We start from the raw sequence: 144,179 nt of genomic DNA on the forward strand, positions 1-144,179 counted from the left end.
CTCAGTCATTTTGGTGCTCTTATTTGAGTCTGAGAGACAGACCCCACAGTACTTGGCTATGTACCATCACTTGCCTTCCAGTAGTATCTTTCCCAGAAATTAAATGTGAGAACCCTGGATCTTCAGTAAATGCATCATTGCCAAAACGGAAGGAGAGTTCAGTCTGTTTCAAAGAGGTTTCTCTCACTATGGAGTAAGAAAAAGGAGCTTTCTGAATAGCTCCTACTACTCCAATACCAGATTCACCTCTTCATGGGGTAAGGAGGCTAGAGAGTTTGGGGTGGCAGCCTACCAGCTGCTGCCTCCATCTGCCTGCCACAGAACCAAGCCTACCAGGCAGGGTACCAGGATCCAGAGCAGGTCAAATGCTGGGCACCCCTTAAATACCACACTGCCAGCAAAAGTTTGGTAGAAAGAGAGCAGCTGCTACCAATTACATGTAGGTAGGACAGATGTGATGTCATGATGACTAATAACCTTAGGCTGTGGTTCCCTGGCCATTGAATCAGGCTTTGGTACTGGATAAAAGTCACTACCACCATATACAAAGTCATAAAACAGTACAAAGACATTCTATCCGTTCAAATGTGTATTGTTTTGTGTTTGAGGTTTTTTTAATGTAGGGGAGTAAGTATATTTTATGCCACATCAGTCTCTCTCCTTCTACATCTCGCTTGCTACTAACATGAATCAGAGCACTGGCTTTTAATACTATACTTGAGCTTGGCTTTTGACAGAAATCCATGTTTACAGCTGATTTGTACTAGAGATGATATAATAATACACACATCCAGTAGCAGCAAACATGAGATCATGGGCTAAATTCCATCTATGCTGGTGGTCTGCAGGAACACGTTACTCCAACATCCAAGACATCCATATATCCAAAAATAACCAGTGCAAAAGATTTCCTAAAGGTGATCACAGTGCTAGTAAAGAGGTGAAAAGGACAGGCAGTGGCTGCTGATTGGCACAGCCTGGGACACAGATGTATTTTCAGCTGAAATCTTGATGACGGATTGATTACATGTAGGCCTCTCGTTGATTTTACAATCTCTTTACAAGGTGAACATAACCTTAGATATCTGCCTTAAAAGAATTTCCCAAACATGTGCAGCATTCATTTTTCCCCCGTAAAGGAATCAACCCATTTCAAAATCCTCACAGCCCAACACACATCTGGTGTTGTAGCTTAATGACTTCTAGAAAATTAAGCTAGTTTGCACATAAAAAAACCTTGCTTCTTCCCGCTCTCCCTCTGCTCCCCCAAAACTTCTAATTTGATTGCTCAACAAGAGAATCAGCATTAATGCAATATGTACTGGAGGTATTCAACTTTGTGAGTTCTCAATAAGAAGCCTGGTTTGCTAGAGACATTGATTGCTTGGCAGTGCCGATGACAGAGGAGCATTCTGGTCTCCTGGCCATCTTCAGCTGGAAGACCACTTTTATTGCTTCAGGTCAGAACAGAATAGCTATGTTTTGCCAGACATAGGGGTACCAGGACTTCTTTCACATAGACTTTAAGTAGGCAGTGGTGGGGACATGACACATCTAAGTGTTCAGCCACAATCCAGCCCTGCTCAGGGGCAACAACCTCAGCAATAATCTCCAAGTTTAATAACCATGCCAGCTGGGACAGGCTACTTTGTCCTGCAGTAGACCTCCTTCCCAGTATTATTGCTCTCCCTATTGATCCAGACAGGCTCAGGGTACAGAGGGGCAAAGTTCTCACTGAAACTCTGTGATGACTTTTTTGTTTTTCATTTTTGTCACTTTTTTCTACCCATGCTATATATGGGAAAATATGCATACAGAAAAACACTTACATTTGCAATAAAAACATTCTTCCAGTGACAGAAGACAGTACTCTTTACTTTCCTGCTGGTGCTTTCAGTCATTCCCTTTAGGTTACAATCTTCTGCACTTCTTTTAAAAGAAGAAACCTGCACAAAACAGAGCCTCCACAGTTTCACAAAGAGCAAGCAAAATTTTCTGCTCTTTATGGATTTGAAAAATGGCTTCATTGATTGAAGATCTATGCCACTGTTGGTCAAGATTCACTTGTCCTTTTGTAGTTTTTCTCTTAAGTGGCATAAAATTTCTGAATGAATGAGAATTTTCATTGGATTATCAATTCTACCAGTGTTGGCCTGAAGGTAGATTCATAGTTTTGTCCCCAGGGTAAAATATGGCTCTGGCTGCCTTCATCTTCTGAACTGTTCAGCTTTATTTAGAGTGTTACATTCTTTCTGATCATTTTCCAGAATACCTGAGGTTTTATTAGAAACACTAAATGTGTAGGAAGTGTGAGGATATTCCAGTTAAGAAGTTTGATGGTTTATTACTTGTATCTTAGCCAAGATGCTTCCACTGACTTCTGTTTCATGTGTAGTTTTCTGTTACATGTGAGCTATTCAGTATTACAAACAGTAGAAAAGCTTGTGGTTATTATACAACAGGTCTTGCTTGAATTTAAGGTTTCAAAATCAGCTTCAACAGCTGGAGTAATTATTGACCCAAAGTTGTCAGTCTGCCAAGAAGAACCGATTTAAGAGAACAGATACTTTTCACAGAAATAAAAAAACTTTGCCTTTTATGGATTGCCAGCTGAGTCCTTTGAGATGATTAATAATTGGCTTGTTCTCTTGAACATTTTGACATATTTGTAATACCACATTTTTGGCAAATAGTTTTTTCTCCATTTCCCATGGAGACTGAGATAAAGACTGAGAGAAAAAGCATAGGGAAAAGTTAGTACATTAGGAAAACTAATTATGTTATCTGGTTTGGTTTTTTTTTCATTTCAGTTCAGAAAAAAAGAAAAAAAAAAAGTAAAGATCTGCCACTCCATGACATTCCTGACAGGCCCATAAAGTGTGAGATATCATAAACAAATATTAAAACAATAAGGAGATGTGAAGTTTGTCAGACAAAGGCTTTTGCTGCTAACAGTAGTATTGGGTTGTATATATTCCTCTATGATCTGCTATGTACCACTGTTAGAGAAGAACAAAGGATAAATTAATCCCAGAAACAGAAGTAGTGAATTTTACTGGAAAAATCTCTGAGGCAAAGAAGAACTTCACAGGATTGTTAACCAGAACTACTGATAACACAGCCTGGGAAAACCCAGAACCTTGTAAGATACGCTGCAATCTAGGCAAAAAATACTGGGCAGGAGCAGACTGTTTTTCCTGTGAACATGTCCTTTAGCAAATCCCTGTATTGTGCACCCCTCAGTGTCCTTCAGTGAAAAGGATCTCAAATTCCAGCATTTAATGGCCTGGTATTCCTTTTCCTGTTGTATACAAAGGATGCTTATCCATTGGTTTGACCATCTATTTGCAGGAGCACAGGCAGGACTTGTTCTATTTACTCTGGAATAATTTAAAGGTGTTGCTCATGTTGTTTACCCAGATTTTACCAAGATAGAGTGCATTTTTACATCTCAGGTAATGTGCATTGTTACATCTCAGGTAATGTGAATCCATTAGCGAGTAGTGAAGAGTATTGATTCTTGACTTTCAGTTTAGCTACATCTCTTATGTCCACTTTCACCTGGTCTGCCTTGAAATGCCAACTGATCCCTGCTGCTTTATTACACTCCTAAGCACTTTTCTGTCCCTCATGTAAGAAAAAATGTACTGTTCCCCAGGCAGGGATACTTTAATGGGATGGAGAGGTCCAGAGCATGAAGTCAACAGAAACAGTTGCCTGTAGTGGGCATTTTAGCATACTTCATGCTCTTTAAAGGTAAGTCTGATGCTGACTGGAGTTTGCCTTATGCGACTAGAGTATCTAAAAGATCTGGGACTGGCTTGACCCTGAATATTAGAAACTGGCTCTCCAACAATCATCTTACCACTATAGGTGCTTGAAATGGTGGGTAACAATGAGTGTATGTGTGTGTATATAATAGGAACAGAGAACATACTTAACAAACACTGAGGTTCTTTGGTTGTACTAGTTGATGCTGAGAAAGTTTTTAAGATCCTTGAGTGAAAGATGCTGAATAATTAAAAAGCATGATTACATGAGATGAAGAAATGCTGTGAGTATTATAAAAGCAAAATACATTATTTTGCTTGCTACTCTTCAGGGACAAAATATAATGCAGAATACAAGCAATGTCTCGATCCTGACCTAGGACTTGACTGCACTCTCCCTGCACTGGGTAGAAGATGCATTTTCTTGTGACTACTGTTGACTAATGACTAGACCAATCATTTTCTATGGGAAAAAATCTTCCAGGATCTCAGTGTGGGATTCAATAATGCCTTAGGATGCTCTGGCATTTGATCATATCAAAAAGGTTCATTGGCAAAGTTCCTGACAGTGAATATGAGTATCTTCATGCATAATGAACACAATTTGGGCTCATTTTCAGAGCCAGGTGTGTAATATTCTTCATTAGTGTTATACTGGAGCATTTGCACTCTGAGGTGTGCTAGTGCAGAAGGTTGCTTTAGTTATTCAAGAGCTCAATATTCACCATTCATCATCTGTAATTATCCAGATTTTTGTTACCATTGCAGCCAAGTGCAATATACAACCAAGCATTTCTGCGTATACCTACTTAGGAAAAAAAAGTTCATAAAATAGATTCAGTAATAACAACAACATCGTGTTTAAATTATAGTGACAAGAATTACTTTGTGACACTTTAGAAACCTATAACCCACCAGGAGCTTAAAGGTCTATTATGGTTAATGAGGCTGGTAGATGTGGTACTATTACAGGAACAAATGAACAGATACATGAATCACAAGAACAGATTGCAGTCTTAATAATTTTTTTAATCTAAACTGAACCAGTACTCCTGTATAGAACATCTATCTGAATGAAACTTAAAGTGCTGGCTTAGGTGTTAAATTATAGGACAATAGCTGGACACCTACCAAGTATTAAAGGGCAATTAACAGACGAAATCCTCCTCAAGGGTTGTTCCAATATGCCTTGAAAAATTCTTGGTAAAAGTATTGATAATAATAGCTTCTGGCTCCATTTTTACAAGTGAAATTATAAAAAAAGGATTAAAATTCATTCCTTCTACCCCTTGTTGTTCACTTGTTGGAAACAATGCTATGTGACTGAAACTCTCTTCTCCACAGTATTTTGAGACTAAAAAATCCCGTGTGCAGTTTAGCATTTCAAATGAAATGTTGTTGCACTCAGCATACCCCCCAAAAAAATCCTCCCATCTTGCCTTACTCAAGTAGGCTTCGTCCTATCAAATGAGGGACACACGGTCCTTCTACTGTCAAAGGCCAGTGTCACCCTCCTTACAGACACTTACCCCACCTTGTGAGTGGTGCTATACAGGAGGGTCCAACCCCTGCTGCTTAGGGTGCTGCAGCAGCACAATAAGAGAGAGCTGAATGTGTGGGTTGGTGTGGCTGCTCGTGCCACATGGCCATACATAGTTGGGACAGAGACAGTGAGGTGTCTTCTGAAAGCCAGCACAAGAACTCTTGAATTTTCTTGGATGGCATCTTTTTCTTTTTTATATAAAGCTGAAGAAATATTAAAACTTTTTATCAGTGTAATCCGTCTCCTTCAGTGCAGAGCTGAGTACAGCCACAGAAATGTATCAAGAATGCACACAATTTAGTATATTGTTACTTTAATTAGTGCTGTTCATATTGATAAGAAGATTGGACCATAACTATTACCCTGCTTGTCCAAGACTGTTAATGGATATTAATTACATCTGGTCATCTTGAACTGTGGTCTTTCTGTAGGACTGTAAAGAAACAACCAAATCTTTCTCTTGCATTTTCCCATATGTCTATTGAATAATTTCAGGGGTTTATGCAATATATTGTCTTGAAATGGGAGTTCTTGCACCACAAGGAAGTTGAAAGTAAGATCCTGACCTTACACTTTGTTCAGTCAAGGAGCTAAAAGAGCAGATGACATGTATTCAATTATATTTAAGAAGTTATATGTAGTTCTCCTGTCTGTGATTAAAAACAATATTGTAGAAGTATAGACAATGCAAAGAAGGGCAAGAAAATGACACTATGGAAGGATTATAGGCTAACACATGAGAGAGGGAGTGATCGAGGAAACTAAATTAATTCTTTCTACAGAAAGAAGGACTCGGGGGAATATGAACATAGTCTATAAATATTTCCAAGGAGATAATACAAATGAAAGAAGGGGATTATTAAAGTTATCACACGATGGCTGCAAAAGAAGCAATGTCCTAAATGTAAGACAGGAAAAGTCTATAACAGCAAAGATAATAAATAATTAGGAATAGGCAATCTTTACGTGTTTAAAAACCTTCCTGGGTGATATTTTCTTTTCATAGGGTATCGCAAAACTAGCTTAAGCATGTCAATCCCCATCTACCTCCTCCTGTCAGTTTAAATGTTATTCCACCAAGAGGATCTTGATTTAAAAAAAAAAAAAAAAAATCTCTTTCTAGCTACAGAGTAGCCTGTGGTTCCTGCAGAGACTAGAAGAGCGATGACCTGAACGAGGCTGACACAGGTGCCTTGTAGTTAAAGATGTCTAAATACTTGTACGAGCAATGTTCTCCTGGCCCTCCAGACCCCAGCTGAGGGAGCACCTTCAGCATGTGGCGGCTTTTCCAGGAAGGAGTCAATTCAGCTCAAAGCTTGGCACCAAGCCACCAGAGTTCCTGTAAATGTGTGTCCCCCATCCGCATCGGTGCTCTCCAAAGCTTCAGCTGCTCGCAAGACTTTGGCCACCTCCTCATTTCCAGTTATTTTAGCAATACCTCCCTCCCCTGCTCCCCCATTCCTGCCTCAATCAGCTGAAATATCTGCAAATTGTCTTACAAATGAGAAGACAGATATTCCCTTATGGCTTCTTTTAAAACATTGTATTTATTTCCCTTTCCTCCTAAAAATTAGGTCTCTTCTTGTAACCTTTCTTTTAAATGTGTTTCAAGGGAGCCAGTGCTCCCTTTGTATTTAGCCTCCTAAATTCATTTGTGACTTTCCCCCCAGACTGACCAGCAAAACTGACTACAAGCAATCAGAATTGGTGTCATGACATTCTGATTTTACAGCAGTACTTTTGCTGCCATTAATTGAGCCAGACGGGGCAGATCTAATCCCTTCTTGAAGTCTCTGAAAAAACTCCCACTGACTTCAGTGGGAGTTGCAGCCAATGAGTGGCCTTGACAGCGAATCCAAGGGCATCTATCCACAGTCTTAGCTGAATCAAAATCTCATTTCATAAAAAGGAAAAAAAAAACCTGATTTGGGTACTTTGAGGACCAGAGTGTGTGTTTGCAGTACAAATATGCTAAAAATTTAAATACCTCGTGAGTAAACAAGTTTACTGTAGCATGAAGGGGGATCTTCCTATTAAATTGCTGATTTTAAACATAATCTAGAATCTTTAACTCTTGGAGAAAGCTGCATTGATGCTTTGTGTCCAGTACGAAAGATCTGTTTCAAGAACTACCAGCCTTCAATATTTCTGTATTTCTATCATTTTTTAATAGCATAAACAAAGAAGTTCTCACTTCCTATGTGTCACTAACACCGGTTGGTATAAGCAATAAAATAGAATTAGAACGATCTTCATTTTTCTGTTCTGCTAAAGGCTTTCTATCTCTTAGTGATGTTACACCTCAAGACTACAAAGAACTTGCCACTTCTCTGAGATGTCTTGTGTTTCAGCACTTGTGTTTTCAGTCCCTCATCAACCAGCCTGAAAATGACAAACCATTTCACTTAAGTTGTGCCTTTTATTTTCTACAGGCTTGTTTGGTTTTAGACAGTGGTTTTTGCAACTTATTTTGGTCTCCAGTGCTGCCCTCATGTAAGGATATCTGAAGAAGCCAGGAAGGGCTCAGGCAGCACAATGAAAGCAGCACAGTGCCCCACACATGCTGCTTACAGGCTTGGCCCTCCTCAGGCTGAAAAAGAAAAAGGTGCAGATCACCCCTGAGGTGGAGAGAGCTCTCCCAGGAAATGGTCCTGCCAAAAGCTCGTGTTCCTGCAAACTTCATCTCTATAAGTATCAGGGAGATGGTCTAAGGACCCCACAGCCTTGGACTTCAGGCACATCAGTGCCACCTTATCTCACTTTGGACACCCAGGCCTTGGTTGTTGGTCTGAGCGCAAAGCTTCAGGATGCTTATGTTCCCCTGGTGCTCAGTGATGCTTAAATACTGAGAGTCCATTTTTGGAAATTACATTAAGCCTCACCCTTACATACTTCAAAAACTTCAGTCTATGAATGCAAGGCTTTTATTTCAAGCCCAAAAGGAAAAGAATATATGGAGACTTTAAATGCTGTCTTACAGTGTAAAGATATTTCCATAGTATCAAGAGAAAGCAGCACTCTGTGTGCTTATGCTTTGAGCACACTGCATGCATCGCATAATGTATGTTTTAATTGTTAATTGTTATCATTCTTTGAAATATTTTTTGCTTAAGACAACCACATAATTGCAGGAATCTGGGAACTGAAGAAAAAAACCTGTCTGGTGGTGCAGTATTTCCAGTAGTAACTTGGTGTCAGTCAAATTATCCAATGCTACTTTTACTACCAGTGTCTTTATAATCACTTCTGAGTGCTAGACCATCTACAGTGTCCCCCTTCAGGGACTTAAACTTTTTCTTCATAATAACGGAAATAAATAGAACAGAGAGCAAAGATGAAACTGTTTAATAGGAATGAGTGTGAACTTGAACTCCTGTTTTTTCATACTCTGGTCCCTAGATTTTTGTTGCTTTGTTTCTGTTGAATGTTTCTAGTATGCTGTTGGGAATGAGAGTGCTTACAGATTTTATTTCTTTTATATAAAGCTTTTAAAAGAGTATCCTACATCCTTATCATATATGCAATAATAATAATGCCTTGACTAGTTATTGTGCTGAGGGAGGAAAAGCTGACAAAGGCAGATGTTAGAAAATAGCTGTGTAATTTAAAGACATGTTTAAAAAGTGTCTCCTGGTCCCCAAGTTACTGTCTTTCCTTTTTGTCTTTTCACCTGCATAAATGAGTCGATGTTAACTCCTTAGGAAGCATAGAAATAGCAAGTATCAATAGTAACACTGATTTATTTGATTACTAATGTATTAAATATATTATTAAATAATAATATCTTGTCCTGATGTAATGCTTCTAATCCAGAAGGATACTAGAGTATTTTTCTGACTTGATATGTAAGAAAGATATGTTGGTGGAGTGTGACACAAAGAGGTGATCAGCAGTGGCTTGAAATGGTTGTAATACAAACGTGCACCATTTCCTTCCATTGTCATTTCACTACAACTGTTAGAAAAAGACTATTTCAGGAACATTTCGGATAATTTTAAGTAATTATATGAGAATTTTTCTAACCCATTGAGTAAAGCCAGATGTTTCAGTAATTTTGGCTCAAACAGCCACAGGGCTCGGCATGTGTCACAACATCCTTTCTCAAGTCCCTTTTTTAACTGTACCAGTGTCATGACATTACATTTGTTGTTTCTGCCCATTCCAGAGTTCAGAAGAAAGTGCTAGGAAGTTGCAATTCTCTCCTTTCAGAAAGGATAAAAATGCTGCTTTCTGGCCTACCAAGGCAGCAAGACAATGGGCTTCAAAGTCATGTCATTTTTATGGTTAGGAAACCCATCGCTGGCCCTGGGCTCCGTCCGGATGGCTTGGGTAATTGTTCCCCTCTGAGGGAAGAGGAAAGACATATTTTCCATCAGAAAGACTTTAAAAGAGATGTTGGGTCCTTGAAGATGCTCAGGGGGCTGGAATAGTTCATTCACTAGCATACTAATGTATTCTAGAAAGACAGAACTAACTAAATGGAGAGGTTACTTCATCCAGAAATCATCTGTGAGGTATGTGTCATAACTGTTTTACAGTGCACAGGCATATGATGCCCAGCAACTTAGGGCAAGAAGTGAAAGGATCCTACATCCAGCTGAAAGAAGAAAGGCAATTTAACATTTTTGACGAAGAGATGTGTTTAATCAGCAGCTGTGCTACACTGGCACACATCTTTCCTTGCTTGTACTGAGGATATAGTTATGTGGAAAGTAATTTGTCCTTTGTTGAACACATGGGGTTAGGAGCCCCAACACGTGATGAAGGATGTGATGACTAAAGTGACCATTAATCCTGTGGTTTGATAGCTTCCCGTGTTCAGAAAGGAAGTTCAGTACCTTCAGCAGTACACCAGACCCCAATCACTACGCTGCCCTGACATGGTGATTCTTGAATTAATTTCTTGCTGTAATGGCACGTGTAGCCGCATCAAATCCACAGTGGCTGCAGTTTTGGTAGTTAATGTCAAAGTACAGTTCTGCAGTAAGAATACATTTTCACAAAGAATACATTTTCACAGGGTGGATGTAGCCACAGCCTCTGAAGACTAGACTTAAAACTCACCAGTTTCATTTATCATAGATTAGTCACAGATTACCAGCACAACACAGGTAGCAGCAGTCTCTACTCCACTTACTTATCCAGCTGAATCCTGCTTAAAATCAGTATTATGTAGCAGCTTTAATACGCCCTGAACACAAATGGGCTGCAAAATTATTTGCTAGTACTGCTTTCTGTGTGGCAGTACTGCCCATTAAGTGCAGTGTTGTGAAAATTTGCATTTGTTTCATTGATAACAATGTGCTTTTTAGACAGTAAATTTCTGCAGTAGTTAATTACTACCCCTCTGAGGTGGTTAATAAAGGTAATCAGACAGTCTTTTCCAGGGTGGTACCGACCCAGGAATGCAATAGCTGCTCAGAACCTGACTGCCTGCTGTGTACTGCTGCTTAATTAAGTATTCCTCAAGTGTTTAGTATTTAACAGCTTGTGATATTTAAATTCTATCTGACCCATCTTCTAATGCTCATCACTCATTAAAAGAAAAAACAAAAAAACCAAAACCGTATATGCAGCTCCTTAAGAAGACCGTGCTAGGCAGAGAATAACACTCAGCCTTGATCCAAACAGGAGTATCGCAGGTTGGGATTTTCCAAGTGGGACACTTTGAAAGAGCCATGGAGAAAAAAAATGTCTGACAGCAAAATTCTAGGGGCATAAATAGCATACTGTGAGTTAATGAAGGAAAGTACCTTTTCAAAGTCCAATACAAAGGTCTGTAAAGCTAGTAAAACCCTGTACGTGTAATGATCAGTATGTGAAGCCTGTTTCATAGGCATGTTTATGCATAGTTTCCTATTGAAGGCTCCCAGTTGTGGCATTCTGTAGCTGTAAGCCATATTTATGTGCAGTTCTGCTAATCCCTGGTCCCAGGGCTGCCTGAAGTCTGTAGAAACACTTTGTCTCTGTAGACAAGTCCTTGTAAATCTCTCCTTGTTGAAGGATTTAGTTCACTGATTGTCAGCCATGAGATACTTCATAAAACAGTTCACAGAAGAATATAGTCTTCTTCTTCTGCCTTTTACTGGCTAGGTTGTTACACTAGATAACCTTTTAATGACCGTATTCCACTTTAACTTGACTCCAGAGATAGAGAATAAATAAATAAATAAATAAATGCTCCTTCCTTAATTTTATGCATTTTTCACATGGTGTCTGCTGCAGCAAATTACTCAAGATTGATTGGGGCTGGTTTGGTTGGTTTGTTTTTTAATTCTGAAATACTCTCTTCTGTGATAGAAACCAACATATAACTCCCAGAGGGAGGTGGTTGAGGTTAGAAATTGTCAGGCTCATAGCTCCAGTACCCAGCAATTTCTGGTTTCTCAAAACACCTTCACTCCTGAATCTGACAGGTCCATTTCAGAGAAAGCAATGTATGCCAGGAAAATTAAATTCCTGGTGCTGAGGTGGTAATTGAGCAGTTTCTTTAGCAGAAATTAGAGGTGGTCATTGCTAAAAAAAGAGCCCGGAAGCAGTGAAGATTGGGTGATAATGTGTGAGAAGGGCATTCAGCACTGCTACCCTGACCCAAAGTCTGTAACGGAGCTCAGCAAGGTCCAGACTTTCCCTGGTGTTTCTGTGCATCAGACCATGCTTGCACAGTCTGAAGCAACATCACACATTTAAGTATCACTCTTGATCTTGCCAAATAACTAGAAACCTGAACTGCAGTTCTGGACTTTGTTACTTAGGCCCATCTCCAGTAGAACTGCAAGACAAGACCCATTAATGGGAGTGTCTACCTAATGATTTAAAACTGACGATTATGATGGATATGGAGGCAGCATGTACCACGATTAACATTGTCTATTCACTTGGCTTAGGTGATCAGATCAACTGGATGGTGATCACGCCCCTGAAGAAGTGAATGATTAATATGGTCTAATGTGGATTAATTTATGTGTAAATCACTTGGTAATACTGTGGCTTCTGCTTGAAAATCTGTCTACATTCAGGAAAGAAAGCACTTTTTTGTGACTACAGGAAGCTTTATGTTATAAGACTGTCTCACGTCTGTTTTAAAAGCCTATCACAGAAGTCCAGAGGTTCACTTTCCCTAATTCATGAGAGCAGTGATTCTCACACAGTGTCTAATCTGAAGCCCTCATCTGGCCCTCCTGCTTGATGCATGTTTTCCTGTGAAGATAAGAACTGACAATTAATCAGCAATACATATTCTTTTATGACCTGTTGAGACTAAGTTGTTGTTTCGGGACACGCTGATGATTTTTAGCACATACTTCACACCATGCACGTCAGGCATCAAGGTAATGTGGTAGCTTTTGGTTCTCAGACTGTTTAACCTAAGTTTTATGAGAAATCTTTTAAGATAAATCTTTTTACTGCTTCCACTAATTGCTAGAGGTAGTTCTTCTGCATGTGAAAATAAATTTTTTATTCAACATATCAGACATTTTAGGTGTAAATACTGGACTAATACTTGTGATTATAATATTAGTGGTATTTTTGCTTTAAAAATCTTGTAAAATTTGTTTATTAGATGATCCTGGATAGCTGATGAAAGGATCCTCAATTCTGTTGAAATGAATATGACCTAAGTGGAATTTATTATTCACAGGAATATTGTATTCTTTTTTTTTCTTTCTACTATTCACCAACTTCTAGCTCTTAAGGGAAGTAAGACCTTTGCTTCTTGCACTGCTTCTGAGAGTGAATTAGTGACAGTATTAACTATGCCTTGCAACAATAGCCTATTTTCAAATCTAATTATTAAGTTTATAGGAAGATATCAGGGTTTTTTTCCAGTTCATTTTTAGTGCCGTACAAAGATTTTTCAGATTGTTATAAATTGAAATAACTTGGCTGAGTCCAGTGTGCTTTTAATGTCACAATTCCACTTTGCCAGAATGTGTTATTGATAGTGAATCATGTGAAGATATTATTTAAAGCATCACGCTGAAATACTTCCTTAAAAATTATTAGTTTGAGTATTTATTTGAGATCACTGGACAAAATCACTACTCAAGAATCTCATTTGCTCCCTAAACAAATCTCCAGTGGCTATCAGGATCACTATGTAGATATTTTCTGGCACAATTAAAACAAAGAGGTCACGGGATACAGTGGTCCACATTCAAAGCCCTGTCGGTCATCAGTGCTTGCCTTCTGCTAATCCCTACTAACTGCTGAACACTGAAACCTTTGTTTAAAGAATACTGATCTTCCAGTACTTATACAGTCACTACAGAGCACAGCCACTAACCTAAAACTTACCTTGAGGTTTAGGAAGGATATAGAACCTTTCACAGCCCTAGTAGACACATTTTTACCTGCCCTAACCTCAGGCACCTGACAAAGGACCTTAGATTGGGAGCATAAAGCCTTAATCACAGAATCACAGAATGGTGGGGGTTGGAAGGGACCTCTGGAGATCATCTCATCCAACCACGCTGCTTCAGCAGGGACACCCAGAGCAGGGGGCACAGGAACGCGTCCAGGTGGGTTTTGAATGTCTCCAGGGAAGGAGACTCCACAGCCTCCCTGGGCAGCCTGTGCCACTGCTATGGCACCCTCACAGGAAAGAAGTTTTTTCTCATATTGAGGTGGAGCTTCCTGTGTTCCAACTTATGCCCATTGCCCCTTCTCCTGCCACTGGGCACTATTGAAAAGAGCCTAGTCCCATTGTCCTGACACCCACCCTTTAGATATTTGTAGATATTGATGAAATTCCCCCTCAGTCTTTTCTTCTCCAGGCTAAACAAACCCAAGTCTCTCAGCCTTTCCTCATAAGGCAGATGCTCCAGCCCCCTATTCATCTTGGTAGCTCTCTGCTGGACTTGCTCAAGCAGTTCCGCATCCTTCTTAAACTGGGGGGCCCAAAACTGGACACAGTACTCCAGATATGGTCTCACTAGGGCAGAGTAGAGGGGGAGGATAACCTCTCCCAACCTGCTGGCCACACTCCTTTTAATGCACCCCAGGATACCATTGGCTGTCTTGGTCACAAGGGCACGTTGCTGGCTCATGGTCAGCTTGTTGTCCAGCAGCACTCCCAGGTCCTTCTCAACAGAGCCGCTTTCCAGTAGTTCAGCCCCCAACCTGTACTGGTGCATGGGGTTGCTCCTCCCCAGGTGCAGGACCTTAAGCTTCCTTTTAGTCTACAAAAATAAATAGTGCATCTCCAGTGGTGACAGATGGACAGAATTTCCCTTTTTCTTTGATTGTACAAGATACCTATAACAGCTATATCCCTAACTCAAGGCACAGAAGTTGTTTAAGTAAGTGAGGTGTGAGGAATCCCAGCTGTTGTCCTTGTATCTTTCCTCAACATGATGAAAAAGGATGAACTACTTTTAAGCAGACTACTGGAGAGAACAGATTACATTCCTGAGTGTGCTGAAGACTCCCCTGTGCCCAGGGGAGTGTCCCCCCATAGCAAAATGCATGACTGGAGGACAGTTTCCCACTCACATCAATATATCCACAGTGCTGCTGGCGCTCCTCTGACTGCAGGGTAGTGATGATCATTGTAGTCAGAGTTCAAATCAGCTTTTCTTTCCATTGGGTGGTGAGTTGCCATGAGAACAATGTGATTAGAGCTGGGGCTTGGCAATTGTTTTGGGATGCAGCTTCTGGGGAAAGAGGGTAAAATACAGGCTCTAATGCTGTCTGCTCTTTCCAGCACTTACTGCTGCTCTGTGCTCTTACATCAGCACTTACTGCTCTATCGACCTGGGACCGAAGGTTTCAGCATCTCCCAGTGCTTTCTTATATCTCCGTCTCTGCTTTTCTTATCAAAAAATGTCTGAGGTAGTTTACTGACAAGCAAAAATCACGTGTTCATTGCAGGTGTTAACTTCAGCTAAATGCCAATTTATACCAGTCTTAAGTAATGAGGAAACATTACCTGTGCCAAGAACACAGGTATCTCGAATCTGATTAGATGCATAAGTGTCTCTGTGGATTAATTACCAGAATTTCTTGTGCTGGATTTGGCAGAGAGACACTCTCTGACTAGAATAACAAAAAAAAAAACACCAACCCAAAAACAAACCACACAGACAAAAAAAAACAAAACCCAAAAACTTTCTTGCTATTAGTTTAACATCTCTGTAGCAATGTATTTCTTTCCTTCCCCCATCTCCATTTCTAAATTCTTTCAGCCTTACAGTGTCACTCCTTCAATGTTAAAAATGACTGGTCCTTCTGGCCAAGCTAGGTCTTAAAATTTAGAGAGGAAAAGAAGTCATACTCCCATATTTTTTGCTTCATTTTGCCTACCTGCAAATTATTTCCTTCTACCTTAGGAACTGTGTAACTAAATCTCAGGATGCAGCAAAGAAGACAGTTATCTGTAGTGCTCCCCTGCAAGGGCTGCAAAATTGGAGGACCTGGTCTGTTTCTTTAGCTTGTCTTGGAAAGCCAAACCTCTGGTGCTTCTCCTGAGGTGTGGGGAGCTGGGCAGGGCTGACAGTGTTGCCCATGCCAGAAGCTGCTCTTGCTGCCTCAAAGCCTGCGCCAAGGCTGGCTCCAGCAATCGCTGAGGAAAGGGTTCCCCAGGCTTTCCACAGGGCTCTCCATCCACAGCTCTTATCCATTCCTGGCTTCTCTGTCTCAGGGCAACAGAAATTAGTTGTGTTTACATCTGTAAGCCTGAAGTGCTCTCTGACTAGACTTACTGCATGATGGAAATCTGCTTACCTAAAAAGTCTGCAGGATCCATTTTATGGGCCCATCTCTATGCAAACTTCTGCCTGTCCTGGTAAAACATCGATACACACACAAACTAAACAAATGTTGCATAAAGTTCCTCTATGTGGTGTTGACATATATGAAATAAGTTGCTATCCAGCCTTATTTTTCCCTATAAGCCATTCATTTCCAAGTTTAGGACTTTGAAATACAGCTTTTGAATAGCTCTACTGCAGAGCAGTTAGTACTGGACTTCTCTGTCATTTAATTTAATGCTCCCAGGTCCTTCCCATTTCTCCACGTTCACCTCTCACGCACACTGAGTGCCTATCTCTCTCTCGCTTTGGTCTTACAGCTTTTGAAATACACACCATTAAATGGATACTGTCATGGGATTTACTCCTTGCAGTTTGTCCCTGAGGATTGTAGAAATGAAATTTTCAGTTTTATAGCAACTAGAGTTTGGTGGGTCTTCTGTGTATCCTATGCACCCCCTTATTTTTCAGGAGGAAAGAGGCATGTAAAGGCTCCATATAATTTTTTCCTTTTTGGATTATTAGAAGTCCACAGAAAAGCTAAGCCACTCTAAACTTCAAAGGGCCTTACAACAATGAAAAAGACACAGCACATGAATAATACAGGCTACATGGAGCAGAAATAAGGACCAGCAACACTGCTCTAAACTATCTGCTAACAGCAGTGTAATAAAATGAGGCAGAAGCTAAAATACCTCTGGTTTGCGTCTGATTAAACTGGCTTATGGAAAGAGATACAAAATATAATGAAGTCGTAACTTTGTAATACACTATGACAAAAAGGAACTATGCCTCTTGCAAGAAGGCTAAATGATGTGCATTTCTAAAGTAGAAAGGCATTTCTGGAGGACTTTGTTTTTCAGTACTGAACATACCTATGCAGAAGTGCAGGGCACTGTCCCAGTAAAAAGCCTTTGAAAGGTCTAAAAAACCATGTAAATATAGATGCATGCAAAGTCACTAGATCAACATTTCCTGTTATCAGACGCAAGGCTGGACAAGTTACCTTAGTTTTTAGGGAACACATGCCTGACAGTTCTTAATGCAGTTCTCATTTTCAGGCTGTTACCCTCAGTGGCATAAATATTGAAATGTTATTACCATCAAAATAATGTATATTTGTTGTTAAAAAAGAAAATCTACTCTTATAAGGCATCACAAAAGGCAGAGTATCTTTCAAAAATGCTTGGTTTTAGTGGTAGATGGGTTTGCTATGTATATAAAGGCATACTTTATATGCATATACCCAAGCATATGTTTTATGAAACAGTGTAGTAGCTTCAATGCAAATTTGTCTTTGGTTTTTTTCTTTCTCACCGGCTAAAGTACAGAGTTCAGCATATGCTGAAAGTCAAGGTTAATAATGTTTGTTTATTTACAACTCGGTGCTTTCTGATGCTTTTTTATCTTTGACCCCAGGCCTTGTAAATTTGTAGGGCACCGGTTCACCCCTTTGATACGTGTCTTCATCTCCCGCAGCATCAATGAGAAGCTGGCTGTGCAGGCAGGTGAGACAATAGGCTCTCTATTTTGGCAAATGCCTCTCTTGCTCTCCCAGGGAAGACTGCAATATATTCTGAGCTCTGTGGATGTCACAAGCTAAGCAACTCTGACAAATAAAACATAACAAGTCTGATGTGAATTTTATGAAGCCACCGGTAACATTCATCTTTCAGCTTTGTGGAAACATAGAGAAATATAGAATAGCTCCCATCTGTCTGCTGAGAAATAATTAATAAGCTTGAAAGAGATAAGAAGAGGAGGACAGGCTAGACTAAAGCTTTCTCTTTAAGGTCCTCTGTGCCTGAGTGTCAATGTGAAAGTGGGAAATACTTTGTAAGACAAAATATTCCTGCTTGTAGGCAGCAAATTCGACCTCTAAGAGCTTATAGAGCAGCTCAGCTCCAAAAAACAGATAAAAGTGAACTTTGCCATGAGAAAGATCAAGCTCAACAAACTAACTGCTGTTATCTACAGAACAAATACACTGAAAAGGCATTATACCTCTCTTCCCCAAAATTGCTCCAACTATCAACTACTGTGCTGTGCACTTGAGAAGACCATACAGCAAACCTGCACCTTACAGAGCTCATTACCCAGGTAGTCACAGCACATATGGTGAGAAAGATCCTGCCTCTGTTTCCAGCTTCCAGGACTTTGGCCTGGTGGCAGCTCCCTGCCTTCTGCCACAAAATTTGTTTTGGCTATCTGGACATATTAATTCAATGTGATGGCACAGAAAAGACCTAATTTTGATTCAGTGTCGCTGCTTCAAATCAGACATAAGATCTTTGTAAGTGATGTTACCTCCAGGCCAGGCATTCAACTGCCTCTTTCACCTGTGTGAAACACATGTGCCTGGCCCAGACTCCGGGTGCAGCTGGGGTAAAGGGGGCACCTCTGAGCCCCCTCACTTTCAGGGCAGAGCTGAGCCCAGGAAACACCTCTAACCACAGGGCTGTTGTCAAGTTTGCTTTTCTCATCTCTTTTCCTGCCTCCTATTCCCCTCTCCTCACCCCCTTGAAAAATACAAAAAGAAAATATTTGTAGGAAGAAAAGAAAAAAAAAGTTTCTGACTTTGGAATGCTTGAAAACTGTCTTCCTATTCAGATCTACTATTAAAAATAAATAAATAAATAAACTCCACCATTAGCTAGTAAGTCTGCTGCAGGAGCTGTTTGATAAACATGTGGTTTGTGCGGTATGACAAATCTCCCAGGAACTGATGTTTCTCTTCTAAGCACTGTATAAAAAGTTGCTTTAGCTCCTTAATAATGTCTCTAGATTTAACCTCTCCTTTGCAACAGACAAAATTAAACAGAGTAAATCTGCCTTGGGATATGAGCCTATTATTAATACAGATCTTCTAACTGTATGTTAAATTACTATTGTGTTCCTCGACACATTCAGTTCCATTTGCATTATGGAAAGCTAATGCATTAACTTGGCAATAAAAATGCATGGCCTTCTGAAATGAATGTGTTGGAGGAATGAATTCTGCTGGTTCTATGCACAGTCTCAAAGCATTGCTCACATGCCCTTGTTTTTTGCAAGGGTGAGTAATATAAGTAGTCCCATGTTCAGTAGCTCATTTTGCAAGACTCACAAAGAGTAATAAACCCATGGTGAATTTATCATTTTACAGACACCTTCCTATGCAGAAATCCATTGTCTAGGGCACTGGGGGTGGGGAAAGTGTATGGATTTCTTCCTCTTAAGGTGGCATACAGGGTTCTGTCTGTTAAAATACCTTCACTGTTTTGCTATAAAAATTGCAGGTCTCAGAAACCTCTTTAAATATGACTGACTGTGCTTTACAAGCTCTGCTTTCAGTCTTCAGAAAGGTTTAAGATATTTCAGTAGCTCTGTTCCAAGCTGTGATTATCCAGGAAGCTAGGAACAAGACACATTTACTGTCTAATGTTCACTGCATCTCATCTTTTCAGATTCACTACTTCACTGCCTGTTGAGTTCTTATGTTTCAACATGTGCCCTTGAGAGCCTTTGAATGAATTGAAAGCATTAACACAGCAGGACATACTGATGTGCAGCTACTGAAAGGGTATTAATGGCCTTGTACGTACATCTCCATACAAAGTTCTAGCTTACCTAAACAACTCGCTTGACTCTCCATATGTCAGGGTAAATGGATACTGAATAAAAGACCAAGCATCTGATATCTCTCTGAGCTGTAATGCCCAAACTGGTTTTAAAGGCTATGAAGCCTGGCTGTGTGAAAATCACACAAAAAATCTAGACTGGTTTTGCTGCAGCCGCCTTATCATAAAGGAATGGCTCAGGGCAAGCTACACCACAGGATTTCCCCTTTCACATGCATTTGCTTCAAGAGATACACCTCTACCTGCAGCTCTGCAAAAGTGCAACTTCAGTGTTTATGTCAGTGTTGCCTAAGTCACCAAGCCATAACTTCTGGGGTTTTTGCTGTGGCAGATATGGGAAAAAGTGGTGTTATATCTCTCATAATATTTCTAACTGTATCTGCATCAGTAGGTTTGTACTGCCTCTGTTGTGAAACTCCCCAGTCAGGCACTCCCCAGAGAGGCACAAGAGCTCACATATATGAGCTCCATGAATACCAGCAATAGTGTCTTTGCAGCAACACTGTGCTTCCAGAGAGATATGACATATTTCATTAGTTTGTTCAAGGGTTGCCTTTTATTTTGATTGCTTATTTGGGCTTTGCCCTGCCAATTCATAATTAGCAACTACCTTCCCTTTGTTTTCCTGATGTTGTTTACCCAGGAGGTGTCTTTAATCTCTTACCATAGTTATATATTTCACTTGCTTTTCCTAAGAAGCCCTGTCAAATTAAGCTGTATTAGCAAAGAGATTAAAAAATACACCTATAACTACAAATTATTCTCGTCTCCTCAACTCTATAGAAGGGGCTTTTTTTTCTTTCCTATCTGTTAAAGAATATTTTGCTTCCTAGATTTTATCGATGCTTCCAGTCACAGCCATGAACTGTTGATGGCAAGCATTAGGCCCAGGTATACATCTTCTCTCAGCTTCTTTGCTCATAATATGCAAGCCATTCCTCAGCACATTTAAGGATTGCAGACTATTGTATAAGGAGGGAAACCAAATTGCACCATAGCAGCCAGAAACTGTATGTCTAGCTTCTATAGCTCAATTTGGACTATCCAGCTTCATCTCTCAAACTGCCATTTTAGGCAAAGGCAAGCTACATAGAAAGCCAGCAGGATTTCATGTTGGCGTGACTCCTAGCTTTGGATGCCTCATCACCTGGAGGCAAACATAGAAGTATGCCCAATGCTTTGTCTTCCCAGGTCATTAATCACTGTCACAACCAACTACCCATTTTGGGGGATCATTCCTAAACCTCCCCTCAGATCATCCACAAACCAGACCTAGCTACCACCTTAGGATTTTTCCTCAACCTAAACAGAGACTACGTTATCTGAAGCATGGCCTGTTTTTATTAAGTGTATACATTCAGGCAGTAACTGCACTGGGTAATACGAGGGGTACTCATCTCTGAAGGCAAGTCTTTAACAGTAGGTTAGAAAGCATGAAACCTACCGGCTCTCTGAACAGGTCTAACAGATCTAATGATTTTCCATCCCAAATGTCCATATTTTTTATCCTTCCTTCCTTCCTTCCTTCCTTCCTTCCTTCCTTCCTTCCTTCCTTCCTTCCTTCCTTCCTTCCTTCCTTCCTTCCTTCCTTCCTTCCTTCCTTCCTTCCTTTCCTTCCTTCCTTCCCTCCTTCCCTTCCCTTCCCTTCCCTTCCCTTCCCTTCCCTTCCCTTCCCTTCCCTTCCCTTCCCTTCCCTTCCCTTCCCTTCCCTTCCCTTCCCTTCCCTTCCCTTCCCTTCCCTTCCCCTCCCTTCCCTTCCCTTTCCTTCCCTTCCTTTCCTTTCCTTTCCTTTCCTTTCCTTTCCTTTCCTTTCCTTTCCTTTCCTTTCCTTTCCTTTCCTTTCCTTTCCTTTCCTTTCCTTTCCTTTCCTTTCCTTTCCTTTCCTTTCCTTTCCTTTCCTTTCCTTTCCTTTCCTTCCCTTCCCTTCCCTTCCCTTCCCTTCCCTTCCCTTCCCTTCCCTTCCCTTCCCTTCCCTTCCCTTCCCTTCCCTTCCCTTCCCTTCCCTTCCCTTCCCTTCCCTTCCCTTCCCTTCCCTTCCCTTCCCTTCCCTTCCCTTCCCTTCCCTTTCCATTCCTTTCTGTTCCTTGCCTGCCTGCCTGCCTGCCGGCCTGCATTCATGCCTTCCCTCCTTCATGCCTTCCTTCCTTCATGCCTTCCCGCCTGCCTAAATGCCTTCCTTCCCAAATGCCTTCACTACAGCTACACTTTCTTTAAATATTGGTATTAAATATAGAATAAGAAATAAGCTGTTCTCCCTATCAGAAAGAGAACAGCCATCTTCACAGAAGTAGGTCGTGGCTTCCCTTACAAAATGGGTCGTCTTTGTTATTTAGCAATGTTTTCGCACATTTGGCTATACCTCGGCACACATCACAATATAAAGATGTGTCAGCACAAAGGCTGCCATCCTCCTCAGCCAGTTTCATTCTTGCAGAGCCAGATCACAGAGGAACAGGCAGAGGGATTTCACTGACCATCTGCCTTTTGGCTGCCATGCAGCTTCCAAGGCAACACAGTGGTTACCCTCTTCAGCCCACTTGACAACCCTTTTGGTGAAGAAATTTTTCCTAATATCCAATCTAAACCTTGCCTGGTGCAGCATGAGGCTGTTTCTTCTCGTCCTGTCATTTGTTACTTGGGAGAAAGGACTGATCCCCACCTCTCTACAGACTCCATTTATGTAGCTGTAGAGAGCAATAAGGTCTCCCCTCAGCCTCCTTTCCTCCAGCTAAACAACCCCAGCTCCCTCAGCTGCTCCTCATAGATTTTGTTCTCATATGGAGTCTGGGAGCTTAGCATTTCAGAGAAGTCTGTGGAAATGGTAAATCAGTCCCAGTCATGTAAGTGGCTGCATAAGAATAGGAAAGACTATCCAGCACTTATTTTATACACTTATTTTGCACGATCCAATGGCATTGGCTGGACAGTGAGGTGGGCAGAGGCACAAAATATAATACATCAGCTGAAAACTGGATAACAAAATCACGAAACACCTCATGTTTGTTTTGTGTGTTCTTTGTGTTTCCACACTAACCCTACCCATCAGTGCCATTTCCCGGCGACACTTTTCACTACAGCCCTCCATCTGCTCTACCCACCCACCAACTCTGTCAGTCTTTGCACTCACCTGCCCTTACACCATTGTGACTTTCATTGGACTACACTAAATTTAACTATTTCCCCATAAGGATTAGGACTGAATTTCAGTCATTCCAATTATCTGCTTTGTGCCCATAACTGCAGTTACCAAAACCCCTGTTTTCTTTTGTGTCCTTCTTTTGATGTTAGAGCTGCATCTGAGATAATGACTGAAAAAATAGCTGGCAGATACTCTTTTCTCCCCTCCTCTCCTCTCCCCTTCTCCTCTTCTCTCCATATATTCCACAAAGTACAGTGACAAATCTGGATTACACAGAGTACCTTTCTAAGCACCTCTATCTTTGCTAGAAGTCTGCTACATTTGCTGAATAGTTTGAAAAATGAACCATCTCTGATTAGTAAAATCCCATAGTACATATTTCATTCAACTGTGATTAATGCATAAGACCCTATGTTTTCTAAAAGGAAGGTTTTGGGCTTGACTGATGTGTTTGGCTGTGAATGCAGCCCATGCAGTATACTCCAACTTCACACTTTTGAAATAAGCTTTACTCTAAGTAAGCTGTGGGTGACACATGGGCTCTTCAACTTAGGCCTCCCATCACTGCCTCCAAAAAAAGTGTGTCTAATAAACAGCATTACATATGACTTATTACAGGCTAGCCACCCACAGAGAGGGGCATAACCACACACACTTATCTAGTGGGTTTTGTACACAGTCCCTGGCTTCCTTATAGATAGGTAGAGCGCAATGTAGAGGGTTGTGAGGAGAGACTCACTCATGATTTTCAGTAATTACTTTTGGATGTTCAAGGAAATAGTAATATGATACCATTATAACTTACAGCTGGCCTTAGCTGCAGACAAATTGCAAAGAATGAGAGAGAAATTTCTGATCTAACCAGTAGCTTTGTGAGAACATAATTTTAGTGGTTTCCATTTCTGTTCGTGATTTACACAGCAGCCTGTTCTATCAGCTAAGCCATCACACAGGAGACACAAAATGGAAAATTCTAAGGTCCTGATGATGATTATTTAGCCAGAAGTTTTTCAGTAATTGTGGTACACTGTGTAAAATCACACCATTCAAGAGCCATGACACAGGCAGTTCCTTTGCACCCTGTTCCTTTGTACAGTGAAAGAACACTATACTATAAAGTATTACAAAATACATAAGAAACCAGCTGTCCTGACACCTAGTTGACCCAAACTCTGTGTCTTTAGTCATGACTGCCTGATTTCTTTTTGAGCCAGAAAGATTTTACAGTGGTTTCTGTAACATTCTCTACAATTAGGGAGGGAGGGGAGAGAAATATAACAGTTGTGTAATACAATGTTGGACTCTGAAATTTGTTTGTGTACCAACAATCATAGAGTTTCTGCATGTTTTGACCACTTGTTGAAAATAGAAGACCTTCCATAGTTGATTTTTGCAGTCCTTAAAGAGAGGCAGATTTTTAGCTAGTTGCAGATCTGGCTTCACTTCAAAAACAGGAAAGACTCCTGTGGCAAGAAAGGGTGGTGAATTGACATGTTTCACCACCCACTTGTGCATGATAACCACAGAAATACTCTTCCTAGGGGATCTTCTGAGATTAAGATTTCTCCCTAGTGTCTCTGACTTTCTTTCTGCAAGTTGGAGATTACAGGGAAGATCACCCCTCTTCTTAAACCCCTTATGCCTCACCCATATGGAAAATCATTCCCTCTATTATCTCCTCTGTCTTTTGGAAACATGACTCCCAGCATTGCCTCTGGTTTGATCCAGTCTTTTCTTTAGAGAGAAGGAAGATGATGAAAGAAGGAGCAGGGACTTTTCACATACAGCCCAGTTATTTATGGTAAGCCCTATCCAAAATGGGGTATCTGTCGTCACCTTTTGCCATGTCAGCAGAACCACTGACAGACAGTCTAAGAGAGGGAGAGAAAAAGCAAGGGTGATAAAACCAGGAAATGTCATTTATAAAATTTCCTTTTTAAGTGTATGCTGCTTTATAGGATATTTCAATCTTTTCAAAATCAATCCGAGAACTATTCAAATTAATGAAGGAATATGGCTCGATTTCTGCCTATAAGATAAATGACATGAAAGAAAAGTTATGAAGCTAAGTGGAAGGAATACAGACAGTATTGGTGCTCTGGATATATTTGAACAGAAACAAAAGGGACTGAGGTATATAGTTATCTCTCAAAGATTGATTTTAAGGTAGTTGAAGGAATTAATGAAGTAATAAAATATTTACCTGAAGCAGTTTTCCTTTTTCTTAGCAGACAAAATAGAGTTAATTGAAATATAAGTTCATGAAATAAAGTTTCGTCCAGTATTTTTCACTATAATTCCTCAAGACAGAAAGAACTGGGGGATAACTACATCTCAAAGTTCAAATGAGCCAGGAATTGTGGAATAAATACTATGCAGGCCTAGTGTGCGACGACGCTATTGTGGATGCTGATTCAATTTATAATGGACATAGTTAAACGTAATGAGATCAAAAGTTTACACATCAGAAAATTAACAGTATTAATAAAGTTATACCGTTTATTGGTCAATTAAATTAGGAAAAAATCACAGCACATTTACTAAGTAGAAGATAAAAGAAACTAGCACTTTTGCTTATTGTTAACCTCACCTCTATGAATGACATCTAATTTCACAGAATGTGTAAGAAGGAAATGGATACCAAAAACATGTAACTATACAACTAAACCCTGAGGCTGCTCCAAAACTGAGGCTGAATATAAGGCCTTTGGGTATTGTCAGCCGCTAGAAGAACTGAAAGCCATGTGAATAAAATAGGATGGGGTCCCTTCAGCAAACGCTGCCTGAGTGGGCTCAGGAGAGTTTGCCCTCCTCAAGAGGGCCAAGTGGTTCCAGCACAGTGGTTTGGAGCAAGCCACTGGAAGTATTATGCTGAGTAGCCATTTCTTCTTTTGAGTTGTTCCCCCCATTCAAGTCTCCTCCTTTCTTCTCCTTCCACCTGCCTACAGCCTAATGTTAAGTTTACAGTGCTCTTCACGAGAGCCTTGTCCCCGCTGCACTATAACCACTGCTTCTTGGGACAGAAGCACTGCCACTTTAGAGCAGTTTCCAAGCAGCTGTGATTTACAGATGCACAGCTTACCACTTCACTTACCATTGCCACGGCCACATGTGCAGCAGCCTGCCTGGCCAGGCATGCACAGCTGCAGCCACGCTGCCGGGAGAGCCCAGGCACAGGGAAGCAACAAGTCCCGATCCAGAGCGTGCCCTCTGGCTGCACTCGCAAGCAGGCTCTCCAGCCAGGCAGCGCATCTCATTTTGGGAGAGTTCACAAGGCAAACCTCAAGAAAAATCACAGCGAGTGTATTAATGCAGCATAATTAAAAGTGACAGCATTCAGTGTGCCAAATTCGTTGACAAAATGGAAGGAAGAAGAGAATATCAATAGACATACAATTAATAGATATTTTATGGTTTTTCATCCATTAAATATATATGGCTTAATTCGGTTTATATATTTTTGCCCAGTGGGAGTCAGGAGTAGATTCTTTGAACAGTCTTCTATATCCTAAATATAAACAATAATAACTGAAAAGAGTTTAAAGCCAGTTTAAGAGTTATTCTAAGGAGAAGGATGCAAACAGAAATAAGGAGGTAAGCAGGCTCTAGTTAAAGTTAAAAAGTAGGGGTTTTTTTTTATGTTTTTCTTTTGAGAACTATCAGGCAGCATGGGTATCATGAGGTTACTGTGGGGAAAAGAAATGAACCAAGAAATCTCTCCGGATTACTGGAAGCAAACAATGCTTAGCACTATTGTCAGTACATTTTCTCCCTCATGGCTTGGACGCTTGAAAATTATGAGTAGATACAATTGACACAGCCAGAGTACATGACAAAAGGTGGGAGAGAAAGCATTGTTAAGCCAATTAATAAATTTTATAACAGTGAGGCAAAAGATAGCCTTCAGAGTGTATTTAAGAGTAAGATGACCTGTCTTTTTCTCTAATATGCACACAAACTTTTGAGATACATTAGCTCTTTTGAGATACATTAGCTTAGTGACAGCTGTTGGTGCAGGATACATGGAATTCTTTAACTCGTGTGGGGAGAAAAAAATCCATAAATTGCTTTCACTGAAGGAACTTCCCTGAATCATGGGCCCAGTAATGGCCTGATTATAAACTTCAGACCCACTGTTTGTCATTAGCCCAGGTGACTTTTGTTCCTGTTCATCCACATGCAAGCCAGGTTAGTAGGTACTGTTTTTCCTTACCAATGTCACCTAAGTCCCTGAAGCAAAGACAGAGAAGAAGATGTGGCTTTTTTTACATGTGTTTTTCTCATTTCGCACCATTTTTCAGCCATGCCTACACATGGAAAAAAAGCTTTTTACTATGTGGTTTCAAAACTAAATGCACGCTACAGGCATGAAAGGACAAAAAAAGGAACTAGAATGTCTTCCTTCTTTTACTATATTAACCAAGAAACTATTTAGGGAAATTATGAATAAGCTAGTTAGAATGCAGAACACCCATATTTTTAGTGACTGAGAAATAAATAATCACAGTTAATGGTATCCAAGGTATGTTCTCCTAAAAAGATAAGGTGTCTGATCTATGATACACTTCTACTCCATATATAACACCTATTCTTCTACTAGTGATATGGAAAAATAGTTGCTGTTGTCAGCAGTTTTATTTATTGTCAGTTAAAATCAGGAATTAAAGTAGGAAAAATTTTCTTTCCTTAGTGTTTTTTAAACTATGCATACAAAAGTTTAAAACTGTCTTTTCCTGAAACATGGATAATCACTGTATTAGTGATTAGTAAGCTTTAATATTCAAGTTAACAGTGTCATAATATTATCACAGCATGGCGATAATCTTTTACATAAGGGGTTTCTGACAACATTATCACAGAATCACAGAATGGTAGGGGTTGGAAGGGACCTCTGGAGATCATCTCATCCAACCACGCTGCTTCAGCAGGGACACCCAGAGCAGGGGGCACAGGAACGCGTCCAGGTGGGTTTTGAATGTCTCCAGGGAAGGAGACTCCACAGCCTCCCTGGGCAGCCTGTGCCACTGCTATGGCACCCTCACAGGAAAGAAGTTTTTTCTCATATTGAGGTGGAGCTTCCTGTGTTCCAACTTATGCCCATTGCCCCTTCTCCTGCCACTGGGCACTATTGAAAAGAGCCTAGTCCCATTGTCCTGACACCCACCCTTTAGATATTTGTAGATATTGATGAAATTCCCCCTCAGTCTTTTCTTCTCCAGGCTAAACAAACCCAAGTCTCTCAGCCTTTCCTCATAAGGCAGATGCTCCAGCCCCCTATTCATCTTGGTAGCTCTCTGCTGGACTTGCTCAAGCAGTTCCGCATCCTTCTTAAACTGGGGGGCCCAAAACTGGACACAGTACTCCAGATATGGTCTCACTAGGGCAGAGTAGAGGGGGAGGATAACCTCTCCCAACCTGCTGGCCACACTCCTTTTAATGCACCCCAGGATACCATTGGCTGTCTTGGTCACAAGGGCACGTTGCTGGATCGTGGTCAGCTTGTTGTCCAGCAGCAATCCCAGGTCCTTCTCAACAGAGCCGCTTTCCAGTAGTTCAGCCCCCAACCTGTACTGATGCATGGGGTTGCTCCTCCCCAGGTGCAGGACCTTGTACTTGCTCTTGTTGAATTTCATCAGGTTCCCCCCAGCCCAGCTCTCCAGCCTGTCCAGGTCTCGCTGGATGGCAGCACAGCCTTCTGGCATATCAGCCACTCCTCCCAGCTTGGTATCATCCGCAAACTTGCTGAGGTTACACTCTGACCCTTCAGGCAGGACATTGATGAACATGTTGAACGGGACTGGACCCAGCACAGACCGCTGGGGAACAGCACTAGTGACAGGCCTCCATCCAGACTCTGCCCCATTGATCATGACCCTCTGAGCTCTGTTGTTGAGCCAGTTATCAATCCACCTCTCTGTCCACTCATCCAACCCACACTTCCTTAGCTTGTCTGTGAGGATGCTATGGGAGACAGTGTCAAATGCCTTACTGAAGTAAAGATAGACAATATCCACTGCTCTCCCTCCATCGACCCAGCCAGTCATGCCATCACAGAAGGCTGGTCAAGCATGATCTTCCCTTGGTGAATCCATGTTGACTACTTCTGAAAACCTTCTTTTCCTCTACATGCCTGGAGGTGACCTCCAGGGTGAAATGCACCATCACCTTTTCAGGGATGGAGGTGAGGCTGCCTGGCCTATAGTTCCCCAGGTCCTCCTTCTTGCCCTTTTTGAAGATTGGAGTGACATTTGCTTTCCTCCAGTCCTTGGGCACCTCTCCTGTCCTCCATGACCTTTCAGAGATGATGGAGAGTGGCTCAGGAAGAACATGCACCAGCTCCCTCAGCACTCGCGGGTGCATCCCATGGGGCCCATGAATTTGCGAGGATCCAGTTGATCTCTGACACAATCCTTCTCAACTGATGGTAAGTCTTCCTTTGTCCTGATTTGTCCTCTCTTCTCTGGGGGCTGAGATACCTGATGGCCAGCCTTAGCAGTAAAGACCGATGCAAAGAAGGCATTCAGTAACTCTGCCTTCTCTGCATCCTGCATTACCAGGGCCCCTTCCTTGTTCAGATGTGGGACCACTGTATTCCCAGTCTTCCTTTTACTGCTGATGTAAAGAAGCCCTTCTTGTTATCTTTGACATGTCTTGACCGATTTAATTCCAAGTGGGCCTTGGCCTTCCTTGTCGCATCTCTGCATACCCTGACAATGTTCCTATATTCCTCCCAAGTGGCCAGTCCCTTTTTCCACATACTGTGAACCTCCCTCGTCCATTTGAGTTTCTCTAGAAGCTCTTTGCTCATCCATGCGGGTCCCCTGGCTCCTCTGCCTGACTTCTTCCTCCTGGGGATGCACTGATCTTGAGCTCAGAGGAAGTGGTCCTTGAATATTGTCCAGCTTTCTTCGCCCCCCTGCCTTCGAGAGCCCTAGCACATGGGATTCCTCCTAGCAGGTCTTTGAAGAGGCCAAAGTTGGCCCTCTTGAAGTCCAAGGTTGTAACCCAACTCATAGCCCTGCTTCTACCTCGCAGTATCCTAAACTCAACAATCCCATGGTCACTGCAGACAAGGCTACCTCCAACTCTCACATCCTCAACCAGCCCTTCCTTGTTTGTCAGGATAAGGTTGAGCAGCACATCTCGCCTCGCTGGCTTCTCCACCCCTTGCATCAAAAAGTTATCCTCGATTCTCTGCAGGAACCTTCTGACTCACCATGTTGCTTTTCCAGCAGTTTCCAGTGGTTGAAGTCCCCCATGAGGACCAGGACCTGCGATTGCCAGGCTGCTTCCAGCTGTCTGTAGAAGGCTTCAACAACTTCCTCTTCTTGATCAGGTGGCCTGTAGCAAACACCCACAACAGCGTCACCCATATTTGTCTGTCCCTTAATTTTTCCCCACAAGCTCTCAACCTGTTCTCCTTCCACTCCAAGGCAGAGCTCGATGCATTCCAGTTGCTCCCTCACATAAAGAGCCACTCCCCCAGCTCACCTTGCTGGCCTGTCTTTCCTGAAAAGCCTGTAGCCATCCATGACCACATTCCAGTCACCCGAGCTCTCCCACCATGTCTCTGTGACTGCAATGAGATCATGGCCCTGCGACCACACATAGACCTCTAGTTCCTCCTGTTTATTCCCCATGCTGCGTGCATTGGTGTACAGGCATTTCAGAAAGGTGCTTGAGCACGCAGGTTTCCCCGGAGGGTGTACGAGGACCCACTACAGCCATGCAAATCCTTGAGGTGGTTGGTCTCCTGGTTGCCATCACATGAGGCCTCCACAGCACCTTTATCACTGCTCAGGTTGTCCTGTCTTATTCCCCCGTATTGTGTGATGGCGTTAGCACTGCCAGTTTGTCCCCCTCCCCCAAGTTCCACAGTTTAAAGCCCTCCTCACCAAGTTTGCCAGCCTGCTGCCGAAGATTCCCTTGCCCCTTCCCAACAGGTAGAGTCCATCCCTCCCTAGCAGCCTATGGTTGTTGAAGAACGTTCTGCTGTCATAAAAGCCAAAGCCCTCACGTCAACACTGGCCACGTAGCCAGGCTGGTGTCAACATTATCTGCAAAGAGAGACTGTATCTGAATGGGTAAGTACAAGATCTCACTCTAAATAGCAACTGTGGAAAAAAAACTATAATCAAAGACAGAATACCATGGGAAGAAATCTTGTTTTCTAATGGACATCCTCTGGTTACAGTTTTATGATCTCTGCTCTAAATTCCAAATGGGGAAAAGTCAGTCAAACAAGATTACGTTATATTTGTCCTTGCCCCTAAAGTTAGGGTATGCTTTCAGCATGTTTTATTTATTTTAGATTAATATGAACTACAAAAACTTTCAGAACAAGGTATTGTGCATTTCAATGTTGCAGGCAGCATCTGTTCTGTCTCACAGAATGGCAGCTACCTCTGCAGACTGCCAAGTCCCATAAATTTAATGGTGCAGTCTACAGAAAACAGGATCCTAATGGTTATATATCTATAGACAGAGATTCATGGTGCTAGAAAGGCCCATTCAGTCATCTAGTTGGACTTTCTCTACATTAAGGGGCTCTTAAATTTCACACTGTAGCCCACAATGCAGGAGTAAATACATAGCTGGTCATCTTTATCACCTAGGACAATTTGTAATAAGCTTCAGAAACCATATCGGCAGAGGCCACAGGGTACGCAGGGAGGGACTGCCACAGCTTCTAGGACAGAAGAAGGGCATCAACCAGAATGATGCTTCTCTTTAAACCTGTTTCTTCAAGATCACTTTCTTTCATGTCTCTGCTGCTTTCACATAAAAATCTGGGTGTCGTGGGCCTGCAACCATGAAATGTTATTGAAACACAGACTAGCTGCTTCTGCAGCCTAACAAGCTGTGGCACTTCAGGCCAGAAGTATTGAGGGGAAAACAGAGTCAGGCACTATAGGGAGACAGTAAGATGGCAGGTCTGCATTTCTGGTGGTGGGTTTTTTTTTGAGATTCTGGTGGCCTTCATTAAGCCTAAGCTTACTGGTGTCTGTAAAGGCTGAAATTAGTGTGTTCCAAACATAGTAAACAGTAAGGTGAGTAGTGTCAACACAGAAGACTTCAGGGAAAACGCCTGATGAAGGTCAAGAGCTTTACAGTGTAAATTCTGGTATTATCACAGAAAATATGCCAGGTTTAGAATGTAACCAAGAAACCTAGAGTCTTTTGAAGATGACTTCAGGATGGACCACAGACACATATTCAGAAAATTTGCAGCCATGGTTTTACATGTGTGCCTGAGGGTATAAGCGGATCTTTCCCAAAGGTCACAACATGCAGCAATGCATTAGAAATGCACAGACATGAGAGACTGAGTTGTCTTACCTTTTCTACTCATCTGTATTGCAGAAATGGGATTTAGCAGAATGAGGCACAAATATTTGCTTTAAAATGTTGTAGAAACACACTTTGAAATGCTATAACTTGATGCATCACATCCTGGAACAGTCTAAGATTTGCTAAACTCAGCCTCCAGTGCTCAGTTTTTGATTGTCAGGCATAACTAGCCCACGCTGAATTATATGAATGTCCCTACCAGAGACAAGTATCTACGTACTTGAACTCAGAGATGAGCTATTAATTCACAGAGGTCCTTGTATTAAATACATATGCTATATACAGTTTCCTGTCACTACAATGCCTTTTTCTTCTTATGTTGCATTCGTTTCCCTCTTTCATTAAGCTTGATTTCCAGATAGTTGGTTAATATATTTGCACTTGGTTTATGCATTAATCTCTGCAAAATATATGACATTTTGCATACTGCACAGCTTGTCATAAAATATTACTTACTTCATAGTATGCATCACTCCGTATTTCTAACCACTCTAAATAAAGGTAAAGTAATGCATCAGCTACTGGTGACTCACAAAATAACATTGACAGAAGGAAGCCATTCACAAATAGAGAAATAATGAAGATTTCTTTTCAATCTAGTGGGCATTAGGGAAAATATTTTAAAGTTTAGCAAGTAGTTTGAATTTTAATATACAAGTTTACTGACACAACTCCTGGAGCTGGCCACAAATTCTAAGAACAAGAAAATGTCACTGCACTATGAGATAAGGAGTCGCTTAATCTTCTATCTCTTATTCCTTCCTTTGTTCAATTTTCTTTTATTAACACAAGAACCACAGGTTTCTTTAGGTCTTGAAGTATTCTTATTAATTTCCCTGTGCTGAAATTCAGTTCTGTAGTGAAAAGACTAACTAGCAGAGGGTTCATGCCCTGTCTGTCATTCCTTGCACACCACTCCCTGGATACAAATTACCCCAGCATCACTGATCACCCCTCTGGAGTTGCAGGATCTCACGGTTTGTCCTCATCAGGGAGATTTTCTAGAATCACACTGTGTTCCAATGGGAAAAATAAGTAACTCAACAAAAGCCGTTTTCCTATCAGTCTGACTACTTCGACAGCCTTTCATCATCAAGCAAATAGAAAATTATATTCATCCTGATAGTAGTAAAAGGCAAGAGTTGCAAGCAAAGATGCAAAGCCTTCAGGACACCAACAAAAGCCTTTTCTTCTCATCATAGTTGCAATGAGATCTGAAATATTCCTAATGTTCAAATGATTACTCTCCTGTCTTGCATGTTACACTTATGCTACTGTCTGAAGGTTGCTGTTGCTGTTCCCATTTCATTGAATTCCCACAAAAATATTGTTGAATGAATATAGCTCTTGCAGAAATCTGCAGTATGGGCCCAGAGGTGGTCAGGTGGTTTCAAAGCAAATTTTAACTGTTTGTTAGGAGTGGTGCTCAATGCTTTAATTGTGGAATTTTCCTAGTAACAGTAAAAAAAAAAAACATTCAATACATTAGGTAGTAAAAGAATGTCATGTGAGACCCCCAGCTCTGCCATTTCAGGTGCAGGTTGAGTGATTTTCACATCCGCTGTATATTTTCAAGTAGGTTTTTTTTTAACAACACCAGGAATACATCCAGATGCAAGGCAGGTGTATTTAGACCTGTGGTGGATTTAGATGTGGCATGGAATCATACCAGTAAGCTTAGTACTTGAGCAGTGATAGTTTAGTTACAAATAAAAGTGCAAGTCACTCCTTCCTGAGGGCAGAAGGTTTGTTGCAAAGTTGAAGAATGCTACTTAGCTGCTCTGCCTTCCTTGATGTCTGTTCTGTATTTTCCTGCATTCTCTCTGATACACTGATCTGATATACTGCCTAGGTGTGGGATAAATTTGGCATGCCCTTGCTTCTCACCAATATTGATGCAGTGGCTTTTCTTATGCTTGCTTTCCTGAAGGAATGGCTGTCCTCAGGAAAGATCTATTTATTTCCTCTGTTTCTTAGTTCAACTTTGGAATAAAATTGAAACTTTGTTTTATTCTGTGGATTCTCCCACATAAATTTCTGTTTATCTGAGAGCTCAATTATACCAGTTAATCATAAAGAATCTAGCAACATTATGTGACCTATGTGTGGGCAATATATCAATGTCAAATCTTGTTGCTGTAGGCTAGAAGGGAAATGCTGCTTATGAAATGTTTTAGGGGCTGAAAAGGCCAGAGTATTTCTAGGCTGGACTTTACTAGCAACTTAAGTACCGTTATCCCTGAAAGTCAGGTGGCACGTAAGCTGAAATCAGACTTGTGACATTTGCAATTATTTTCAGGCAAATACATGTGCCTTCAGGGCTAACATTTAAAGAAAACAAAAACTCAGACAGTAGACTTTTCTTTCCCTCTTGTAAATGTTTGGAACAGCAAAAATCTTCTATTGCAAAGACACCAACAAGCCATTAATAAACTAAGTAAACAGATACATGCTGTTGTGGTTTAGCTGGCAACTCAGCCCCACAACAGCCGCTCGCCATGACAAGTGGTAGGACTGTGTTTCCACCCCTGGGGTAGTTGATTCCAGGTGTACTGGACGCCCCTCCAAATGAAAGCAAACTGTGGCCTGCATTCTGCTGCCAGAGGGATTGAGAAGAATGCACAGAGGGATTGAGAAGAATGCATTAGCGATATCAGTTGTGGGATACCACTCGGCCGCCTTTGACTCCATCTCGTATTGAAGTTCTAGCATGTCTGGCACAGCAGCACTCAACGGTGGAGTGACTTCGTTCAGGCCACGATAGTCTACTGTTAGCCTCCACTCTCCATTAGACTTCCGCACTTGCCATATGGGACTGTTAAAGGGTGAGTGGGTCTTACTGATGACTCCTTGGCTCCTCAGTCGGTAAATGAGCTTATGGATGGGAATCAGGGAGTCTTGGTTGGTGCGATATTGCCACCGGTGCACTGTTGTGGTGGTGATTGGCACCTGTTCTTTGACCTTCAGCAACCCTACAACAGAAGGGTCCTTCGAGAGACTGGGCAAGGTAGGCAGCTGTTTAATTTCCTCCGTCTCCAAGGCAGCTACACCAAAAGCCCACCTGTACCCTTTTGGACCCTTGAAATGCCCTCTCCTGAGGCAGTCTATGCCAAGGATGCACGGAGCCTCTGGGCCAGTCACAATGGGGTGCTTCTGCCACTCATTCCCGGTTAGGCTCACTTTGGCCTCCAGTGCAGTTAGCTCTTGGGATCCCCCTGTCACTCCAGCAATACTCATGGGTTCTGCCCCTGTATAGTCTGATGGCATTAAGGTGCACTGTGCACCAGTATCCACTAAAGCTTTATACTCCTGTGGGTCAGATGTGCCAGGCCATCGGATCCACACAGTCCAGCAAGCCTGGTTATCCCTTTCCTCCACGTGGCTGGAGGCAGGGCCCCTCTAGTCCTGATCATGGCAGTCACAACTCACTTCCTTTAAATGTGAATCAAGAGTCTCTCTATTAAGCTCAGAAATAAAATTAGCACTTCTACTCCTCTGTCTGGGGACCTGCTCACTGGAAACTGGAGCAGCAGCTTTCCTGGAAGAACCTCCCTGAGTGACTGTTCTTCCTTGCAGTTCACATACCTGTGCCTCTAGGGTCGAGGTAGGCTTGCCATCCCACCTCCTCATGTCCTCTCCGTGGTCACAAAGGTAGAACCATAGGGTGGACCATGGTGTGCATCCTCTCCTTTGAGCAAAAGGATGATTATTCCTAATGGCTGAGACACTAGTCCATAGAGGTGGGGAGCAGGACATATGATATTTGAGTTGCTGGGCCTCTCAGGACAGTTTCTCCACAGCAGAGATGAGAGAGGAAGAGATATTTCCTTCATAATCCCAGAGTTTATCAATCACATCTGCCATTGTTGGTGCCTCATCATCTTTCCGGGACATCACTGCCAATGAGTTTCCATAGGAGGACGGTGCACTCCATACAAACTTCTGCCACATGGGTTGTGTGCACTGGGCTTCATCTGGATCTTTGGATGACTGTTGATTGTCCAGGTCACCATAAATCACCCAAGCACAGCTAATTCCCTTAGACACTGGATACCTTTCTCCATGGCTGTCCATTTTCCTAGGCGATATGTAACATCACTTGGGGAGGAGTGGCTGGAGAGCTGCCCAGCAGAGAAGGACCTGGGGGCATTGGTCGACAGCTGCCTGAACATGAGGCAGCCGTCTGCCCAGGTGGCCAAGAAGGCCAACAGCATCCGGGCTTGTATCAGGAATAGTGTGGCCAGCAGGAGCAGGGAAGTGATTGTGCCCCTGTACTCGGCACTGGTGAGGCCACACCTTGAATACTGTGTTCCCTCACTACAAGAAGGACATTGAGGTGCTGAAACATGTCCAAAGAAGGGCAAGGAAGGTGGTGAAGGGTCTACAGAACAGGTCTTATGAGGAGCGGCTGAGGGAGCTGGGGTTGTTTAGCCTGGAGAAGAGGAGGCTGAAGGGAGACCTTATTGCTCTTTACAACTACCTGAAAAGAGGTTGTAGCAAGGTGGGGGTCAGACTCTTCTCCCTAGTAACCAGTGATAGGACAGAGGAAATGGGCTCAAGCTGCACCAGGGGAAGTTTAGGTTGGATATTAGGAAAATCTTCTTCACTGAAAGGGTTGTCAGGCATTGGAACAGGCTGCCCAGGGAGGTGGTGGAGTCTCCATCCCTGGAGGTATTTAAAAGAAGGGTAGAAGTGGCACTTAGGGACATGGTTTAGTGGTGGACTTGGGAGTGATAGGTTAGTGGTTGGACTCGATGATCTTAAGGGTCTTTTCCAACCTTAATGATTCTATGATTCCATGATCTTCTTTGAAGGGATACCTTTCTCTCACACCAGACAGGAGTTGCCTCCAGAGGCTGAGGGCTTGTGTCCCTTTTCCAATTGCTTTGTCAACGCCCCCTTCCCCAGAAAGGGAATCCAGTTATTTGGCTTCCTTCCCCTCTAATTCCAGGCTACTGGCCCTGTTATCCCAGCATTGGAGCAGCCAGGTGACAATTTGCTCACCTAGACAATGGCTGAAATCTTTTTGCATATGTCGTGGTTTAGCCGGCAGCTCAGCCCCACACAGCCGCTCACTCACTCCCCCACCGGTAGATGGGGGAGAGAATCAGAAGGGCAACGCTCGTGGGTTGGGATAAGAACAGTTTAATAATTAAAATTAAAAGAAACAACAACAGAAATGCAATGTAAAGGAGAACAAGGAGAGGCGCAAAACCCTGGGGGGGGAAGGGAGGAGAACGAACGGCTGAAACAAACCGCACGCGCCGCAGCCGCTCGCCACCCACCAACACGACGCCGCACTGCTCCCGAGCTGCAACTGCCCCCCCTCAATGTCATGTGGGATAGCATGGGCAAATACCTAGGGCAGTAGGCACCCCCAGTGTTTTGGAGTTTCACCCCTGAACAAGTGCAGAATCCTGAAAAACTGGTAGAATATTTAGAGAACATATGTTGTTACGCTGGGAACTCCAGAGAGACACAGATCACTGCAACGTGCTGGGGCCTGGCCCATACGTACTGAGCCCTGCTCAACAGTATTCAGTGCTCCCAAGCGGAAGAGAAGGTCTCTGGATTGAAAGACAAAGCAACAGGCACTGTGGCTACTCAAACCCCGATGATAAGCACTGCAGCTGACTCAGAGAATCAACCCGTGCCAGTATCAGTCACCCCCATACACAAGAAGAAATCCTGGAAGCAGAAGTCAACCTGTTTAGAAAGAGATGATGAAAAAGCAGGGCCATCACGAGAAGAGGAGGAAGAAGTCATAAATGAAACGGAGACCACCCAATCCCTGTCCTTGATTGAGTTGCAAGATATGCTGTGTTGGTTTTGGCTGAGAAGGGGTTAATTCTCCTCACCATGGGGGGTCGGCTACCTTTCCAGCTTCCCGTGCTCCGCCGCGTGGCGGGGGGGCTGGGAGGGGCTGGGCCATGGTGGGGGCGGCTGACCCCGACTGGCCAATGGCAGGTTCATTCCATACCATGTGACACCATGACCACGACCCCCACACTGCCCTAGGTACTTGCCCATGCTATCCCACATGCCCTGCCACTTGTAACTATCAAGCCTTGGGGCAGATCTCTGGGTCATATTCTTAAATTGCTTCCTAACCTTAGCCAAAACCAAACCAACATACCCAAAAACTAACCATAAGTATATCTTAACCACCCAAGGACGTTCAAGATACAAAAATGTTGTTGTAATCAAGGAGGAGACATCATAGAAGAAAATTGCAAAGATACCATTCTGTATTTTGTACATATAAAATCTCTCAGAGGAGGAGGTATAATTGCTAATTGCCTCAATGAGGTGGTACCCAAAATACAGTAACGGCTCCAACATAAACCCCAAATACCAGATAAAGCTGAAAACCAGTGTTTGCATAACAACTCTTTTCAGCAAAACATCACTAATCACAGCAGAACACAGCAGACTAAACAAACCAACACCAACCTTTAACACATACTGCAAAAAAAGAGAGCATGGTGCTGTGACCAGCAGCTGTTGTTATCTCCAACCCTCTGTGCCCCATGTTGGGCACGAAATGAGGCTGTTGTGGTTCAGCCGGCAACTCAGCCCCACGCAGCTGCTCACTCACTCCCCACTGGCGGGATGGGGGAGACAATCAGAAGGGTAACACTCGTGGTTTGGGATAAGAACAGTTTAATAATTAAAACAATAATAAAAGTAATAATAATGTAATGAAAAGGAAAATAATGAGACAGAGGCGAAACCCGGGGCGGGGGAAGGAACCACCAAAACCAACCGCACGTGACGCAGCCGCTCGCCGACCCGCCGCCGCCAGTCCCCGAGCCGCGACCGCCCCCCCGCGCGCCTCCGGCCCCCGCTAATGTCCCGCTCCCGGCGCCCCACGGTAGGGAACGAACATCCCATTGGCCGGCCGGGGGCAGCTGTCTCGGCTGTGGCCCCGCCCCCCGGCCTCCTGCCCTCGTGGCAGAGCGGGAAGCTGGGAAGGCCCCTGGCTGCTGCAGGCGCTCCTTAGCGACACTGAGCCGCTCCTTAACAGCAACGGAAGCATCTCTGTGCCCCTGGCACTGTACCAGCTACAGTGAAGGGAATTAACTCCATCCCGGCCAAAACCAGCACACATACTTTTATCATATATTGGGGAAAAAAAATACATTAATTCCTTGCTATTGTCCATGATGTTATTTGCTAAGGAAGCCTACAGTTTAAAGGGCCAGGATAGAAGATTGGACTTGAAGCTGGGCTGACTTTCTATTACATTGATAACACCAATGTCCCATTTCCACTGTTCTTACTGGAAGTCTGCTGAGTTCCCAGGAGGGCTGGTAATTGGCAAATCCATCCTCACATGAATTTCCTTTCACTTTTTATTAGTGAATTTCATCTAATTCATGTTGTTTCTATTCTCAAGGGAAACCATTGTCCTCTGGGTGGTGTTCTGGCCCTATTCTATATTGAAAGCATTGCCCAGCATTGCCACCAGTAAATTTTATTAGCAGACACATCCTTTTTTTATCACAGATATAAAAGAAATGGGATCATCATGCAGTAGGCAAGGAATATGGCAGGGAGATCAAAACCACTCTATTTACAGCCCACAAACTAAACCCCAATGTTTGTTTTCAGTAGCAACAACAATGTTGAACATGAGGGCAAAAGCATGACTGCAAATGGAACTGAGGATCTCAAAAGTAGAGTAATGGCTTCTGGGGAAGAAGCAAAGCCCCAGTGATCTCTGTGAAGTGAACCAGATACACTTCATCCCAGAACTGCAAGAAACCCAACAAACAGAGTCACAAGCTGAGTAGTAAGGATGTTTAATAAATTTTAAATTTGGAAAAATATTCTATTACTTGGAACAGAAAGATAATACTTTTATGAAAGGGATAAAAATCAATGCACTCTACTGCTGGTCCACTACTCTGACCTCAGTAAAACACTAGAACAGATATTTGAAATAACGAAAAGAGGGGGAAATGAGGTCTGCATTGTCTTTAGTAGGAACTAATTTTCAAGATGATAAATCAATAGGACCGGACAAAACATTCAGCATAGAATAGCATGGAAAATGTTGAAATATATTTTAAGCAACTTGCAGGAGCTCTCTTCTACTGTTGCAGGTGCCCAGACCACCTAAAGCAAGCAGCTTCCACTGAGATGTAATAAAGCATGAAAAGGAGGTGACCCAAAGACAACGCAACTTAAAATGGTGTTTGCTACAAAACAGATTGCCCAGTGATCACAGGGTAGTAGAGAAGAATAAAGATAATCAGTTTAGCAGAGCCATTCTCTCCACTAGCCATTTTCTAGCCTGTGTCACTTTGTATGAGGACAAACTGGTTTTAGTTGTGAGGTAGGCTGGGCAATTGAATTTCCATGGTCCTGTCTGAACTAGTCGTGTTTCATTCCGTCCATACTTGCAGAAGTTAATGGGGAATCTCACTCTCTGCCTCTAAAAGAGCTTATATTACATCTGAAGCCCACCCAATAAATCCTTCCTTGTACTTCATGGAAACAGGATTGTTAATTCAGCATCTGTATGTGAAGTTCACACTTTTTCTGTGTGCTATTCCTGCAGGAGAGAAAATATATGATGTACTATGGATTTTGTTGTTTGTTATCATCAAACCTTGACCAAGTAAAATATTATCAGGGTAGGAGAGTAAAGGTACATCAGCTGTGAACTAGTGATGAGCATTAAATATCACAATCTCTGTAACTTTCTTGCCCTCAGTCATTACTCTACAGCGTCTGCCTTTACTATCTATAGCTACTGTATTTCTCTTCAGTATTTTTACCTCACTGAAATACTTCTAGCTGCTCAGTGGAAATAAATCTGCACACCAAGGAGGCCTTGCTGGGCATCCTGGGGACTTAATGCCTCAACTATGAAAATTACGCTTGTAATGTCCTTTAAGAGAGATTCGCAGAAGATGCTGCAGAAGATCATCATACAATTAATACAAAGTGCCAAAAGCATAATTTTTCATCCTAAGCAATAATAGAGCAACTGATAAATGTTTGGGGTTTTAGCACTTGTTTGAGACTAGGGAACTAATATTTTACTTATGTGTGTGGGGTGCAAGCAAGCAAAAGCCAGCAGGATTTTTTTTTAAGATGTGTAACTGTTCTGGAATTGATCTTCTTAATATCCTTCTTTCTAAATTACAAACATTTAGCATAGCTATTTCTCTGCACTTCAGAGATTACAATTTTTACAAAAGGGATTTATCATTTTCTTACTAGTAGTGTTTGAGTTTGTTTCTTGTCATTTTAAGTTCAGGTTTAAAATAAAACCAGAAAGATGCAGGTAAACCAAATCACTTAAGCATACAGGGTGGTGATTTCCTTGCCTTGTGCCTTTAGGCGTCTGGGCCAAGGACTCCTAGGGAAACTCATCCGGATTGTTAATCTCCAACACTGTGGCCTGTAAAGCAAAGAGTGCAGAAAATCACACAAAGCAGTACAATCCTGATGCACTATTGACAGATGTGTTAGGCAAGTGGGGACTTGGCAGAGGCTGAATAGGGAGAAATGAAAGAAAAAAGCATTTCTGAGGCAGGGAAGATGGCGAGCTTCACCAGCCACACAGAGAGACTGCTCTTCGGGGTGGGTAATAGGATTGAAAGATTAGTAACTGTGTCAGTCTGCCTTGGGGACACAGTGGTACGGGAGGCAGATCATCTGGTTCATGTGCAGGAATTGAAGTGGGATCTATACAGTTCCAGCTGAACTGCTCAAGAATGACACATTTCAAGAAAATTCATTACCATGGCCACTTATTTATTTCTCCTGTTAAAAATTACTGACAGTAGAAATAATGATCATAACATATGGGTTATGTTACACACCTAAAAAGAATTGTATGGCACTTATGCTTCATCCCTCAATACATGTTTGAAGGCCTCGGTCTTGGTTGTTGGACACAGGGAGAGATAGGAACTACCGAGATACCAAACCCCTGATTAGCAGTTGTTGGCAAATTTCCATTCCAATTTTTTCCACTACCACTTAAGCTATGCCTCCTGTGAATCAATAAAGAAGGCATGGAATTGTAGGTGTCTTGATCTTCATCCTGGAAATGTACACCTAAAAAGGACTTCAGGCATTGAAAAAAGCCCATTTGATTTCCCCACTATTGCTGTATCAATTACTTCAACACATTTTCAGTGGTTTTAGCTGGCTTTTATTTACAGCAACCTTACCAGCAACATGATCCAAATACTTATTTAATTCCTAATATTTATTTCTTGCTGGCTTGTGTGGGTATCTGTTGCTTACAAAAATCAACTTATATCAACCAGTTTGAAAGTACTTCTTTCCCAAGCATGAATCCAAGCAGTTGGTTGAGTGTGGCTTACTTCGAGTGTTTCCTCTCATGCTTTGGGTTTTGTTTTTTTTCCATTTTCTTTTATACTTGTGTTTAGTAGAATGGGGAGAAAGGGAAAAAGATAGCACGGCATTGCTTGTTAGCTGAAAAAACCTGCATTTTCCTTCTTGCACTGTAAGAAGGCATCTTGAGCCATTACAGCTTTGCTATTCCTCTAGGCCTCTCCCAGAGAGTAGGTGGCGCTGTGGAGGGTAATTTGGGGATACCTGCTGAGTGCATTGCTCCTGTCACCAAGATCTAGAGTTGAATCCAGACTCTTAGAGCTAAGGACAATCGGAATAACCTGGCAGTGGCTGATAATATGTCTAGGCTTAAGAGGCTGGAAAGCAGAAGGAAAAAACCTAATTAATTTTGCACTGGTAAAATGGAAATCAGCTGAGCTGTGACAGAAGCAGAGAAAAGGGTTTGTCTGCTAGGGCGCAGAGCTCGACAAAGGCAGAGGAAAAACGAGGGAAGACTGTGGCTTGGGAACCAAGCTGGTGGTGCTGCAACAGCACACCAGAAGCAGGACAAACATGAAAGACAACAGCCCCAGAGACTCAAAATACTTGGCAGTCAGCATTTTCTTTGTACTGTAAGTCCTTTCCTACCCAGTCTGCCTCTGAAGGGCCCTCCAGTCAGGCTGAATGGAGAAGAAAGCCACATGTGCATGAACTGTTGGCTGCTCTGCTGCAGTGATCACCTGAAGGGTTCAGCCAAACCACACCAGCTCCGAGGCGGTTTGTGCCAAGAGCCATCCACAGCTGCAGAACCCAGAAACTCACCCTTATGTGTGTCCAAAACTTTTCCTGCTAAGTTCTTCTGCAACACCACTATTTCTTCGTAGACATTTAGGGAAGCTTATATTTAGGCTAGAGATCTTTTTGAAAGTGACTAGCTTGTTTGAACAGCAAAGCTTTCTTTTGAGAGGGAGAAGCCTTCACAGCTCCTGATTTCTCTGTGTGTGTGACGGGTAGAGGTTTTTATTACCCTAAGTGCTCCTCTAAGGCAGGTGTATTTGGGTTTATGGCATGAAACTAATTAGTCATATCTTTTCCCAATACCAGCTACATTATTTCTGCAAAACTTAAACTGTACGAGTGCCTAGGATGCATGCAAATAATACAAGAGTGGTAAAAAAAAAACCAGAAAAAAGTATTTTTCCTATGCCTTACTATTTTAATAGAAAAACGCAATCAGTGCTGTCATGTACAAGTATAATATTCCCTGGATAAAGCAGCACTCTACTGCATCTACCTATTTATTGCTCAGTAAATGAATATTAGCTGGGTAAGTCCTACATGACAGTCGTTTAGCAGTGGTGCAACATTGCCACCATGTGTTATGCACTGAGAATTGGTTTTATGGTGTCAATACAGTTGCCCTCATTTTAGAGAAACGAGAAAAAAAAAAAGGGTAACTAAGTAATTTCTCGCCAAGAAAATATTTTTTTATTGTGGACTTAGGTACTGGGAAACAGTGCCCAGAGCATTTGGGAACTCTTACATGATGGTCAGCAAGCCTCACATTGATCTTCTATCCCCTTTTCCAAACTTAATCATATCTTTGCTCTCACCCCTTCAACTTTCTTGTCCAAGAGAAAAAAACATCTTAGTCAGTGACCTTTCTTCTCTCCCTTTGTGAGCTTTCCCTTAAACCCTGCCCATCATCCATTAGTCTCTTAAGAGAGGCAGTCAGCTAGCAGCATGCTTGGGAGTCTCTTATTGGTCTGTTCTTGTGGGGCACAACTTGAGTCAGGAATTAATGATCCCAGGCCTAAGTGGAGAATTCAAGAACTGAAATAGATCAGGGACTGGTGGTTTTTTTTCTAAAAATGATGTCTTTAATATTTTTTATGAAACTGTCAAGCAGCATCTTTCCTAGAATAACCCAATGGAAATCACATTCCAGTTACAGTGGGAATGATTACTCGTACATGATTGCCTTTATGCACCAGTGACATTTTCAATCATCTTTGACACACTCTTCTATCTTTCCGAGGCATTAGGTCTTGGCTAACTGTGATTCTGATCCCAGCACTATCAGAATTCCCAAACCATCTATCTTTGCCTTTCAACGAGATGAGAATGTTTTTTTTTTTTCCTCTCAATGAAGAATGCTAAACATTGAAAATAGAACCTTAATGCAATCAAAATACAGCAGTGTGAGTGTATATTATAGTTTTGCTATTTTTCACTTGGGAGAACTAAAAAATTACATAAAGTATATGAAGTATGGCATTTGTGATGATAGGAAAGACAAATTTAAATAATGAGAAAGGAAAAGGGGTTTTTTTGTGTGTAATCCCGATTGACAGGAAGGTAGAGAGCTACATTGGACCATTCATGCCACAGATGCATGGAAAACAAATGCATTTGCTTTCTCAGAAACATTTACTGACTGTACTCAGTCAATTAAGCCTGATCATCACAGTCAAGGTCACTGAAGCTACAGTCCCCAGCTGGTCCAAAAGACTGGCAGCTATCAGCTGGGGTGAGGGAAGGGCAGCTACTGAGTTAGACCTTTCACCGTATTGGCTCCCTCAGTGAGCCACGAACAGATTTAAAACCCATCCTCAGAAAGGTCAATCTTTACTGAATTAAGCGGTGTACTTGTGGCACTTCAGGACATGTTTTAGGAGACACGGTGGTGTTGGGTTGACAGCTGGACTTGATGATCCTTGAGGTCTTTGCCAACCTTAATGATTCTATGATTCTGTGATTCTATGAAATTGCACCTCTCTACCTAAGGCCAGGCAATGTCATGCAGCCATTCTGATTCCTGGCTTTGCCATTCTGGTCAATACTAAATATTTGTACTGATATACAAGCCTCGACAGTGCATCTGACAGCATGCCTTGCATACTGATGTTTTCCAGCCCAATTCTGTCACAATTCAAAATGCTAGTTATTAAATCTAAGAGTTCTAATTAAATTAAATCTCTAAATAATGTAGAATGCACTAGCTCAGAACATACCAGTCCTATGGTACAGCACTCACAGCCACAATTCTGCACCTCTGACATTAGTTTCTAGCACGGATTCCCCTTCACACTGTTGCAAGAAAGCTTCCTCTCACATCTCGAGTCTTTCCTTAGCCATAGTTACTAGATTCCTTTTATAAACAAATCCCTCACCAGTTGGGTCTTCTCTAAGAAATCAGAAAGAACAGAGAGCATGCAGTGAGAATATTGTTCCTCACCTGTACAGGGTGGGGGTTGTCATTGTTTATGGCCTCGGGATATTAGAAAGATGTTTGATAATATTTTATCTGAGTTTAGACAGCTGTGAGTGAATTCATAACAGAGATTCTTTGGTGGTGGCCTCCCTCCTTTATTATTCAGCTCTTGGATACTTGATTCTACAACTCACCAGGAAAGACCCAGCAAACCTCAGTATGAAAAGCACGGTGACAGTGAGTAACGTTCCCAACAGGCAAGATCCATCAGGGAAAGTAAAGTGACCCAGTTGTACTAGTTCCGCAAGATAAAAGATTATCAACAGAGACAAATCAAGAATATTCTTAATATTACTTTCTTTCAACAATGTAATTTAACATCATTAATGATACAAGAACAAACATGATTTGTAAAAAAAAGAAATAGAATGTGTTGTTTCCTGTTATATTTAGAATATTTGAATTAACAGTGTCATTTAAAAATCCTATTCTCAGCAAAAATGTAATCGTTTTCAGCTAAGGGCTTAAGGCAAAAATTGGTTTAAGAAGCAGCTAGTGCAGCACCCACTGTAAATGTTACTACAAAGTTGCTATTGCCGGTTCATAGCTGCACAAGAGTTTGTGGATCATCCGTCAGTACATGACAAACAATCACTTCCACGCCTCATTTCAGTCCAGGACAAATAGAAAATAGATCTGAAGTCTGAATATTCCCAAAGTAGGGGCTTTCTTAGGGGGGTATGGTTCAGTCCCCTGTGTGGGTACAGGCTCTGAAGTTTAGCTCAGATTTCTCCAAATCTTTGACCAGCGGAGACATTTCAGACTCTTCACCGAAATTGGCTTTTTGTTTACTCCATTTATCCTCTCTTCTATATATAAGGCCCTAATAGCTTTTATGTCACATGCACTGCAATGAATGGATAATTGCGTCAACCCAGTAAGAGCATGACTCACTAAGTGAGCAATATCCATTTTCAACAGGGCAAAAATATCAGTGTAGGCCCACTTAATTGTTCCATGATACAATTTAGCACTGCTATAGCATGTATTAAATTAATTAAAAGGCCTTTCTTCCCGTCAAAGGTATAATCAAGGCAATTTGCTTCCAAACATAATCAAGAAACTATGCAAGGAAAGCTTAGCAATATGAGCTATTTTTTCATGTGGAAAGTTAATTGATTTTCTATCATTTTTCCCCTCTGGGATTCCAATGAAGCTTTATAAAAGTTGTTGTTCTTTTATGTGTAATTGGACCACTTGAACTTTTAGAGGTTACCTGAAACTAGGCCATCAAAGTACTTTTTTCCTCCCCTTCTGAGAGATTGTATCAACCATCATTAAAAAAAAAAAAGACCTAGAGGTCACAGAAAACTCCAGAGTGCTTAAAACAATTAACATTTAAAACAGAGAAACTTTAGTGTGAGGTAGCAATCAGTTTCCTTTCCTACTGAACACATCAGCAAACATCTTTCTGAATGTTAATAGGATGGGGGTGGTTTGAAGAAACACGCATTTTTGTTTCCTCAGTGCTTGGCACCAGAAGTAAAATTCCATCTGGAAAAGAAAGGTTCAGAATCACACAGAATCACAGAATCCCTGGTTGGAAGGGACCTCAGGGATCATCTAGTCCAACCTTTCTAGGACCAGCACAGTCTAGACAAGATGGCCCAGCACCCTGTCCAGACGACTCTTGAAGGTGTCCAACGTGGCTGAGTCAACCACTTCCCTGGGGAGATTATTCCCATGGTTGACTCTCCTCACTGTGAAAAATTTCCCTCTCATGTCCAATCGGAATCTCCCCAAGAGCAACTTGTGTCCATTCGCCCTTGTCCTCTCCATGGGACTCCTTGTAAAAAGGGAGTCTCCATCTTCTTTGTAGCTGCCCCTTAAGTACTGATACCTGGTGATGAGATCCCCTCTAAGCCTCCTTTTCTCAAGGCTGAACAAACCCAGTTCTCCCAGCCTACCCTTGGATGGCAGCTTCCCAGTCCTCTGATCATCTTGGTGGCCCTTCTCTGGACCCCTTCCAGCCTGTCCCCATCCTTTTTGTATAGCAGGGACCAGAACTGCACACAGTACTCCAGGTGTGGCCTGACAGGCGCTGAGTAGAGTGGGATAATGACTTCTTTCTCTCTGCTGGTGATGCCCTTTTTGATGCAACTCAGCATCCCATTGGCCGCCTTGGCTGCAGCAGCACACTGTTCACTCATGTTGAGCTTTCTGTCCACCAGGACCCCCAGGTCTGAAAAGCAAAACTGAACACTGAGTTAAACCAACAAGTGGTAATCAGTCTAGGTGTTGGTATTCTCCCCTAGCCATTCCTTTGGGGAGGACAGGGTGAGGCAGGGTTACACGGAGGCATGTTTTGGAAAAGAAAATAAATAAAAACTACATTCTCCTCCATGGAGCCTCTTGGTAAGCTGCAGCTCCCTGGAAGTGTCCCAGAGAACTTGCAGCATTATACAAGAGCCCAACTCCAAGAGACAGCAGTAAGAGTCTTTGTGTTTGCTGTGTTGATTCTGATGGAGCTACAGTGGCATGGGAGTATCAAGAGGAATTTATAGTGACCAAAAGGCATACTCTTTTGAAGTTGATTGAACTGAGTTTTGTTCCGAATTATTTCAGCCAACAGCACCTCCCTGATTTGTGTAATACAAATGCTTCATAAAAATACAGGCTTAACAATACACTTCTATTCAAACTGACAAGTGGCCACCCAAAGTGTTTCAACGGTCTCTTCAGCTCTCAGTAAGGAGACTGTTCCCTTTTCCCACTGAAAAATGTAGCCATGCTGTACCCTGCTCTCTGTATATTACATTATATTATATTGATTGCTGTATAGCATGGCAGTTAAGGCCAATAAAGGCAAGGAGAAATAACAGTAAAAGAAGCATGCCACGCAAATATAAATTTGATGGTGGTTTTGGATTCTGGAAAAAAATTAACTTCACATATTCCAAAGTAAGATCAAATGTGTTGTCATTTACTTAAGCAAAGAGACCAAGGCTGAGCCACAAAGTCATGAGCCACAGCTCTACATGCAGACACTAGTTTTCTCAAAGCCGAAATGTAGTTCTGATCCTACAGTCCAGTTCGAAATTCTCACCTCTAAATTAAGCTGCTTTTTTAAGAGCAGGGAAAAAAGTGCCATTTCTCCTATCTTACTGTGCAATTGTAATCCAACTAGGCTGTTCAGAAAAGCAGGATATTTAAATAATACATAATTCCTTATTTTTGCAAACGCTGGCAGTGATGTTTCATATATAGGTTGCCAGCCTGTGTACAAATCAAGAGTTTGCAGAGATGCTCTAGAACTATAACAGTCAGACTGAACCTGCATCGCTAAACCGAACCATCCTTTCTTCCATTTTCAGAATTGGAATTCCAAGATTATAACAATCTTAAGTAAAATTCTTCAGACTTCAACCATTCATTCACATGTACCTTAGTCTTAGATGGAACTTATTAATCAAATCCAACTCCTGGCTGATGCAGCATTTTTTTCCTATAGCATATTCTCCAATATTTTTTTCAGATTTCTTTTAATTGACCTTAGCAAATCATCTCCACCAACTTCCCTTGTGTTACTTGCAGAGTCTAGTATATCTGAATTTCAGCAAGTTGTTTCTCCTAAATTTAATGTTACTTCATTTTATTTCATTCTTAATTTCATCACTTCTGTTCAGAGCACTCCCAAGTTGTATTTTTTCAGTATCATCTTTGAAGGATGACTTTGATCTGTTGGTTCTGGGGCAGCAAGTGAAAAATATCAAAAGAATATACATTTCAAAAATGACGTTTTGGGAAGTATAGGATCACAAACTGTATCAGATAAAAACTCATTTAAACATTTGTGATCAGAGCCTAATCCTTCCAATCAGTGAACACTCTCAGTTGCAAGCACCTTGTAAAACACACCCTGTAATGAATAATATTACCCTTGGAATAGTAGCCAATTGAATTTGGATAGCTTGTTTGCCAGCACATTCATACATGTGGGTTTGGGCGTGAGGTGGGGAGGAGTGTTATTCACCCAGTTCTTTCGACAACCAAGACTTTCATACAAATATTGCAAAAGAATAAAAAAGAAAAAATCAAACATAAAATTCAGAGCACATATTGTCTGTGGCTGCTCAGCCAACCTCTCTTCCCACTAGCTCCCTTCTTCCTGCTCTCAGCAAGAAGATATCCACTGGGCCAATATTTTTTGTACAGTTTACTTTATTAGTGTTTGTGAATGGCAAATAAATCTGTGGAATTAGGACGTGTTTCACAACCCGAAACAAAGAGCCTTAAATGGATCACAGTTTTGTTGCGGGAAATGCTATTCAGCTACTGCGAGCTGTCAGTATTTTTGACAGTCTGGATTTTGAAATATGTTAGGTAACAGAATCCTTGGTGGCCAGAGGAGCTGAAGTGTAAGCAGCTGACTTAAACAAAGGCAATTTGGAATTAAATTTTCATTCAGTAAGCAGGCTGACCATTATTTGTATTTTCCTGATTGTTTTTGAAAGTTTTGCAAATGCTAAGCTTGTGCATGAAATGCTAGCAGTGCTTTGATGTTTCCTGGCCCAGACACCAGCCTTCCATCTTTTTTACTTTAAAATCTTATCCAGCACTAAAGTAGCTCATCAAATTAATGCAGTGTCTTGTCAAGTTTAGGAAAGCTAGTTGCAAATCTGACGTAGGAAAGACAAAAACAAAAATAAGGAAAAGAGGATGGAAAAAGTGCATTTCAACATTTCTCTCTCAAAGAACAAATGTGCAATCTGCAGCAAAACTAAATGACAGAGTCCGCACTTCCAAGTGTCTGGTAGAATTTGTCCTATAGCTAAATTATTCTGAGGAGCATAAGCAACTTAATAAATGACGCTTGCCTCTTTCTAAGAATTATGCATATCATATTGCATATTACAAGGTTTTATACATATGGACAGAAAAGCAGACGGATTCAAGAAAACGTGTTAAATTTAAGGCTTACTTGCTACAAGTACACACCTGCACTCCAGAAACAGTGCCACCAGAGTCCTCAACCACAACAGTCACAAAAGAACAAACTCTGTTCTAACATATGATAGAATGAGGCTAAAGCCTTAAATTTATGGTCTTAGCACTGCAAAAAAAATACACTGAAGAATCCCACACAACTTTTAATCTCACTTAATGGCTCAAGAGACAACTGTTGTAAATTCACATGAATTACAGAATGATTACACTGATTTTTCAGTTGGGCATTCAAAGGGTCTCAGAATTGCATCAAGTCAACAGAATATCTTACTATGGTTCACTCTCTAGAAAAATATAGTTTTCCATTTAATTCTACTATCTTTAGAGACCTTTTATAGAATACCATTATCCTCCTATAGAGTGAAGTTATTCCAATTGTTACATTCCATAGGTTCTTTTTATATAGGCAGGTCCCTGACTCCTTTAGTTTTTGTCGTTCAGATGGGTACTAAGTGGTTGCCAGAGAAAATTTTGGTTTGAGATTTTTAGAGTATCTACTTCCCCAAAGTTTGGGAATACTCAGATTGATAAGGGCTTTGAATATATACAGAGTTTCTACAACCTGAAATTCAGCATGAAGTTAGATTTAGGGATTTTGTTCAGATCTATCTTTACTTATTAATTTGAAATGTTTATGCGGATAGATGCATTGAACTAGACACCACAGAGCACATAAAATTATAGATCGTTAATCAGGGGAATTTTATTATCTGTCCTTTTTGGAAGTGCTATAAATGAGACAAATGCTTCTGCATTTTCAGAAGGCATTAAAATTGATTCCCATTTTAACTGTGGGGCACTGCAATTGCAAATAAAGTAGCCTGTCTATAAAACTGACAGTACCTTTTAACACTTGCTTTTCTTCTTGCAAACTTGTCATAAACAAGCATGAAAACTATCTTTAGTCTAGCTCTGTGGCATTTCACAGGTCATACACCTTCAACGCTGGCTTACAGAACCTTGCCAGCAAAACACAAGGTGTCACCTCCAACAGCCAGCAATCACAAATTTACCAAACTCATCATCTTTTGAGATGTCCTACAACTTAATACCATTTCAAAGAAAACTGTCTGTCTTGTTTTTCCAAGGGACAGGCAGACATTTAGCACCTGGGAGAACTGCATGCGCGTAAGACTGGCAGAGGCAGGCGCCTTTCAGTGAGAAGGTGCATCCCTCCAAGAGGAGCCCAGGACACGTGGCACCTCACACCCACCTGTGCTAACTGACACTTCACCACAAGAAAGCACACTGTGGTGGGAATGCCCTTCGCTATCACAAGCGCTCAGCTCTGTGGTGCAGGGAGCTCGCCTACTGAGGCCAGCGAGAACCCTTATCGCAGGCTTCCTCACTTTCCTGGGTGGCTTGAACACGCCGAGGCTGAACTGCAGCCGGTGAAGGAGGGCAGTACGCTGCCTGTTCAGCATGGCCCCAGTAAGTGAACAGGGTCTAATGAATCTGCCCCAACCCTTGCCAGTCATCACTTTTCCATCGCACGTCTTCGTCTTCAAAAGTATCGCATTCACGACGTTTGTAACACAAATCTCTGCTGAACAGAGGTGAAGAGCCACACTTCAGCAGGTTAGAGTGTGCATGGAGCCCTGGTACAAGACTGCTGATGCAGCTTCTTTGGCCAGCATAACTGAATTGCCTTGCAGCCTCATTGCAGGTCTGTAAGAATTAGTACCTAGGTCAGACCAAACTACCGCTTAGACTCCTGAGTAAAACTGAAAGTAGAGGACAACAGGATACAAATGAGCCTGCTATCCAAGCAGACACTTTGATACCAAACGGCTGTTTAGCCACACTATGACGTATATGAAATTGCTGAATAACTCTGAACTTGGTCTTATTTTTATTTCTGCATTTAGTGCTGCATCACTAACTGAGAGAGTCCATCTTTATAAGAAAGTACATGTTTTTATAAAGGATGTCAGATCTTTTTAAAACAATTCCAAGATAAAGCAAAATCCATTTCCAATCCTAGCTGAGATGCAGAGGGGGGAAAAAAACCTTTAAAGGAGGTGGGAATCTTTAGTAGTTATGCATGTAATCAAGTTTCATGATTTGGACAGGACTTGAAAATGTATATGATATTTTTGTTAAAGCTAAAAGCAATGTTCTAAGCACACACCACCACAGAAATTCTATAATGACATGTAAAATTAGTAACCGAACAGTTAAAGATATGTTTTTTACATTTCATTTACATTGGCTCTGCATTTAAATATTTTTCCATAATGATAAGGGGTCATATACATAGCTTTATATTCAGTAGAGTTAAATCAGGAATTGATTTGGCTCTGTATTCTTTCAGCTAAGACTGTAAATACCAGTGTCCTGCTCTGTATGAATATAAATGGCCTCAGTGGAGTTTTGCCAGTTTATAGCACCAGAAAATCAAGGCCAGGGGATCAAAGGGTCTTTTCCATAAGAGCAGGGATTTGTTTCCATGCCATCTTTTTCAAAAGGTTCTGAATTATCTGGTGATTACTCTCCATACTCAAATTATTTTCTTTCAGTGGCACTGTGTGTACACAAGTGTATATTATACCTTTGTGCATTAATATAAATGTATTTAGAACCATAATAATGTCTGAGTCAGACAGATTTGTCTGCATCTCTTTTCATTTCTTCAGTTTTTATCTTACTCTTTCACAACCATTACCTCAGCAAATAATTACTCTTCCTTTTAAACCCATAAGGAATAACCGAGCATTAGTAATATCTGAGCTTGCACCACAGCCAGCCAAGGAGATTCTCCCCATAACTCAGAATCCACCAAGACCATGGAAAGAAAAGGTCAGTATCCTTCTGGTAACACCCAAGTAAGCCACAAGTTTAATACAGATAAGCTTACTGACTGATAATGGATGCATATCTCAATTGCACTTCAGGCATCAATGAAGTCACAAATACAGAGGGATTAGGGAGCTGCACCACACAGCCTTCACTTCTAACAGGTTCGCCCAACATCAGAAATTTTGCAGTTCAAAATCCTTGTCAGTGTGGTAGGGAGAAAATCCTATTCCCTACTGCAGCAGCCCCTAAGTCGATTCCAAGTAGTACTCAAAGTTTCCTGTTCCACGCGTGAGTTTTGCCTTTAATTCTTTTGGAAACAGGAAAAATGTTTAGAAAAATCTGTAAATAGAAAAGGACAAAGTCCTTCACCAACCCCTGCTGAGAATATCAAATATTAAAGAGAATACAAGCTACAAGAGGAAGAGATACATACTATTCAGACTCCCAACCACCTCGCAAACACTGAAACAATTCCAGGTAACTAACTCCATGTACATGGATAAAATTTAACATGCACATAAAGTATTTTCTTAAAAATTACAACCTGGTAATGGAGAAGAGGAAAATATGCCTCCTCTGTGAAGGATAATCAAAGGAAAGGTATAAGCCAAAAACAACTATAGGGGCAGGCCAATAAAATGTCATGTTCAGAAAATGGAGCCTACATTGCCTAATCTCCACTGTGATATTCACCTCTGGTAACAAAGAGCAAAAATCTAACTTAGGAGTGGTGTAAATATCAGTGAATAATTATCTCCATTTCTCTGCGTAAGATGGATGTCACTAAAGAGTTCCAATTTTGTTGGGCGTTCTGCAGCAAAGGTTTCTCTACATCAAACAGAACAAGATAATGACTATACTGAATGACACAGAGCATAATAGGTACTCTGAACATTTGGTAAGAGAATCATCTGCCTATGAGAGAAGGAACTGAATGGCTGGATGTGCCCCTAATGTACACAAAAAAATTGATAATTATCAGAAATGCACTTAGAGATTCCAGAGCTGATTTGGCCTGAAGATCATTTCAAACGCCTGGACAAGTTTTATCATTTATCACTCTACTGACAATAGGATTCCGACAGGACTGATCTATAGTCTGTGTGTCTCACACCTTTCTAAAAAAAACCACACCAAAAAAGTTCCAAATTCATCATTCCACACACCCCCAGAAGTCCACCTTTATTCACGGTTGGTTCTTTGTCTGCAGGATAGCAAACTCTGTACACGGAGGTGTCTTGGACTGAAGGTTCCTTACTTTATCTTTGCTATACATACATACGTTAATGAGGTTGTCTCCCTTATTTTTCTGTTGAGGCTTTTAAAGGGCAACCTTGCTATCTTTGTACAGCAGTTCTCAATTTCTTCCTCCCAGATTTGCTCATGGAGCTCTTCCAGCACTTGCTTCTTATCCCTCCTATTTATACACATTATCAGTATCTTCCAGAAGAAGATGAATTAATAAATAGATCTGCTCAGGAATTTTTAGCTGAATGTTTCACTGGAAAATTCCAGTTGGATTTGAAGCACTTAATTCAAAATATCTTGGGTTCAGCAAAACACTTCAATGAATTTAAATGAATTCACATTTTTAAAAAAAAAAAAAAAAAAAAGATGTTCCCCAAACAACAGTAGAATCTTCTATACAGCTAATTGCATCAAAAACTTTTTTAACTATAACACAGGCATCCTTCCGAGTGTAGATGTTAAAAATAAATTTCTCATTACCTTCTACCAGCAAGGTAATGTACAGGCCAGTTTTTCTGTACAACTATTTGTAGTTTTATATGACTCTCCTTAAACATCTTGTCGGAGACCACTTTCTTTTCTGTTTTTTGTTAAATCTCACTCTTAAATTATATCCTCCTAAACAACGTAAATACCACTCCTCAAAACAAATGCTATTCAGATTTCAGGGGTGCGTGATTATGGTCTACAAAATTACTGACCCAGAAAATTTCCTTTGGCACATCAAAGCACCTTTCTTTGCTTTTATATAAATCGCTGACAATGGAGCAGCCAACCAGCCACAGGGGTTTCATCCAGAGCCTCTAAACAACTTGTGGTTTGGTATCTAGTCTGTCTGCTCAGGCACTCTTCCCATATTCATCATGTTAATCACCCACTTCAGAAATAATGGAGATAGGCCAAGGACAAAGCGTTGGTCAATAAACTTCAGCTAATGCAGTTATACCAGACAAAGACCAATAAAACAATTCAGTGTCATGATGTTAAACAAAGCCTCAATAGCAAGGCTTCTACAGTAAGCTGAAAAGGAAATGAATTCTAAACACCTTGTAGCAAGAGTACATACGACCTGTGTCAGAGATGTACACTCTTCTCTCCCACCCATACTACCTGCCCTTTACTCAGCTCCAGAGTTTGCTGTATTTCAGTGATGCTGTCTGTAAGCCATAAGCTGGTATTTATAATCATCTCCTGTAAAAAAAATGTAAAATCCAACAGCCTTTCAATACCAGTTCCTTTAACAGATGAGAGAACTATTTTTTCCTCTGTGCTGAAGGCTTTCTGTGGCACTTCATGGTTTAATTTTTAGCAGTTGCACCACATCAATTTTGATCAACTCAAAAGTTTATTGTAAACAGGTATATTTATTTCTCTGCAGAATGAAGTAATCCAAAAGACAAAGAAAAAAACCCAACCCAACATTCCCAGATTTATTCACTCATAAAACTCTGTATATTTAAGCCTTATTATGATAGGGAAAGGGTTTAAAGACTGGTTTGTCGGCTGCAAAAAGCTCTTATTTGCATTACTGAAAGAACTAGGTAAAAGGCAGCTTTCGGACCAGCTTTGCTCTAGTCAGGAACTGAGTCAGTATCAAATATAAGCCAGAGTAGCCACAGTGCTCTTCCAAATTCCACCAACTTTTCTTGGTCCCATGGAGTAATTAGTTCAGCGCACCTAGCCTGTGCCAATATAGGATTCACCTCACTCAAGGATTTTTCTACAAAAGGGAAGTTATGGCTGCCATCTGAGTCATCCTTCCAACTGCTTTGTACCAGCTGGAAAACAACAAAATAGCTGAGCACTGGGGCCTAAAAATATTAAAGGTCACTGACCTATACAAAAATCCCGTTGGGTTTAGGGACCTCCTCAGCTGACCCCCATTCCTAAGCAAATCAGTGTACAGACATTAAAAAGGAGTGGAAATTCTTCCTCTCTGGCTGAAGGGCTACTAAACAAGCAGCTCTGGGTAAGCACCACCTTCCTGTCTGTGTTTTCATTAATATTAGGAGGAGGAGGTACAGGGAAAGGCACCCTCAGGCTCTGAGGCACCTTGGTAGAACAAACAAAAAAATCTTGACGATGTCATTTACTGGCCACATAGATAAAAACACTAAATAGGGGTACAATGAAGAGCTAGATTTACCCCCTAAAAATGTTATTTCAACAGCATTGCACAGAATGCCTTTGACCCAGTCTTCAGCTCATGCTGACTCAACATCTGTTCCCGATTTCTTCTCTTCAGACAATTCTATAATGGCCTTCAGCTCAGCTTCAGAGAACTTAGGGGTCAGTGCCACATTGTCATAATCAAATTCTTCATCAAGTGAGAATGGTTGAACATCATCCCCTAGTAGCTGTAATGAGGAAAAACAGATACATAAATAATATTGCTGCAAGTGATGATCAGGAAGCTCAAAATATAAACTTCTAATTAATATTTAATTAAACATTTTTTCTGATTCTAGCACTCTCAGCTGATTAAGCTCTTTTTTAAGTAAAAGAATAAATTCAATTATTCAATTTGACCTAATTTAAGCCATTTAATGTGCCCCATTTGTACTGTACTGTATCTGAATGAATATCATTAGCTAATTTTGCTCAAGGCAAGGAATCTAAAAAGCTCCCCTGCACACATCTATTACATTCAAGCCACTTGTAGTGGCAGGGCTGTAGGGATATGGACAAGTCATGTACAGCTGTGTTAAATTTCAAAGACAGATTCCATATCCTTAAAATTTGGGGTAGTATCACATAAAGCTCCAGTGTACACACATCTGATACTAATGTAACATCCCTCCCAGAAAACAGTTTCAGCAAAGGAAATGCCTGGAATGAGCAAAGTGACAAATAAAAAATTTTTAGACTCTAATAATTTCTTTTCACCATCTCAGAGATATGCTATTGGCTGTTTTGGATTTCTTGCAGGATGAACAGAGTGGCTTATTGCATTTGCCAATATTTGCTTTGTTGACATAGTATATAGCATTTCTGTATTGTTCCTCACTGAAATATCTTTGAATGCTCTGCCTATAAAATCAAATAACGAAAACAAATAAATATGGCAGTCTGCACACTGATAAAGAACTGCAGGGGGCTATGACACAAAAGGTTTATGGTAAGCAGTTATATAAAATTAATTCTGGAGGTACACAGGACACACAGCCTCACTTCCTAAACTGCACAGGAGTTCTCCCTGTCTTTTGAGGAGTTAATAGAAAATCTCTAGAAATTTCAATCATGTCAAATAGCACAACTCCTCAAAAGCTCTGCGTTTCAAAGATTTAAGTACTTCAGTGCCAAATCAGCAAAACATTTAAACACCTGCTTATTTTTGCAAACTTCTGATGATTCCTCAATGAAGCCACTGATGAATTTAAAGTTAAAAATATACTTCTTCATTTTGTTGAAAGGGAGGAAGAACACTCAGCATCTTATGGTCACTGCTCAGTTTAGAAGGCACAGTATCCCACACAATTTCTGGTAACATTTTGTAAGAAGCTGTATTGACACAGTTAATGCCATCTAATAAGTCAGAGAAGTGATAGCTGGATTCCTCTCTGGTGGCCGGGCAGGCACCTGACAGACGTGGCAGTGAGTATCTTGTAAACATCTACATAAATGTCCATACGCTATCCTAGGTAAACCATCATTAACTTTTAGAAATAGCACATTCACGAAATGTTCACATGAAAAAAAAGCCTGCACACAAGCTCTCTCTTCTGTCAAGGCTAAGGTCAACTCCTTGACCTCCTCACCATATTCACATACAGTTTCATCTTTTCCACAGGCAAAGACTCTTAAAATTCCATGCCAGTATGGGTACCAGCAATAGGGCAACAACTAGTACCAGCAACCAGGGTTCAATACTACCTGTCCCTTGCAGAAATACAAACCACTCATCTAAAATAGGATGCAAGAAACAAATATGTTTCCCTTAGTTTGGTTGTAACAATATTTGGTTGTAACAATCATTTACCAGCAGTCCTGGTTAACAGGTTAACAGGACCTATAACAAGGTGACCCACTTAGTGGATGAGGAAAACGCTGTGGATGTTGTTTACCTGGACTTCTGTAAAGCTTTTGACACCATTTCCCACAGCATTCCCCTGGAGAAATTGGCTACTCAGGGTTTGGATGGATGTACTCTTCACTGGGTAAAAACTGGCTGGATGGCTGGGCCCAAAGAGTTGGGGTGAATGGAGTTAAATCCAGCTGGCAGCCAGTCACAAACGGTGTTCCCCAGGGCTCAGTGTTGGGGCCAGTCATTTTTAATATCTCTATCAATGGTCTGGATGACAGGATTGAGTGCACCCTCAGTAAGTTTGCAGACAACACCAAATTGGGCAGGAGTGTTGATCTGCTCAAGGGTAGGAAGGCTCTGCAGAGGGATCTGGACAGGCTGGATCGATGGGCCGAGGCCAGTTGTACAAGGTTCAACAAGACCAAGGGCTGGCTCCTGCGCTTGCGTCACAACAACAGGCTTGGGGAAGAGTGGTTGCAGAGCTGCTCGGCAGAGAAGGACCTGGGGGTGCTGGTCGACAGCCAGCTGAACATGAGGCAGCTGTGTGCCCAGGTAGCCAAGAAGGCCAACAGCATCCGGGCTTGTATCAGGAATAGTGTGGCCAGCAGGGGTAGGGAAGTGATTGTGCCCCTGTACTCAGCACTGGTGAGGCCACACCTCGAATCCTGTGTTCTGTTTTGGGCCCCTCACTACAAGAAAGACATTGAGGTGGTGGAGTGTCTCCAAAGAAGGGCAATGAAGCTGGTGAAGGGTCTGGAGAGCAGGTCTTATGAGGAGAGGTTGAGGGAACTGAGGTTGTTTAGCCTGGAGAAGAGGAGGCTGAGGGGAGACCTTATCACTCTTTACAACTATGTGAAAGGAGGTTGTAGTGAGGTGGGGGTTGGTCTCTTCTCCCAGGTTACTAGTGATAGAATAAGAGGAAACGGCCTCAAGTTGCATCAGGAGAGGTTTAGATTGGATATTAAGGAAAATGTCTTTATTGAAAGAATGGTCAGGCATCGGAACAGGCTGTCCAGAGAGGTGGTTAAGTCGCCATCCCTGCAGGCATTTAAAAGACATGTAGATGTCACACTTCACAGCATGGTTTAGGAGACACGGTGGTGTTGGGTTGACAGTTGGACTTGATGACCCTAGAGGTCTTTTCCAACCTTAATGATTCTATGATTCTATGATTCTATGAATATTTGTTACCACATTATATTTAGCTAAGCTACGAAGAGTTTAAATCAGAGTATGCCTTCATAGGGATTCTGCTTCTTCCTCTGCCAACATAATTATGAAAGTATACACACATTTACTATGCTCTTGTCTTGACCTTCATGTCATTCCAGGAACATTTTAAGCATGTGCAGAGAAATACTGGAAAAACTTTTGTTTAAAAAAGTCGACCCCAACTGAAATTAGATGCCAAAGTAGAACATACCCAACTTCACTGTTACCCACTCATTGCACATTCGAAAAGTTTATTCACATTGCATATTTATCAGTGTGCTTCATCTCTCAAATGAGTACTCAAAGCACTAGGGATTCTTTTTTTGCTTCTTCTCCCAAGAAGCCATTCACTTCAACCTCCCACGCAGACAAGCAATCTAAAATTTTTATACTGCAAACTGCAATTTTGATATATTTCAAAAGGAAGACATTTTGCAATGGAACACTGAATCCTCTGAGCTGATCAAGTTATTATCTTGTTATTTTTGCCTAAGGAGCTGAGAGAAATATGTGAATTTCAGGTGCCTAATTTAACATCTAATTGAAATCTTTTTGAGAGCTCTCTGGGAATAGAATTTTACTCTATTAGAAAACTGCCAGTTTGCTTAAGATTGCTCCTGTGATTTACTCCGTGAAGAAAAAATAATTTTCATTTACAGTTCCTGCATGTCCAAATTAAAGGGCAAAAGAATGTAATGTTCATATTAATAACTGAAGTATTTTGCTAGAGGCTGTTTTACAAAGTAATGTTGTGAATGGGGCACCTTAAAGTTGAGACTTTGAAAAGTCTATTAAAAACTGGCAACTGAGTTCTTTTTATTAATCTGTGTGGAGTTACAGTTAACTGATCAGCTTGTCTCTGTCCTTCTAAAACCTTTATTTCTGTGTAATTATGGCACTTTATGATTTACTTGTTCAAATTATGTAAAGGAGGCACATACACTCACCAACGATTTCACTGTATAATCAAGGGAAAACTAACTAGTTCAATAACAGTAAGTAAAAAAGGGGGACGGAAGGCATGTATGCTATGATCTCATATAAACTTAATATATGCTGGGGTACTTGGCAGAAGAAAAAGTTTGTCTTGCACCGGACTGGGACTCAATAAATCTTGACCAATTTTACACTTCTGCTTCATCATTCTGGACAAGTCACTCAACCTCTGTGTCTTTACTGGCCTCTGAGAAGATGTAACTCTTCCATCGCCTTTCACTTAGTCAATCCTGCCTTTAAGTTCTTCCATGCTCTTATTGCATTTATGCATAGCACTTACCAGAAACAAACCTCTGCTGAGGCCTATCAGTAAAACCTTAAACCAAAGGAACTGAATGGAAGCTGTATTTTAGGTTATAGACGCTGCCATTCCACAAATAAATACAAAATGATAGGCATTGTAAATACTTTTTTGAATGCTCAAACTAAAGACAAACAATGGAGAGTAGAAGGGTTGAATTTCCTAATCCCAGCCATATAAAAATTAAGCTTCTAGATTAAGGTAGTTAATGAGCTAAAAAAGACCCAGCCTGAGAGTCAGCCTGTGGAGAGAGATATTATACATCTTAGGACAAATGCCTACAGCAAGCGGGATGAGCTATTTTCTGGAGATGCTTATCTCCCTCTCTTGATGACAGAAGGACTAAATTAGATGAAATTGAAAGCTGAAGTTAGGTGAGATGAACCCCACTTTGAATGCATGTTTATAGTAAGTGGATAGAAAATACGCATTCAACTGCACTCATATGTATGAAGCAGGGGAAATAAGAACAAATAAAGACCCTAGGAAGCAGTCATTAAGATATACTGTTTATTAAAAAAACCCAAACTATGTCTTTTATTAAAGAAAGTAGTAAGTAGAAATAAAGGAGAGAATAAATATCTGGATAGGGAAGGTAAATGTTCTATGGTAATGTACTTCAACCACGAAGTGAATGCTCTTTCAATTTACAGTGGCCTGTGGGAAGTCATGTATGCTGCACTGTCAATACTGAAATCCAAGAATATATTTATGTCTAAAACCTGGGAAGAAAGATGAAACAACGTTGGTGGACAAAACAAATAATTTGCTGTCATTCACTAAGCCTCTTCCCAATGGCTTTTGACAGAAAACATTTTCAGGGAGGCAAGTTGTTCTTTAACAATTAGCCAAGTTATACACTGGGTCTTAGCAGAGCTTCTCTTTTTAGATTTTCCCTAGCAATATGTTCTGAGATACATACCTTCCCCTAAAGTCCTTCAGAAATATATCCATAGCCTAGATATCTGTTATCTTGAATTCCACTATTAAGCTTGTTTATTTTTCCCAGGGAACAGTTCTACACTGTTTATGAAAATCGACTAGGCAGTCAAATTCTGTTGACCTTCCCTATCAGATTTGTTTTGATGGACAGAAAACAGTCTCATTTCAAAGCACGGATGTCTCTAGGAGGGCAGACTTTAGCCTGTGTAGTAGCCTGGATGACAAGAGTCCCTTGGGAGGCGGTCCTGAAGGCCAGAGGAGTCCAAGAAAGCTGGGCATTCTTCAAGAAGGAAATCGTAAAGGCACAGGAGCAGGCCATCCCTCTGTGATGAAAGACATCAGGCAGGGAAGAAGACTGGCCTGGCTGAACAGAGAGCTTTGGCTGGAGCTTAGGAAAAAAAGAAGAGAGTGTATGACCTTTGGAAGAAGGAGCAGGCACCTCAGGAGGTGTCGTGAGGCTATGCAGGGAGAAAATCAGAAGTACTAAAGCCCAAGTAGAACGTAATCTGGCTACTGCTGTAAAAGATGATTAAAAAATGTTTCTATAAATACATTTACAACAAAAGGCAGTCTAAGGGGTATATCCATCCTTTATTGGATGCGGGGGAAAACATAGTGACAAAGGATGAAGAAAAGGCTGAGGTACTTAATGCCTTCTTTTCCTCAACCTTTAATAGTAGGACCAGTTTTTCTCTGGGTACCCAGCTCCCTGAGCTGGAGGACACAGACAAGGAGCAGGATGAAGCCCGCATAATCCGAGGGGAAATGGTTAGTGACCTGCTACAGCACTTAGACACACACAAGTCTGTGGGGCCAAGAGTACTAAGGGAGCTGGCAAAAAAGCCCACCAAGCCACTTTCAATCACTTACCAGCAGTCTTGGTTAACAGGGGAGATCCCAGTTTACTGGAGGCTAGCAAATGTGACCCCGATCAACAAGAAGGTCCAGAAGGAGGATCCGGGGAACTACACGCCTGTCAGTTTGACCTTGGTGCTGGGGAAGGTTATGAAGCAGATCAACTTGAGTGCCATCACGTGGCACATACAGGACAACCAGGTGATCAGGCCCACTCAGCATGGGTTTATGAAAAGCAGGTCCTGCTTGACTAACCTTATCTCCTTCTATAACAAGGTGACCCACTTAGTGGATGAGGAAAACGCTGTGGATGTTGTTTACCTGGACTTCTGTAAAGCTTTTGACACCATTTCCCACAGCATTCCCCTGGAGAAATTGGCTACTCAGGGTTTGGATGGATGTACTCTTCACTGGGTAAAAACTGGCTGGATGGCTGGGCCCAAAGAGTTGGGGTGAATGGAGTTAAATCCAGCTGGCAGCCAGTCACAAAACGGTGTTCCCCAGGGCTCAGTGTTGGGGCCAGTCATTTTTAATATCTCTATCAATGGTCTGGATGACAGGATTGAGTGCACCCTCAGTAAGTTTGCAGACAACACCAAATTGGGCAGGAGTGTTGATCTGCTCAAGGGTAGGAAGGCTCTGCAGAGGGATCTGGACAGGCTGGATCGATGGGCCGAGGCCAGTTGTACAAGGTTCAACAAGACCAAGGGCTGGCTCCTGCGCTTGCGTCACAACAACAGGCTTGGGGAAGAGTGGTTGCAGAGCTGCTCGGCAGAGAAGGACCTGGGGGTGCTGGTCGACAGCCAGCTGAACATGAGGCAGCTGTGTGCCCAGGTGGCCAAGAAGGCCAACAGCATCCGGGCTTGTATCAGGAATAGTGTGGCCAGCAGGGGTAGGGAAGTGATTGTGCCCCTGTACTCAGCACTGGTGAGGCCACACCTCGAATCCTGTGTTCTGTTTTGGGCCCCTCACTACAAGAAAGACACTGAGGTGCTGGAGTGTCTCCAAAGAAGGGCAATGAAGCTGGTGAAGGGTCTGGAGAGCAGGTCTTATGAGGAGAGGTTGAGGGAACTGGGGTTGTTTAGCCTGGAGAAAAGGAGGCTCAGTGGAGACCTGAAAGGAGGTTGTAGTGAGGTGGGGGTCGGCCTTTTTTCCCAAGTAACAAGCAATAGTATGAGAGAAAATGGCCTCAAGTTGCATCAGGAGAAGTTTAGATTGGATATTAGGAAAAATTTCTTAACCAAAAGGGTTATCACGCTTTGGAACAGGCTGTCCAGAGAGGTGGTTGACTCACCATCCCTGTAGGTATTTAAAAGGCACATAGATGTGGCACTTAGGGACATGGTTTAGTGGTAGACTTGGCAGTGTTAGATTTACAGTTGGACTCAATGACCTTAAGGGTCTTTTCCAACCTTAATGATTCTATGATTCTATTCCAGGGAAAACCTTTTTCTCTTTCTAAATGAGCCCCGTCATAAGCAATGCAAGACTTAATTTTCAAGGCTAGGACAATCTGAAGCAGTGAAGGATTTTAAAATGGACCTTTTCAGTCTTGACAGTCGCAAAAATCAGGCGACAGTTATATTATCTAAATGAAGGCACAAATATGTGTATAATTTAGAGGAAAGACTGCCCTCATCTTGAGTAGCCAGGAACCAACCAAATGATTGTGAAAATCCTAAGTCATTCTTTTTGAAAAATGCAGCAACCCTTAATCAATGTAATAATATTCAGTTTCTCTTTCATAACCCAACTTTTCCTCAAATGGAAATGGGTTTTGCATGCAGTGGGATCTTCATCTATTTTTCATTAATTATAAGGAGTCATATGCAATCCTTTAGGAACACTGCAGGCTGCTACAACCATCCTTCTTCTTTGGTTTTATACAGAAGTTATCAAATGACAAAACTATAAAACCTCATTCTAGGGATTTTTTTTGTGTCTGCCAATGGATATTTCTCAAGGTAAAAACCTTGAATTATGTCAATCCTTAGGGAAAAGGAGTTAGTATTTTTATTCACAGAATGGTGGGTATTAAAGCTTGAAAGGTCATTTTAGAACATTTACTTTTTCCCAAAGCAGGCTTGTTCCTCACAGTAAAGAGTTTATTGCAAAGAACTAAACACAATTGAGCTCAGGAAAGGAGGCACCATATGCACTGCTATTACTTCAATCCTTCACTGGTCACGCGTCATTTATAAACTTGATTTAAGCCTCACAGGACATCAATAAGCATATGAAACTATCAAAATGGCCCATTTTAGCCAGAAGCTAACTTCAGCTTCTATTACAATGATCAGGCAGGAGAAAGAAGTGGTGACGAGTTCTCTGCCATAGGAACATCCCCAAAAGTTAATGCTCACGCTGACTATAAGCCTGTGAGTAATCCACACCTTCTGTTCCAGTTTGAAAAGAACTGAAATTCTGAGGGAAAATGGCAATTCTAAATTAAAGCTTGTATTGATTGTCTGATTAAAAGACTCAGACTCCATAATGCAAACCTCTCCACACCAGACCTAGACAACAAAGATGCTCAGCAGCATCTTGCTACTACTAATTTCCAAGAGGACAAATCCCAATTCTGATCACAATATATTCTAAAACCCTTTCTCCTTTTAAATGTCACGTTAAAGAGATCATTCACTACCTCCTTATTGCAGAAGGCGATTCCCATATTCAGCCCAATGAGGACTGCAGGAGGTTGTTAGATGATGAGATCACTGGAAATTTAATTGGCCTATCATTCTACGAAAGCAATGGTTTGTTTAAAGGGCAGGAAGTGCAAGAGTTTACTTGAATATCCGGTGACTTACACCAGTTAAATATTAAAAAGCCCACATACAGTTTGAAGTACTCAAGTACACGTTTTGAAATTGTAGGATTATATAGTAGCAGTGTGCAAGATAAAATAGTACTTTTCCATTAGAGTGTTTATCTCAAATATAAATGTATTTAAGAATTCATTAATAATTTAAAAATTAATAATGTGATTTGTTTCACACACTGCATCTATCTCCCTGTGGAAATAATATTAGAAGCCAATAGGTAAAAACATCCACTCCAAACCCCAATGTTTAAATAAATAAATCTGACTTAAATAAATAAATCTGACTTCATACCTCTTGGGCTTTGCTGTCCAATGGCTGTGGAACTGACAAGGTTCTGAACCTCAGCTGAACAGGCTTATCAAAGAATGGTGTACAGTAAGTCACTGTCTGTTCCACTTCTCCTGGGAGAACTAATGACCCTGCTGAATAAAAAATAGTCAGCTTTACCCTTCCATTCACTGTATAACTTAGCAAAATCCTGCGTAAAATTCTGTAGCGCAGACACAGGCACAGGCTTTTTAGTCAAAGTGTGCTGTACTGTTGCAAAATATATAATATAGGCACCTATCTTTAAAACAGATCCATGCAGTCCTGAGCTAAAATCTGTAAAATAAAATACACTATGCTAAGGAAAAATCAAACTTGGTTGAAAACACACAGGTAGCTCTTCTTTCTTGAGGACACTGAATTAAAAATCTGGATGTAGACGCTCCTAAACTCACAGAACACCTGGGATTAGATTCATCTCTTTCACAACGAAGAAGGAAGGTCCTTAGCAGAGATGTTTGCAGTAGGTGTTACAAAATACCAGCCTGAATCCTGGTCTTGCCATTGATTAGCTGGGCATTGTCATTCAATTCTCTTTTGCTAGAGTTTCACCACCTGTACACTGGGCATAAAGAATCTTTGCAAAGCACCTTAACGTGACTCTCCTGAACATTAAGTAAAAATACCTGGTAGACGTACTAATAGCTCCCACTACAGTGCCAGATGACTCTCTTGTCCAAGAATATTTCATGGATGTTGGTTCCTCCCTGAGGTTTACGAAAAGGGGTACAGTACTTGAGAGAACTTCCCTATATCTGGGACACAGGAACATATACCCTTTCCACACAGGCAGGATTTGGTCCACAGTCCACAAATGCACAGGCTTTCTCAATCACTTTTCCTTTACATACTTAAGCAAAATGTTCATACTGGGAACAGTGGGTTTGCTTTCTGTGACAGCCCAGAAGGATATGCCTTAGGTTTAGAAATATCTTTTAACATGAATCAGTCTCAGCTCTGTTACAGCACAGATGTGTCCATCTTGTCTCAGTAATGTTTTTATGATGGAACTTCAGGGGACCATATGTCTTGCAATTTAGTCGAAGGATTATGTAAATCTACCTACTATTTTTTCTGGCTGATACATAAGTTTCTTTACAGCTTTATGCTACATTTTAGTAGCCTGATGTCCTCTTGAAATCTCAGAATAAATTTTCAAAGCATTGCTTAAATGTTAGTTAATGGAACCAACAAGACGGTACATAAAGCCACAGTGAAAAGGAAGAAGTGGCGATTTACTTCTACCTGCACACTTTTACCACAGTAGTGGAGTCACAGACCTCTCGTTCTGCTGTAAATATGCATTTGAAAATAACGATTTCCTAGCTAAGTCTCTGTAAAAAATCCATTATCAAATTCTTCATTTGGTTTTCTTCTGGGAATTGTATACTATTTTGAAGCCAGTAGAATGTTCTTTTAAAAAGAGCTGAATTAATTCCCTTGGGTATCTCATTCCTGGATTTTTGTCTTTTAGTTCATGATTCACATATAAGTTGTTTCCATTTTTCGTCCTTATTCTTTTGGTTGCTTATATCTCTCTCTTGTCACCAATGTGCTTTCAGTACTTGTTCTCAGCACAGCATCTAAACTTATTCTGCATCAGTCATACAAGAAAGCTTTCTGAAAAGAACAGTGCAGTCCACAGGTATACATGCTATGTCTTTACATGCTCTGCAACTGCTTTTTTCCAATCTTTCATAAACTCGGTCAAAACTATTTGTAGAACAGAATGATCATTTAAAGGCAATGGCATCTTCTGCTATTGTTTCGAACTTGTACCCTAAAGATATACCCTCACTGAAGGAAGGAAAGCCTGGACATCAGGAGGTTTGTATCACCTCCTGATATAAACACTGATGATTTCTGTACTAAGAGCTTTCCCCACTTCACAACTGGCAAATCTGCAGAAAGAAGACGAGGAAGAAGCACTGTTATGCAACAGTCTGGCAATGGCACAGAAAGACAACTCTTAAAAATTAGGGCAACAGAAGGAAATTTATTTTTGCTTTTAGCAAGAAGTGCTTGTCTTACTCAGAATGTCAATTCCACTATTTTAAGGCTCGTTAGTAATGCAAACAATGTTTCAAATTCCCTTCAATCACCCTGTAAGAATGTGGTAATCGACCTTTGTTTGCCAGTAGACATGCCAGAAACGAGCTTTGTCTCTCTATCCTGGCTGCATAACAGCATATGAAAGTCTAATCAGTAAATGCAGCTTTTCCTGATAATGTTTAATCAAGAAACTCCTTCAGAGAGAAAAATTAGGGAGTTTTGACAGTCCTCCTTCTCAGTGGGAGCTCCCAAAGGAACTGTAGGCTACTCTAAGTTCTAGCCAGTACCTCACAGCTGGTTTAGGCTGATGCTACAGCACTAGCGGATGATGATCCTAATTAAGCTGCTAATTATGTTCTCTGTGGAGGTGATTAATTAACAACACGAAAGCCTTGGATACTGCCAATGGCACCATATATAGAGATAACTGAGCAGGCACTGCTATCAAAAAATCTGAGAAGAGTTTTTTGAAATGCACCTCTCCTCGTACCATGAAGAATCAACTTCCTGCATGATATGGTAGTGAACTCTGATGATTTTACACAAGTCTAGTATACTTTAATGAGGGTGTTTTTGGAAACTGATCAATTCTCTTCTCTTTAGTCCCTCCCCACATGATAGACCCACAAAATCTGAACACTGCTGAGTTGGGAGTTTCTGCTCATTCCGTACTATTGATGTTAATTATAAGTATAGAAAAAAATAATCTGTTGCCACAAACCTGATTTGAACTTTCAGGAGAGAAGTTCAGTCTTGCCTAAATCTTTAGCTTTACTGTAGCCAAAAGGTGTCCAGCTATAGATACACTAACACATGTTTTACTGCTTTCAGATGCTGAATTTCACAAAAATGCTGTTGATGAGGAGCTGAGGAGGGAGGTAGTGATAATGAAAAAAGCTTAAAAGCTAAATTTTGCTGTGTCCTCTGATTCTCAGGCTTCAGGCTGTTAGCCCCGAAGAGCTGCCTAGTGTGAAACCATCTCAAGGCAGTACTAAATGGTTTGCAGAGACTGGAGAAGAAAAAAGAGAGATTCACCAGCTGGGAGGAGCCCCAAGTTTGAAAAAATCAACATAATTTAACTCTGAATCCTCTTCCTCAACGTGATTTTTCTAGATGTAAATACAGGCTCAAAATATAAATGGAAAGATGTAGATTATGGAAAATAACAGATATTGGCATAATTTGTCTAAAGAATTATTTAAATAATTAAATAGTTATGCTTAGGCTCAGCTTCAAAGTAACTGAGTAACTTGGGTTCTCCTCAACCTCTGTGGGCAAGTTTACACTACCTCAGGGCTCCAAGCCAGATTATGATGAGACTCTGATATCCTTGCCTATGCAGCCTCACCCATACATTTAATTAGTCCTATTTTCATTTTCTCTTGTATTTAAAAAAATAGCACACTCAAGGTCTCTAGGCACGCTTTTTACATATTTTGTAATTTATACAAATGCTACTTATTATTACCTAACTATACTTCAAGCCCTGCAGCAAGTGATTTGTTACCAGTCCTGGAAAGGAATTCTGTTGCCAGAACATAGGTATTAGGCATTCTCCATCCATCCCTTGATAAAGCCTGATCATCTCTATTGTTGCCTTAAACTACTTAAGAGTTACAGATTAAATTCAGTGAGAAGGAGCGATTAAACAGTCCACCATACACATGCTGACTCTAGACGATGCTATGGTTTAGGGCAGCAATTTGACTTTGCCAATCATGGTTTACTGTGCCAAAGTCCCACAATGCAGAACATTGCCCTAGTTTCGGGCTTTCAGCCCAGTGCTGTCTAATGAAAGTAGCTACAATGAATTTGCATACTGGCCAAATCTATGGGCTGCTTTTTTTTTTTTTTGTAAGAAGCAGCTGTATTCATTCACACCTTAAAAGACATTGGATTTAGGAAAATAAGTTGGGGAAAAAAAAAGAAAACCTATTAGAAAGATTTTCCCAGGACATCTCCCAAAAAGCATTGATTTAGACAGGATGTTTTAACACCTATTTTCTGTCATGCTTTTCACACTGTCAACTTTGAGCCGCTTCCCCTTAGGTGTGAATATTTGTTGTATTAATGTACAGTTGCTAACTCAGCTAACTGGTCTGCCCTTTAAAGCTAAATGAAGTATAGAGATGCTGAACTGTTGCCAATAACAAGTAGAGATAAAAGCTTGTCATAATTATACTATCAAGGTATGACATTTTTCACTGGGTGTCCTCGCTTGTTTTGCCGATACAAACTCTTAAATTTATCATTTGTTCTGATATACAGGTTGCAGCATTTAAAAAGACCAGCAACAGAATGACTTTCAAATTTGTGTCACATTACGCCTCACTTATAAACTAACTGGAATTCTTCAGAATTAATCCTTTATTAAAGTGGTCAATAGAGATATTATTTTATATTACTTTATTATTACAAACAATAGAAGCAACACCATTTTATATTTTAATTTGCATTTTGTTGCTATGGTTTCTAGAGGAGTGAGATTATACCTCTCTTATTATGAAGCCTATCAAGTGGATTTTGACATGTAAGACAACTATCAAACCATAAATCCCGTTTTCTGCGCTTAGGAGTTGTGCTGCTTTCAGCTGGGATAATTTTCTTCACAGTAGCTAATATGGGGCGATGTTTTGGATTTGTGCTGGAAACAGTGGTTGATAATACAGGGATGTTTCAGTTACTGCCGAGCAGGGCTTACACAGAGTCAAGGCCTTTTCTGCCTCTCACCCCACCAGCGAGTGGGCTGGGAGTGCCCAAGAAGCTGGGAGGGGACACAGCTGGGACAGCTGACCCCAACTGACCCAAGGGATATTCCGTGTCATATGACATCATGCTCAACATATAAAGCTGGAGGAAGAAGAAGGAAGTGAGGGACATTCAGTGTCTGTTACGGTGTTTGTCTTCCCCAGTAACCATTAGGCGTGATGGAGCCCTGCTTTCCCGGAGACGGCTGAGCACCTGCCTGCCGAAGGGAAGGAGTGAATTAATTCCTTGTTTTGCTTTGCTCGCACGCACAGCTTTTGCTTTACCTATTCAACTGTTTTTATCTCAGCCCATGAGCTTTCTCACTTTTACTCTTCCAATTCTCTCCCCAGTCGTACCGGGGAGCGGGGGGCATGAGTGAGCAAGCAGCTGTGCGGTACTTAGTTGCTGGCTGGGGTTAAACCACAACAGGAGTCAAGGTGAAATTTTTCATCCTGATTCAACAACAATCTTCCACTGAAGAAGCCCTGGGCAAGACCCAGACTGTGGGTTTCCCAGATATAAATTTGGATGCTGTTCACTTTCCTTACAGAGTTTAGAAGGAATAACTAGCTTCTGGCTATGCAGTGTTTCAACATTATAAAATACAATCTAAATGCTTAATATTGTTAGTGAGTACTGTTGATTGCTTAGGGGTTGATATGACTTATTTCTGCACCGAGGCAGTCTGTGCAGGGAGTTTGTGCAGGAAGTGCTCTCTCATGGGAAGGGCTGAGGAGAGCAGAGACTGAAAGCCAAATCAAATGTCATGTAAAAAGCAAGTAGTTAGCACACTGATAATCTACAGTAGTGGTGGTATAATGTTATGTTTATTGTTTTTATAACCACCAATAAAGGCACTAACTGAAAGGTTTTCCCAATGTGACTTGCATAAAGTGCTATTCAGACAGTAGAAGCAGATGATAATTTTTGTAATTCTTATCTTATTCAAATGCAGCCTGTTTTACTAGGGGTTTTTAAACATATATGATTAACATTTACTCTTGCACAGACACAAATACACAGAAATGACTGAAAAGCCTGGAGAGAGAGAGGCAAGGTCTGGCATGGTCCAGAAAGTGGTGAGCTATCCCCAAGCTCTTGCAGACCTCTTCTCTCCTCACTGCCCTGCTTGGCATTTTAGTGTTGGGCTTATTTCTCATCATCCAAATTGTGGTCTGTTTTGAACTAGAGATACCTAACAATCCTTCCATGAACTAGATGTAGACAATTCTCATTTCATTACTATACAAGTGAAATGAGGGTTCAGGCTTCCGCCAGTAAGCCCCATTTTGTTTTTTAATAGATATTATCAGAATTTAAAACATAAACATAGAACAATGTCCTACAAAAGGAAAAATGGGCACATATGAACACTGTACTCAGAAGAAATCTCTGATGTCTGTACCTGATACAGGACTGCAATCTTACTCCCTCATGCCTGAAACGCCCAGGTTGGAGAAAGAATATTTGCTGTAAACCTGATTTATGATGGTTTATTATTTTCTTGCGAGTTACAGCCAAGCCCCAAATACTCATCAGCTGAAAGCCTCTAAGCCCTCTGACTTCATAGGAATTCTGCACATACAGATACACATAATCAAATCTTTAATGGGTTAGACAGTCTAATCAAACGGCAATAACCAAGGTACTGTTAACTGTAACAGCTTCTTTCAGTGACCTTAGGCAAATCCCTTAATCTGTGTGGCTTGGTTTCTTTGTGCAGTCACAGGTATAGATGAGGGAAATATATTTGATCACTAAAAGGTCGTAAATTCTGGTGGTAATAAAGACCACACAAGCACCAATGATAGACAAATAACTACAGATACTAGGTTTCTATTTACTTTTTAGGGGTGGGAGAGTTAAAATTATTATAGATATATGGAACAGTTCAGCATAACTCAAAATGCTTATAACTGGAATTCTTAAAGAAGTTCACTGTGAATTCAGAATTAGTCTGATCTATTTTAAGACCAGGATGAAATAATTTTAATAGGTAAGGACAACATTTTCATTAAATATTTCCACTTTATAGAACTCTCTCTTAGCACCCACATTACTTTGTGGAAAGACTGTTGTAATCAAAATAATTTTAGTACAAAATAGAAGTGCAGAAAAATGTAGAAATGTTGCTAACAAGAATTGTACTGTAATTCTGAAAAAATCTTGAAAAAAAACAACCTGCCAACCAGGACACAGTATAATAAATATTCCTTATAATTTATTATCTCATTACCTCTTAGAGCGAGGAAATGAGTACTTTCTTTTGGGGAATTTGTGCAATTTGGGGAATTTTCTAGCAATAGAAAAGCTGAGGAAGAACATATTTTTTGAGGAGAAATGGTGCTTTAAACAATGTCCATACTCTTGCATCCAAAGACAGACAGTAACAATGAATATGAAGTGGGGGGAACCTACCACTGCATGTCTCTTCGCCTGTGTCTATATCCTCCAAATCTAAGCACTTGTCCACCTGCCATAAAAACCAAAATTGGAAAATAGATTAAAATGTATTAATTCAATTTCTTATAGTGCAATCTAGAGCAAAGCAAAAAAGCAATACATTGCCTCCTTTATTTCCTCCATTCTCCCCTGTATTTTTCCAAGAAAGCATATGAATTTTATTTGAAATGTGTAACCCAAAGGAAATACTTTTAAGTATAGGCAAAGAATTGGTGCCAAAATTGCTGCATATCAACTAGAGCAATGGGAAAGGAGCTCATGGTGTACAGGAACTTAGTGGGAAGATGGAGAAGTAAAATATTTTCATAGGAAAAAGATACATGATAAGTTACTCTGCAGTTTTGCAAAGCTCACTGCATATAGCACAAAGGCAATACATGCTGTAGGCAAAGTACAGCTTGGTCCTTCTGTTTTGATACTAATGGTGAACTGAATGGGAAATAAAAAAAGCTAAGAATTATTAAATTTTTAGTACTTCATCTGGGACATTGCACTACTGTTTTTTCAGGCTGATGTCCCTTCAAAACAGGCAAAACTATCTAAAACATTCCACAAGAAAGGAGGTTTCTTATTTCAGGTAGCACTCTGAGTAGATGCAGGGGGTGAGAGCGGAAGGCCTTTCCCAGCCTATGTGCAAATAGTGTTACCACGGAGGTTTTACTGCATGCACTGGGTAGTCTTCTGTGTTTCCATTCAGTAATTAGAGATGCTTTTAGATAATTTTTTCCAACCTGATTTGATACCATTCTCATCAACACTTACATAATCTTTACACTTTAAAAATACATACTTATTAATATTTGAAAAAAAATTTGGATGGTCCCACTGACGGAAAAGAAATACATCAACAAATCCCAAGTACTCTACAAATGAATAAAGCAAAAATCAGTCATGTTCTACTCATAATCCCCACTTCAAAGAAAATAAAACCTCACCTTCACTCCTTCAGACAGACTGAGATCATTTCCATCAGAGCCACCAGCTTTCCAGCTCTCATTCGTCACTGTCTGTAGACAGATAGGCAGAAATACTTATATGCACGAAACAGAACCAAAATCACAGTAGAATCTCCTACTGATTTACACATACAGATCCTTTATGGTGTTTCTAAGATTTTTAAAAAATTGAATGCAGTGCTCCTGAAAATAGAATGTATGCAGGTAATCCTCTGAAATCCTACATGGGACCAAACTGAATCAACTGGAACAGTGCAAGTAATCATAACATGCCTAAAAAGCAGCATTTAGAACAGAAACGTTGTTTTCAAGAGCAGTTTTTTTCCTTCTTGCCTTTCCTCAGGGCAGGCTTAAAGGTTACAGTGGCCAACTTGCTGTGCTACAGCCTCTTCCTGCTAGGATGCTAGCAATTTTTCTGATGCATTCTACTATTACTGTGTTTGTTTCTTAAACTGTTAATGTGACAAAAATGTGCAGCCATGCCTGAAACTTTTTTCTGTAGCAACAAAGACAAGTATTAAGATGTTCCATTAAATAAAAGATAATGGAAGTTGCACATTGCTTTATGGGGCAGAAAGCCAATACAAAGTGGCTAGAGTAAGACACCCAAAGGCAGTCTATCCCAACGAGGCAACCATATTCTTCATGAGAAAAATGGCAAAAAGATTCTTGTTGTTATTTTTATACAATGAACTGACAGAATGTGATTGTTTTAAAAGCCTTGCTTGATTCCACCTCAAAGGCATGTGCTAGCAGGGAGGAAAATGACAGCTTGTGCTCTTTGACTGAGGCCTGGCAGGCCCATCATTTGAAGGCACTTAAGTATGCTGCTCTGTGTATTGCACAAAATGCCCTGCTACTTCTTCTTTAATAAAAAGTTTAATGAAGGGAATTTTTGAGTACAGGCTAGATTGCAGCTTAGTTATTTGTTATTCAGGCAGGAGGGCATAAGTTCTTAACAAGTAGACTCAGATTTCCATCTCCGTCTCTCCAGATGATGTCTGTTGTTTTCCTGTCCCTACACATTAAATCCCTAATCTCCTATGTTTCAGAAGATTAAAAATGCCTCTGGCCTTCCTACTGTTTGCTTTAGGTAACTGAAGCAATCTAGCTTCAGTAATACAGAATTCAGTACTTGCTAAAAACCCCAAGAAACAAAATCAATCTGCGCATGCTGGCATCCATACTTCCAAGACTTTTTACTTTTTGCCAACCTCTACTGTTAACTGCAGCCTTCAGTGAAAGCACTACAAAGGTCCTTGCAGGGCGTCTTATTTATTAGTTAGATTATGCCAGCTCTTCAGTAGAGCAAATGCCACTGCCAAACATGATCCCTGCAGGTGCCTCTGTAAGCATTACACACTTAGGTAGTATTTTAAATATTTGCCTCAGATGGGGTAAATACCACTAGCCTCTAACATTTGGACAGTATATCTCCCCATATTTTAATCTGTTTGAATGTGGTGCTTGCCCACATGGACAAATGTTAACCATTACCTCATTCTCATTTGGCATCTGTAGTGGAAGAGACACCCACATTTCTTTGCTTCTTCCAGGTGAGCCATCCTGTTTATTTCTGTTTGATAATTCAGAAGTAGAAAATGTTTTTCTTAGGGAGTCCACTTTACTTCCTTCAATTGCCTTTCCCTCTTCCTCTGCAAGGAGGATCACACCAGATCAGATAACATAATGGACTATTCAAGAAAAAGAAAAATGTGAATTTCCTTAGATCTGATATTGACTTAATTTACGCATTCACTCCTCCTCTCATGCTCAGAGATTCCATGTGCAACATATACACATATTTTGCAATCTTTACCATAAAACTGAATATGTAGTTTGAACTTCAAGTGCATGGAGTATCACCTGTCCCTCAATACTGAAGAATTCATTGTCTCAAAAGCTTATGCAATATACTGAAAGCTTGATAAAATAACCCGAGAGCTCAAAATACCCAAAAAAGCAAGACAGTAAGTAAGGTTACAGCTTAGTTTTTATTTTAAAACTTTGTTTAAATGCTCTCTGAATGCCGCACAAAAAGGCATATAACATTTGCGCACATGCCTTCATGTGGCACTGCAAGCACCTGCACATATGAAGAGTCTCTTTGCAAAACTACTATAAACCCCATAGCAACTGCATGCACACTCTAGGGCTATTTTAGATGTACATTTTCAGAATTAAAACCAGAACCCCGCTCATTCCCCAGCACACTCCCAACACTTACATGTCTAGTTTTAAAAGTCCAGCAATGATGCTTACGTGAGATCTGTGCTCACAAAATCACTTGATCACTTAAGCACTTCCAGTTCACATATTCCTTCACATACCAACCTATGGTGTACCTTCTTATCAAGCACAAGAAAGGACTCTGATTTTGAACATAGTACAGTAATGGTCTGGTCCAAAAATGGAGGAGTTCTTGTATTTTCTACCTCAATACTTTGGTATCACCCTGTTTATACTGACTACGAAACCAAACATGTGCCCTGTGTGTGAACCTCACAACCATTAGAGCAAATGCCCATGTTGTCTAGAGTAGAAGTAAGCCGTGGCAGTTCTTGTCAGAGCTGATACTGATACTGGCTGTGAGCCTGCCCAGGGCCAGCACCCACAGAGCTCTCAGGTGTCCGTGGGCACCACTGCCAGAATCTCCACCAGTCCAGGACCACGTGATGAGATGCACTGACAGGTCCTATAACCTAGCCCCGGTATCTTTAGTTAGTAAAACACCTCATCTAAGCTGTTCTCTTTAGGCACTAGTGTTTTCAGTGTTTAACAACTATAGTATGCTCTTGACTTGGCCTGTTACCGATTCAGTTTCCTCCCTATATCAGCAAACTGACTGGGTGGGAAAATTTTGTGAGTAAATATTTTTTTACTGGGATCAGACTAACAAACAGCAGTACGCCAGTGATATTTAACTGCCAAAAGTTCAGGTCCTCAGATTAAAGATTAATTAAATACAGATGTTCAAGCAGGGTTTGTTCCCTTAGGGGATTCCTTTGGTCTTGAAAGACAGGCTAGAAAAATGTTTTGCCAGTACACTGACAGAAGATTGGAATAACTTCTCTCGTGTTTATTTTATACATCAATTGTGGTTAATTTGGCCCTCAGTGGAAATAGGAAAGTATTCAGAAGCATAACTGAGTCTTTCAATGACAGCTTGTAATGTCTTTCCAACCTTTAACAACTCCTTGGACAACAGGAGCAAAGTTAAGAAAACTATTAGAGCTTCTGACTGCCCTACCACCTGGGTCGATGGGGCATGGAACAGCCACAGAACAGCCAAAGAACAGCAGAATTAAGATACAGCTAGGTGACCATCAAGTTAAATCTCAACAGTACAGACTGGATCTAGGAACTGATTACAGATGAGGACAAGCATGCACATGGAAGTATGGATTTCCGAACCCATGCTGAATAATTTTTTCCTACAACATGGCAAAAAATATACTTACATGTCATGGCCAAAGTAAAAACGCAGGACTTTTTATTATGAAAGTCTCATTATCAAATATGGAACAGCTATAGGACAATCAATTCAAATTAACTTCACACCACATGTTCTTAATGAAAAATAAATGCTCATTTAACAGAGTTTCTTGGGTTTAGTTTGAAAAATCTACTTTGTAACAATAAGAAACACTGCAGTGCATCTCTAAAGCATAATTATATGTTACAGGCATTGAAGTAATTCTTGTGGAGAGTTTTAATGATGCCTTTGGGGTTACTGCATTCAGCCATCCACCAAAGAGTTATTAATGCCCAGGGACAGTTCTGCGCTCCAGTTACTATGACACACAGAAAGGGATGGCAGCCTGGGCATAACCTGAAGTTCACGCTCATAAAAGACAAGGTTCATAGAAAGTAAATTGCACCAGACCAGAGCAATCTAGTGAACAGATTTTAATGCTCAGATCACAGATGGATCTTCTGAATAATTCCTAAATCCCAGATCTCTTGATATGGCATCTGGCTTCTCCCTGCTTTTTTAGCAAGTACTTTCCTAAAACAATATTTGGAAACAGCAGTACATATGGGTTATCTCTTCTTCCTACACACTCTATTTTTCAAGCCATGGAAATGAAGCAATGGCACACAAGAAACCATCTTTTAAATTCTCTTCAGGTAAAATGGTCACCCACTATTTGAAGACACTTTTACTGTCACCCTATGTTATAGGAAGGACTAGATGACTAGCTCAGAAAGCTTCAATCTTTTGTTACTGTAGTGGTAAAACAGGACAGAATTCCTGTTCTATACTAAGAACTGACAAGTTTGATATTAAAGACTGACAAGCCACAAGAGGATATTAATGTATTTTAGGGTATGTGTGTATCAGCAAATTATGCAGCCAAACATGTGCACACCTATAGAGTAACAACAGGGACTGAGGACCCAGATTCCTCCCTGTGCACATCAGGAGACTTTATGTATGAGAAGTGAGAAGAAGCTTCTGGAAGGCATACACTTTTCTCAGCCAGATCAACAGAGAGACAAAAGGCATCATCAACTGGAATGAGCAGCCACATAATTCATACACCCAAAAGGCTCTGAATAAACATGATATTCCTACATAAGCCTGTGCCTATCTTGGATACAACTATGGTTGTTCTTCTGGGACATAAATCACATCATCCTTCTCCAAAATACAGGTTCTGAATTCTCCAAATAAAAATAATATCACTTTTAGCATCAAAAGACCTATGACACAGAGTTGGACAGTTAAAATTATACAGTACACACGAGCTGACAAACTTATTTTATTAGGTTACATATTTTCTGCACAGCTGAGCTATTGTCACAGTTAAAAAGCTAGAAAGATTAAATGAGGTAATAAGAAATCAAGTGCATTCATAGTATTTTTGTGACATTTACCAATCCCAGACTACAGCTAGAAGCACTATGCCTTTTCCTACGATATCTGTCATAAACTGCTGTCAGAAACTTTTTTCTGGTAAAGACCACTGCACAGTTATTGGGTTCTAGAATATTAAACACTACATTTGATTAAACATTCACAACTGCAATATGATACTAAATCCATGACTGCAAGTGAAGAAGAATTCAAAAGGAAAAAGTCTAAACAACCCAAAGCAGTTGTGAAATGCATGCTGTGGACAGAATATCAGCTATGCAACCATGTGTATAATGACGCTATGCCACATAAATTGGAGGGGAGGAGGTGACTCAAACATCACGTAGCTAGCCTCAAGCACAGTCCCTCAGGGCCACTCAGATCCACCTTCAGATGTTCAAAGTAACTACTGATACCTATAGTTTCTCAATGCATGCATCACATAACCGGCTCTCTTGAAGTAGTAACAGTCATCATCTTAAAAAATATTATTTAAAACAACACACATAAATTGGTCTACATTTAAAGAAACAAAAATCTGCAAAGAAATATCACAGCCTTTGATGGTGTTCTGAATTTCAATTATGTCTGTCCTTACTTCTGAAAGAGAAAGGGAAAGAGGAAGGATTACATTCAAGCCAGCAAGAGGATCACCCTGCCTTCCACCTGACTAAATGAGAATTGACTCATTATTCACAGTCACAGTTCTAAATCTGCCAAGGCCCAGATGTACAACACTGGCCTTTACAACATGTGACAAAAGTCCAAAATAAGTGATACAAACAAAACAAAAAGTAACAGAAGAAGAAGGCTGAAATGATGAAAAGATTCACATATTCACCCTGAAGACAGTTTTTCAGTCTTGCTTTTTGGAAATTCCACTGTCAGTACCTTAACAATGAAATAACAAGCCAGCTTAGGTCTCTAGAAAAGTAAATCTGAGTCTCTCAAGAGTAGTATCCATCATAATTGTGTGTCACTGAGAAGTATGTTGCAGGCATCAGAATCTTATTTCTATCAGAAAGTATATCCAGCTTGATAATTTTTTTTTCTCTCCCACTATCTATCCTCTATATTGTTTAAAATTCTCTTTGTGTTCCAATTTGGAAGGGAATCTTTTGAAAATGTCCACTGATCACCCACATATTTCAAAGAATAATGGGGTCACTTATCACAAAGCCAGAGAAGAGAGCTACCAGGATTATCGGGAGACAATCCCCGTCAGTGGAATCTGTTAGATAAAATAGTAGCCCCAGAAGAATGATAAAAGTCTCGTGGTTTGAAACATTTCAAAGCCAGACCAGATGCAGCGATCAATAACATACTGTAGAAAACCTGGCTTGGGATAATACACTGGACAAAACAATAAAAACTACCAGGTATTTCCCACCTTCTTTCAATTCCATGAATTCATTCCAAAAACAAAAATTGGGTGAGAATGAGAAACAGGCCCCTTTAACTTAAAAAAAACAAACAAACAAAAAAAAAACCAGCAAAGCTGCTATTGTAAGATCCAAACTACTGTGTCCTCAAAATGCTGGACTGAGGGCCAGCAGAAGGCCTGTGAATCGCTTAAATCCCTTCCAAGTTATGCTTCAACGGAAAACATGGGGTTCAAATAATACAATGACTTTGTGCAGGACTCCTGAACAAAAAATAATTTTACTCCCAGTAGCATGATAACTGTCTTGCACAGAGGTCACAAGTATAAATTTCATGTTCATTCACTAGCTCCATTCTTCAAACACACTGTCATCAAACAGCCACATTTTAAAACAAGAACAAACCCTGTCACTGAAATGTGTCCATAAAATATCACTTTGAGATGTTCAAAAGACCGTAACATACAGTAGAAGTACTTTTATTTACCTATTTGCAACTCTGAAAACCATTGGATGGTGTTGTTCATTTACCCTAAATGCCATGCTGTAAGAGGGAAAAAACAAATTTCAGGGCCAAAAACCCAATTTGTTGGGAAGATAATTTTTAAAGCCTTCTACTTATTTTTGATAATTCAATCAAAGCAGCTCCCAGATTTTCTGCAGTAACCCATTCAAACCTTGCAGCCTCCCTCTGCTTGTATATCATCCTGCTCCGATTTACATTCTCGAGCTATCGTCCTGTTTCCATGTATCTAAATGCATAAATCTCTGTAAATCAATGCAGTTTGTCCAACTTTTCATGACAAAAAGCCCAAGCAAGTACCTGGAGGATTTCAGTATTAGGATCCTATATGCCTGTCCGTAAGTAAGAACAATCCAGGTGCTATTCAGGCACCTAAACTTTGTTATGTATTGCTGTTTTAAGAGTCGTAGGGGATCCTGCCTAACCACTTAGTGCCACCCAGAAATGCAGTGGATGTTCCGTAGATACTATATCATATCTGCCAACCCTCAGCATCTGAATATCTGTCCCCTAGGTATCTGAATTCCTAAAGCCCCATTCCAGTCTTACTCGACCAAAACCCTCACTAATTTCAATGACAGTGATCTCACAGTAGCATGGAACAAGAACAACTCTTCTGTCAAAGTAACTTAATCTATATAGCAGAGAAAATAATAGCTAAATATGCAAATTAATATTTGTACCACATCTTGAAAGTCCAATATGTCAAACATCGTGGTGTTCTGCTTCTACTTCAACTCCAATTAACAAGGGCATTTTTGCTGCTGAATCCCCTTTCCTTCACTGCAATGCTTCCCCAGCGTAACTCACTTATGCCTATGGAATTCTTTCCTCTTTACACCAGAACAGAGATTCAGCTGGTGCAGCCTTTTCCCCTCATGTCCTACCCTGATTAAATGACAAGTAATCAGCAAAAAGCATTGTTTACCTTTTTTTTCCCCTTCAAAAATGGTCAGCTTTTACTATAATCAGTAATATGGGTTTGATTCGTTTCTCAGTAATGCCAGTTTCCTAATGAAATTTCACTATACCATGTCCTCAGCTAGGATAAACACATATTCCATGGACTGGGACAAGTAACTACAGTGGGACAATTTCTGACTTAAAAGGGTAAATTCTTAAGTCCCAATTATTACTTTTGACTGCCATTTTTGGTTACTTCCCTTACTGTAGTATATTTAAAAACCAGACAGGAAAGGACTTTTTTTTGTACATACTCCTTCCGGGGAAAGACAAATGACTGTTACTCTCAAGTATTTCAGCCACTCTCACACACATGCATTAGCTTAATGTACAGCAATACTTCTTCAAAACTAACTCAGCTCTTAATTTTCAGAAGCTTAACTGTTCTTTTACTGTATCAGAATCTCTCCCTTTTTCCTTAATGGAACCTATATGTTCTGGTTTTGGGTAGTGTTTATCTGTGTCAACCTCTATGTCTCTGTTGTGCTCTAGATAGTGTCAGTGTTAGAAAAGGGGCAGTATTTCCTGTTTATACCACATTCACCCCAGCTGATCATTTAAAAATATGTATTATTCTTCCACGGTTCAACAGTGCTGTTGCCAGATACCTTCTCCATTTGAATATTGTAATGCAGTCAGTTAAGTAACAAGGCATATGTGCACTTGACCATTTCAGCAGCCTGCCGTGAGTAAAAATCCTACTTCTTCCAATAGATAATCTTTAAAAACTTCAGAAAACTACAACAGAAAACTTAGAGCAGATCCTCAGCTGATATTAACAAGCAGAGTCCTATTAAGGGAGCTACACCTCTTACACCTCTTACTATCTAGAACGGATCAAGTGGTATCTATCGCTACCAAGCAATGCCAACATACTAGATCAGATTTCTAGTTCTAACAATAAAGAGTGTTTATATGGTGGGGGAAAACCAGCTTTGTAAAGCACAGGCAGTACAGCTGATAGTATTTTGCAATTATAATTTGACAGTGTATCAGGACATAAAAGCTGGAAGACTTTTTCCAGAAGTTGTTAAAGGTGGGCCTGCTTCCCATGGCATCAGAAAATCTACACTGTTCTTTGAAGTATGCAAATACTGTTACATTTCAGAAATGGTGTTTGAGGGGTGGTTTAGGAAGAGCCTTAAATTACACAGTAACCAATGCCAGAATACTAGTTCAGTGTACAGGAACTCCACACTTGTTTCTGAGTCTTGGCTACACTGAGCTATGCTTTGAAGCTTAGCTAAAAGAATGTATTTGAATAAGAACTGTGTTTGTTATACTTGGGGATTTTTTTCTTTTCTACAGTCAAAGCAACCACAAATGTGCTTAAATTCATCCTCAGACAAGGAAATAGATATGGTGGGAGCACTTGAAAAGAGCAGGTGATATACTAATAAATCAGGACAGAACTGATATTGAAAACCTTCTGTGTACTTGCATTCTAGAAGAATTCAGCACTAACAGGTAAGTAGATAAGCCCTGTAAGAAACAAGTGAATTGCATATAATTAAAAGCACCTGACACCTCCGTTCAAAGCATTTCTTTCTTAACAGATAATATCATAAAAAGATAACAGCAGGTGGCAACAAGTTAAAATGTCAGAGAGCCCAAGAGTTTAAAAAATGCTCAATTTTGGATATTATAATTAAGACATTAAGGCATCTTCAAAAAGGCCTGATTTTTTTACAGGCAAATACCTACTTCTTGAAATTAGGCATTTCTATGTGATTTTATACTGGACACAGAAAAGTACACAATTCTGTAAAGAGTACAGCACTAAATTGGAAGTGAGGTCACTTGATTTCTGTTTCTGGTTGTCCTGTTGAACCACTATATGGCTTTGATCTCTGACATTATTGGCTTTGTGTCATTTCCACATCTGAAAAAGAGTGCTAACAGTGCTTCCTGACCCCACTGCAATGACATGAAACTTAGCCAACAGCTGCATTTAGCACACTTCAATGCTTTTCAAGGAAAGGTGATGAGCTAGAGCAAAAGTTCATCCTGTGCTACTGCTTTTTATAGTACTACAGAATTCAACCATAGCCAATGTGCCACTATAGGATGGAATCTGTATCAAAGTATCAACAGCAAAATTACTAAATATCTCTTTTCTACATTTTATAAAAACTACCTTATGCAACAGAATTAAAATACATTTTTTTTTCAATCTGAAACAATCTTTAGAAACTGTTTAGTAATAAAGGCACCACAGAAAAGAAAAAAAAATTGCTATTAGCAAAGTACTATTGTTCGAGGACTGCCAAAGTTTCTGGGAGTCCAAGTGTCTCTGTCCTTATCTGGTGCTGCCAGTGAACTACTGTGTAAACGAACACGAGTCATTTCCCCTCTTTTTGCCTACTTTTTTTCTGTCTACATAATGGAGATGAAGTACTTTGCATAGCAAATACTACTGAGATCTAAGGACAACAAATATCCATAAAACAGATCAGCTATTATTATTTGAAAAATAATCCATTATGTTTGCATCCCTATGTCTGGAGTTTTTTCTACATTTCGGGGTTCTGTATGGTATTTGATTTTATACTATATTGAATGGAGGTTACATAGAGATAGTTACTGAATTTATGATCAATAGAAAATTGCAAATTTTTTCTCCCAAACAATTCTTTCCAATGATCCAGCACAACACATCAATAAAAGCTCTGAATTGATGCTGTTTCCCTATTTCATGCCCTGTTTAAATTCCCTGGGGATGACAGATTAATTTAATTAGTTTTATTGAACTGCCTAGTTGCTTTTATTGGCAAATCCACTCATAGGAAGAAGGTTGCAAATTTCTCTTGGGGCTAGCATTGTCCTACTGGTCCATTTTTAAAATTAAAGTGAATTTAATGTCATTTCTTATATAGTTTTCTCCTACGCTTTCTACTGTTAAGATTCACATTTCTGAAGTACCTCCACTGACAATTACATAGGAAGTTTAAAGTTGTTTTTCCTAAATGTGGTTAACAAAAAAAGGAAGCAGACAGCTACTGTCAAATGGACTGTGAACTAAATACATCACTCAGCTTTCACTGGGGAATTAAATTAATCTGATCACAACACAGAATATGGCTCTTGCATGCCACCTGGAAGCAGAGAAGTGGCCAGCCACTTTCCAACTTCCTCTGCTTGGCAGCTTGCTCGGCACAGAAGCATCAAAACAGCACTGAAACTATGAAGTATATATCCAAGGTTCAGTTTGCTTAGAGATGGGTCTGATCAAGAGTCTTCAGATTTCAACACACTGCCAGGCAGTGTGAGCTATATGAAACAGAGCAAAACAGCAGGAACAGACTGAATTTAATGCCAGTGGTCAAATGGCCAGGACCATAGAAAAAATAGTAATCTAAACTTGGGTTTGGATAAGAATTTTATTCATGGCAGCATTTCTCTATGCTTCTGACTGATCCAGGATCCATATTTTTAGAAGTGTGAAAGGAGTAATTTAAAATCTAGGTGAAAAGTTTGAAGCTTGGACCATTTTTTTTTCTGTATTTTTTGTAGAAGGTCAAAGGAGATATTTTATGCCCCAGTGAATTTCCCAACCTTCCTCTGAGTTTAGAAAAATGAGCAGATGCTGCCTTCTAATTTTGGACATTATATTTCTCTCCACCAGATTTCAAACACTCTTCCTAAGATATGAAAGAGTTTCTTGCCTGTGTGGCACTTTTTTAAAAAACCGGGGACTGGGTCTCTTTCCATGAGATTTTGTCCAAAGTTGTTCTAGGAAGTGTTAGGTTCTGAAGAGACCACTCATTGACCACATCTACAGAAATCTGTGACATTGATTCCTTGTAAATCCAACTCTTCTGAGGCTTCTTCAACTGCACAGTCAAGAAATCACATGTAAGATATATCTTTGGATTTAAAAAGCATAGTGAGTTGTACAACCTCAAAGCAAAAGCCAGTCAGCTGTTTTATTATCAGACTGTTTTTATACTTAAAGCTTAAAGAACAAACTAACAAACTCAAATATGTAACTTGGTATAAGCATAAGGGGTTTCAGTGATTCTAGAGTGCAGCACAAATGAATGTATTAAAGTAAATGACTAAAAAATTATTCCTCTTACCGATATCTTTGCTTTGGATTTGGACAAGAGGTGGTCGTTTTTTCCAGATGCTGAAAACTTCTACAAAGCTTTGCAGTGAGCATGAAGAATTTCATCTTTTTGGACCTGTGCTCTAGTACTAAATTATATCCCCATGGGTTCCACCAGCCCTTTCACCTCTCTATTCATTTTGTTAATGTTATTCTTTTGATGAAAAAAAAACACTTTGGATGTGTTCAGAATTAATCCTTTATTAAAGTGGTCAATAGAGATATTATTTTATATTACTTTATTATTACAAACAATAGAAGCAACACCATTTTATATTTTAATTTGCATTTTGTTGCTATGGTTTCTAGAGGAGTGAGATTATACCTCTCTTATTATGAAGCCTATCAAGTGGATTTTGACATGTAAGACAACTATCAAACCATAAATCCCGTTTTCTGCGCTTAGGAGTTGTGCTGCTTTCAGCTGGGATAATTTTCTTCACAGTAGCTAATATGGGGCGATGTTTTGGATTTGTGCTGGAAACAGTGGTGATAATACAGGGATGTTTCAGTTACTGCCGAGCAGGGCTTACACAGAGTCAAGGCCTTTTCTGCCTCTCACCCCACCAGCGAGTGGGCTGGGAGTGCCCAAGAAGCTGGGAGGGGACACAGCTGGGACAGCTGACCCCAACTGACCCAAGGGATATTCCGTGTCATATGACATCATGCTCAACATATAAAGCTGGAGGAAGAAGAAGGAAGTGAGGGACATTCAGTGTCTGTTACGGTGTTTGTCTTCCCCAGTAACCATTAGGCGTGATGGAGCCCTGCTTTCCCGGAGACGGCTGAGCACCTGCCTGCCGAAGGGAAGGAGTGAATTAATTCCTTGTTTTGCTTTGCTCGCACACACAGCTTTTGCTTTACCTATTCAACTGTTTTTATCTCAGCCCATGAGCTTTCTCACTTTTACCCTTACAATTCTCTTCCCTGTCTGATGGGGTGGGGGCAGAGTGGGGCAGGGGGGAGTGAGTGAGCAGCTGTGCGGTGCTTAGTAGCTGGCTGGGGTTAGATCATGACAGTCCTTTTAGAAAACTATCCCAGCCAAAGCCAGCACAACTGTGTGTACATTTAAGTAATGAAGAAAAATTAAACATCAGTTAGGAAACCAGATTCTTATAAGATGCTTTCAAGAATAGCGTAGAAACTCATGGTGAAAATATCCTTGCAAACCCAACTAGAGAGCTAGTATAAATTCATGTCCAAGTGAAAATCACCTTATATAAATATGGTGCCCTGTGAAATCAGTGGGATCAAATTAGTTATATCTGTGCCTTCTGTTTCCAGTGTTATGACAGTCAAAAATCTATCACATGGTGATGTTTTCCAAGGAATCTTTTTTAAAGAACTCCTATGTATTTACACCCACAACTGAATGGGCTTGGCTATTTGCATATACAAATAGCTACCTCCATATCTAATTAAGCAGGACTGCAAATTCTGATATTAATGCTCACTGTACAAAGATTTAGCGTGTGGATCAACACCCTTATCAGGCCAAATTCAGAAAGGTAATCTGAAAATGGTCAGATTTTACTTGACAATAACCACAAATATATCCCCTCAGTCACACATAAAAGTGAAAATTTCTGGAACCTATTAGCAGATAGTCTTATTAAGCTATCACAGTTGCTTTTTTTAAGAAAAAAATTTAAAGCCAAATGACTCTGATGCTAAAATACTTTGTGCTTTAAGTGGAATTTTTGCAGGTTGTTGGTTTATAATGCAAACCAGCACCTTTGGGTATGGTAGGAAAATGAAGGTGTGAGGAAAACAAGCTGAGCTGTTTCGTTTACATCAGCATAGGAAACTGTATTTCTAAACATTTGATTCACCTACAGCTCTACCTTTCATACAGTTTTAGTGGCAGATTCTACAGTGACAACGAAAATGACTGAAATACATGCTGAGGCTTTTGCAAGTAGCATCATGATATACATCATGCTTCTAAGATAGGAGCTATAGCCAGTGTATCAATCATACATACAGAACACCAGAACCTAATTTTCAATCCTCTTATCTCATCCTCCAGTGCCTCCTTTCTCTTCTGCTTTTTACTGGGAGGAGACAGAAGGTTGCCACAAGATTATTTCTATGGCAGCCTCTACTCCCCCACTGATTTTCTGCACAGTGCCTGTGACTGACACTTAGTTCTGCCTGAAGAACAAGGACAGGACAGACTTCTGACTGCCAATCAATGGAGCATGTCACGTGCTGTAACTGAAAAATACAGGGCTTCTGAAATAAGATGAGGACGTCATTTTTAGTGCAAAGCTGTAGTAAAGAGAACTGTGAGTGATATGTAGTTCACATTTATTTTTCTGGCACCTGACTTAACATGGCCAAAAGAAATGAAACTGAGCTACAGGATTTGGATGCAGATCTGAACTGCCTGTAATTCTGTAATGCTCAGGTCAAGGTCAAGCCCCACCTTTTATTTCATCTGCAGAGCATAAGACCTTTTCAGCGTAATATCCTAATCTGATGTCCTGATGTGCCTTCACCCAAGTTATCTGTTACCTTGGCGCACACGACAGCATAGCACAGCGAGCCAGTGTTAGTAAATCTGTGAAAGTATCCAAATTGCACACCCCTAATCTTAGGCCATCTCGCACTATTAAGACCTTAGGCTCTTCTTCTTTTATGGAAACTTCTCTACAAAACAATGCAGGATATTCTTAGGAAAAGCCTACCCTTCCAAATAATGCATGCTCTCCATCTTCCTAAACCAAGGGAGCAAAACATGGCTAAACATCTGTAAAGACCTACCTTAGCAGCCTGTGAATCAAGCTAAGGAAAGTTGTCTTTAGGGATCCCACTGCTGATAGGAGAAACAAAACCATCACAAGGATTTGCCTAAGGTCATAAAGCAAATGAGTAGTAGAACAACACTAAATACTACTGCTTCTCTTTTTACCCTCCCTTCTGGCTGCAGTTTCTAATGGGACATTTGGGAAGTTACATACCTTTCAAAAGATAAGTGAAAGTATTTAGAAACTCTTCATATGACTGCTCATGGCTATTAATAAATTGATCAAGGATGCTGTTGTTCAACAGTTGTTCTCCCATGATCCACACCTTGACAGTTGAACAGGTACATCTGCTTTAGTAGGCTGCTTCTGCAATAGAAAGAAAAGAGCCATACGTATCTGTAGGAAAAAAAAAAAAAACAAAAACAAACCAAAACAAATTAACAGAAGAGTCCCTAATTCACATAGAGGAGCAGAAGATTGTCAGATTTTTCTTCTCTCCTTGTGAAGTTCAGATCTTGTCAGTGGGCCTTTACGTGACATTTCCCCCAAAATTCATGTGAACATAGCAATTTTAAGTGCAAATGGAGAGACTGTGATCATCTATGCCTGAAATTTATGTCCTTGGGTAATATGGGCCACAGAAGTGCCATCCTCTCTCAGTAGTGTTCATTCCCCCTCATTTTAAGTTGTTCAGTCTTACAACCCCTGCCTGCTTTGCAGAAGCAGTGACACTGCTCACTAGCGTGTTGGATATAACAACTGGGACACCTGTACATTCAAAATTTGGACTGAATCCACCATTCTGCAGGTGCACTGCTTGCTGTAGAATCAAAGCCACTCACCCAGATTTTGGATAGCATGTTAAATCATGATGAGATGTGTGTGTATGCTGAGACAGCACACAGGACGGGGAGGGTATGATGGAACTGGGCAGCCATGTAAGGAGGTGAGGACCAGTCTCAAGAAAGGAACAAATGCTGAGACTTGAAGGAACCCCACTGAAGCTCTTCTAGACCTGAAAGCTCCACTTCAGTCATGCAGCAACAGCTTTCTAACCCATCTTCATCACTTTACCAGACTCTAAGGGAAGTAATGGCCCTGAAACAGCTCTCAGTGAAGTATGCTGAAGTTAACCTTGTCTCTCACTTATAAAAGCTGTGTAAATGCATTTTAACAGCTGTGTGATACTAAATAGTTAATAGTATTACTTATTTTTGATACACATAGGACCAGACTACTAGCAGCAGCAGAGCACAGGTGAGGACGTGGACATAACTGGCATATTGCCTCACATGTTGGCAACTTAATTAAAAAATGTAAATGCCCAGTTTGCATACATAAATGTGATAAAGGTGCAAGAATGCATTATACACTAAGTACCTAATTTTCATGTGTTCCCGTGTTTCTTCTCTTGATTTACCGCAGTATTAAGAAGTGTCTTTTGGGAATGAGAACTTAATTCTTCGGCAAAAAGTTCAAATCAACTACACTAAGGAAAGGCTGCCAACCTGATTTTAAAGTTAAATAAGATCGAGCAAAAATTGTTCAGAGCCCAGCAGGAAAACAAAGCATGATTTCTAATGTCAAACTCTAATTTTGTTGGATTGCCTACTTGTAAAGAAGACTAATGTTCCGAAGATATAAAAACACACGCACACCCAGATGACCTAAAGTTTAAGTTTTCTAATGTTTTACAAAAAACAAACCAGTATTAATCTCTCTGTGGACTGACCAAGCAGAATATAATTTACCAGACTCTCAGAGTGGTTTATGCAAATTATGGTGGTTTCAGAGGGAAGCAATGCCTTCTATTCCTCATTATTGTTCAGTTATTACAGTCATTATTTGAGGTAAATTTCATTATATGGAAGACTGAAGCGATTTGTAAGGCTAGTGTCAAAGAAAAAAATATATATATTTAATCAAGCAAATGGTAATAACAACCTTTTGTTTTTCTTTGGCATCTGGCATCTAGGATCTCCAAGTCCTTTATAAACACTAATGAAATAAACTTCAAAATAGCCCCATGAGGAAGACCAAACAAATATTATTTTAAACAACACATGAAAAAACTGAGTCACCAAGAATTTAAATGACTTATAAATAAATCAAAAGAGGGCTGGGAATAAAGCTTAGATTCCTTTACTCTAAAATGCTCTAGAAACCTAGAAAATTGATAGGCAATTTGCGGGAACAGTTGTATCTTTAACCAAGATGACTGGCAGCTTTCTCAGTTAATGCCATGTTCTACAGCCACCAGGTCATCAGCCTAAGATCAAGCATCCAGACCAGGTGTTATCAAAATGCTATAGTTCAATTCTTCTCTGCTGCACAGCCTCTGCTTCCTGCAGAACTATGGAAACTCCACTTCAGATTTTAACATCTTCTACTGGTTAAGCTCTAGAGAAGCAATAGTGCAACAAGTCTTTGGATAAACACCAGGTTTTAACTCAGGAAATGCAGTGCTGAATTCAGCTTGACGAAGTTTTAGCCAAAGTACAATTGCAAAATTCTGAACATCAGCCTCATGAAAAAGCAAGAGCAGGATGCTGTTAGAATATAATCTAAAATTTAATACCTGAAATCTCCTAACGTATGGAGATTAGGAAGTTACCTCTAAAGGTTTTAAACATATATTTCACTGAGCATACATATTTTCTGCTAGCGTGCACTTCAATATGTATGCATTGGGAGAAGCATAATCAAAACAGTACTACTTCAAAAAAAAAAAAAAAAAAAGCAGAGAAAATTCCCTGCATATTCCAAGCATGGGAAAAGATTACTTCCTCAAGACTAACAGCTTTTTTTACCAGCAAATAGACCAAATTCTTACCCAAGTCAAAGCGGTAAATCCAGAGTAGCTCTCCTACAGCCAATATACTGCAGGCATTAGTATATGAGATCTGCTATCAGCTATGTCAAAGGTATTGATCTTGGCTTAAGAAAATAAAATAACTTGTAATTCGTAGGCCACATTTCCTTATTTTTCCTTCTAGGAAAAAAAAGAAAAGCCCCAAAGAATTCCGGAATGTGAGTTCACTAAATTATTCATATTTAAATAAATCCTAAATTGGAAATGAGGGGAGAAAACCCTATTTGCCATTTTGGCATCCACCGTACATTGCTTTTTATAAGAACTTTACAGTTTTGCTTCCAAAATCTAAAGCAAGAAATAAAATGCAAAATGGACTACAGAGGTGAAGGTCCAACACAGACCTAATCTTCCCTTGCACAACTGTTATTTATGTCTACAGAATCATATCCTCATGCAGAGGAAAAAACAGCTAGGTCCTAATAAAAGCCTAGGTTCTATCAGAACAGCCATTTACTCAAACAATAGAGAGGAGACACTGGCAGATAGCACTACCTGTCTCCCCCTGTTTTCCATTATTTTGAAGAACTGCAGGGTGCTATTGCATCACGCTAAATGAAAGCAAGAACAGAGGATGGTATTTGGAGAACATCCACTATCCCTGAAACTGAACATATGGGTAGGACGTTCACAATGTACCTCAACCTATCAAGGTTTTTGTATTTTTCATTTTCACTCCATTTTGGTTTTCTGCTGCTTCCCACCTACTTTATTGCTGAGTCTCTCTTAAATGAACACCATACTGTGTCAGCTGTAGAGAAGTTTTGTGATGTGAACAGCTGAAACCAGGCTGACCAGAAGATGCTCACCTTTGCTAAGGAGCTAACCAGTACATTCTACATAAGTAAAAGGCTTCAGCAACCATGCAGTTCACAGCTTCAAGGCAATGACTTCTCTGAACTACCATGAAAAATGAAAAAAATATACAATAATAGATTGGAATCACCCACAATTTATGAACTGGATACAGTCATACCTCTACGAATGAAACAACTGCATTGTTCTGCTAGAGAGTAACTACTACCGAAATAAAAAACATATCTTCTTTTTCCCAAAAGGCATCAAACTAACCTGGAGGTTTCAAGCCCATGCTGGCTCTGGATAGTTTTAGAGTCAAATATCAGTAAGTGATACATTCAAGCAGCAACTATACTTTCTTCTTTTTGCATTTCACTCCTGCTCATCCATCCTAATTACTGTAATGAGGTTCCTTGAGGCGATCATTCATTAAGCCTTGTTGATCATCAGCAGATTGTGCAAAATCAATTTTAGTTCTCAAAATGCAGTGTTCTTCCCAGGAGTTTAAGCCAAACCACAAATCTCTGCACTGAACCACAGAGGCATGTCAAGTGAGCATGATTTCAATTACATAATTATTAGTTCTATTAAACAATAAAAAATGTGGTGCAATATAGGCTTCTTCTTTTATGCTGCATTTTTGAGTGCTTTATTATGTTTTTTTTTAAATACAATATAGGCAATGAAAGAAAAATCAAGATTCTGAATTTTTAAATGGAAAGAGCAATAAGCTAATCCTCCCTACAAACTCACTAAAACCTTACATATTTTATTCTTCTGAAAAACAAACAAACAAACAAACAAAACTTCCTAGTGTTTCTGGCATAGGTTAAAGTCAGGTTTCCACACTATGAATTTATCTTCCAAAAGTCATTCTCAACAAAAACATGGATATTCAGAAATGTTTATTTATAGATCACTCATAGGTTCATGGAAAAGATCACTAGATACAGCTGTTCTCATTATTTTATAGCCTATGTCTGCATAAGTCATACTGAACACAAACACATTATTTTTACATCTTATACTCTGCTACCACTGGACAATGCCTGGTGCTAGCAGAGTAACTACACCTGTCACAACTAACTTTTTTCAAAGGGGTCTTTAACACTTCAGATCTAAGTAATCTCTCATAAGGGCAATCCTACTCTCTTACAACCAACAATCCAGAGCTAAGCAACAAGTATTTCTCTAACACCTCTCATCCATAAAGGTTTTACATGTCAGTATGCACTAAAGCCCTTGATTCTGGGGACTCTCTTGGCCTGGCTAGTTCAGCAACATAAAAACTGTCAATAGTGATGGGGTGGGCTGGTAAAAGCAATGCAGAAATGATCACTGCAGGTTGACCACTCATATAGTTATCATAGAATCATAGAATGTCCTGAGTTGGAAGGGACCCATAAGGATCATCAAGTCTGACTCCTGTTCCTGCACAAGGACAACCCAAATTCACCCCATGTCTCTGAGGGCGTTGTCCAAGCACTTCTTGAATATCATCAGGCTTGGTGCCATGACTGCCTCCCTGGGGAGCCTGTTCCAGTACTCCACCACCCTCTGGGTGAAGAGCCTTTTCCTAATATCCAGCCTAAACCTCCCCTGGCACATCTTCCTGCCATTCCCTCGGGTCCTGTCACTGGTCACTAGAGGGGAGAAATCAGCGCCTGCCCCTCCTAGTTAGGCAATACTGCAGGCATATAGGCAAGTCTTAAGTGTGCAGTAAATTGTCAAGGGACCAAGTACAGAACCAGAGCTGCTTCCTGCCTCCTAAGGACAATGAGAAAGCAAACTGTGATTCAGGACATTAGTCTCCTCTCCAACCTGTTCCAGGAGCTACATAACAGCATGCTGCCTCTTACAAAATGTAACATCCCAACCTGCAGCAGTACTGTAGGCAGCAATACTGTAGAAGTCACGCCATGTAATACATGCACCCATATAATTGTGCAAAGCTTGCTCATGGAAGCTGGATTAAATACACATAAAATTAATGACCTAGGTCCTATATTGTTATCAGCTGAAGTAAACTCAATCAGAAGAGCAATGATTAGTACTTTTGGAGAAAAAGTATCTGATTTCCACTCCTTGCTGTCTTACTACCATTTACCACATTAGTGAGTCAAGAAAACTCTAGAGTATGGATTTGCTACAATATTACTGCAGCAATAAAGAACGAGGTAGCACTTTTGCAAAAGGAATAAGCCTGTATCAGACGACTGCAGTCAGAATCAATTTAAGCTTAAGTGCTAGCTGCTCCCAAAAAGGCCACTACCACCCTGTCTCCCTCTTCACCTGCAACTTTTCATTCCAGCCCATCTCTTGGCCAGACAAAATAAACTGCCAATATAAAAGCTGAAACTAAACTGAGCAAATATATATCCAGTTTTAAATACACATTTTCTGATCTGCCTTAGAGCCACATGATTGTGAGTGCCTGCACAACGAGACAGTGAGAACATGCAGTGGGAGCAAGGGAAGGATGCAGGATTGCCCCTTTTGGCAGCCTGTCATAGATGTTTAGGCAAATGTGAAAGCATAGCCTCATCAGAAATACCACTCACAAACGGCCCAGAAAGCTGTGCTTACTCCATGCTAGGCAAAGCAGATGTTACCAGGGTACGCACACCCGCACTACTGCTATACTGGAGTGCAGACAATCAGCCCCCATGTAGCAGAGAGGCAGGCAAAGCTGGAACTCAAGCCTGTCCTTAATAAATGTTCAGCGTTAGCTACGGACTGTGGTCACTACCTTAACAAACATCCCAGGCTGGCACTTTGAAAGTGGGCCAAGTGAAAGGAGTGATTCTGGGAATTCCTGCCCCAGGAAGATGTAAATCATTTCCAGTGAGGCAGCACAGGAAGGTTACACACTTCCCAGAGGGCAGCCAACTGTTTTCTTTTTGTCTAGACATCTGCAAAGCTACAGTTGCAAACGAAAGCCCTCCCTGCTCTACTGTCCTGCCCTACTTTTCTTCCTCCTCCTCCCCGCTACCCACCACCTGCAGGGTGGCAGAGCTCCTGGAGCAAACCCCACGGCAGCAAGCTCTGGCCACGAGCAGGTGCGGGTCAACTGAAGTGTGGGAACAAACTAAAACAAAAAGTTTCAATTACAAAGGGCAAAAACTCTCAGATGAGGTTCCTTGCAGCATCTCTCAATTCAATGTGATCTGCAACAGCTAATCCTGTTTATATCAACTGGATGTTTGCCACTGCCTTCAGCAGGAGGCCTCAAGGGCACACACTTAACGCATCAGCAATTTTCGTGGATGGGAGCTGCATCTGTTTGCATAATTGCATTACTGAGCCTTAGAGCCGACCTTTGCGATGGTCAAAACCACGTGACTCTCGTGCCCAGCTCGCATGAGCTTTAAGGGATATATCTAAGAGCTTTAATTGCAGTCTAGCACATTGGTCCTGTTTGATTTCAGTGCTATTATGTCAGTCCATTCATGATCAGAAGGCTTTTTTTATGAATTTCCAGTGGCTTGAAGAATGCTGCTCCCTTTAAAGACCACCTGGCAGCCCATGACAGGGGTAATGTTTCCTGTGCACCACACACTCCTCCAAAATGCAGTAGCCACTGTCCCCTGGAATGCGACTGTCCTGGATTTGGCAAAGCACAGCTGGATTCAATCAGCTATTTTTGACGAGACCTCTGAATAAAGCGCTGTCTCTCACATGTTAAATACTGTTTACTGATGTTTTTAGATGAGACAGAAAATTGAAGACTGTAGGACGCTGGACTCCCTGTGCCATTTTTTTCACAGGTTTCATCTCACAGGTCCTGGCTAAATATCCAGAATATTTGCATTCTGGCTGGCTAGCCCTGCACAAATGAGTAAGGCCGCCTTTCCCTGCTGAGCTGGAGTGCATTACTGCAACCCACGGGGAGCCAGCTATGTTCCAGCTCAGAGATGACTGTGTTCTACTGGCAGAAAATATGCTGAAAATCCTGGAAATATCTCAGTACAATTTGGGATGACTTGGGGTGAAGATGTAAACCACATATTATTTTAAGTAATTAACTGTAGAAGAAGAAAATCAAGTGAAACAAAGCATTTCTGTAACAGTAAGCAATCTGCTGAAAACATACTACCTATGTCAATGTTATTAAAATAGAAATGGTGAAGGAAAAGTCTATTTATTCATTTTCGCATGGGTTCTCTGCCAAATAAATTCAGGATGCAAATCCTAGATGTTCTTGCTATGACCTGGACAGTTCTGAACATGATTTTCCTGCCTTGTAGATACATTATTCTGAAACTACTTGCTGCAGCTCCTCCAAAGCAGTTTGTCACTGACAGTTACAGAAGACCAGCTTGGACAGACCATGCTTTCATCCAAAGCTGACATGCTGTTGCCAACAAACTTTAATTTCTCTGTCTTTTCAGCCACAGTAATTGGAAAAAGATTTTCTAAAGATAAGGTATGTCAGTTGGCAGAAGGAGAATAAAATTAATGTAAAATATTAAATGAGACACAATTGGGGGGCGGATTTTTAGCTTAAACATTTGTATCTCTTTTGCCAGTAGATCTCTGATCACAAACCCAAGCAAGGGTCAGACTATGTCAAGCACTTGGATAAGAAGCTGTCAAGTATCATCTAGGTGCTACCGAAAATAGAAATAAATATGATCTGAATGCCCTTAACTTTGGGGGAAGTTAAGTTCTTCAGCATTCCACTCTTCAGTACAGTCTATCTTTGTTTCAGAAGTAACAGGTCCATATGGATGCTACAGGGCACAGTGCCTTAGAGCCGCTGTATTTCAGATGAGAAACGTCACCACATCCTACTTGCATTACAGTTATTCAATGTCTCAGGACAATTTTCGCAAACATTCGGTTTGTTTGCTTTGCTGTATTAATCAAATTCCATTTCAAACTCTTTCTAATTCTATTCTCACAGCAGTTTCAAATGGAAGATGAGATATTTCTAAAATACCTTGCAGCTGATGATGTAACTCAGGAGTGGGTGAAGTAGGGCTAGGAAAACAAAAGCAGGGAGCTATGAAGAGTGAATTGTTTTCCAGGTTTTTCTGTTTATTTGGTGTGCTATGTTATGCAAGTGGCTTACCCTCTGTGCCCCAGCACTGCTAGCTGTTGAAAGGATATGTTCCCAGAGGACTTCCCAGAGTCTAATTACTTTTTGTTGGAGAAAAGCGCTGTGAAACTGATGAAAAGTGCTGCAGAAGGGTGCAAAATTTTATTAGTCTTTTAAGGTCTGATCAGAAGGTCACTGAAGTAGAAGAAAGGACATTCCTAATTACTTGAGTGGACTTTGAATTGGACTTTTAGTTAGTCCTCACTCACTGGGTTGCATGCATTTGTCACTTCCTTTGCTCTGTTTCAATGTCACTGCCTACTTGCAGCCGAGCATTCCCAGGCAAAGCAGTAGTATGCCAATCAGCAGGAGTTGTTTTCTTTTACTAGCTATTGAAGTTATTTTTCTCTTTGAACTCAAAAATTATGTTAGATTACATTTTTATATTCCAATAGCACTGAAAAAAATCCAAAAAAGGTCATGAGCTTTTGACAGGTTTAGCAGTGTAAAAAATTAAACTATAAAGGAGTGTACACTACACTGCAGAAATTTACAATTTAACTAACAGACATCTACTCTCACTCTGGTCTGGTTCTACTACAAAGAGTTAAAGCTTCTGGAGGCTGGTGGGTTTCTTGTTGTGCCATCTGAAGATGAGGAAACAAAAAAAAACAGTCACAGCCAGTTAGCCACAGCAGACTCAGTTCTCAGGAGCACATCTGCAAATTAAGCAGATAGATTCCCCTCCATCAGGCTGTCTCTCCATGCCACAAGCCCCCTGTGCTGTCAGAGAAGATTCCTCAAAGCGCTTACATTCGAATCCCAGTAACGTAGAAAAATTTTGGAGGACGCAAAAAACCCTACCAGCCAGGTACGTCTAACTTATTGTTTTGCCCAAAGCAAACTTTGTTGATACACTTAGTGAATGCTTTGAGAAATACTATATAAAGATTTCCTTCCCTAAGTCTGTTTATGAAGGACTTCCAAGCTCTGTGGGTGTCTGGATATGATTTTGATTGTGAAGAATTTGGGAATAGCACTTGCTTTTCAGGGGTCTGTTTTTTAATTTTACGAAGGGAGAGCCTGCAGATCAGTCAAAGAAAAAAAATACACAATATTGCAAAATATATTTAATTCTACCGTAGAGATCTGTATTCATGCCAAGTTAAATATAAATGCAAACTAATGACAGAATTTAATGGTCAGCAACAAGCATTTACCAACTGAGACTCCACACTATCCTGCAGTCCATTCTCCCAGCGTCCAGTCAGTGCTGTTCAAATACCTTATCTTCATATAAATGAAAGGTGCTTTGGGTTTGCTACAGTTCATAAGATCAAATCATTCATTATTTGATAGCATTCAAATTACTGTGAAATTATCAATATGGTATTTTTTAATGTTGACAAATATTAATACGAAACGTCACACTAAACATCTGTACTGATCATTCATTGTTCTCCTGTTTGAAACGTTTTTGTTGCCTAATCAGGTAACAGGCACAGCACATAGGTGAAAACAATTACTACATAGGGTCAAAGAGAACAGTGAGTAGTAAACAAAGTTTGGGAGTGACTCATTGCCTAAACATAGTAATCTAGAGACATTTTATAAACCCTACATTTACAAGGACCTAGGACACAGGACCTATGGGAGACTTGCCACCTTCCATAAAAGAAGCTAGAAGACAAAAGAATATCCAAAGGCATATGAAATGTCACTTGACGTTTAGGCGGCTGAATCCTACCCCTTGTTTCTAAAACCCATTCATCCTATACTTCTCAGTGAAGGCTTAATACAGTTTCTGAAATAATGCCCCACATAAAAAATTGTAGCCATGGCCATCTGTTTCCATACTAAGCACATTTCAAATTACATTAACTAGTGCTTTTAAAAAGTACCTTCCCTCTTCATTTGATCCTTCTGTAAATAAACCTCCCAATGGATCTATCTAAATCTGAGTTCCTTGTAATCTCTTCTCACCATACAAACTATTAACTGAAAAAAACCAGCTTAAAATCTTAAGTTTGATTTTAAAATAACATAGGGGAGAATATTAGTTTTCTTCTTGTTGTTAGCCTAGCTTCTAGCTCAGATCTCTACAGTTCACCTGTCAAATACAGGGGTTATAAAAGTAATGTTGAGATTCTTATTTTTCTGTATAATCCTTGGAGCTTGATCTTTTATAAAAATATCAAATATGATGAAGCATGACTCAAGTCACCATAACTGGTAATTGTTTATGTAGCTCCAGCCTTCTCTATTTGTCCATCTTTACTTCTCATAGCGTCTTTTCCCCTCTGTCTTGTGCTGCAGCACAACACAGGCATTTGCCTTTTTCCTTCCATGCTAATCCAAATTGGCAGTGATGTGGTTTTGAGCATAAAGCCACAAAAAAACTTTGAACTTTTTGGTTATAGGTTAGATTTCTACCTTTTGGGCTCCCTGAAGCTGCTCAGGGTCAGATGAGCGTTGGCCCAAAGGAATCAGTGATGTTGGAAGGTTAGAGGAGGAGGTCAGCATAGCGAAAGATCAACCACACTGTATTAACACACCATAATGAGCAGGAAACAACCTGGAAAGCCAAAGCAATTCCAGCATGTGCCTGAGGAGCTACTTCTGCCAGAGAATCTAGGATAAATATTCTCTACGTTACTTACTGAACTGCTTGCTTAGGTAAAGTTCAAGAAATATTAAGGGATGACAAGGAGGAAGTGTGCTTAAGTGTGTTTATTTAACCAGTAAGTCCTGTGTGTCTATCAATCTCACTTTTAATCATTTTCATTGGTCTGTTCTCCACCCTGTATCTGCAACAGTCTCTTCAGATAGCATACTCTTCAGAACTGAGTACTGCTCGATATTTGGGAAATAGTTTGTGACATTGTGGACACTAATAATTGTTGTATTTGGAGAGTCTTGAAGTATATGTAAGAATATAAGATGAATGCCAACATTTCCATTAAATTGTTTGCCTTTTTTAATACTCATTAGACTTCAAATATAAACCAGCAGTCAAATGTAGAACACTAGTGTTACAAAATATAGAATGCTACCTTACAGGTGTGCTTGTGGCATCTTCAGTATGGAAAACATTACTTTTCTAAAGATACTGTAAAAACAAAGAAGCTATTGGAAGAATATGAAAGAAGAGACAAAGGAAATCTAACCCAGTAAACTCAACTTAGTTCAAGTTCCTCTAACAACACCATTTTTAGATGGCTATAAGAAACAAGCAGCAGAGATTCCTGTTTAGTACATCACCTGAAGGCAAGTAACTTCGCAAACCTTTCTTCATGCAAATAATAAGAACAAAACCTGCTGTGTATACTGACATGCTCAGAAGAGGGTTCACTAATTCAATTAACTCGTAACTGAACTTCACCTACAGTGCAGTACTTCTGAAAAGGAATCCAAATGTAGAAAAAACTACCACCTTCAGGGCAGAGGCATTAGGACTGGCTACAGAGTGAACAGAACTTGACCATGATCTTTGGATGATTCCACAACATTTAAAAAGATAAGACAGCTATTCCACGGATTATTTTTAGAATAGACTCAGTAGTGGCTATGCCTACTGTGTCCCTGTGCTCTGGCCTAAGCACATCTGACCAGGCTCGCCTACCTTTGGAAACTTTTAATGGCAGATCCGTATTTTAGCACAGCAGTTTGCGTACCAGAAAGTGGAGCAGGCAGGCAGTACAGGAACGTGGTACAACAATCCCTACTGTGCTTGAGAACATGTGCTGATGGCAATTTGATATAGTCAGTGTCATCAGTTCCCATTTTACAGTGACTCTCACTGCACACTATGTTGTTCTGGAGTCCCCAGGTTTTGACATCACATAACTAGAAGATACTGATCCTTCCTTTAAAAAAAAAAAAAAAAAAAGGAAACCCTATGTGTCTTGTTTTTGTTGTTACAGCAAAACAAAAAGCAGGAGCAAGGAAAATATGAATCCTAAAGATTTCAAAACAAGGAATTGTATTTTAAAATGTAGAGGGTTTTGGTTTGTTTCTTTTTTTCCAAATATTGTATTTGAAAGCTAGCTCACACCTTTAAATCCTGGGGATTTAGCAAAGGCTGGGACAGGGAACTTGGCCATTTACTAAAAGATACAACTCTGCTGTCACCAAAGGACGGTGCCAATGAACCAGGCAGTTGTCCCTTTCTCTGGTGCCTGTGATCTCCAAAGCTCTTTCAGTGCTATTACCCAGGCTGACTAAGTAAACTCTTTCAGGCTTTTGAACAAGCAGGTAAAAAAGGATATCCCTTGAAATCTACTCACGAAAGGATGAGCAAACAGCAAACGTCAAAGATAAAGGATTTGATGGCACTATGACCGCAGCTGGCAGCGACGCTCCCAGACCAGTTACCTGTTCAGCACAAGCGTTCGAGATTCACGCCCGGCACTAACAGCTTCTACCTCTACAGCTCCAGCGACACCTACGTGGTTAGAAATACCGCTGGCATCGACTGATCCTACGCGTCTTCGACAGATCTTGATGTTTTCTTTGGAAACCTCCAAAGTGCTCAAACTGAAGCTCGCACTCGGCCACGGACACGCTCACTTCAGCGCCCCGACTACGGTGCTCGCAGGCCCGGCTCAGGGCCCGGAGGGGAGGGGAGCTCCCCACCCACCCCACCGGCGGGGTGCCCCGGGGGCCGGGGCGAGGACCGGGCAGGCGGCCTCCCCAGGCAGGGCCCCAGCGGCCGCGGCTGCCCGACCCTCCCGCCCCTGCTCTGCGGACCCGGCGCTGAGGCGGCCCGCGGCGCGCGGGATTCTCCAGCCCGGCACTGCCGGGGCGAGAAAGGGGCGGGAAGGAGCCTGCCTTGTGTCACCTCCGGCGCTGGTCCCTCCGCCCCCGGACTCCCTCACGGCCGGGGAGGAGCCGAGCGGCGGCCGCGCCGCTCCGGGCCGGGCCGGGCCGAAGAGCCGAGCGAGAACTACCGTCCCCAGCAGGCCGCGGGGCCGCCGGCTCGATGGAGCTGCCGGGCCCGCAGCGGGGAGGTGGCTGGACTCGCAGCATCGGGCGGCCGCGCTGGGGCCGCGGGCACCGTCCTTCGGCTGTTACAGGCCGCAGTTGTACAAAAGCCCGTGGAACCGCTACACGGCTCTTACTTGATTCCTTGAGTTGCAGAAAAGCGTCTCTTTTTGGGTCTCAAAGTGTGAACCGAAATGCAACTTCGTATTAGCGATTTATTCAAGCACTGTTTAGCAACCCCCATAGGGTCTAAAGCATGTTTCACCGGCTTGTTTTGTGTTTTTTCCTCAGATATTGACCCCAGTATGGCCCAGTCAGCAGATGAAATGTCGCTGCAGATGGTATCAGCTGTCAGTAATTCATCCCTGCTTCAGCCGGGCTTCTCTCTCCTGAATTTTGATGGGCATGTTTTCTTTTTTGGGCAGAAAGGATGGCCGAAGAGATCCTGCCCCACTGGTGTTTTCTTCCTTGATATAAAGCAGAATGAGCTCAAAATGAAACCTGCCTTGTTCTCTAAAGACTCCTGTTACCTCCCCCCTCTCCGCTACCCTGCTCTTTGCACGCTCAGAGGCAATGCGGAGTCTGATGAGCACGAGTACATCATCCATGGTGGGAAAACACCTAACAATGACCTTTCTGATAAGATTTACATTATTAGTCTCGTAAGCAAAAATAGCAAGAAAACTACATTCCAATGCATTGAGAAAGACCTGGGTGGAGATATCCCTGAAGCTAGATATGGGCATACAATTAATGTAGTTCATAGCCGGGGAAAAAGCATGAGCGTTGTATTTGGAGGGAGATCATATACTCCCCTTGCACAAAGAACCACTGAAAAATGGAACAGCGTAGTTGACTGTTTGCCCTCTGTGTTTCTTATTGATTTTGAGTTTGGATGCTGTACATCATACATACTTCCAGAGCTTCAAGATGGACTTTCCTTCCACGTTTCAGTTGCCAGAAATGATACAATCTACATTTTGGGAGGCCATTCACTTCAAAATAACACCAGGTCCCCCAACTTGTACAAGCTAAAAGTTGATCTCCCCCTGGGCAGCCCAGCCGTGACCTGCACCATCCTGCCAGGGGGGATATCTGTGTCAAGTGCTATAGTGACTCAAACCAGTGATACAGAATTTGTCCTTGTTGGGGGCTACCAGTATGACAACCAGAAACGGTTGGTGTGTAACACCATAGTTCTGGAAGATAATAAGATACAGATTGTTGAAAGGGCAAGCCCAGACTGGACACCAGATATTAAACACTGCAGGATGTGGTTTGGCTGTGATATGGGCAAAGGGTCTGTATTGCTTGGCATTCCAGGGGCCAACAAACAGTTAATCTCAGATGCAAACTACTTCTACATTTTGAGATGCAAAGGAGCAGAAGAGGACAAGGAGGAAGAACTGACAGCACAAATTTGCAGTCAGACATCGACTGAAGACCCTGGAGACTCCACTCCATTTGAAGATTCGGAAGAGTTTTGTTTTAGCGCTGAAGCCAATAGCTTTGATGTCGATGATACTGACACTTACAATGAAGATGATGAAGAAGATGAATCAGAAACGGGCTATTGGATCACCTGCTCTGCCAGTTGCAATATTGACATTAACACCTGGGTCCCTTTCTATTCGACAGAACTCAACAAGCCTGCAATGATACTGTGTTCCAATGGGGCTGGCCATTGGGTCCATGCACAATGCATGGATCTCTCAGAGAGCATGCTCCTACGTCTCTCAGAAGCAAATGTCAAGTACTTCTGCAACGAGCATGTTGATCTTAACAAAGGGCTACAAACTCCCAAAAAGGTGGTGCACCTGAAAAAGCAACCCATGAAACCGTTGCGCAGAAAGATAGCCATGAAGTTAACAACACCCACGAAAAAGTCCTTTCTTCGGAGATTGTTTGAGTAGATTTACACTGCTGATTTTATTTGCCTGGGAGGAAGTGAAATCACAAAGACAGCTTGTAATGGTTAAAGCAGAATGGGTTATTGGAGCTTGAAGAGATCTTTTTATTTAGCTGATTTCAATTATGTCAATATTTCAGTTACGTTTCAAAGCTCATGAATTTATTTTATCTCTTATGTATATTTTTGTAATATCCAGATAAGAACCCCATCACAGAGGGCATTGTGCAAACACACAGCCAGATGCTGGTAACTTTGTGCTGTATTTTACGCTACAACTTGCTCCCCGCTTATCCCCAGTGAGTTTAATGGAACTGCCGGTAGTATAAGACATTATCCCATGCACTCAGTGGTGTTAGCATCTGTCCATAAAGAACATTATATTATCCGTTTTAATTTTATCTCTTAGTGAGTAGTTCTAGAAATATTTGGCCTAATTTATACCTGCATTACTCCAATTTTATGTTGGTGTAATGAAATAAAATTAGACTAATTACTCTGGTTTTAAACTAAAGTGGTGGCTTAAGTCTCTTGTGTCAGAAATAATGAAATATTCAGACACTGAAGGTCAGTTTTCTTCTGAGACTTCCATTATGGAAAGCTTACATATGGAGCATTTAATTCTGGAGAATTAATTTTTGATTTTGAGAGGTACTGTATGATTATATGTCAGTTTTGGCTACAGCTGTGGAATATAATCTCACAGTAAAAATCAAATTGCTTTTTTAAACCACTATGCTCAACAACTGCTTTGTGTTTGTATTTTTTTAAATCTAGTAAGCTAATAAAGTTTATAATAAAAATGACTTATTTTTTTCACCTACTCATGGGGTAAATCAAACACCGTAAATTCCAAAGTCTACGAAAGGACAGCATGTGTGCTTGGGAGGTCGATCTGAAGTCTGATAAGGGGTCTAGCTTCACAGCCACCCCATGCTGTGAGCTCCCATTGACTTCAGAAGAAGTTCCTTCTGATGAACAGGACTTTTATCATTTACTCCAGGTCCTCCACTACACATTTCTTTCTCTGCTCTCCCAGGGTGACTGTGTAGAGTGTGAAAGCTTAAAAGTGTGAGCTGTAGCTCAGAGTGACTCACTGAGCCAGTGGAGCGTTGTGAGGGTGGAAACAAATGCAGCTGGCTGCTCAAAGCACAAGAAGAAGATTGGATTCAGATTGAAAAGGACATTGTCAAGGTTGAATAGCCCAAGAGTTTACTAACTTTTTTGTGGATTCTTTTATTGGCTGTTTGTAAAGCCTCATCATTCTTGACTTTATTTTTTATTTTTATTACTGCTGCAAACATCTTTTCAAAAAATCAATACCATCAGCTCAACATTTGTGAGCCAACAATAATAGTTCAGTACTCACAGTCCAGCTCTCATGCTGGACCTCTGAATAAAAAAGAAAAACAGGAGCAGCTGTCAGCCGTTTGATCACTATGTGCAGGCCCTGAGCAGCCACTCCTCTACAAGGCAGCACGTGTAGCACAGCATTCCTATTGACACAGACATGTATGCACAATACTCTCCTTAAAACCTTAACAATTCAAGTCAACAGCAGAGGAAAGTAAAGGGCAACCATACAAAGTTTCCATTCCCAACCTTTTCATGTGCTGAGGAGGTTATAGTTTGGGTAGACCTTGTAAATGGGAAGTATATCGCCCTGACTACCCTCTCACCAGCTTGATATTGGTATAAATCCTTCAAATTCAATGCTGGCTTCCTGTTCCTTTGTCATGCTACTTTACCTAAGCTAGAGTATATAGTGCTATATGTTTTTCCAGGAAATTAATATAATGCCCATGTGAAGTCCCTTCAAACTGGTGAAATTCAATAGTCAACATCCCCTTTTGTAGGTTAGTCATAGGTCTTACTCAGCTGAATTGTTATTAAAATATACATTCATCACACACTCTCCATAGACTTCATTTACATCAACCAAAAAAATTCCACACCAAAACTAAAACCACATCATCACAACACCAACAAAGGGGGACACTATACTCACACAACAAAGCTCCACCCCTTGTCCCTTCACCATTTTACAACAGACTCCTCACAATTATAGAACTTCCTCGCAATGTCCAGTCTGAGTTTTTGCCTGTTACCTCTCCCAGTTACTGTCATTATCTCAAATTCCTCAGACTCCACATTGTGTGACAAATTTGTCTGCTCATGCAGACAAATAAAAGGATGGAAACATTTTCCAAAGCGAAAGCTCGACACTGGCCTAGCAGAAACAACGTTTGGCCTGAGATAAAGCCTGGTGGATCAGGCACTGGTGGTGCAGTTGCAGTAAGGTGGGACCATCTCTTGAGTTTCCAGAACTGACTCCTGCAGCTGCAGTGACCCCCTGAGCCCCTAGGAGAGGAGGGCAGGTAGCCTTAGCATGTGGCAGGCACAAGCACCCATTGCAGCCCCTTCCAATTCTTACCTGAATTGTTGTCCTTTACTTTAAGGCTGTGGCTATGAAAAAAAGCAGTTCACAGTCAGACTTTACAGTATTCCTCATCAGGCCCATAATGTTAGCGTATTGCATGTTCGAGCTATGCTTTTCTTTAAATATATGGTTTATTTGAGCAGGAAGGAGAAATTGTTTGGTCAAACCATGTCCCAGCCTCATAGTGAAGGGTAGTACATGCAGCATTAAATCACAGCTCAGAGGCTGTAGTCACTGCAGGAAGAGGAAGTCAGAGTAAAATATAATATTCCAAAGGAGTCAAACATAAAGGGATATATGAACATCAGCCTGTAAAGACGACACTTGACGTAGTAGTTAAGACTGCAGAAAGTACTTAATTCCCTGATAATTCTGATGACACTTTTGAGCCATGTACTTGTTAGAGCATTGATTGTCTTCAAAACCAGGTAATCAATACAAGATGTTTCTTCCTCAGGTAGGTTAGAATTAGAAGATAAAATGAAGTAGATTTGAGTGCAGAAGTAAATCTCTATTGTATCTGCATCCAACTGACCTATGTGGTTTGTAACCACAACAAGCAGCATCATGGTTCCCAGCCATATTTTAGTAACACAATGTTGTTATTATTGGCTTTTATGAGAATAATATATGGATTTTACTGCTCCTGAAAGGTGCTTGGACCCTGCAGTACCTGATTAATCTACAGGAAAGGCACAACACAAACTTTAGTGGTAGCACTAAACCATGTGTCATAGTTCAGAGTGACTCATTGCGACAATAGACCATTGAAAGGAGTGGAAATAATACAACTGGGAGCTCAAAGCAAAAGGAAAAGACTGACTTCAGATTGAAAATGAATCTGTAAAGTTATTTACTGCTACACTCAATGTATTAAAGACAGAAGGACTGGCTTTCTTTTTTTTTCGTGATTGGTGGCAATAGTTCCCTCCATGTTTGATTTCCTACCCTATCCAGTTTCAAAAAAGACTAAGGGACAGGCTTGAGGAACAGCCTCCAAAAATCAAACTCCAATTTGGTGTCTCTACTTGACCTTTGAAAATTGTGACACCAAAGCCCATTTTTTCTTTCAAAAAAACAAGACAATAACATTATAAACCTTTTGATTTCTAAATACATACACATCTGCAGGAAGAACGGGACACTGGCCACTACCACAGGTGTGCAGGACCTCCTCCAGGTGGTAGTTATTGTGTATTCCCTTGTCCACTGGCTCAGAATGCCCATCTTCAGAGGAAGAACTGGGCATTGAAAATACATCCCTTGACCTCTCTCCTGATGCTGCTAGAAAAGGTGCTAATTAAATCTTTTCTGATGTGTGTTTTTGTATTATGGACAATATTAAGCTTGATGCAGAAGGCTCTCAGGAGTTGCAGCTGGTCAGCTTGTTTGAAAATTATGCCATATTCAGTCACCTAAAACAGTACTTTGAAGAAGAGCAGTGACAGGCTTCATTATTCTTCATTTGATCCCGATTCCAGTAGGAACACATGGAAAGTAAAATTCAGTCAGTTATTACAGATTTATGAATAAAGGAGGTAAATCATCATAATTTACCACGGAACCCTTTGAGGCTTGGTTTTTTGTTTTCTATGGGTTCTGTTTTTTCCATCCGACATTTTTTATTTGAGGTCAGCTGAAAGAACTAAGTTAGTGATATAAAGTCCAGCAATTAGATGTCTAATTACCTGATTGAACAAAGAAGTCAGGTAGCTTAATTTGCTCATCATTAATTCATCCAAACCGGTTGGTTTACGTAAGTCTTTTGACCCTCAGATATCACTGCAGGGAAGAAAGAGTTCTGAAGTAGAATAAAGGGAAGCTACAAACAATGAACTGAAGGGTAGATTGGAACTAATCTTTGCAGCTCAGTCTATGACAAGTAGCCAAAATTTGATGCAAAGGATGCACGAAGCCAGCAAAGAGGCTTAACATATTAGCATGGATGTAACAGTGCAAGGCTGATTTTAAACAAACACTGGGATGGTATTTGTAAATGAAGCAAAAGCCATTTACAGACCAAATAAAACTGTTTTAAAATTAGTTTAGTTTTCAGTCAAACAGTTGCCTGTGAGGAAAGGTGCTGAAAGGACTGCTGAGACTCACAGAGTAATCTTCATCTGTGATAATTTAGTGACTTCTAGAATAGGGCTGGAATTGCAGTTGTCTCTGGGTATTAAAACTGCCTAAATATGAAAAGAGTCCACAATTTGAATTAAAAGTAAGACTGTTACCATGAAATTATGTGCATAGTTGAAAAACTTGTAAGAAATACAAAGCCAGAAATGTAAATGTTTACAAGACCTTTATTTTAAACAGGTGTAATGAATTAAGAAACTGTAATACAATAAGAAAAAGTACAATTATGAAGCCATGCTGTGAGACAAAGCACGGAACTCAGTGTAGTCAGAATTAGGATGCTGTAAATATCCAGAACTTGTTTCTGAATTACCTGACTAAAAGTCAAAGGTGATTTGCTTAAAGTCAGTAGAATTATTCCGTGAGGAAAAAAATATGTGAGACCAGAATCATGGCTTCTAGCATAGTTCACATCATTTCATAACATGGCAATTCACAATACAAAGCCCTCGAATAAAACCAAACAAAACAAGATACAAAATGTGATTGTATAAAAACTACAGTCAATACAATTACAGAACAATAAAATTAATTACTGAAGGATTTGTACCAAGTATTAACAAAAAAAGAAAACGTGAAGGTTTGAAAGAGTACCATGAATAAAAATGTATCCATATTTCTAAAGCCTCTTCAAAAAGCTTAACAATAGACTGCGCAACCAAATGATGTGCCTGTCTGCAGTCAGAACTTGTTTGCCTTCTGATGCATGGCTGTGTACATGCAGCACTGTTATCCCTGTTTACAAAAGCTTCACTTGCAGGTACCTACCCTTTCAGTGTGTTTGTTCTAATGAGTTCAAAACTCTCAAAGAGGGTCTCTTGACTTACAGAAGATGTCAACAATGGGGAAAAAGAGGTTTAAACTAGATTCAGGAGAAAAGGGAAGGGAAGGGAAGGGAAGGGAAAACATAGCAGTCATTCTCTACTCAGCTATCCTGCCCAGAGCTGGTAGAGTGTGAAATGTGTCTTGATGGCTTACTAATATTTCCCAAAAGAATACTTTCACATGCACCACATTCCTCTGTCCCCATGCAGGTTCTGTTCAGTCTGATGAGCTACCCCAGGATATAAGCCTCATCTTGAGAAATACATATATGGGTAACACTTACTAAACCCTTTTGAAGGCAGTGAGACGAATCACTTGCTGTTACATCAGCAGCTTGTTAAAGTGAATTTGGAATTTGAAAATGTCAGCAGAGTCACTGAAATTCCCTGTGCAAAATGAAGCAAGTCTGGGCTGTCACTCCAGTGGCACATATGTATTGCAATGAACGGATTACTTGGGGGTGAAATTTACTTCTGTGCAAAAGGCAGCAAAAACTGTATATACCACTTCAATGGAGTGAAAATCACCATGAGGTGAGTCGAGGTTGTTAAACTGGGCCCTAGGTTATTCAAGCAGAGTCAAGGATGAAAGGTAAGGTAATACTGTTGTCCCAAATATACATATAGAGGAAAAAGAAAAGTGTGCAACCATTTGCATAATGAAATATATGCCAACCAAAAATGCAAACTATATCTGCATTTACTGCTAAAAGATGCTCTTTATACCTGATATTTATACTCCCTGGAAAACTTGTTGTCTGCATTTATTGGTAAAGAATAATACTTATGTAAACCTGGTATTTATGCTCTATGGGAAATACTTGTTTTATTCAAAGAACTGAAAAAACAAAATTAATCCAGAAATGAACACTCAGTAAGCGTAGATGTACATGGTACATCACACAAAAGACACTGTAGTCCATACGACTGCTTAGAAAAGTAAATGTTTTAAGTAAAAGGCATTATTTCCAACTGCAAATTTTGACATAATGATAAGCTATATTTTAAAATGCTAAGCTATATTTAAAAATTCTAAATTATAGAATACTTTAAAAAATAGTATTTTAATTAATAAAATTGAACAACATAATCGGGATAACACTTATATTTGTACTAATTACGAACACTTAACTCTATTTTTTCACTGTCCATAAATGGTAAATACCAGGCCCTCAGAGTAAATAACATGAACAAGATACTACTAAACAAACCTCAGACCATTAATTCTTTAAGTTTGTTGTTCACCGACACTCACAAACCAACTTCTGCCACATCAAAATAAAAGCAAAAAGTGGATTCTTTTATATCTGTGCTTTGATTGTTTCTGCATTTAGTCTTGTTTCAGAAATATTATGCCAAACACAGTAATGCTGTAGCTACAGGTGCAAATCTGAAAGGCTAAGTGATTCCAAGGCATCTCAGGTACTTTTGAGTATATTTCATGAAAATGTCATTGAGTGAAATTCATATAATTTTAGTATATGAATATATGAAATACCACTTCAGAAAGGCAAATACCACCAACAAAATTGTTCATCTAATATAGTACAGAGGAATGCTGACTAAACATTGTGGTAATAATGTAAAATACAGTATGCAGTAATTTCAAGACAGTTCATAGCTTTTTAACTAATCTTGTATGCCAACTATCTTTGGGGTTAATAAATATTATTACTCTTTTTTGGAAAATTAGACTATGAGTGTGGAGTATCCCCAGGTGTGAAAACGCTCTATAGCAGATACAGTTGGAGCACATCAGCAGCGGTCAGTGAAATATCCTAATAGAGAAGATCAGAACACTGGTATTTATGTGATCAGGGTAATATCCATATCTTGAGAAATGGGTCTGCTGTGATTAAAGTCACTTGGTAAAACTGTGGACCTGCTGGTGTTAGTGACAATTTACTGGTGACGTCAGCAAGGCCAGGAATTCACCCAATAAAACTCTACTAATACGAATTATGCTATATACTGAAGTTACCATAGAAATCTAAAATGCTTGTGAAGCAACAAGCTACACAGCAGAGCTTGAATGTACTTTGTATAGTGAGATAACCACAAGGCACTGTACATCCTGATTTAGGAGCACAAGTTTGCATTTTAGAGTAAACAGACTATGATAAAAATATCTTTAAAAACTTCCAGTTACCTTTCCTATATCTTCATATAGTAAATTAGCATGGTGATACCACCATCTGCTCCTAAGCAGTACTACAATATAAATGTTAAATAATAAAAATACTTTTTAAAGTTTGCAAAATCAAAGTTTGCATCTTCAGTCAGTATTTTATACAAAAATAACTGAACTTTATCCCAAAACAATTACTCAAGTGTCTCACTGATGAATCTTTACTTATAAAAGTCAAAGGACTGTCAATAAAATAATCAAACCCTCTTAAAAATTAAATAGCAAAATAGTTTTTTAAATGCAGACAGAACAAATAGCCATGCTCCCTTTTTCAGCAACTGACATAACTGTCCAGAATCATATTAATTCCAAAATACTACTTTATATAAAACCTTGTTTACTTTGTCTTTCTCACTTACAAGCAACACTCTAGAACCAAAATAAACTGAAGACCCTTTGCAATTTGCTTCTGCTTTCATCTCACATAACAACTGGTAAATGCACCACAGCATTGCCTCTTGGAAACACCCAACAGATGTGGTGTTCATTAAACTGCACTCACCACCTTTAAAAGGGGGTGTAAAAATGATCATTTCAGACTTCCCTGTACCTCTATAGGCCTGAAAAAGAAGCTGCCTCCTTGCAGGAAGACACCATCACAAACCCAACCCCAAATGTGTTTTACATTTAGAGTTCCGCTGAATCATTGCCTTCCAAGACCTCCAGTGGCAAGGAGTCACCTAAACTATCCTCTGGATCAATGGTGAAGCCCTGGCTTTTTAATGTTTTATGAGCATTCATGAACTTCTGGAGGTACTTAGAGGTATATAGCCAGTGATGCTTCAAGACATCCTCCATCTCATAGCATTTGGACTGCCTGGCATTCATTTTTCGGAACCTCCTGAACAGTTTGTTTCCAGACTCATTTCCTTCACTTGCCCAGGCCCCAATGGACCCATCTCTTTCAATGATTTCAGGAACATGAGCAAGGGTTTTGTGGAAATAATTTGTAATCTTGCCTTCATATCTGTACTTGAACTTTGTTGATAGGAGCTCAGCAAAACGCTGTGAATTGTAGCTATACTGGCAGAGCAATTCTGGACACTCCTTGGCAGGACAGGAAGATCGCCACACTGGCTTCATCTTCAGATAAAGGTCCATTAGTTCTTTTAGGGCTTCATGCCTTTCCTCACACTTTATTAATTCACATACTGCCTCTACGGTCTCCTTGGACATTAGCTTTCTAGCAAAATTTCCACTCATCCTCATCATAGGCTTCAAGTTCATCTTCTTCCTGAGATGTTTATCAAGAGCCAACTGCCACCTCTTCCTCTCCTCTTTAGACACATCAGGATTCTTATAAACTTCACCAATCTCCATCTGGAAAATCCTATAAAATTCTGCTGCATTGCCAATGTCGCAGTGCAGTGCATCTATGGAGGGAACGGTCTCAATAAAAGGTTTGGCTGAAACACCCTTCACTCTGTCACGGAGCTCATCAACAGATTCATGATATGGGTTGGACCTCCATATTTCATATCGCTCCAGATTTTCAGCATGGTTCCTGGTTATCGAGTGGAAGACCAAATTCTGGGATGCTTCCAAGCGGGTTGCGTCACAGAGCGTACAAATGTAAGTGGAACCTGAGGCCTCCAGCCCTTCCACTTCACGCACGAGCTTCTCATCATATCCTGTACCCCTAAAGATGAATTTGAATGTTCTCAGGATGCCTCCCATTTCAAGTAGAAGTTCACTGTTTTTCATAGCCTCTCTTTCTGCTATGAGGGGGCTCAGGATTGCTGTCAGAGTTTCATGATCCGATTCATCAGCCAGCATAAGGCACAGGGGCTTGCAACACAACTCTGAATTGGGCTTGACTTCTTCAAAGATCCTCTTGCTTTCATTCCCATGTGATATAGCGATATTCATGACTGTGAAAGAAAAGCGAACAGCCTTCTCTGGGACAGCAGGCCCGCTTCCATGCTTCTCACTGACATCTCCCATTCCATCACAGGACTCTTTTACTACCACAGTGAAGGGACCATTCAAATAGTCATCCAGGTTTTTTGCTTTCATGCCTTCCAAGATCTCCTCCTCCATGTCCTTTAAGGCACAAACCAAAGCTGCATCATATCGAAATCTCTTTGCAATTGTATCTACTGGGTAGTCATCAACTGAGAGTGGCAATCCTGATAGTCCATCTATAATTCCCACTTCTGTGTTAGTGGATACATTTTTCAAGGGAGGTTTCCACTCGAATGGATGGTAACCTGGCAGGAGGGCTTTCTCAGCAGTGCGAAGAGCATGCAAAGGCTGGAAGATCTGCCTCCCAGTGACAGCTTTTACCGTTCTGTACATTTTATGATATTGGCTACAGCTAAGAAATGTGTTGACTCGGATTGCCAGGCAGACAGCAGGGTGAAGTCCAGATCCCCTTCCTTGCATTATAGCCTCCAATTCATCTGCTTGTTTGTGTTCATTTTTTGCTCTTAAAGCTAGTAGGAACAGTGTCATGCATACAGCCTTGATATCGCCACCCTCTTCTTTCTCAGCAAAAGCCTTGACCTGACGTTTCAGCTCCCTCAGACGATGTTTCTGAGCTCTCCTGGTCAAAGACAGGAGATGCTGCCTTGGTCGGCCGCCTTTATTTATGTAGCTGTAGAGCTCCCTATCTTTCATCTCCTTGTGGCTGGAGAGGTGTTGGCCATATTTTCCATGCAAGATCTCTTCATCACATTCCTTTATAGGGCACCTTATACCCAGGCTATCAAGGATGTTCAGGAAGGATTTCACTGGGGTGACCAGATCAGTAGGGAAGCAAGGATACCAGCAGGAAGGGCAATAGCTGCCCATAACCTTGATACATTTAAGGATGCAAGTTCTGCAAAATAAGTGTCTACATGTTGTTTCCACTGGATCTGCCAAAATATGCTCACAGATCTGGCAAGAGATGGATTTAACGAAATCTGCTGGGTAATCAACTGCAAGCAGCTTGGTGCTGAGATGTATATTCTTGCAATTGACAATCTCTTTCATTAAATTTTTGTTGTTTATCTGTGCTTGGTTCTTTACACCTCTGTTTACTCGAGCACGTTCTGCAATGACCTTCACACGTTTGCCGTGTTGTACACTGGGTGGTGGCTGGCTTTTTCTCTTGGCTCCCCGACTGGTAGTGTGGCACACATCACAGTTTGGGGAATGGGGTTGCCACTCCATCGTGCTGTTCCTAGGAAAATATACTTCACATGGAGTATTACTGAATTTTCTATGGATAATACTCCAGCAGTTGTGACAAAATCGTGTGGGGTGGATAGTATCAACATCCCCTCGCACATCAATCTTAAAAACCTTAGCGATAAGATCTGGCCAAGAGGTTGCTTTTTTCTCTTTCTTTCTCAGAAGCCACAGAGTTTCATCATCTACTGGCCCATGCACTGGATGAGTTCTTTTGTTACAATCAGTTTTAAATGAAACTCCACAGATGCGGCAAAGTTGCTTCAGGTTGTTCTGATGAGCTTTATTGTCTTGTGTTTTCAAGTCATTGGCATCTTTCTTAAGTGCCTGTCTATTGCCCATTAAGTCCATCTTTTCTCCTCTTGGCACTGCTTTATCATTACACAGGATGATTTCTTTGTCTGAAGAAGTGACCTCTTCTGCATGATCTTTGTTTATGTGCTGGGTGTCATCAGAAGGTGTTTTTTCAAATGGTCTCACTTTAAACAGCTTGAATTTCCATTCAGAAAATTTTGTATATGGATGCTGAATTTCTTCAGGCAGGTCCATCTGTGATGCTACAGACATCTGTGATCTGGCAGAAACCAGATCACCTGAAAAAGAGAAAAAAGTTGTAAATTACCTTATCTTCCAAAATTAATAATAATGCCATGGTTTTTAATAGAACAGTTCTAATCACCTTGAGAAGTGCTTTGAAAGTGAGTTATTTGTCCAAGACACCTACTGAATTAAGAGGCCCAGGTATGGCTGTCCATTCAGTACCTCAGATAAGTACCCAAATGCTTTTTGACTCTGATCCTGAGGCATCCACATGACTATCAGATCACCAATGTGCCTTACATAAATCCATTAGTCATCTGGTACAAATATCCAAAATTGCACCTTCCTTCTTACACCTGACTGAGCTTACCAAAAGTAAAGCTACCATAGACAACAGAATTACATTCTGAAAGTTTGGTGACCTTTTTATATGAAACTGAACTTCACTGGTGTCTGAAAGATAGAATTTTGTCTGCCTCATGCTATATTATCTGAATCAGCAAGACCACTGCTGTCAGACCATTTCTTAGTCCTTGATCTGATCTGGTGTCTAATACATGCCATTTTACATGCACAGAGCAGCACATACTACTTGATCCCAGTGTAGAATTCATTCAGGCCCCAGTTTTGTAAAGTACTGCAGCATATACTTAATGAATGTGAGTAGCTCCATTAAAATAGGAGGAGTGTATCCTCTGTTCATGCAAAGCGCTATAGTCCCCTGAACTCTAAAGGATAGGACAATATATACTGGCTGCAGATACGCTCTAGAGAGAATATTTATACATTTTAAGTTAGTCCTCTGTTAATGTACCCTGCTGAGCACTCTCTCTTTAAGGATTACTGGTACTTTTCAAATTTGATCCCAATTTTAGTTTTCAGAGATGCAGCCAAAAGTATTATCAATGTGGTTGCCACAGAAATGTGGTATTGTGTGAAAATAAATACAAGACTTTCACCTCAAACACTGAAACTTTTTGCTACTGCATCAGACTTAGAAACAAAATTGTGTAGAAACAACAAGAGTGACTATTTTTCATTACCTGGCTATGAGAAGTGCACCAAGTAAACAAACAGTATAGAGAAGATTCAATTATTTTCTGATTTATTTTGGTTTTACTGATCTGGTTGGTGTGAGTAATAAAAATTAGGAAAACTATACATTAAGACTATAGACTAGAACTACAAATAATGTGGGCTGTGGTTTCTTTAACTGATTATATCGCCACTTAGCAATTCATATAACTTGCTAGTTCAGCATCTATTCAGAAGGTGTCCTTCATAAGAAATACATCCAAGTCATGGTCTAAAGTGATGATGCCCAGGGTGTTTCTGAGATTTTTTCATTTATAACCTTTTGGTAAAGCATCATTTCAGTACAGTCTTTGAGAGTCTGTTGGGAAAGGACTGCAATGCTTTGATTAAGTTCCAGATCCAGAATGACATTATCAGTCTGCTCAGCTCTTTCCTTAAAAGCTGTGTTTAACTTCAAAATCGTTCATTAGGCCTTGGCAACTAAAATTTAGGTTTGTTTTCTTCCCAGCTTCTCTTCATTTCGTCCTACTGAGAACAAGCTGCCCATACTGCTGCCCCATCTGCCTGCATTGCTCCTTCCAGCTGCCTATACTGCTACATATCTCTGTCTGCACTGCAGTCCCCTGCTGTCCATCACCAATCCAGCCTGGCAACATGCTTGCTTGTATTCTGCTGTTCACAGATCTGAAGTGCAGCTGTGCCCAGATGTATTCAGAGCATTACTACTGTCTTGCTTTCTTGGCTGCATCTTGTGGCAGACTTGGTAAAATCTGTCTGCTGAGCAATAACCAATTTGCCCCTCAATAGTCTTGTGTTTCTATTACCTGCAGAGTAATTGAATAGCTAGTTGCCCTATACTGTCCACAGATACCTTTTCCCTACGTAACACCCTATGCAATTTTGTGTAATTTCACCATCTCCAGCAGCACCTTCAGAATCTCTTAAACCATGAGCAATGCCTCCTCAGGGTGGTATCTTTGTCATTGTAAAGAAACAGCCAGCACCAAGTACATTTAGAGCAAAGCATTTAATACTTTCTCTTCTCTTCTAACCCTTTGACTAAATGTCACCTTAGTGCCATACTCATCTCCAAAGCCATGACCTAACTCGTGCTATTAATCGCCAACTCGTGTGAATCAGACAGGGTTTACCCCTGCTAAAGAAAAGTTCAAGCATTCTTTTCTTTTTTTGTCTTTCATTGAACATGCCCTGGAAGAAATGAATGACAAAGAAGCCCTCTCAGGTCACCCAACCTTTGCCTTCTGCAGTAGATAATTGTTGCCAGCAGGCTATTCATCAAACACTTTGAATTGCCTAGCTCCCAGGCAGCTGAGATTTGACCAGCTCTCTTGGGAGAGTTAGAAATATTCCCAGTGCTAGGAATATTTCCTGCTACACATGCTAAACTTGCGTGTGTTCTGTTATTTTTGTTGGGGGTCACACTGAACAATCTTTCTTCTCCCTGCTTGCCCCACTCAGATTCTTATGGAATGAATCCCAAGCATGAACCCGCAGCAGTGGTTATTTAGTCGACTGTGACAGCTATGTTCAGTTTAGCTTTTTTCTACCCTGAAGAGGGAAAATAAATCTCTTTTCTTCCCAGTTCACAATATTTCATACATTTCTGAAGACGAGCAAGATTGCAATACTTTTACCCACATCAAGGAAGGCCTTGCTTTATAGTCTCACTGAAGTGAACAGAACAATCTCTGAGGTGAGGAAGCACATATAAAATAAAATCATTGACCTGCACATTAAACCAGGAAAAGGAACCAACACTCAAATGTCCTACAAGCATCTGGGATGCTGCCATCAGTACTGCCAGCCTACCTTTAGCTCACTGTCAGTCTGTAGAGCTGCTGTTATGTCTGCCCGGTTTGCTCCAAATGTCAGGCTTGCTTGCTTTCTCTCCTGCGTGCTCTCACTTGTTCTGTGTTCCCTCTGCTTTTTAAAGTCACTACAGTGCTGTTTATCTCACTTATCCCTGTCCCTCTGAGCTCCCAGTATCACCCTGGTGCTAACCACAGGTTACTTCAACTAAACATAATACAGAACTCTCAAATCCAGGTGGCACCTGGCAATTTATGAGGCTTAACCACAAAATTCATATAAACAAGGTCTTCTTATGTGAGACTCCTGGGCTCTGAGAGAAGTATGCAGACTCTCTGAGGAGCACCTGCACTGTTTTTTAACACAAAGTTTTGCATTTGGCTTTCTTCTTTATAGTTTCAGAGCTGGTTTCTTCACTGTTAACTCTCAGAGAGGAAACCTGGTGTCTGGTCAGACGACTGTCCCACTTCAAAGCTATTTCATCGAAGGCCAATGGCCCGCTTCCTCAAGTCAACAGCAGCCAAGCTTCTGGGGTTTGGGTGGATTGAACACAAGTTTCACAAAATGTCCTTTCTTCTGATACCAGTATTTAATTTTCAAGGATATTACCTCTTTGGTGATGTACATCTGGGATCTTGAGGGCCCTGGGCAGGAAGGATAAATCAATATAAAAGCTAACTATATACATGTTGAGTAACTACTAGATGATACTACACCAAGTATAGGCTACAGGCAGCCACAGACAGTGGACAGTAGAGCCTCTTTTCTGGAGAAGCCCAGTCAAACACTCATGGTTAGTTTGCACACAGCAACTGTCTCAAAAACTGACTTGAAGTGGAAAGAAACCAAATTCTATCACACAACAGCACCCTGTATGTTTTCAGTCTCCATATTGTGCAACAATTCTAGCAATCCATCAAGTTCACACTCCAGAAGCAGGAATTTGCAATAGCAGCATAACTACATAAACACCTACCCAAGCATTTCCCTTTCTCAGGAGACTTTGTGATCCTACAGGACTCAAATCCATTTCTGACTTGCACACTCTTCCCTGACAAGGTGGCTATGAGAGAGGCCACTGTGCTTTCACTGTGGCTCAGGATCTCCCAGTTAATGTGGCTCCTGCCTGACAGCATCTTACACAACACTGATGGCAGCCAGAGGGAAGATCAACAAAAGCTGTAATATTTGGCATTTCATATAGCAAAAAGAGGCAAGAGGATTCCCCCTCTATTATCCACTCTGATCTTAAAATGTTTCCAATTCTTAGAATCATAGAGTCATTTAGGTTGGAAACAACTCTAGGAACATCAGTTCCAACCATTAACATACCACTGCCAAGTCCACCACTAAACCATGTCCCTGTCACATCTACATGTCTTGTCGTTACCTCCAGTGATGGTGTCTCAAGCACTTCCCTGGGCAGCCTGTTCCAATGCTTGACAACACTTTCAGTGAAGGAATTTTTCTTACTAATCTAAACCTCCCCTGATGCCGCTTGAGGCTGTTTCCTCTCGTTCTATCACTAGTGACCTGGGAGAAAAGACCAACCCCCACCTCACTACAACCTCCCTTCAGATAGCTGTAGGGAGCGATAAGGTCTCCCCTCAGCCTCCTCCAGACTAAACAACCCCAGCTCCCTCAGCCACTCCTCATAAGACTTGTTCTCCAGACCCTTCACCAGCTTCGTTGCCCTTCTTTGGGCATGCTCCAGCACCTCAATGTCCTTCTTGCAGTGAAGGTCCAAAACTGCACACAATATTCAAGGCGTGGCCTCACCAGTGCCGAGTACAGGGACATGATCACTTCCCTACTCCTGCTGGCCACACTATTCCTGATACAAGCCTGGATGCTGTCAGCCTTCTTGGCCACCTGGGCAGATGGCTGCCTCATGTTCAGGCAGCTGTCAACCAACACACCCAGGTCCTTTTCCACCGGGCAGCTTTCCAGCCATCTTCCCCAATCCATTCTTGTAAGATGATGTCTTCTTGGAGAAGTGGTTAATCCTGAGTTTGTGTGCCACACGAGAGGCCAACAGTTCCTCAGTAGCCAAATGTAAAGATTCATGCTAAAGCAAGTAAAGTATGGAGAAAGTAAAAAAAGTATGCATGGCGTATGTAATGCATGGTAAAAGTAAATGAAGTTCAGGGCCAAACCCTGATGTCCTTGCTCAGATTCTGACTCACAAAACCCTAATGTGACATAAATCCCTGTCAGAAACAACTGAATGGGAGTGTCAGGATAAGGTGGAACAGAAATCATAGAGATTATTCCAGGCCAAGGCAGTGTGGGACAAGGATATCATAGCTGAGGCATTTATGAACTTCTGAGAACAGTAGATGAGTCCTTAGCCCAGCCCTGGTCCTGAGCCCAGCTCTTCCACTGTTCCTGTTTTGCCTGGACTTCCTAACAACCTGCCTGTTTTTACTATTCACTCCCTAGCATTTGGAGTGACGTTCTCAAAAACATATCAGTTCGGGCTGCAATACCAGATATCAATCAAAATCACTCTCTGCAGCAGTCACATACTAGTTTCCTCCCTTACCTTGAAATGGCAGACACAGCTCCCTGACAATAGGCAATGTTAGCATTGAGGGATTTGGGGGTCTTTGAGAAGTAGTTTATCAAATCTCTCCCTCTGGGGTGCCTATTCAAAACTTCACTCAGGTAGCTGGCTACCTGCCCTGTCCCCCTGGGAGCCTGAGTTCCCGTGCAAACAGTGCGGTACAGGCTAGGCAGCAGCTTGGTTGTCAAAGCATGAGCATATGTAAGCCTAGTCAAGTGCTTTACTTTCAAAGTACCGAGAAAATCACCTTGAAAAAATATTGTCTTGTAGAGATACTGCAGGCAGCTAAAGGTTTTAATTGATCTCAAATTGCTACGGCTTTGAGTGTGTTTTATGTCCGTATGAGTATAATTGCTCAACAGTTTTAGCTGCACAGATCCAGTGCTGGAAAATGGTTTCCCTGTGCAACTGGCACCACCGAGTGGAGAAAAGCATTTTTGCATTGGTTTCTTCCCATAAACCCATACAGGTTTGGAAACTGGTCTGAATAAAGGCGTTTCATTTACCCTTGGAATAAAAACTCCAGATAAGTTCCTTGTATTCTCAATTAAAACAGGCTGGACATCAGTGCTCTGGGTACCTGTATCTGTAGATTACTAAATATAGCATTTTTCACCCATAGGAAACTCTCCGTAAGGATATATACGATATAACAGATATAAGGATATCTGTTTTACAAAGCTATGTAATGACAAATTTCCTTATTTTACACCTAATGATAGTAAAATACAGTTTGCTCACGTGGCAGCAGAAATAGATAGCTCTGAAATTCAGCCATTTGTCCAGGAAAGGGTCCACAAAGTTTTACTTTTAAAATTTCTTCTTAACATAACTATTTTTTATTGTGGTACTTTGGAGCCCTATCTGATGACCTAGCTTTCTCTCTGCTCTAACTCTTAGCTTCCAGGAAGGTCCTAACAAAAAATATGAGTATGTTTTGGACAAAAGCAGTGCTTGGAGTAGTGCATTAGGGCCTGGCATGCGCCTCTGCTCCACAAGCAGCACCCTGCCTGCGTCTGGGAGCTCAGCACTCTGAGGGAGACAGGCAGTTTGGTGATGGCACCAGCCCCTGGTTTACAGCAACCAGGGAGCGTGGAGCGTGGCCAGTAACACTGAAAATCCCTGGAAAACTGTGGACCCACAACCCCCCCAGCTTATATCCGCCCAAACGCTGGGAACAGAAATTTGTTGTGTTTGAGTATGTGTTAGTTGGCAATTCTTGCCAAGAAAACTCGCAAATTCCCGTTTCGTTTTTAAGCAAATGAAGCTGTCTTTGCATTCATGCCATCCTGGTTTTTCACTTCCTTAAAATCGCCTGTTGTCGCAAGCCACCGGGAAAGGTTAACCTCAGCTCTTGTCCTGCGGGAGGTGGGTGCCTTGCGTTGGCTCCTGCAGGAGTGCCCTTGGGTCAGCTGAGGTTGAGATAGAAAAATATTTCTATTAAGAATTTGCTTTACATTCAGAAATGGCTTTTTTGTGTGTGTCCCAAGCCATTTGCAGAACCCACCCTTGACCAGCTTTTAACGCCAGATTTTTAATGGTGCTCACGATGGGTGTGAGTGAACTTTCAACACAAGGTTTTTAATGGCGCTCAAGGCAGAGTGAACCTTGATGGTTATTTATAAAAGCATCATCAGTGAGGAGTGAAAACCAGTATGGCAGCACGAGTCATTGCCGACACAAAAACTGGTGGCAGTTTTATTTACTTTTTGCACGAAAGGGGTGCCAGCTTCACTCAGATTTCAGCAGCCCTACGGAGGCCGCCCCCACCCCGGAGCGCCTGGGGCCGGGCCACTGCCCCGCGGGAAGGACCCAAGCGTTCGGCCCCGCCGTTCCGTTCCGCCCCGCCCCGCCGCCGTTCCCCCTCCGCGGCGGCAGTGGGCGCTGCAGCCGGCCCGCCCCGCCGGTCTGAGGGCGGCCGCCGCCCCACTGCTTGCCGAGGAGAAGGCGGAAGTGGCGCCCGGGGAGCGGCCAGCGGGGAGCGGCCGGCGGTGAGTGCGGGCTGGGCGGACCGGCGGCGGGGGGGCGGCCGAGCCGGCGGCCGGGCGGAGGGCTGCGGAGGGGCCTGCCCGCGGCCTAGCGGCGGGACGGGCTCCGGTAAGCGAGGGGCCGGCCGGGGCTCCGCCGCCCGCCTCGGGCGTGGGGCCTGTGGCGGCGTTGCCAGCCGCGGCTGGGCGCGGAGCCCCGCGGCCTCATCCCCGAGAGCGGGGGCTCGGCGCCGCTGCTGGAGGCCCTGCGGGCCCGGGGGCCGGCTGGCGAGGCGGGCCTGCCTTCGGGGAGGGCGGTCATCCGGGCTGGGACACGGCGGCCTGCGCCGCTCCGAAATGCAGACTATCCCGGGATCCGCGCGGCGGGCTCGGCAGCCCTGAGTCCAGCCGCGCCGGCGCTCGCAGTTACCCAGTCCCGCCGGTGTACTGGGCGGGCTGGGGTCCTGGCTGCAGCCACCTTCTCCTGCCTCCGAGCAGCCCTGGCTGTGCCCTCGGACGGCCGCGGGAGCGTTAGCTGCGGGCGGCCTCTGCGTTGTAACGAGTGGTTAGTTTCTCTGCAGCCTCGAGCACGTCACCTCAAAAGTGGGCTCTGTTTTTTGCCAACTGTGAAATGGAGATACTCAATAAACTCTTCGGGAACGTGTTAAAGGCCTGTAAGGATAATTTGCAAGAGAGGCTACTGTTTCTAAAGCTCTGTCTAGCTCTGTTACTAGAGTAGAAACTGGCAGTGCTTTCTGTCGATGGTAAATTTATTAATATGAGTAATAAGCTACAACTTCAATAGTACTTTCCATCGAATTAATCTGCTTTAGATAGGTCACACTGACTCTTTTCATACTTAAACGGAAATCTCAGCTGTAGGTGGGAGGAAAACATTCTAATTATATCCCTTATACCCAGTACTTAAAGCTAGCCAAAAGTATTTCTCCATGTTTGCCTCTGACAAGTTCTGCATGCTGCAGAGCTTCCCATGAGCTATGTGGGTTTTGTTGTGTCTTAGATACCATTGACAGAATGAAGAAGAAAGCATTGATTTGAAGCTTTCGATGAGGGAGAGGTAAGAAAAGGAACAGTGGGAGGAAAAGTTACTGACTGCACTAACAGCTTGCTTAACATGTCCAGTGCATTTGACCCTGTGTTCACCAACTGTCTTAACACTTGCAAGCAACCTGCTTTGTCTGTCCCTAGAACCAGTACCACCAGGATCAGAAGGAAAAAAGATCATGGAAGTATGCTGATAAAAGCACTTGGGTTACTTTCATGGCAGGTGTCACTTTAGGCATAATTCTTCTGCATGTTCCACATTACCTTCAACTTTTCCCAAAAGAAGCTACAGATTTGTAGAGCTGAGTCAGGCTCCATTGAATGAGTGGTTGTCAAGTCATAAATGGCTTTTTAAGTCTTGTAGTATTGCATCACTGCAATACTGCTCTCCCTTTAAAAAATGTGCTGCTATATTTAAAAAGACAATGCACACAATAGATACTTATGCTGATAGAACTTCAGAATGAAAGAATGTCTGAGGTGAACATACTTTTTCATCACTTGTTGAACTTCCGTGAGTTTAATATGTCAGGAAGAGTAACCTTTGTATCTCAGTAGCACAAATTAGCTAAACAAATATTAAAAAGTTTTAGATCCAGACTGTGAAAACTAAGGCTAAATGATTCTGGGTATAAAGCATGTCAAAAAGAAAACAAAAGTAAATGTAAAGTGAAAGAAGAAATGTTTTAGTTGTTTCAGAATGTGTGCTCAATTCACTGTTTCTTTTCCCAGGATCTCAAATTGTTTTATTAATGCCAGATACAAGCTTAATGTTTGTTGAGGTAGATGGTCATTAAATCTAGCCTGTAGACCGGCCATTGTGGAAATCACATTTGTTCGTAGTCTTATTTCTCCCTGCCTCATTCTGAAGTACTTTCTGTCCTGGTGCTTACCTTGTCCCCATCAGGCAGCATCTTAAATTCTCTGCAGATCTACTGAGGGATATAGAAAGGCACCATGCATGTCTTGAAGCGTTCTCAGTGTGCAAAGGGAGAGCAGAACCTCTGCCAAAGTAATTAAAAGAATTAAATAGTATTGTTGTTCTCACTAACAGTGCTTTCCTTGTATTTGTTAATCTGAACAAAGTTTTTTCTGATAATGGAAAAACCCATGGAATATTTTGGTGTTAAATACAATATAGTGCACTTCGACTGCTCACTAAAATGCAATTTGTTTTGACATACTCAAGTGGGATAAAAATGTGAACGTAACTGGGACTATGCGACCATGTAGTCCCCTAAGTAACACTTAAGCATAAAAATGTGTATGTGAATAAAGCCTGAGAGCATTCTCTCTAAGCAAAGAGAAATCACCTGGAAATCTTCAGAAACCCCCAAAGGCCGCTCAGCTCCAGTGGCAGGAGCTCTTGATACTGCCTAATGAGCTTTTAATATTGTTGTTCAATTGTATTTGCCTCAAACAGAATTTCTCATTTTAAGTCTTTAGGCTTACATGTTACAATGATAAGTATAGTGGTTATCCAGAAGGCTTGGAAGTCATAACAGTTACTGCTATCAGAAAAAAAAAAGTTGAGATATCAATAAAATGTTTGCAGCGTGCTTGCAGGCTTTTACAAGAAACCAGAATTTGGTTTGTGCAATTATGATTTCTGCCTAAATCTCCTGTTGCTTTGGCTTGTGTAGCCATTTGATAGCTTTGAAATGAAAGTGTTCTATAGGTATTAATTAAAAGGAACTTGCATCATTGTATATGTTCTGCCTGGATGAGGCCCCAGTGATGATAGTTACAAACCTCATAATGCAAACACACAGTGCTTATCAGTTTTCAGCAAACCATTGATTAATATGCCTGGGAATAAGTGTTGCAAGTATTGCTTTGTAAACAGATTATCCCAAGTCACTCCACTGGTCTGTCAGTCTCATGACCCAGAAATGTTTATGTACAAAACTATTCTCAGCGAGGCAGAAAAAGAAAAGAAAAAAGTTTGGGCAGTTTTTCTCTCCGTGTGGCATTGAAGGCATTTCCCAAGCTGGCTGTGTGCTGGCCAGACTGCAAACGGATTAATTATGTTTGTGAACTTAAAGTAAGAAAAGTGATTTGAAATAGTCTTCTGAATTGATCTCCTGATTTAGATGGCTACTCATTGAATTTCCAAGGAAAGGGCATGTGGAAATTGATTGTATTCGATACTTACTGATTAATATTCAAAATTTTCTATTTCATGGCAACTAATATGCTCTCTGTACAGTGTTCCTTCACCTTTGCCAAATGCTCAAAGGTGTTATTTCATATTTCAGTGTAAATAGGATACAATGCCTACTTTTATTTCCTTCCTATTACTCTAATTATAGTGTAATTTTTCAGGCAATCTGAAGATATCTTTTGTTACCGGTAATATTTTTTTGATTTAGAGAAGTTTCTGAATTAATCCGGTGGCTCTTTGGAGCGTGAAAATCTGTAAAAGCCCTACCTAAGCTCCATTAGACTATGGGACTTTGCAAATCAGAGCACTGAGTCTTGTTGCCTGCATTAAGTTAAAATACGGGTGGGTTTTAATTCTGTTTTGAAATGGGTTTTGTCAGTCATAAGGTACATTATCCTCAGAGGAGTTTGGTCTTCTGGTCTGACTGTGCTATCTCCAATGAACCTCTAAACACTTTGTAATGCAACAGTGTAATAGCAACGTAGCACATTACTTAAGAAAGCTTTTGGCCGGGTTTGATCTTAAGACTACAGGGAGTCCCCATGCTACTCTTCCAACTTTAACTGTGCCTTTTATGGGGCCCAAATGTTTGATCCTTAGGGCATTCCAGATTTCTGCAGCACAAGTAATGATCAGACAACTCCTGTCCATTACCATTTGCCTGGAAAGCACCTTCCTTTCTGTTGTTGAACAATACAGCTGTTGCCTTGGAATCAACCTTTGCTGGCCCAAGGACTTTGGGTACGCCGTGTGTGCAAGCTAAAACCCATTATCTGTCTACTCAGCAAGTCTGATAGGACTTCCTAGCTCTAGAAAAGAGCATTTCAGGTGCATTGCCAGACACAGTTTTAAGGCTTTCTTTGCCTGAGAAATGTCATGCTAGCAAAAACAAGACTTAATGGTCCAGTTTAATTTCAGTTGCTCCTCAATCTGAAGGCTGGATGTTGTCCTGGAGCAGGCTACCGAAGTGTTTAATGTGTTAAACTATCAACGTCAAAAAAAATGGATAAATTCTAAAGGCTGCAGTGTAGACAAGGTATTATAAATTAATATTTGCATTTTGTTGGATTTGACTCAATTTTGTTCATCAGAGAGGAAGAATAACAACCATTATCAATAGGAAGAAAAACTGATGTGGTTTTGGGGGGTTGTTTTTTAGATTTTACTTCACTGGTAATCTAATTTCAAACAAAAGGAAAGGGTAGCAACTTGTGAATTTTGGGATAAATACTCATTTGGATTTTGAAATCCACCCTCTTTTAGCCAAAAATTTTTTAAAATTCCCAGGGGAGGAACATACAAAACTGCTACAGTAGGCTTACAAATATTCTGCTCTGTCTTCATCAGGGGAAAGACCTGTCATCGACATTCAAAGTATGCTTTTCTTTAGTTGGCTTTGCTCTAATGCTGCTCTGTTCTAGAAGATATGGATCTATGTTCCTACTCCTGGAGGGTAAAATAAGTGCCATAAGAAACAGAACTAATTCCTACCACAGTAGTTACAACTTTTAGAGGAATTGTTTTAAATTATGGTGGAATAATCAGGCCTTGGTTAATGGTCCGAGTGACAGCAGTGTGGATTTTGATTTGGAAAATTGTGTCTTGCCCCACACCTATAAATAGGTGTGGAGAAAGGAGGGTTTTCCTCACAGATAAGATGAAATGGATAAGAGTAGTAGTAGGAATCTAATCTTATATAAAGCATGAACAAAATTAAAAATCTGCCTCTTAATCAACTTAAGTTGCCTCTTTGTGCCTGAATTTACCTATTTAAAAAGAGGAACCAATGATACTTGCGACTTTTTTTTAATGAAGCCTTTGGTCATATGCAGACAAAAAGCTCCATGTGGGAGTGGAGTACATCACTGAATAAGGGGATTTTGGTGTGAGACTGGGATGTTGACTGGTTGCAGTGACTCATTCATTAAAATGACTCTGGTGTAGGATTTTTGTTTCTGCAGTCTGAATGCACATACCTGCTATGTCTGTAGAAACAGTTTAAACGGGCAAAGAGTACCACTTGCACAGCACTTAAATCTACAGACTGTTCAACTATTGAGATGATACTGAGTCAGATCCTGTTTTCTTCCTTATAAGAACAATATTTCAAATAGTATGTTTTTTTCCTAGGAGCAGCCCAAGGGAAGAGTTGCACACTTCTTTGCAATTAACGTGACAGCTGAATTTGGGTAAAGCTATGACATTTTCCTCCTTGCTACTTCCTGAATTGCTTTGTGACATTGCTAAAGGGGGATATATGTTCCTCTTCCCTTTCTTAGTCTCACTAAATATACCCTTGTGGCTTGGAAAAATGTGAAATTTTCAGTCCTGGGCTGGCCTGTGGATTCTAATATCCTGCATACCAACATTCCCACTCCAGTGGCCTAACTTAGTTCCTGTGATTTTTCATTAAGTATGGCCTGTGGACTAATCATCCTCTGCAGTGGCTGTTAAATGAAGGTTATGTTAGTTTAACAATGGAAACAAGTTGGGTTTTTTTCTCCAGAGGAGAGAGACCTACCAATGGCAGTCTAAAAAAATCTTTGTCACAGAGAATTTTTCTAAGCATTTTTTCTTCTGCTTCTGTTCTAAGTCACTGGGGAAGTTGCTCAGTTCCATGGGATTAAATTGATTGCTGTTGGACTGTGCCTGAAGAAAGTGCTGGGAATTTATATGGTCTTTAGTTTGTATTGCTGCTGCGTTTAGGAGCCTTGAATATACAGCCTGTTGTGGTAGATAATGTATAGGGATAATACATGGGGGCAGAGAACAAGAATAGAAGTAAACATACCTCCTTGGACGCAGTTCCAGACAGCTCTGCTGTAGAGTTATTTCTGCATTAAGTAAGCATTGCTCACCAGTTCAGTACAACTCAAAACTGTCAAACTGTACTTTGAGACTCTGTACCTTAATGGTGTTTTGGAAATATCAGGTATGCTACTCTTCAGGTACCACTCTCATACCGCTGCGTACCTCAACAAAATGGAAAGTCACATATTTGTACCATATCTGGTTTGATTCTAACTGTAACTGACCTAAATATGGTAACTTTGCCTGTTTGATTTTGTTTGGTAGATCTGCCTTTTCTTTTTTTTTTTGTCTGGATAACCATAAAAAAATCTCATACAATGTTAGCATGGGCAGTATTGTTAGTTATTTATCATGCAGGTGGCCTATCTGTAATGTTGTATGTGTTCAAAATATATTTCCAGTAAATGCTAGTTGAGGCTTTGTGTGATTAGTATTTCTGTTGATATTCAGGTGTCATATAATAAGTACCCAAGTAAAACTACCTGTACATCCTCGTCCTATCCATGAACATTTTGTTAAAATGACTTGTGATGTTCAAATTCTGCTAAAGGCAGGAAAAAGTTCGACTGTGTGAGCTTGAGGTCAAGGTAACCCTATACATTCAGCACTCCTCACTTCCCCCAGAGTCTGCAGCAGTGATGCAGATCAACAATCCTTACAGTTCAGCTCCTGATTAATCCTTAGATTACATACCTAATATGCTTTAAATGATGTAATGGTGTGACAGTGAATGCAGTAGGTGAACATTGCAAGAGACCTTTGCCTATGCTGCTGTACAAAAGGTGATCAAATCTGGGCTTAGTGGGTTTGTTTGACAGGCCTGGCTCTGTAACCCTCAGCCTAGTCAGACTGCCTTGCACCTGATGATAGCCTCTGTGTTTCAAAGAAATGTAATTTACAGAAAACTAACCAAATAGGATTCTAAGATGATGGTTGTAGCCATTAAAAAAATCTAGGGAGAGGAAAATTTCTTGGGCTTTTAGAATTTCTATTTGTTGTCTAGACCTTTCTTTAAAGTTCCCTCATTCAATGTAGAAACATTTGCAATCTCTTTGGGGATGCCAGCTTTTTATTTATTTCTTACCTATGCGTTCAACCTGCTTTGTGAGTAGTATTTTAAAAGCAGGTTCTACCTTGCCATTCACTGTTCTTCAGGGGAATGTGACTTTTATCTTCTGTTCTTAGTCATGTCCCTTGTCCTCCCTGCCAGCTAGAGTGGAAGAGGGAAAGGAGAGCAAGAACTCTGAGTGGAGTAGATAGCTTTTGAGCTGTGGAAGTAGCCTTATCTCATGTGTAGCTTCTTACTCAATTTAAAGTCCTACTGGCAGTTTTAAAATGTTATCAGCAGTGCTGTGTATTTGAATTTCATTTGCAGCCCAGCATCTGCTTGGTTTGGGTACTTGGACTTGCATTTTATTTGTGGACATGTGCCTAAACTGATTTGAAACCTATACTGTGAATTGCTGTATACAGAAAATGTTAAATATCCTTTATTCACTGTAACAAAAATATGGAATCGAGCTATTGTCATCCAATAAAACTTGGTTTTGTACAGCGTTTTTCATGCAAATTATATTTGAATTCTTTAGATGTAAATAATACTGAAGGGGTAAAGAGGCATTTTCATTAAACATAGCGAGGAGAAAGAATTTTTTTTTCACATAGGTAGTCAGACGAAAGAGATTACAGAAAGGGGTGTGTGTGTGTGTTTGAACTAGGCTGACAGGATGCAGTGCTTTTTCCTATATATCACAAGATAAGTAAAAAAGATAGATAGCAAACTGGGACAAAGCAAAACCAGTGATTTTGAGTAGAACCAAATATGCATCACTGTTCCAGTGTTTCTGGTCAGAAATAAAATTTGTTGTTCACTGGAAGGGAAGGTGTTGGAATATTTTAAATTAACATATCTTTTTGTCATCTTGCAGACTGTTTCTGTGTAGCATTTGATTAGCTACTATGAGCTTGCTATATAGTGATAACAGTTGTGGAGCCCGAGACTTGGAGAGCGGCTGCTGTGCAGCCATGGCCAGTGCCTGCAGCGTTGGAGTGAAAGAAGACAGCGTAAGCGTCAGCAGTGGGACTGGAAACCCTCCAAGTTCTTTCACAGAGGAAACACAAGGTTATGATGTGGAGTTTGATCCACCCTTGGAAAGTAAATACGAATGTCCAATCTGTTTGATGGCTCTTCGGGAAGCAGTGCAGACACCATGTGGACACCGTTTCTGCAAAGGCTGCATTGTCAAATCAATAAGGTAACAGAAAATTTACAGAAGTTGCTTTTAAGAAGGAATTCACTTACCAAAGCAGAGCAGTTTAAGGGCAATGCAAACCGAATAGAACTGCTTAATGTGCATTACCAGTGAGTGCTAATAGAACTCCAGGAATTTATAATTCATTAAAGATGCTTTCTAATAAGCACTAGGTATGGCCAAAATGTCATGAGGAGGTTGCGTGAGGCTTGGAGGTCTCATGAGCTTTAGATATTTTGCCATTGATACAAATGTACCCAGGTTATCAATCTAAATATTTGATTGAGTAAACATTAAATAATATTTTTTAAGTAGCAGCTAAATCCTCCAAATAAATTCCATTTTCAGTCCAGGATTATAAAACCTGTCTTTTCCCTATGGTTGTTTCTCTTGATAACTACAGGCAGCTACAGACAGCATGGTTTCTTGATGCAGATTCATGCGTTCAGTTCTTCACTCGCAATCAGCCGCTTCCTTGTTGAGCTGGAAGAGTGATTGTAATGAGGGAATGGTTTCGAACAAAGCATTTAGAGAAGAAACTAGGTGGCATATGAGGGAGTGGGAATGAGATATGAAGGCAATAGTAGGCTGGGCTCATAAAAATGAGTGATTGAAAGACCAAGGAAGGGCAGAATGTACATGGGTAGGGTGTAGTTCCCTCAAGCCTGGAACATAGTCATCAGTGTCCCCAGCATATTGGTGAGTATTGGAACACGTTGATAGAAGGCTGGATATTATGCTGTAGGGTTTTTCCTTCTCAGCATAGCCAGATTTTTTTCTTAACAATTGCCGACTTAGCTCAAATCTCACAGTACTTTGGTAGGAATCTAAATATTTAATTCTGTGTGACCCACATATAGAACTGGTTAATTTCCAACCTTACTTTGCACACCTTTGTGTAAAGCTCATCAAACTCTCTTCAATATTACTGTACAATGTTGTTTTCCCCAGGCATTTATTTTTAGCATGCAAAATGGACAGTGCTTTCTTGATTGTGTTTCCATACCATTTATCCATAGTTCTGTTCCATTTCCTTTTTACCATGGTCTGTCATTTATAGCACACTAAACGCATAGTATGCCAGCAACGATGTTCTCTGAATAGAGTATTTGGGCTTTTTTGTGGGCTTCTCTGTAACTTCTGTGGCTGTTGTATCTGGTGCTACTGTATTTCTTCATGGTATCCCTTTTAGATCAAGGAGGAAAATATTGGAGCTGAGAAGACAAACTTAATTTTGTGTTCCCTATTTATGATAGCAAAAGAGCCAGGCTATTTTCGTTTCTAGCAAGTGCAGATACTTATTGTGTATGCTTGCAGCACAATTGTTGTTAACATCAGTTTCATCAATATTTCTGAGAAAAGGATGCAGTTTAATTATCCAGAGAATGCAGAATACCACCAGTGTTCACCCATGAAAAAGGGGCCTCGCCTGTAGATTCTGCAGAGGAAGCTGAGAGATACTCAGTTCTCCACTAACCATACCACGAGATCACCCTGCTCCCTTAGTCCCTTGCCTTGTTCACTATGTTCCTACTTCTGCAAGAAAAGTACGTCAGGCCTTACCCAACTGCATCACTCAATGGTATTTGCATCAGTAGAGTGCATGGAAGAAGGCAAAAAAAGCCCAAAACTGAACTTGTCAGCTTTGACTGTAATCCAGTTCCCTAGGTGCAAGCAGTTAGCTTCACTTTCTGGCCTTTGCTTTGCATGTTCCAACCTAAATTCTTTCATGAGGTACATAATTTCATGCATGCTTGTAAGCATTGAATTAGATGCTTGTACTAATAAAGGCCATTAAATTTTGGAATTCCTTTCTTGCACTCTGATTCCTCTGTTTGTTGGCAGTAGCAGTTTTTATACCCTTCTCTAACTTGGGTATTTCTGGAAGAAAGAAAAGAAATCTTTAAACCTTCTCATGGGAGTACGATGTCTATAAATCCTGAAGGTAGATTAGTCAGTACTTAAGTATACTGAGCTTTAGAAATGTCTACTCACTAATCATTTCAAAGACAACAGAATTCCTAGGTTTAAAACTGAGGGGGGAAATGACTAAACTTAAAATAACCAAAAATGGGTGTCTCATTTCCAGTCTTTCAGATCCTTAACAGCTAAGGTGATCTTGTTTTCTAATCCTTCTGCTTCTGCTGATGAGCTGCACAGTTACAGTCATTGGTTAGAATTTACCACAGGACTGAGTGAGGAACTGCATGCTCAGAACGCAACATCACATAGCAGGTAGAGAAACTTCCTTCTTAAACCCCAGCCATGGGAAATGGTTTCTCTTCCTTTTTAAATTAACAGAGCATTCGTTTTGCTCAAGGTTGTAGGTCTGCAAACAATTTCAGTGACCAGAAGCTTTTGCTTCTTTTACACCCTTTCCGTTACTTCATTTCTATAGATAGTGTTGACTGTTTCAGCAAATACTAAACACAGGTGGAAAGCGTTTTTCATCTTGGAGGCTATAGATCATCACTCTGATATTTCAGTCATCAATAGTAAATGTTTTCCCTCATTCCCCACTGAAATCTGTCTTTAGAGTGCAGGTTGAATGAATGCTTGTGAAAGCAGAGCAGAAAATTTAAGTGCCAGAACCCTTTGAATCCCTGAAGGGCTGAATTGCGTGCTTAACTGGCATCCATTGATCAGGCTATTGATTTGGAGTATGTAGTGTCTACAGTACAATATTGATTTGGAATCTGTAATGTCTGCAGTACCCTATTGATTGATGTCATTGAGAAGCTTCTACAGAACTAAAATGAAAATGGAAAGTGATTTTTACATTCTCTAAGTACTGTTTTTTTTCATTAAGTGATTGTCACAGCCTTTATTTGATCAGGAAAAAATTGCTTCTCTTTACTCCTCATTTCCCCACTGTCTAGCTCAAGAGAACACAGAGATTAGGGATTTTAAACGATAAAGGATGGAAAAGCAGTTTTTGAGTAATTGCTTCTTGTGACTTACACAGACAATAGTAGTTGTCTGTGTTGAAGAAATTGTGGCTGCAACCAGAAAGATTTTGTAAAAAGCTGTTAAAGACTGGAGTCTTACAGTGTGAGGGACATGATTAGACCAGATGGATTTGATTGCAGTAAACGTTTGCCTCCCAGAAAGTCTTGGCATCCTTTTAAATAAAGCTGTCTGAAGTGCTTTGAAGTGCTATGAGTCATGGTAATGAAGAAGCTTATCTACCAAAGTAACTACAAGTAATAGTTTACAAATATTACTGCCTACAAAGTACTTGATTAGAAATTTCAGAAGAACTAAGTACAGAGACAGTTGCTAACTAAATTTTACTCTAGTCTTCTGTATCTTCGGTCAAAGCTCACTTAGGTCTTGTAGTAGAGCTCGCCAAATATCAGAACCGCTGTTTGTCAGAAAAGCAGAGTTATGAGCTGACAAGGGGCAGCAAAGAAATCTTTGGGTGCTAGCAGTTCACCAAACAGTGGGCATGGCTGCAGTTAAAGTGATGCCAACTGTTTCAGCTTCTAGGCTAAACTGCTTAGTTGCTAAAATCACAGAGGAGTCTTTTTTCAAACAAAATTATTCTGGCTTTACTCTTCACACATATATTTTCATTTCAAGGGAAATTATTGGTAGATTCATTGTACTTTGTAGAAGATGGTTATTGTTTCACAATTACTGTCATGCACAGACTGCCTAATGTGAGAATAATTCTGGCATAGGAAAGCCTCCACTGTAATGTCAATTGGAACTGAGGTGCATAAACTGAGTTCTGTGAAAGGAAATGTATAGCAACATCTTTGTCTGTAGATGGATCTAAGCAGCCTTTTAAACACAATCCAAATACTTGCAAATGGTGTTTGAAGTCTGTTTAATATACTACAATAATTCGCTGCTCTTTCCTTTCTGTAAACATCGGAAAACTGCCATTCATTCTTATTTTACCCTTTGTCTGCTAGTTAGTTAAACTGGGGATTTACTAATCATTATTTAAAATTAATCTGTTGTTGCCTGTTGTTAAATATGATTCGCTTTTTCTATGTAGAAGTAAGGCTGCTGTCTTAGCAGGCCTACTGAACTAAACAGGGTATTTGTAACCAAGTTATACCTGTGAAAATTGATTTCCTGTAGGTTGCCTGCGAAGTGGGGGAACGTGACAAATATCAGCATGCTGATCATAGCTCAGGGAGCTATGAAACAGAACGGAGGACTGAGTATTTTCTTTTTTCCACTTGTTTAGGAGTATGACTATCAGACTTGTGGTGAACTAGCTCTTGCAAGCAAAACCTAGGAAAGGAAGTTCATTGTCTCTTTCTGAAGTCTCAACTTTACCCCCGCTTCCTCTAGCAGCTTTGCTGATGAAGGAGTTGCTGAGCAATTATTTCCTTTTCCAACAAAGAACCCAAATTCCCTCCTGGTCTCCACAGCCCACTAGGTTCTACTTCCCCTCATGCTTGCAAGCAGTGACAATGATCTGGCCGTTGATCTTTACACCACAAGTGCTCTCTGACATTTTTCCGTCCCGTGTATTTTTCCATTTTATTGCTGTTTCCATTAGCACTTCAGCTCCGGAGCTTTGATCCCTCATGCCTCTTTAACTGTATTACTTAATTGTGAAGAGATATGTTGATGTACTGTTTTCAGAAATGAGCTGATACTGGATATCTTTTTTAAAGGAAAATTTGGTGAAGGTGATCCCTTTTTTACTCCATTTCTAACGATTCCTGTATTGAAATGCAGGTAGACAGAACCTGACAAAGTGGAACAGGCTGTTAGTTCTCTTGTGCTTACACTCGTGTTCCACAATCAGACTCCAAACTTTCATCAGTAAGCACTGACTTCCAGTCTTCAGTTAAAATGGCATCAGATAAAACAACCAGTTCCAAATCCAGTGTAATTTTCATAGTTATTAGTAAATTTTGTGTCTGGAGTTTTTTCAGCCTTCTTTGCTGTATAAATAAATAGATTGAAGGATGACCAACTGATGAACTGGTTGTACAACAAAACCAGTGAAATGGGCTATATGAAATGTAATGCCAAATAGATGAAGTGAATCTGGAAAAAAACAAGATGTTTGCTTTTTCTCTCAGGTGTGATCACTGTGGCTATTTATAAAGTGGGGGGGAAAAGGAGAGAAGGTCCAAAAATCTTTAAAGGATTGTTTTGAAATAATATGTGAAATATTCTTCAATGTTTGAACTATGTGAAGTACTTACAGGAACGGAACCATAAATTTTTAGTTTCTTTACATCCTCCTCAAGTTTATTTCCAGAGTATCTATCATGGCATTTGTCCAAATAAAAACTACTGAGTTAGAAAAGTGCTGCGATCCCAGTCATGCTGCCTCTAGTGACACTTGAGTATTGCCAGTTTCTCTGATTTACATTGCATACTTTCTGGTAATTGCCACATAAATGCCATCATTTTCAAAGACTTTCTTAATGTGTTATAATTTGGCCACTAATGTCTTGCTAGTGTAAAAGTATTTTAAATGAAGGGCAAAGGAAACTTGGAATCTCTTTTTTCCTTTCTTTTCTGTATTGTAGAGATGCAGGTCACAAATGTCCAGTAGACAATGAAATTCTGCTTGAAAATCAACTTTTTCCTGACAACTTTGCTAAACGGGAAATCCTTTCATTAATGGTGAAGTGTCCCAACAAGGGCTGCAGTATGAAGATGGAGTTGAGGCATTTAGAGGTGAGAATTAGTTTTGAAAATATAGAACTTTGTTTTCATGGACAAGTAAAAATTCAGAATAACTTAACACAGATGGTCATACCTGATACCTGTTCATGCTGATTCAATGCATTGTTAATTCAAAACTATAGCTGTGTGCATTTGTTTTTTGATGAGTCTTTAATTGTAATTAGGTGATTCTCAAGCGAACATCATAGTGCATGAAAATTGTACTAATGCAGCTTTCTCTTTAGGATCATTCATGTTTGTCTTTTTATCAGCTGTATCTGTACTTCGCACAAGTTCCCTAAAGTCAATTTAACATTCTCTCAAAGCAGCTAGATATATTAGTTGAAATAATTGCTTTGGAAAATAATGTACAAAGTTAAAAGGATAACCGTAAAGCTGAATTTTTACCTGAGAACATTCTTAAAGCTCTGAATACATGAAGCCCTGATCTTGGTAATGGGGCAATAACAGGTCGTTGGTAAAGTTAGCATAAGTATATAAAAACTTGCTTGCATGAAGGAAAGATTGCAATTTGTTCCTCTTGTACTGGCTGTATCTTGAAAACAGGTGAGACGATAGTATCTGTTTGTAGTATCAAATCCCTCTTATGTTCTTGTTCAGGACCACCAGTTGCAGTGTGATTTTTCCACTGTGGAATGCCCACAGTGCCAAGGAGCCTTCCAGAAGAACCATCTGAAAGAGCACATGACACAGGAGTGTCCAAGGCGTCAAGTCTGTTGTCCATACTGTGCCACATCTATGGCCTATGAAGATAAAGAGGTACTTAGCAGAAGTCCCAGTTTTTCAACCTTCATTCACATGGGTTTGCTTGTAAACAGAATATCAGTTTAAAAAAAAAATTGGTCTAGAAGAGCTCTTTCTGCTGTACAGGTGAGAAGCTACAAACTCAGGACATTAGTCTAGAACAGGCGAAAGCTGGGGGGAGGAATGTGCTTAAATACAAAGTTCTTGGGAACCCTCTGGTGTGAAAAGACCTGTGTAATAACCATTGATTTTTGGCCTTACTATCAGAGAGGCTGGTATCTGCTGCCAAAATAACACTCAAAGAAATATTTAGATTGACAATTTTTTTATGCCTGGCAGAAAGGATGTGTCAGGAGATGCATGTCTTAGGGATATCTGCTAACACACAAGACCAAGATAATTTCTGAATTCGTCTCCCGGCTCTGCATTTGTTACTCAGGTGGTACTGAGGATAGTCCTTTCCTTTTTGAGCTTCCATTTCTTTACTTGTATATGGATGTGTCTTATCTCAAGGGCTATAAATTTTATGATATCATATCATGAATTGTCAAACAAAACCTTATATCATCCAACAATACAAAAGAAACTTTTAATATAGTTCCACTACAATTGAACATGAACAATTCCAGAATACATACAAATTAAATTAATGACGTCAGAAACTTCTGGATAAATTCAGACTCCTTTGGAGCATAAGAGATTTAGGAAATAAAATATCTGAATATCTGCAACTTTATGAATCTCTTGCATGAGCCCAGGACGGAACAGTAATTGTAGAAAACACACTATTCAGGGTGAGGGGATTGTGTTTGTTTCATCATTGCATACAGCTAAATGTAAAATTTGACAGGTAAATAAAAATGTAACATCTTATCAGAGGTGATTAGCACTCTCTTAAATTGTGTAACTTTATTGATTATTTCTTTCCTCTCTTTTTCTCTGTTTGATAACTAAGCTTCACGACCAAACCTGTCCACTCGCCAATGTCTTTTGTGAATATTGCAACACAATGCTCATCAGAGAGCAGGTAAGGGACTACCTTTCTCTGTGTTTAATCTGGGTCAGATGTTTTGTATTTACATTGCTTACTTATTCTGAAATTAAACTTGAAGAAGCAGTTTCTCTGTTAGCTAATAGATCTCTGCATGTCTCTCTCTGAAAATGTTGCATCCAGTGCAGGTGTGATACTCTCTTAAATGCTGCTGCAGCTTGCAGTTGCAGTCTGGTAAACCCCTAGGATTTTTGACTGCAAATCACATTGTTTACCTATACTGCTTCTTGACAGGGGCCATGCTGCATGGTTTTGATCTTGCATGGAGGTTAAAGAATACCAAGCAGCTGCCAGTGGTCATGGCTGACATTAGAAGACAAGGCTTTGATTTGGGCAGAGAGTATTTGTAATTGGAAAGCCACTGTTGTAAAGTAGCTATAAATAATTCATTCTCAAACTGTAGATGCTGGCTGGAATTCTGCTCGTCCATTACTATTGTAATAGCTTTTATTTATTCTATTCAATAACTTCATTGACAGGAAAATGATAAATGTTATTCAATCTGCAGCCTACCCCTGTTTGCATGGCACGGCAACTATGTTAATGACTTGGTTTAAAATAAAGAATGATCTTGTCAAATTGGAGGAATACTCTGAAAACCAGGATGAGTTCAGTAATGACAAAGGCAAAAATCTGTTGTTAGGTAGAATAATGAGCTGCAAAAACAGTGAACGGAGAATGCTAAACGAGGTGTCCTGGTTTCAGCTGGGACAGAGTTAGTTTTCTTCCTAGTAGTTGATATAGTGCTGCGTTTTGCATTTAGGATGAGAATGATGTTGATAACACACTGATGTTTTAGTTGTTGCTAAGTAGTGCTTACGCTAGTCAAGGACTTCTCAGTTTCTCGTGCCCTGCCAGCAAGAAGCTGGGAGGGGGCACAGCCAGGACAGCTGACCCAAACTGGCCAAAGGGATATTCCATACCATATGACATCATGCTCAGTATATAAACTGGGGGGAGTTGGCCAGGGGGCAGCAACCACTGATCGGGGACTGGCTGGACATTGGTCAGCAGGTGGTGAGCAATTGCATTGTGCATCACTTATTTTACATATTCTTTTATCATTATTATTTTCCTTTCCTTTTGTCCTATTAAACCGTCTTCATCTCAACCCACAAATTCCCCCCCCCCCCGCCATTCTTTATCCCATCCCACTGTGTGTGGGGAGTGAGCGGACGGCTGTGTGGTGTTAGCTGCCTGCCAGGTTAAACCACAGCAGTCCTTTTGGCATGAACATGGGGCACAAAGGGTTGAGATAACAACGGATCTGACCAGAGCGTGTGAAAACAAATTTCTTATAAGCATTCAACATATTGGTTTAATAGTCAATGGTCACAATGTTGATTTATTTGCTCTCAAAGTTGTCATGCTTGCTCTCAAAGTTGTGTTATGGAACACCTTACCTGCAGAATATGTTCCCTGTTGTGCTGTTTATCACTGCTGGAAGCTGGATCAAGGTTATTTTGCTGCACTGTGTAACACTGGCTTATGATATGATAAAATTATTGATCATGAGACTAATCTGGTGTTTGTACTCAGCATTGCCATAATCTCTGTGCCTTAGAAGCCACCTCTCAGAAACTATTAATTATTAATTGCCTTTTCTCCTTGGAGAAGCAATCTATGGGCGGGACACTTTCCCTCACTCCTCCATTTCGCCTTTCTCCTTCAGGATAGTTACAATAGGTCTTGAGAAGTTTGAATATCCTTGGGATGTTCAAACCAGCGTGGTCCTATTGCTGTGTCCCCTGAATGTGTGTCAGATCTTGCTTAGGGTTAAACAACTATTTAACAATAGTGTGGCTGCTCTAACCCCGGCGATGGGCACTGCAGCTGAATGAGAGAAACAACCCATGCCAGTATTGGTCACCCCTATACACATGAAGAAATACACAAGAAAATCAGCTCATTTAGTAAGGGATGAAGGTGAACCAGGGTCATCAACGAGAACAGGAGGAGGAAGAAGCAAAAGCTATAAATTAGATGGTAACCACCCAATCCCTATCCCTGAGTGAGCTGCTAGATATATGAAAAGATATTAGTCATAATCCAGGTGAGCACATTGTCACCTGGCTGCTCTGATGCTGGGATAACGGGGCCAGTAGCCTTGAATTGGAGGGTAGGGAACCCAAGCAGCTGGGATCCCTTTCTAAGGAAGGGGGCATTGACAAAGCAATTGGAAAAGGGGCACAAGCCCTCAGCCTCTGGAGGTGACTCCTGTCTAGTGTGAAGGAAAGGTATCCTTTTAAGGAAGATGATTATATGTCACCCAGGCAAGTGGACCACCACGGAGAGAGGTATCTAGTTCCTGAGGGAATTAGCCATGCTGGAGGTGATTTATGATGACCTGGACAATGAACAGTCACCCAAAGATCCAGATGAAGTCAGGTGCACACGACTCATGTGGCGGATGTTGGTATGGAGCGCTCCATCATCACATGTCAACTCATTGGCAGTACTGGCCTGGAAAGACAGCGAGGAACAGACAGTGGATGAATTGGCTGGCCAACTCTGGCAATATGAAGAAAATATCTCTTCCTCCCAGTGGGCCTGCATCTTCGCTGTGGAGAAGCTGTCCAGCAACTCAAAGAAGGTATGTCCTACTCCCCACCTGTATGGACCAGTATCTCGGCTATTAGGAGTAAGCGTCCCTCTGCTCAACAGAGGGGATATAGTGGATACAGACCATAGGCCACCCTGTGGTTTTGCCTGCATGACCATGGAGAGGACATGAGGAAGTGGGATGGAAGATCTACCTTAACCCTAGAGGCATGGGTACATGAGTTGCAAAGAAGAACAATCACAAAAGGGGGTCCTTCCAGAGAAACTGCTGCTGCAGTTTTCAGTGGGCAGTTCACTACACAGAGTAGAAGGGTTGATTTTACTTCCAATCTTAATAAAGGTACTTTTGATTTGCATTTACAAGAAGTAAGTAATGAATACTATGACCAGGACTAGAGAGGCCCTGCCTCCAGCCAGGTGGAGGAAAGGGACAACTGGGTTTACTGGACTGTGTGGATCCGATGGCCTGGTATGCCACAATTGATATTGCTAATGCATTTTTCTCAATCCCTCTGGCATCAGAGTGCAGGCTACAGTTTGCTTTCACTTGGAGGGGTGTTCAGTCCACCTGGAATTGACTGCCCCAGGAAACCCAGCCCTACTATTTGCCATGGACTGATCCATAATGCACTGGAACAGGGTGGAGGTCCAGAACACCTGCAGTACTTTTTGATGACATCATTGTGTGGGGCAACACAGCAGAAGTTTTTGAGAAAGACAAGAAAACAGTCCAAATCCTGCTGAAGGCTGGTTTTGCCATAAACCAAAGTAAGGTCAAGGGACCCACGCAAGAGATCCAGTTCTTAGGAATCAAATGGCAAGATGGATGTCGTCAGATACCAATGGATGTGATCAACAAAATAGCAGCCATGTCTCTACCAACTAGCAAAAAGGGAACACAAGCTTCCTTAGGTGTTGTGAGGTTTTGGAGAATGCATATTCCAAATTACAGTCTGATCATAAGCCCTCTCTATCAGGTGATCTGGAAGAAGAATGATTCCAAATGGGGCCCTGAGCAATGACAAGCCCATGAACAGATTAAAAAGCAGATAGTTCATGCAGCAGCTCTTGGGCCAGTCCAGGCAGGACAAGATGTAAAGAATGTGCTCTACACCACAGCCGGGGAGAATGGCCCTACCTGGAGCCTCTGGCAGAAAGCACATGGGGAGACCCGAGGTCGACCCCTAGGGTTTTGGAGCCGGGGATACAGAGGGTCCGGAAGCCTGCTATACTCCAACTGAGATGTTGGCAGCATATGAAGGGGTTTGAGCTATTTCAGAAGTGGTTGGTACTGAAGCACAGCTGCTCCTGGCACCCCGACTGCCAGTGCTGGGCTGGATGTTCAAAGGAAACGTCCCCTCTACACACCATGCAACTGATGCTACATGGAGTAAATGGGTTGCACCTATCACCCAGTGGGATTGGGTAGGAAACCCCAGTCGCCCAGGAATCTTGGAAGTAATCACGGACTGGCCAGAAGGCAAAGATTTCAGAATATTGCCAGAGGAGGAGGTGACACGTGCTGAAGAGCTAATGGCTGGTATGGTGTTTAGCTGCCTGCTGAGTTAAACCACAACACTAGGCAGTGGTTTAGAACTAATTGCTGACCTATATTAAGCTTGTGTTCTACTTCATCATGATACTTAAACAAGGCAAACATACTAGTCATACAAACAGGTATTTTGCCTGTGAAATTCAGAATTGTCCTTTGCTCTGTTTAGGGCTTTTAAGGCCTCAGCTGAAGCTGTCCAGTTTTTGAAGTGGGGATGAATAGGGAGGATCCAGAGCAGTTAGGTAATTGCGTCTGGAAAACACGGACCATAAGGAAAATAGAAGTAACTTGAGCTTTTTGAGGAAGAGGATAATGGAGAGACACAAGTATATGCAGATATTGCTTCAGAAGGGAAGGAACTGGACTGTGATCTAGCTTGAGGATAGGCTAGAAGCAAAAGGCATTCATTCTGGCAAGAAAACCTGAATGCTTCCTGATGTCTAATGTAAGAACAAAGGCAATGGACTGTAAAAATACATACAAGGAGGATGTAGAATTTTTATCATCAGATAACATTTTTGTCAAAGCTTCTATATTTCTTTGAGAAATTATATAGTTTCTGATCTGACTTGAGGTACCTATTCAGAGTCCATCCAGCTGTGTTCTTTTAGCATATTATATAATAATACTGTTGATGGAAAAAATAATTTCAAATCTAATTTGTTTTAGATGCCTAACCATTATGACAATGATTGTCCTACTGCCCCAGTGCCATGCTTTTACAGTGCCTTTGGGTGTCCTGAAAAGGTAAGCTGTTTGTCAGAGTCATGAATTGCAGACATTCTGCATATTTTTGCTGTGTTTTTTTTTTCCACGTGTTTTCCTATTCTTGTCTCATTCACCAGCCCAAATCCTCAGTGATTTGTGTGTTTCTTTGTTCTGAGGTATCTTAATTCTAAAACACTACATGTTGTTACATTGCTTTCAAACTTAAAAAGATGCTGTGAATGAT

The 144,179-nt window shown here is 40.8% G+C and overlaps 4 protein-coding genes across 17 annotated transcripts in view; 2 read left to right on the forward strand and 2 right to left on the reverse strand.

Moving 5' to 3' along the window:
* Window positions 1-46,043: 46,043 nt before the first annotated feature.
* IFTAP (intraflagellar transport associated protein) lies at window positions 46,044-102,342 on the reverse strand. 10 transcript variants are annotated; one of them, XM_075094323.1, is made up of 8 exons: window positions 102,213-102,298; window positions 101,439-101,630; window positions 89,267-89,419; window positions 75,964-76,121; window positions 74,446-74,517; window positions 73,466-73,520; window positions 66,212-66,342; window positions 46,044-47,963 (listed from the first exon to the last, which is right to left on the reverse strand). In XM_075094323.1, the coding sequence occupies exons 3-8, from the start codon at window positions 89,367-89,369 to the stop codon at window positions 47,595-47,597; spliced, it is 888 nt and encodes a 295-aa protein (XP_074950424.1). In that variant the 5' UTR covers window positions 89,370-89,419; window positions 101,439-101,630; window positions 102,213-102,298; the 3' UTR covers window positions 46,044-47,594. The 10 variants fall into 10 exon arrangements, with proteins under 10 accessions (XP_074950424.1, XP_074950423.1, XP_074950425.1 ...); XM_075094322.1 differs by having other exon boundaries at window positions 101,387-101,630; XM_075094328.1 differs by lacking the exon at window positions 46,044-47,963 and adding an exon at window positions 56,107-57,119.
* Window positions 102,343-102,540: 198 nt separating this feature from the next.
* RAG2 (recombination activating 2) lies at window positions 102,541-105,452 on the forward strand. The gene has a single exon (XM_075094319.1). The coding sequence runs from the start codon at window positions 102,942-102,944 to the stop codon at window positions 104,658-104,660; it is 1,719 nt and encodes a 572-aa protein (XP_074950420.1). The 5' UTR covers window positions 102,541-102,941; the 3' UTR covers window positions 104,661-105,452.
* Window positions 105,453-112,874: 7,422 nt separating this feature from the next.
* RAG1 (recombination activating 1) lies at window positions 112,875-116,073 on the reverse strand. Its single transcript, XM_075092590.1, has one exon. The coding sequence runs from the start codon at window positions 115,986-115,988 to the stop codon at window positions 112,875-112,877; it is 3,114 nt and encodes a 1,037-aa protein (XP_074948691.1). The 5' UTR covers window positions 115,989-116,073.
* A 7,231-nt stretch (window positions 116,074-123,304) lies between these two features.
* Window positions 123,305-144,179, forward strand: part of TRAF6 (TNF receptor associated factor 6) — a 26,130-nt gene continuing 5,255 nt past the window's right edge. The window contains exons 1-8 of one of the 5 annotated variants that reach the window (XM_075094333.1): window positions 123,328-123,383; window positions 124,381-124,437; window positions 128,719-128,777; window positions 131,328-131,654; window positions 137,159-137,309; window positions 137,919-138,077; window positions 139,018-139,089; window positions 143,897-143,974. In XM_075094333.1, the coding sequence (XP_074950434.1) occupies window positions 131,359-131,654; window positions 137,159-137,309; window positions 137,919-138,077; window positions 139,018-139,089; window positions 143,897-143,974 (756 nt within the window). In that variant the 5' untranslated portion in view covers window positions 123,328-123,383; window positions 124,381-124,437; window positions 128,719-128,777; window positions 131,328-131,358. Of the gene's footprint in view, window positions 123,384-124,379; window positions 124,438-127,943; window positions 127,963-128,718; window positions 128,778-131,327; window positions 131,655-137,158; window positions 137,310-137,918; window positions 138,078-139,017; window positions 139,090-143,896; window positions 143,975-144,179 lie in introns of those variants that run through there. The other 4 variants (XM_075094331.1, XM_075094332.1, XM_075094335.1 and 1 more) reach the window with 4 other exon arrangements.

The sequence above is a fragment of the Phalacrocorax aristotelis genome, chromosome 5, assembly GCF_949628215.1.
Source record: "Phalacrocorax aristotelis chromosome 5, bGulAri2.1, whole genome shotgun sequence".
NCBI classification, from domain to species: Eukaryota; Metazoa; Chordata; class Aves; order Suliformes; family Phalacrocoracidae; genus Phalacrocorax; species Phalacrocorax aristotelis.

What these genes read in the sequence shown, in the direction of transcription:
- IFTAP (XM_075094320.1), bottom strand. Translation starts at nt 89,369, where the DNA reads ATGGGAGAACAACTGTTGAACAACAGCATCCTTGATCAATTTATTAAT. An exon ending in AGGCGAAGAGACATGCAGTG is followed by an intron (nt 66,343 to 73,465) that starts GTAGGTTCCCCC and finishes TTTTTTATTCAG; the next exon opens with CAGGGTCATTAGTTCTCCCA. An exon ending in TGGACAGCAAAGCCCAAGAG is followed by an intron (nt 47,964 to 66,211) that starts GTATGAAGTCAG and finishes CTCAGTGTTCAG; the next exon opens with TTTTGCTTTTCAGACCTGGG.
- RAG2 (XM_075094319.1), top strand. Translation starts at nt 102,942, where the DNA reads ATGCAACTTCGTATTAGCGATTTATTCAAGCACTGTTTAGCAACCCCC.
- RAG1 (XM_075092590.1), bottom strand. Translation starts at nt 115,988, where the DNA reads ATGTCTGTAGCATCACAGATGGACCTGCCTGAAGAAATTCAGCATCCA.